At 36.3% G+C, this 144,179-nt stretch overlaps 9 protein-coding genes, 1 long non-coding RNA gene and 1 other non-coding gene across 16 annotated transcripts in view; 6 read left to right on the forward strand and 5 right to left on the reverse strand.

The window, feature by feature from the left end:
* Positions 1–12,636: 12,636 nt before the first annotated feature.
* LOC114457676 (uncharacterized) lies at positions 12,637–20,859 on the reverse strand. Of its 2 annotated transcripts, none has more exons than XM_028439694.1 (5): positions 20,473–20,859; positions 15,605–18,198; positions 14,694–14,843; positions 14,375–14,455; positions 12,637–12,890 (listed from the first exon to the last, which is right to left on the reverse strand). In XM_028439694.1, exons 2-5 carry the CDS (start codon positions 18,177–18,179, stop codon positions 12,772–12,774), a joined length of 2,925 nt encoding a protein of 974 aa, XP_028295495.1. In that variant the 5' UTR covers positions 18,180–18,198; positions 20,473–20,859; the 3' UTR covers positions 12,637–12,771. The 2 variants fall into 2 exon arrangements, with proteins under 2 accessions (XP_028295495.1, XP_028295494.1); XM_028439693.1 differs by having other exon boundaries at positions 20,469–20,859.
* Positions 20,842–69,771, forward strand: LOC114457678 (visinin-like protein 1). Of its 2 annotated transcripts, none has more exons than XM_028439696.1 (4): positions 20,842–21,042; positions 29,660–29,828; positions 65,720–65,935; positions 68,282–69,771. In XM_028439696.1, exons 2-4 carry the CDS (start codon positions 29,667–29,669, stop codon positions 68,477–68,479), a joined length of 576 nt encoding a protein of 191 aa, XP_028295497.1. In that variant the 5' UTR covers positions 20,842–21,042; positions 29,660–29,666; the 3' UTR covers positions 68,480–69,771. The 2 variants fall into 2 exon arrangements, with proteins under 2 accessions (XP_028295497.1, XP_028295496.1); XM_028439695.1 differs by having other exon boundaries at positions 20,848–21,126.
* On the reverse strand, positions 50,737–70,511 carry LOC114457679 (uncharacterized). The gene is made up of 3 exons (XR_003672952.1): positions 70,368–70,511; positions 62,787–62,793; positions 50,737–50,749 (listed from the first exon to the last, which is right to left on the reverse strand). It is a non-coding gene; the product is annotated as an uncharacterized LOC114457679 (long non-coding RNA).
* A 3,672-nt stretch (positions 70,512–74,183) lies between these two features.
* Positions 74,184–76,516, reverse strand: sf3b6 (splicing factor 3b, subunit 6). Its single transcript, XM_028439856.1, has 4 exons — positions 76,371–76,516; positions 74,835–74,953; positions 74,593–74,731; positions 74,184–74,514 (listed from the first exon to the last, which is right to left on the reverse strand). The coding sequence occupies exons 1-4, from the start codon at positions 76,398–76,400 to the stop codon at positions 74,425–74,427; spliced, it is 378 nt and encodes a 125-aa protein (XP_028295657.1). The 5' UTR covers positions 76,401–76,516; the 3' UTR covers positions 74,184–74,424.
* Positions 76,517–78,945: 2,429 nt separating this feature from the next.
* tdrd6a (tudor domain containing 6a) lies at positions 78,946–93,794 on the forward strand. The gene is made up of 18 exons (XM_028440363.1): positions 78,946–79,221; positions 83,042–88,544; positions 88,638–88,711; positions 88,783–88,863; positions 88,953–89,004; positions 90,002–90,078; positions 91,007–91,061; positions 91,188–91,268; positions 91,332–91,396; positions 91,486–91,560; positions 91,637–91,655; positions 91,779–91,843; positions 91,952–92,000; positions 92,480–92,532; positions 92,607–92,670; positions 92,755–92,816; positions 93,118–93,167; positions 93,359–93,794. Exons 2-18 carry the CDS (start codon positions 83,093–83,095, stop codon positions 93,390–93,392), a joined length of 6,408 nt encoding a protein of 2,135 aa, XP_028296164.1. The 5' UTR covers positions 78,946–79,221; positions 83,042–83,092; the 3' UTR covers positions 93,393–93,794.
* Positions 93,795–94,777: 983 nt separating this feature from the next.
* pla2g7 (phospholipase A2, group VII (platelet-activating factor acetylhydrolase, plasma)) lies at positions 94,778–104,885 on the reverse strand. 2 transcript variants are annotated; one of them, XM_028440370.1, is made up of 11 exons: positions 104,738–104,885; positions 103,162–103,286; positions 101,541–101,691; positions 100,609–100,702; positions 100,440–100,508; positions 98,658–98,835; positions 98,469–98,582; positions 96,994–97,085; positions 96,625–96,795; positions 95,554–95,702; positions 94,778–95,478 (listed from the first exon to the last, which is right to left on the reverse strand). In XM_028440370.1, exons 2-11 carry the CDS (start codon positions 103,252–103,254, stop codon positions 95,378–95,380), a joined length of 1,212 nt encoding a protein of 403 aa, XP_028296171.1. In that variant the 5' UTR covers positions 103,255–103,286; positions 104,738–104,885; the 3' UTR covers positions 94,778–95,377. The 2 variants fall into 2 exon arrangements, with proteins under 2 accessions (XP_028296171.1, XP_028296170.1); XM_028440369.1 differs by lacking the exon at positions 104,738–104,885 and adding an exon at positions 104,571–104,731.
* An 851-nt stretch (positions 104,886–105,736) lies between these two features.
* Positions 105,737–118,917, forward strand: ints9 (integrator complex subunit 9). Of its 3 annotated transcripts, none has more exons than XM_028439672.1 (17): positions 105,737–105,841; positions 106,073–106,187; positions 107,288–107,348; positions 108,572–108,634; positions 108,740–108,879; positions 109,759–109,845; positions 110,110–110,230; positions 110,386–110,520; positions 110,988–111,099; positions 111,197–111,377; positions 112,290–112,350; positions 112,444–112,615; positions 112,694–112,818; positions 114,308–114,475; positions 116,251–116,349; positions 116,426–116,566; positions 118,583–118,917. In XM_028439672.1, exons 2-17 carry the CDS (start codon positions 106,123–106,125, stop codon positions 118,757–118,759), a joined length of 1,908 nt encoding a protein of 635 aa, XP_028295473.1. In that variant the 5' UTR covers positions 105,737–105,841; positions 106,073–106,122; the 3' UTR covers positions 118,760–118,917. The 3 variants fall into 3 exon arrangements, with proteins under 3 accessions (XP_028295473.1, XP_028295471.1, XP_028295472.1); XM_028439670.1 differs by having other exon boundaries at positions 105,740–105,841; positions 106,060–106,187; XM_028439671.1 differs by having other exon boundaries at positions 105,740–105,841; positions 106,060–106,187; positions 116,429–116,566.
* Positions 118,918–120,441: 1,524 nt separating this feature from the next.
* Positions 120,442–124,346, reverse strand: glrx5 (glutaredoxin 5 homolog (S. cerevisiae)). The gene is made up of 2 exons (XM_028440066.1): positions 123,946–124,346; positions 120,442–120,870 (listed from the first exon to the last, which is right to left on the reverse strand). The coding sequence occupies exons 1-2, from the start codon at positions 124,226–124,228 to the stop codon at positions 120,698–120,700; spliced, it is 456 nt and encodes a 151-aa protein (XP_028295867.1). The 5' UTR covers positions 124,229–124,346; the 3' UTR covers positions 120,442–120,697.
* A 2,286-nt stretch (positions 124,347–126,632) lies between these two features.
* Positions 126,633–127,402, forward strand: prkrip1 (PRKR interacting protein 1). Its single transcript, XM_028440065.1, has one exon. The coding sequence runs from the start codon at positions 126,685–126,687 to the stop codon at positions 127,255–127,257; it is 573 nt and encodes a 190-aa protein (XP_028295866.1). The 5' UTR covers positions 126,633–126,684; the 3' UTR covers positions 127,258–127,402.
* A 1,173-nt stretch (positions 127,403–128,575) lies between these two features.
* Positions 128,576–128,867, forward strand: LOC114458143 (small Cajal body-specific RNA 13). Its single transcript, XR_003672989.1, has one exon.
* Positions 128,868–130,947: 2,080 nt separating this feature from the next.
* The window catches only part of clmnb (calmin b), a 16,168-nt gene continuing 2,936 nt past the window's right edge, over positions 130,948–144,179 (forward strand). Inside the window, exons 1-9 of the mRNA XM_028440341.1 lie at positions 130,948–131,149; positions 132,560–132,621; positions 132,696–132,791; positions 134,099–134,182; positions 134,264–134,356; positions 135,121–135,347; positions 136,029–136,222; positions 137,283–137,362; positions 137,960–138,024. Of these exons, the coding sequence (XP_028296142.1) occupies positions 131,086–131,149; positions 132,560–132,621; positions 132,696–132,791; positions 134,099–134,182; positions 134,264–134,356; positions 135,121–135,347; positions 136,029–136,222; positions 137,283–137,362; positions 137,960–138,024 (965 nt within the window). The 5' untranslated portion in view covers positions 130,948–131,085. The remainder of the gene's footprint in view (positions 131,150–132,559; positions 132,622–132,695; positions 132,792–134,098; positions 134,183–134,263; positions 134,357–135,120; positions 135,348–136,028; positions 136,223–137,282; positions 137,363–137,959; positions 138,025–144,179) is intronic.

Here is a 144,179-nt window from a genome sequence, read left to right on the forward strand (position 1 = left end):
AATACCGAAAAAACACTTCTATGCATTAATTTATGAGACTCACACAATGCAATACACAACTTTTCCCCTGAGTGTTTACAGTGGAGATCAAAACAGACTTTTGAACAAAAATTTTCATCTCCAGCAGCTTTAAATCCACAGCTTGTACCGGGACCAAACCATTGTGATTCTTTTAAAAGCAACATGTCATGTATATAACATAGCATGTGTTGAATAGATTAAAAAATATACAAAATAACAAGAAAAACTCCCCAAACCCTTAGTTTTTCCTGTATTATTGCTCAGATTAATCATTATTCTAAATACTGACGTAAACGTTGATAATGTGGCCCTTGGATGAGATACAATCAAATTTTTGTGGATGCGCTGTGATAAAAGTCTGCACTAAACCCACCAAACAGCCTTTTTTCCTGTTTTGACTGTTCAACTGTTGAAGTGGTGCTTGACGTGTTTCCAGTTTGATGGTGCAAAACTCTCTAGCACTGAGAAAAGAACACTGAAACAAAGGTCTTCAGGTTCACTGGTCACATTTCTAGCAAAAAACCTGTTCAACCAACTGTCTCGTACACTGTTGTCGGTGCACAAATACGTTGATACTGCAAAGTGTGATTATGTTCAGCATGAGGCAGACAGCAGCTTGGACTCTGGGGGAAATGGAATGCTTATGTAACAGAAAAGTGTTTAATTCAGCTTGCCTTGCCGGGTGCTTTTGGAGTTTCAACCTCTAAAGTAGCTGGAGATGATTCCTTTCTTTAAGTGCAGATGTTAAATCATCCTCTCTTTTATTTAAGGATGCCTATGAAAATATAAAGCAAGTCATAGAAGTGTCATGGCTGAGTTATGGTATCAACCAGTGCAATCAGTTATTTTACCACATATCTACAGCCTGTGTACAAGAATTTATTAGAAATATTTGTTGTGAAAAGTAGTTTGCAAGTAGAAGTTTTAAAATGGCCCGAATAAAAACATTTAGGGAAGGTTCCCATCCACTACTGATGCTAGTGTGACCCCAAAATCTCTGCCAAAGTGACATTTCTGGCATTTTCATGCTGATATTTTGGCTTCCATGGAAATATCCGAACACGGCTGAAATCGGAGTGACGTCTCATTACATAAACGAAGCAGAACAAAAATGATAAAGCGAATCGCAGTAAGAATGAAGTAAAAACACTTGTTAAAGAAATTTGCAACAATCTTTGCATTCTCAAACGGGACTCCAAATCCCACAATGCAATGTGCAAAGCTTTTCTGAATTTCAAATCACATAACAATTTGACAAGAAACCAAATGTTTATGGTGGAGTCGAAAACAATCTGCCATTTTTTTGGAAGAAATACCTTGGTTTTATTGATCTGTGAGGTCTACACTTTGGCCATGTTCAAAATCTCATACTAACGTACTTGTACTCATACTAAGTATGACGTCAAAATTAGTATGAAGATCGTTCACATTAGATAGTATGCGAGAAAGACCAAGATATATACAATATTGGGATATTTTTTAAGTATGCATGGTGGGCACACTAGCCATACTCAACCGCCCCATGATACATTGAGGGCAGAATGTAAAATCGTCCTGGGATCTGCTTCAAGCCTTTTCAAAACAAAAGAATCTCTACTTGTCTTACATTAGTTTTTAAAGTTTTTGTAAATTGGGCTCTTGTTTTGAAGTTAACTGGAAGTTTTGTCAGTAGCACAATGGTGGACAATATGAAATCTTCAAAATGTCAGAATAAAATCTTTTCCATGAGTTTCATGGATCAAATGACCACATGTTGATATTCTACTTGGTCACTTTTCACTTTTTCAGAACTTTCAAAGGTGGAAAATCAATCGAGATATTTAGTCTCCGTGTGCTTCAGGATTTTGTCATTGTAGGTTGAAATGCATCTTGGGAAACTTGGAAGAATACTTCAGTGGGAACGCTCATCAATCTAATCATCCTAACCATAATTATAAGTATATACTGTAGTAGACAGTATATACTCATTGAGCTTATAGTGTATAGTACAGAGTGTGCCATTTCTAACACAGCCTTTGTCTTTATCTGTGTTGTAAAACAAGTTCAGATGAACTACGGCAGAGCCCGCGAAACGTCTCCGCGCCAAATAGCACGTACCGCGTTCCCCAGAAATTCAGTCAAATGACTGGGTTCCAACGAGCAAAAAAAAGTCTCAGAGATGCTCTTGACATCCTCTCGTAGAATATCCATGTCAAATTACAGCCCGATTCAATGAGCATTAAAGGAGGAGGAGTCATTTGAAAAATGGTGCCCCCGTGTCACATACGAAGTATGGTACCCATTCATATATTGGTATGTGTCAATGATTGGGTACCACCAACTGTCGTAATATTTGACTCACAAATAAATGAGAAAACGACTTTTCTTTTGAGGTCCCAAATGGACGAAGCGTACACATCCATAGATTTTATCTACCAAATTTCAGCCCGATCCGTTCACAAATAAGAGGAGTAGCGATTTTGACCAGTGTACACAACAACAACAACAACAAGAACAAAGTGAGTAGCGTTTTGAGTCCGGTAGCCCAGCCTAAAAACGTTACTGACTAAACCCACAGCATTAAAGCTGCTGGGTACGTAACTGTGTGTGAGGCGTGTTGTGCATATAAGAAAGAATGTAGAGTGCATTTTTATACATCTACTGTATGAGCAAACACACCCTCTACAGTGAGCAAGCTCAGCTGCAATCATAGCTAGCGGTAATATTTACCATATTTTCTTCAGTGTTCATTTTTGTTTGGTCAGATTCTAGCTTTGAGCATTGAGATTCCTCTGTGTTTAATAAACCCTGATTTCTTTTAACAATGTGGTCAACATATTTCACTTTTGTGATCTCTCATTACATGAATATAACTCAGCACAGAGACCAGCAACAGCCACATCTGGTCATCAACAGTGTTGGAGAGAATCTCCCTGGAGATCAAGGATTAGTATCTACAGTATGTGAAGCTCTGGACTGTGAGGCGGTGCGGCGCCGTGTGGAATGAGAATCAGTCCCAGGGATCGATAAACTATAAACAATTTCACAGACAATGGCCTCTGTCTCGTCCTCCTTCGAGGCTGCAGTAAATATTCCTAATTAAATACCAGAAGAAACGCTGACGCCATGACTGATAAAAGATACAAATTAAAACACTGCAGCAGAAGCTGTTGTGGTTATCTATGAACAAATCACAGTCCATAGTCAGCTGTGATGTATGTTACTTATTAACTGGGTTCATTTTAAGCCTTTGTGGGCCACATCGCAATAAGCACCAGGAAACACTTTAAACCACTGTTTATTTGTGCTGTGCTACTTTCTGCCACCTGCTGACGTGGAGGAGTATCACATTACTCTACAACACATTGATCAGGGTTGGGCTCAATTATAAATGTAATCGCATAATTGATAATTACAGTTATGGTGGAGTTGTAATACGAAAAATCTGTTGCTGTAGCAATCGTAAATACATTGTAATTTAGTTCAGATAATTAACTATGTAATTATAATTGCCATGAAAATTCTATAAAAATTGTCAATTATAAGATTAGATTAGTGCGCTGACAGCTGATCAGTAGCAGAGTGGTTAATGCAGTAAACGTATGGATTTAGTTTTTCTCATTGGCTCAGGATCGATTCCCAGGGGAAGCAACTCAAACGTTTATTTTTATGAGACAGATAATATGCATTTTTATTGTTTCATCACTTTATACAGACTGTAAATTTTGTAAAAATACAATAAAAATTACATAGGGTTGAAGAAGTGCGAGACACGTAGCTTCTAGTTTACAACAGCCGCGGTGAGTCCACTTTGCACGAAGAAGTCCGGTGTTATACATGTGACGCGTCCGCACACAGAGCTACAAACACAATCATATATTAACACTTAAACCCGGCATCGAAGAGGGCAGCTTAGCACCCTGGTCCTCTTTGACCTCATCTGCCGCTGCTGCAGCAGCAACTTAAACTATAACACATTCAGAGCGCCGCGACCAGAAATGTCATTGCATCTTTACGCTAAATGCGGAAATGATGCGTGCATATAGCCTATTCTGTCAGCAGACGTGGCAGATTAAAGCCCTTTCTGATCATGCATGTGGGGTTAGCTGAGCAGCAGACAGCAATTAGACAGTGAAGTGCAGTGAATTCATGACAGCCTCTCATTTTAACATCAGCTAAGGGACAACTGTGCTTTAACACAGTTTGAACACTATGTTTATTAATCAGCCCTGGATGATTTTCAGATCCACTGTGCCAATCAAAGACATTTTCTCTCCATAAATTCACCTGCAAAATATATATATTTTAAAAATAATTCCAGCAAGTTAATTTTGTCTTTTTGAATGAGCTGTTAAGTTTTTCTTTTATTCGTACAACTTTTTTCTCAAAATTGTACTTTGATCTCCTGACATGTTTTGACTGCCAACTGCCAGTCTTCCTCAGAGACGTAATATTTCCAGCAAGTTCATTTTGTCTTCTTTTTTTAAATAATATGTTGAGGTTTTATTTATTCAGACAACTTTTTTGAGTAAATTTTCTTTGAGGAAGACTGACAGTCGGCAGTCCAAACATGTCAACAGATCAGAGGAATCTACTGATTCCTTTGATGTAGCCGTTCTTCATTGCTTTGATGTAGCATTTCTTTTTTTTCAAAGGAAAGCATTAAAGCATCTACTGATCGCTTTCTTCAGTAGTTCATTTGATGCTTTCCTTAGAAAAGAACTCCTAAGGATACATCAAAGCAATCAGTAGATGCCTCTGAAGAAGACTGACAGTTGGCAGTCAAAACATGTGAGGAAATCAAAGTAAATTTCCTTATAAAAGTTGTCTGAATAAATGAAACCACAACATAGTCCTCAGAGGCATCTACTGAGTGCTTTGATGTATCCTTTCTCAATTGCTTTGATGTAGCCTTTCTTCTTTTTGCTTTTATGTGCAACATCATTAGATGCTTTCCTCATGAAAGAACTCGTAAGGGTAAAACTGTCAGTCTTCTGAGGAAGTCTGACAGTTGGCAGTCAAAATATGTCAGGAGATCAAAGTAGAAAGTTTTTTTTTCCCCCAGTTTACTCGTTAAATAAAAACATCTGGGATGTATAACACCAGTGGCCATATTGTGCTGCAGTGTGCACATTATAAATTACCATAATGTAATTAATTATAAGAGATTTTGGCACATTACTAAATGGGCTAACACTCGTTCTCTTTGCTAACATCTGCTGTCCTTCAATCAGGGGCTTCAAAGTAAAATAACTATTCATTGTTCTGCATCAGATTTTACTGATGGTCACATCAGTGCGTGATAGTGCACACTAAATAGATTTACTGCACAGCAGAGACTGTTTTGTTCAAATATTACATATTAAATATTAAAGTTGGCCAAAGGGAGAGCAGTAGATGTTCTTACAATATCTCATACAGTCGTGCTGTTAATTATCCGTGTGTAACGCTCCGACAGATGTTTTAAGCTCGACCTCATCCCACTGCCAGCAGCTTGGTGATAGCTGTCGTTGGTTGGCGGGCTTCCTGCTCATCCGACCGTGCTGCTGATTGTTGCACTCCGACAGGTCTTCTGTCGATTCTACGCCAATTTAATTACAGTTTTTCAGGGGCCAGGCGAAACATCAATGCAACACTGTGTCATAACACATGACAGTGAAATTCTCTTATGGCTCTGTTAGCCTGTTAGCTTCATTCTGCTTCACCATGAAGTCAATATTACTCAATGTCCACCTAATAGGAGCCATAGGAGGGTGTGTTATACAGATGGTTTGTTCTCAACAATTCTAGAGTGACTGAAGTCCACCAAAAAATGTTTAACCGACCCATATTTAGCAGGGAGTCATTAATAATTAGGGATGTTTGATATTAGCTTGTTGCTAATATCCAATTTGCAGATTATTGTCCAATAATACATTTCCCAAATTAACCAATACCTATGTATACACAGACTTACCCACCAAACTAGTTTCAGGTCACATGATATGTATCTCCTAGGGTTGTCAATATTATTTATATTGGAGAAAGTATCAATACTAAAACAACAGCAGTGTACTGTACACACCTCCCCTCCTCTACTTAATATTTAGATATATTATGCAGCACTACCTCAAAACACTTCCAATTGTTGTCTATTTTATTTCATTTATTTTTTGCACTACCTCAGATTACCTGAAACTTGTCGGTACCAAATCATTGGCACATACCAATATATAAATGGGGCCCATTACCCCGTACGTGACCCTGGGGTGCCATTTTTCAAATGACTGCTCCTCTGTTAGTTCTGGTTAGATCAGAATGCAGTTTGGTATGAATGAATATGATGAGATGCGCGGAGTCCTTTTTTTTTTAAATGGCCCATCCCACATTTACAGTATGTTCCAAATTTATGGGAACATAGTCGTGTAATATATTGTTTCAAAGGTAATTCAACGTAGATTAGGATTATGCCTTGCACAATTTGATTAGGGGCTCAATTTTCAGCAATTACCAATATAGTTGTTTTCTCCTTTATTTGTGAGTCAAATATTGCGACAGTTGGTGATACCCAGTCATTGACACACACCAATATATGAATGGGGCCCATTACTCTGTAAGTGTCATGGGGGCGCTATTTTTCAAATGACTACTCCTCCATTTATGCTTGTTGAATCGGGCTGTAATTTGACATGGATATTCTATGAGCGGATGTCAAGAGCCTCTCGAAGGCCTTTTTTACTCAGTGGAACCGGGTCATTTGACTGAATTCTCGGGAACCTAGTACGTGCTATTCGACACGGAGACGTTTTGCGGGCCCGGCCGTAGTTTATCAGAATGTTTTTTTTTTTTTTTTTTTTTTTTTTTTTTTTTTTTTTTTTTTACTTTAGAACAGACGAACATAGACACTGATAGATACACAGAGAACAGAGAGACACACGTACATAGAGAGACATAGACTTCTTCTGCAGACCACCCCTGTGTGGACTTAGACTGCTAAAACTTTAATTGTGACTGTAACTAGAATAAACCACATTGAAATAATACTACTCTCGTCATCTGTCCTCGGAGCTGTTCAATTGTTCAAAGAAAAACCCTTACACAACCGATATTACATTTTATGGTCATGTGATGGACTGGCATTCTATTTAGGAGTTTACACCACCTTACACCCTATCTGCTTGGATAGACTCCTGCGACCTTGTCCAGAAAAAGCTGGTAAAGAAGATGAGACGAGGCGAATATGGGCCCACAATATCGTCTATCCCCATTAATAATGTAAATAAAAATCTAAACATATCCAGAGCTCGGCTAGGTTTCCTTGTAATAGAGTCCAGCAGTGAACCAGCGTGTTTATCTTTAGTAACAAAGTCGATTGTTCGCCACGGCTACAGTGACTCTGCATTTGATCTTGAACAAGCTGCAAAGATATGCCAACGACCTGTTAGAATCTAGAATACGCCCTGCCTGGAAAGATGCTGCTGTACTCACTGCACTGGTTTGTACACCAGGCCATCTGATAGCACAGCTTCTCCTTTGATTTGAACAAACATATGTTGCAGCTGCTGCACTGAATACATGACCTACACTTTAAACAAGCCTTTGATACAGACCGACACCCCCGGGGCATCAGCATCCTCTACTGTATGAGAGAGTAGGAGAAAAAGCATTGACGTGGTGCGTCTCTCTTCCACCAACAAACCATTTATTTCATATATTTAAGATATTATTACTGTGTTAATTTTGTCATAAAAAATAATGAGCAAATACGACGATGCTTCTGCCATAGCACTGGTAATCATCGACTACATTTTTAAGTGAAAATAACTAGACAATGACTAATTAAAAAAAAATACATGTGAACGAAACATGTATGAAAGATGTATTGGTATTTTTGTCAACTAATGAAAACTAAATTATAATTTCATCACATGGGACAAAATCCAATTAGAATAATAATCTGTATTATTATTATTATATATATGTATAGCACTTTTAAAAAAACTGTCAGTTTTACAGATAATATAAAAAAGACAATGAATGAGGAAATAAAGTAAAAAAAAAAAAAGGGAAACATGAGGAAAACAGAACACAAGATAATAAAGATAAAATATTAAATGAAACAAAGTAAAAATTAAAAACATCAGTCAATAAGGAGAAATAAAATGATACTGTAAGAACTAAAAGAAGCTAAAGTTGTTGTTGCTATTGATTTTTAAAATGTTTAATGTTTTCTTTTGCACTTTTTAATTGAATTGCCTTGTGTGTGAAATGCTTTGTATTTTAGTCGACTATATTTCTAACAGATTTAGTCGACTAACTGAAATAATCTTAATGACTCAAACTACGTTGCAATGACTGTTTTCATACATTAGTAGTCATAACATCAGAGTAAAAGTAGCCATGTGCTTTTTCCCCTGCGTTTTCACCTTTCTTCTGCAATCTACTTCCAACTCTACCTCCTGAATGTCAGTTTTAGAACAAAGCAGACTTTCTCATAATTTTATGTTTGATTCATCAACTTTAAATCTGCTTGTAATTAATTTCATAGTCTTATTATAATGCACGTAGCTCATCATTATTCAGCTTTGAAATGGCACAAAGAAAACACACTTCACTGCACTTCCAATGAAGTGTAACTAAAAGCAGAAGATTACTGGCCTGTGTATAATCAATAAAGAATAACAATATCTGAAATATCAGTCAAGAATATGGAAAAGGGGGATCTTTGTGAAACGTAAAGTCACTTTATGTAACAATGTTTCTTTGGATATTTAATGTTTCAAGGTGTTTTATCAACTCTGGTAAATCTACATCAAAATAAAGGGGGTAAACATCCATATGAAGAATTAAAATCAGCAACATTATAGCAGAGAAAAGCAATGTGACAACAATATTTAGTCCCAACGTGCAATCAATGGTTATAATCAAGCAAGATGATCTAATTCATATCCTCCAGCCTTCACAGACGGCCTGATTAAGGAGGCAGATTGAATAAGTAGCTTTTCTGTTTGATTTGCAGCCGCCTGTTTGCCAGCTGAAGCACCTTGTTTATCCAGATGAAATGCTCCCAGAATATATGACCATTTACTTTCTATTGTATGAAGTCAGAGCTGTGATATAGAATGAATTGAAATGCAAAAAAAGAAAAAAAAAATCAAACAAACAGCAGGGCTACACGAGTATGTTTAATTTAAAACCACACAGGGGGGCTACTGATAACAAAATAAAGAGGAGGCAACATTTGGCACAGATTGAAAAGGAATTTTGTGAGTAATCAACATTTAGATTTAAGACCATCATTTGCTCCACAGGGATGTTTACCCTGCAGCATGCTGGGAAATAAAACCCAACGCACACTATTTGCTTTATTGTTTTCAATTCTCTTTACGGAAACAAAATACTAGAAGATAAAAACATATAATGTTGTTTTCTGATGCTGAGAAAGCTTTAATGTTCCTTTAAATATTTAAACCAGTGATTCTCAACTGGTGGGTCGTGGACCTGTACTGGGTGGGTCGCGGACCGCTGGTCAAAAATAAATAAATACTTAATGTCTCTCATGTTGGGCTTGCTTTTCTATTGACAGGCATGCTGTGACATGCATGTTGCACAGGAAAATATATAGATTAAGATTATATATGTGTGTTTTGAACAGCCATTTTTGAAAAACTAAATTTGGTTTGTTGAATTCTAAAAAAAAAAGTGGGTCGCGATTAAATGACGTGGCAAAATATGGGTCCCAGGGTGAGATCAGTTGAGAACCGCTGATTAAAACTACAGCTGCTGCAAACCTGTATCAGGGGTTGGTTTGCATGATCCTGAGTTAAGATAATTGTGATTATCTTGTCAACATGCATGCATTCCATACCATGATAGGCTATTTTAAACAGAAAATAACACTCAGTGCTTTAGTTAACATCCCTGCTAAGGTTTGTAATGTCACTCAGTACAATGTTCACTTCGTGGTTTGTTTTCTACTTAAAGGTATTGTAAAGGATGTTATTTTGGCTTCAAATTTCGGGTGGATCATCAAGACTATTGGTCGTCCTAATTGTCAATCATTCTGGTGATATGTTTATGTAACACCGTCGTACGTGCTCGTCCCTTGTTAGTTTTTGCTTGCTGCACATGCGCAATTTTCACTTACCAGTGGCGAGTCTGACATAGTAGGAAAAGTGAAAATCTTCATCTCATCTATACCTTTAATGTCAGCTGAGATGTTTCCTTTCAGTCATTTGAGCATCTATTGACTCTAAAACATAGCTGTTTAAAATATATAACTCCATATTCGGCAGGGGTGCGCATTGTCATGAATCTGACGATACGATTCACAATTTGCATGTCGTGATACAATATATCCCAATACTAAACAATATGATATACATTGCGATATATCACAATATTAATAATTAGAAATTTCAAGTTTACCTGCTATGCATATGTCAGAGCAGTGTTTCTCAAACATTTTTCACCCAAGTTCCCCTCTTTTATTTCTGAATCATAGAACCCCCTTTGTCCATCTACATTTTGCTTAGAAAACTATTTAAAAACAACTATAGAGCAAAATGAACGAGTGATAACACACATTTTAAATAATCTCATTTTATTAATAAGTGGGAAAAAACTGTATTAAGTGCAGAGGTTCCCAACCTTTTTTGGATCGTGACCCCATTTTGATATCAAGAATTCCTGGTGACCCCAAAGATGTTTTTTTTTTTTTTATTCGTTTTTGATCATGTTTGAGCTCAGATATTTTATTTTACTGCATTTTAGTTCAACTAGATTTATATTTCAGAAAGTGAAAGTATAGAAATGCAGTTGTTTAAGATTGTGTTGTTTACAGTATTAGTAATATAATTAAAAAAATTCCAAAATCTACTTACATTTTTTCAGAAATTTGAGGCGAACCCACATGGGGTCCCCACCCTGAAGTTGAAAAACACTGATTTAGTGGCTCCTGAAAAGATTTATTTTTATAGTTTTCATAATTTCTGTTCATCTCACGCCAATGACAATTTTTTGGGTACATTTTCCACTCTCTCTCTCAAGTACCCCCTGTAGTACCATTGCGTACCCCCATTTGAGAGACACTGTATTAGAGCAAATAACTGATTTTCCCCATTAAATAAACATTATTAAAAAAATCAATTTGAATTTATTTTTAAACAATACAATAATCGCACAGTGAAATATCACCAAATCGATTTTTTTCTTACACCCTTAATACTCGGTAATGGGTAAGGGGCTGTCATGGATTTTGGGTTGTCACTCAGGGTGTCTTGATCTGATATTATCTGATATCGGTCTGGTACCAGCAAAAAACAACAAGTATAATAGAAGTATCGGCCTGCATCTAAAATCTCCAATTTACGCATACCAATACATTAATTGTTTTTATCGAGGGTTATTGTATTCAATTGTAAAAAAAATTCATTTTCAAGTTAATGTTATTTTGCACTTTAAAATTTTATTCTTTTTTGTCTTTATTGAGGTTATTTTTCAGGTCTTGTAATTTTTCTTTATTGTACTTAATTATAAAATATTATCTTTAACTTTAAAATGTATGTAACCTATTGTTTAGTAATAAATTGGTTAGTTTTTCCTCATACTGACTGTTATTATTATAGTTCTAACATACCAAACTACCAAAAAAGTAATGGAAATATGTATGATTGGTACTGAGATCATATTAAATTGATATCGGTGTCGGTCGGGTTAATACAAAAAGCAGTAAGTGAAAAGGTTGTATGGGGACATCCCTTATTGCCACTAAATTTATGCAGGATATTCATGGATTCTTTGCTACACATTGACTAAAAGATTAATCCATCAACCCTCCAACTATAAGCCAAAGCTCATTAACTTTGGCTCGACTCACATCTAATAAATGTACCATAGTCCACTTTTAAAGACTAATGGCTAGTCAGCAAGTTTATATTTGACCTTGCCCTGAGTTGAAGACGGAGAGTAAAAAATTATGATTTTAATTCTAGACTTTCAAAACAGTGCCGAGCCAAGAGAATCTATTACACGTAAGTTCATTTTTCTTATGGATTCTAAATGGACTGTAAGGGCAAAAGGTGTATTGTAATACCAGCTGCTAAAGTGAATGACATTCATTCAAAGTCCAAAAAGGTTTCATCAGTTAATTTGTATTCAGTGCTTGTTTTGTGCTTCAGTTATGGAGGGAGTCGGCGAAACGGTAATATGTTTTCTATGATAATAATAACGAGGACCCCCGGCAGGCCCAGCTGTTTATGTTGTTAGTGTTAGACCTGACGATCTGCTGGGAAAGACTTTCAACCACATTTAAGGGGAAATGACACCATTGAAAGAAAACAGATGGCAAACGTCCTAATTCGGATGAATGATGAAAAAAAAAAACTCAGTGTATTATAAACACATTTAGATGAAGCTTTATTAGCTAATACTTCAACAAATAAAGCACATTACATCAACAGAAAACTCCTCAAGAACATGTTTGTAATAAATATGCTTGAATATTAAAGTTAATCCTCAATACATTTAATATTTGATGTTTTTCTGCATAGGAATAATTATATAAAGCTACACCTTGCACGCAGAAGTCAAATTAATGACAGTGGATGAATATATTAATAGTTTTCAGTAAAATCCACAACAAGTCAATGTAACCCCTTGTTGACGTAAATAAAACAGTTGGAACTCTTACAAAACGATGTAAGATGGGAACTGATGAAAAAACCGGTCTCGTATTCAGTGCAGAGAAAAGACAACCATTTTTTTTTGCTCTGCTACACATTCAAAACATGCTCATTTGTAAGGATGGCATCTGTGGAGCTGTTTGGTCTTTGCCCTTTTGGAAAGTCCAACGCGTATCGGCCTTGTGCATGTTTTCAGAGGCTCCAGTCTCCTTGGCTGCAGTGGGAGTCCTAGACACACACACAACAACATAAAAAAGTCTAATCTAGACCATACAAATACCAACACATGCCTGCCTATATAAACTGTATTTAGATAGATAGATAAATGCTGTGATAAAGAGTTTCAGGCAGCCTCTAAAACCTAAAGTATATTTTTAGTCATTATAACACGTCTATTAATGGAGTGGTTCTCAACCTTTTCAGCTACGTGACTCCCAAAATAAAGCTTCCAGATATCGGGGACCCCCACTGTACCTGAAGGTGGTTGAACACAGACATGAACATTGATGAACAGTCATGTGGAGACAGGACCATCTATAAGGGGGAATAAAGGGGGGAGATTTTTGGGGCCCATCCAGAAAGTCAGTAAAATGATGGTCCATTGTCTATGAATCTGTGATAACCACATTTATTTATTTATCTGAATAATATCCACTGTTATCCAGGAAGTCTAGTATTTGTGCCATAATATATAGTCATCTTAAAGAAAAGTAAATCGTTGCTTTAATTAGAAACAAAATCAGTTAAAAGTGACCAAAAATGGTGGTGAAATGGGATTTTAAAAAAACAGAAATTGGTTAAAAGTTATAAATTAAAATGGCCAAAAACGGACCAAAAAAAGTGGTAAAGAGGGTTCAAAGTGTCAATATTGGCTTAAAAGTGGCAGAAGAAAGTATGAACAATTAGTTTAAACTGGCAGATAATGGGCATGACAAATCTGGAATATGGGTAAATTGTCAAAAATAAACATGAAATATGATGAAAAGATGTTAAGTGACAATAATGGGTCAACATATGTGACATTAGGTGGGAAAAATGGTGGAAATGGTTTATGTGCGGAAAATGTCTTGAAAGTGGGAAAAAATGTGCAGAAAAGGCATTGAAATTTGATGGAGAAGTGGCAGAAATGGGAGTAATGTAGCAAAAATACATTAAAAGAAGCAAAAATATGGCAAGAAAAGTGATGTAAATAGGTTATTATATGGCAAGTTTGGTGTAGTTGCAGAAAAAGGATGAAAATAAGTACAAACGGGCTCAAATTATTAGTTTCTTAAAAGCATCTGATGACCCACTCCCAGTGTCGCTAAGGTTGAGAACTCCTATATTAATAAATTTCATCTAATAAAGCAACTTGCAAAATATTGAAATAATTATTTTATTAATGTGAAGTAAAACCCTGATGTTGCTGCTATTTGCGACAACTTTACAGCACACTAAATAATATAAATTATATAAAGGATACATGACACATGAAATGTAGATATATAGAAATAACTTTAAGATATCATATTTCAAATGGCAGCTAATGTCTATCATGAGCTTTTAGCAGCAAAGTGACTACACACTTATCTGTGCTCCCACATCAATGATTGTCAAATTTTTACACATTTTCGCTTAAATATGTGAACTATTTTGTAATTCCTTACTTACTTAATTACTTGGAACACAAGCGGCATGAGATGTTTTATTATCTACTACGACGTGAAACTCACTGTGGCTCAGTTGTTCCAAAACAGGCAGAGACGCAAACAATGGAGACCATGTTTTTTCCCACTGCCTCAACTCAGAGCGCTCTGAAAAGAAAAAGTCAGAGATGTCAAAGAAAGAGCTACATTATATCTCTATATGACTTTATCATTTCACCAACGCTCAAAGAAAAATATTAAATATTTGAGAATGTATTAACCAATGTTTCCTTCACTAAAGAGCTAAGCTAATAAACAAAAAACATTCAACAGTAAACAATGACACATTATTGGGTGAAAACATACATTTTAATAATATTTTATCCAAATTAAAAAAATACTGAACCTCTCCGTGTCTCTGCTGTGTCCATGAATGTTTCCTGACAGAGGCTGGAGCTGACGGGGACCTCCTGCTCCCTCTCACCGGTGATGGTGGGAGGACAAAGCTTTGGATCTTCTTCATACATTTCCAAAATGTGGTCTTCATTGGCAACATCTGAAAGTTAATGAGACATACAAAAACGGTGTTTTGTAAATAAAAACAATGTAAATGTTAGCGTATTGTTTAAGCCTTTAGTCATCTTAAAGAAAACTAACATTTGTATCACTTTTCTAAAATTTTACATTTTTAATTTTGTCTAGATTTTCTTTAAAGCTGCTGCCGGATAGAATCTTTTCTTTTTTTTTTTTATCATATATGACATGCAGGCCTCAAAGATCAATAAACCGAAGATTTATTTGCCTCTTCATAGTTTTTTTTTCACCTCCACCGTTTACAGTGGAAGTGAAAACAACATTAAACATTTCTGTAAAAGTTTTGCGCATTGCATTGTGGGATGTGGAGTCCTGTAGACGGATGTATAAAAGTGTTTTACTTCATTCTTACTGTGATTTCTTGTGTTAGACCTAAAAGCTTATTTGCCAAAGTGACTTCCAAACACATTTCTGGTGTTTTTATGAACGGAAAGTTGTTGCCAAATAATGGTGGAGGTTTATTTTGGCGCACACATGGAAAAATCTGAATCTGGCCAAAAATTGAATGTGTGGAGTGAGGTGATATCACGGGGAATATCGCGAACAAACGAACAAAAATGGTGTCAAGCAAATCACTGTCCTCCTTGGAAACACAAGAAATAATGGTAAGAAAGAAGCAAAAACACTTCAATGCATCCGTCTAGGCGACTCCACATCCCACAATGCAATGCAGCAGAGTTGATCGATTGACAGACTGTTGTGTGTACATCTAAGTGTAACTACCTGCTGTTACATCTCCATGGTGCATCTTATCCCGACTATAAGGGTCTTCTTTGCATTTCAATGTATCGCTCAGTGCCGTTTTGAGCACATCGTCGCACTGCTGAGGTGGCGAGGGACTAAAATCAGCTCTACTGATGTCAAAAAACAGGTTGAGCTCCTTCAGGACATTATCAAACTCTTTTTTCATTCCAAACTCATTGTTCTCGTTTATATTAGAGGCTGAAGTGGTGCCATCTGCAGAAGGCTCGGACTGTGGGTTCATGTCACTCTCCTCAGGTTGATCAGAGGACTCAGAGGTTGACTCAAAGGTGTGGGGGATTTCAGGGCAGTCAAGTGCATCATCTGGTGCCATTAAGTTTAGGAGTTCACTAATATCAGAACTGGATGTTACCGACTCAACTGGATTCTCATTTTGGCACATTGGATTGTTCATCTCCTCCTCCTCCTTAATCTCTTTATCCTCCACTATTGACTGCTGGGGTATTTGCATCTGCTGTGTGGGTGAGCTTGTGGAGACTGGGATGTTGTTTATGTCAAGGAGAATAGCATCATCATCATCATCTGGTGAAAGTTGGATCTTTTCAAAAGTTTCATTCCCATCCAAACCACAGCCGTAGAGATTAAACTCAGGTGCTTTCAAATGCTTGAATTCGCAGTGACTCGGCACAATTGCATCGCTTGAAGGCAAAACCAGGGCCGAAAGATCGTCTTTATCATCGGTAAAGCTTGGAAAATTCTGTTCTTGGTTGTTTTTAAAACCCAAGGTGGACTTTTGCCTTTTTGTTGGATCACTGAAGTTTTCCACTGGCATCACTGTGTATTCATTTTCTTGTTGCACGTCATCTTCAGATTTCTCCTGACTCACTGAGTTGTCAGATCTGATTTCTTCCTTCATGATATGCATCTCATTTTCACTATTTTCTTTGCTTGTCACATTCATTGCGGGAAGCTCCATCTTGTTTTCTCCTTCACCTTCTGCAAGTTTCATTTGTACGTCCAGGTTTTGTTTTTCTGGCTCTGTCCTGTCACTCACGTAAATATTCATTGCTTCTTCTACGTATTGAAGCATTTCCTGTGACTCTGTTGGCTCCTCTGGTCTTTCATTTTTACTGCTTTGTATTTCGTCTATGCAACGTGCCATTTCTTCTGTCTCTTTATTCAAGTTTACCCAGTCCATTTCATAACTGTCCCACAAGGTGTGGTCAACCTCTTGCACGTCCACTGGAACTTGACTGACTGAATCGGGGCAGGATTGAGTTGGCTCTTTTAACTCGTGCCGCGCAGAGTCGTAGCTCTCTTTCAGATTTGTGCATGGGTGACCGACGTTGTTGTTTTCATCATAGCATCCTCCCATTTGTTCATTGAGTGTTCCACTGTGGTTTTGTAGAGATGAAACCTTCTCAGATGGCAATCCATCAGGACACTGGGAAGGTGACGAGTGCTTCTCCAACTTGTCTTCTGATGAAGTTTTTGACAAGTTACAGCATTTCTCTTCTGCCTCTCTGTCAAAAACACTCTGAAATTCAGGGTGAATTACGCCAATAGAGCCTCCATCATTATCTCCTTGAGCAGGCTCTTGACTGGTACTAGCAGGCATTGTGTTATCTGCTGCCTCCCTCTCAGACTTGGCAAAACAGATGTTGTCTAGTTCAGATGATGCTGCCGACTCCATTGCAGTAACCTCACAGTGTAATATTCCCTGACAATTTTCATCAACACAGGGAATGAGTTCAGCTGACTCGATCTCATTAACCTGGCCACTGGTTTCCAAATTACATTCAGAAAGACTTTTGACTCCACAAATCTGTAGTCCAGAATCAGAATTTGCCATTTCTACAATTTCTGAAGAGGTGGGAGATGAGTTGTGCTTTAAATTGGCACAAGCACTGGAAGTTGTAAGATATTTACCTTCCTCATCTTTCAGGTAATCTTCATCATGTTCAACCTTGTGTATCTCATCAGTCTCTGAAACTAGCAGTGCATCAGAATAAAATGTGACACTACAGGTGACTGTTTGAATTTCACTGCCTTCATTTTGAATTTTCTCTACGTCTTTTCCTGGAGGAAGAATGCAGCCTCCAGAGTTCTCGTTTTCAGGTGATTTCCTTAAAGGACAGGAGGTGTTATTGTCTGTATCATCTCCTGGGCTTAAGCTAGCTTTGTTCGCTACAGGAACTGGGAGATGATCATCTTTTCCCACATCTAATAGGTTTGCCACGGCCATGACGAAACCCTGCTCTGGTAAATCTCTGAGTTCGGTGCAACCGTTCAGGGATCGCACTGTGGGAATAAGAGTGACATTTAATTTATCGCCTTGTGGTTGTTCAATGGGTTTTTCTTGAAATCCACTGTCTTCTGATGCCCTGTCAACTGCCCCATTCTTCTGCAGAGAATGTTCTGATGCTAGGGAATTGATGGTTCTTGGAAATGTTTGAAGCAGAGCGAAGTCTGACCGGCTTTTCCCACTGCGGTCATTGATATCGGTATATTCTATCTTCTGTAGTTTTGAAGAGAGTGAAAAGGTGAGCTCCAGTTCAGTTTGTGGACTGATGCATTGTTTTGCAATCTCATCCATTTCTTTTCCTTCAAAGAATCTAAATGGTAAAAGGGGGAGCATTGCATATGAATAAAAACATCTTAACAAGATGTACAATTCCAATGTAACATAAGAACGTCTCTGCATCTGTATCTTGATAAAAATCAATTTCAAAAAGCTTCTTCTTGGGTAAAAAAATAAAAACTATTAAGACTACAATTTACACTTAGAATGTAGTTCAGGCACTTTGTTTTTAATTACTATGATATTTAAGTATATTTAAAAAATATTTACTGTATTATAATATCCATAGATATAACTTCAATAATGTACATGATTTGTGCTGTTTGAAATTAACCCAGGTCAGTAAATCAATAAAATCAATAGATTTTTTTTAAAAATCAAGGTGTGTTTCAATAGTGTTTGATGCTGCATATATGATGTATTTATAATTGAATACCTATCACGCTCATATTCTGGTCCAGCCCACTAAAATGAATTTTACACCCCTGGAGTAGAGTGCTGTTTTTTTTAAAATTATTTTAAAAACGTTATAAAGGAAAATATTGAACATAAAATAAAGTAAAACCAGAATTATTTCAAGTGAGTTTAAAAATACTGTAAAAATCATAAAGTAACGAGACAAAAAAGTAGAAAAAAACCCCACAACAAAACCCAAAATACTTAATTCATCACTTTGTATTATGCTATATGTTTAAGTCATAAAACATCTTTAGTTAATGTCAAATTACCGGTATTAGGGCTGGGGCTGAATGAAAGACATTTCAAGTTGGGTTAAATAAGACAGAAAGTTCATATGAAGTTGTATTACTTCAAAAAATAATGTACTAACTAAAAACATACAATGGCACACCATTCCTTATTTTCAAAAAACATGTAGCCTACTGCAAAATGCTGTTAGCCTTTAGCTTTTTGAGCCTAATCAATATCAATCAATCAATCAATCAATCTTTATTTGTATAGCGCCAAATCATAACCAATGGTATCTCAAGGCACTTTACAGTAGAGCAGTCTTAAGGACGGACTCTTCATTTTATGGATACACACATATGCATATATACGTATATACACATACATATGTATCCCACACCCAACATGAATTCATCATGGCGGCAAGGAAAACCTTCTGTTAAGCAGCAGGAACCTTGTGTGGATCCCATTCCTATGATGAACAGCCATCCACGTTATGCTGTGTTGGGTGTGTGCAGAGAAAAGGGTGGAGACAGAGCCGCTGAGACTCTGTAACTCCACACTGAGGATCCCACGGACCTGCAAGACAAAAGCCAGAAGGAGTACAGGAGCAAACACACAAGGGAGTAAGCAGACATAGAGGGAGTGTTTGAAAGAGGAATGGGACCCTCTCCGGTCCCTCTCTAACCTAAATGACCTCTCTCTTAACGCCCTCTCCAACCTCTCTCCAACCGAGCATGCCAGACCCCCCCCCCCCGGCAGTCTATGCCTATTGCATCTTAATTATGAGCTATGAGCTGGTTCCTAACTAAAAGCTTTATCAAAGAGGAATGTTTTGAGCCTAACCTTAAAGGTAGAGAGGGTGTCTGCCCCCCGAACCGTGGTTGGTAGATGGTTCCAGAGAAGTGGGGCCTGATAACTGAAAGCTCTTCCTCCTATACTACTTTTAGAGATGAATGGAACAACGAGTAGTCCAGCATTTTGAGAGCGTAGTGTTCTGGGGGGATTGCATGCTATTTAAAACTACATTGCCTTCTTTTGAAGGAGTTGGTATTTGCAAAAGCTTCAACCATTTACCTGGTCTGTACATCAATTCTGCCATATTTTAATTGTTATTAATTACTTCCTAAGTGCACTAGATATTAGCTAAAGAAATACGAGTAAAAATCAAATTTTTAGCCATTATTTTTGATTATTGGACAGTGTTAGTTGTAACTGTTAACTGGTTATTACAAGTCACTTACTTTCCTTTCAACGCCTTTAATGACTCTGTTGAGCAGGTGTTTGATGTTAGCTGAGTGGCTAACCTAGCAGCTCATGCAGCTTTATATTAACCAGGATGGAAGTCATTTCAGTCGTTTACCTCTTTTTTTTTTTTTTTGCAGGTTTATTGGTAACCTTAACACTGATTTTGTGGTAAAATGTATCATAGCAAGTATGATTTTCTGTTTCTATTTCAACTATTTAAAATTACAACTACACTTATTTTGAAGGAGCTGGCATTTGTGGCAGCTTCACCCATTTACCTGGTCCGTCATTCTCATTTTTGGTCATTATTGTTCACTATTAGACAGTGTTTATTGTAACTGTGTTAACTGGTGATTACAAGTCACTTACCTGCCTTTAAATGCCTTTTCAAATGCTGTTAATGAAGCTGTTGAGCAGGTGTTTGATACTAGCTAAGTGGCTAATCTCTGCGTCACTGCCTGTGGCGGGAAACGTAAGCACGTAAAAGCAGCTCGTGAAGCTTTATAAGAAACAGGAAGTCATTTCAGTTGTTTAACTCTTCTTCGCGGATTTTTTTTTTTTTTTTTTTTGTGGTGACATTTACAGCACGGCCTTAGTGTACATCCGGGTATTTCTTGAACATTGTTTAGTGCGAGTAGTTCAAAGTACGCGATTTCAAACACAGCCACTGGTTTTGAGGTAAAATGCAGAGTTGATAGTCAAACATAGCAGCTACGAGAGCGCGCACGTACACGAGTGAGTGAGTGGGCGAGTTAGAGAGATAGAGAGAGAGCGCAAAGGTGGGTGTGTGTGTGTGTGTCTTTCCTCCTCAGCCTCCGACTATTCTTCCCCTCCATCAGTATCAGTGCTTCACTGTCTGTCTCTGCTACGGACGGAGTTGTTTTCCAGATAAACACAGACACAGCGGAAGTCCAAAGCCTGCGGTGAACGGCTTTTCAAACGCGTGAGTCGCCAGTGTGTGTTTCTACAAAGGTGTTTATTTTAAGCCACCGCTCCGGACAACAGACGACACTTCTCTATACGTAAGGTACGGTCAGATAATAAGGATGCTGCTGTGCTGTGTGATGTGATGTGAGCCATTATGAGATGGATGATGGATGAGGATAATCTGAGGTATGCATCACGTTACTGGTGCACGTAATTGAAAGGTACGTTAACGACCACGACGCATTGATCAAAGCTGGGTCCTCGACTGATAGCGCGCTTGTGTTTTTTTCCCCCCTGACAACACACACACACACACACACACACACACACACACACACTAGACCACTTTAGTCACACCCCGAGTGTACAGTTGAGTTCTGCACTGGAACTAGTGTTTTTTAGGTGTGTGTGTGTGTGTTTTCCCAATTCCTCCATCATTAGGATGCTACTTGTATTTAAATCACTGTGGAATCACACACGTACAGAAATGCATACATAGGCATAACCAAACACACACACACACACACACACACACACACACACACACACACACACACACAAATGCATACACACATACCCAAACACATGCTCACGCAAGCATGAAACACACATGCATGCACGCACGCACACAGGTAGGAGGATTACAGTCGCTCAAATCTGACTAAATGAGACCTTCACACTGGTTTGTTGTTAATCTGGAGCCTCCTTCCTGACCCTCTCAAGGTCAACGCCTGTTGGCAAATGATGGTCGAAGCTCTGAGTTATGTAATGGCCTGCTGGCAACCATCTGGGCCAATTGTGATGTTGGCGATGATCGGGTGGTTGGTGAATTACTAATGTTGTTGTCACATATCCGTGAAACACTGCCGCTAAGGATCTTATTATTTCCTTCGGATTTGGCGCTAACGTGGCCTGTTTGAAGTAAAAGTCTCAAGGCTGTGGCTGAGGTTGTGCACTGCTCTGCAACATTGCTCAGTGCCTCAGAGTCTTGTCCCAGTCTCTTGTCTCCCCCCCCCCCCCCTGCATCTCTAAGCAGTACAGATATTGCAGATCACGTATCTCTTTTTTCCTCCTGCTGTGCCTAAAGCCATACCAACCCATCACATGCACATTTGGAGTCATTTATATCAACACGAAGACTCCAAATACAACAAACCCGTTAAAATAGCATTTCAACGTGTCATCCATTTCCTTGTATGTTATAATGCTATTCCTAAGAAGACCAGGAACACTACGGTGGATGGATTTGGATGTCGCACTTCCCAGTAAATGTCAATTAGCGGAGCATTTGGATGCCACTATCTTCCATCATAATACAGATCCATGCATGGATTCCAGCAAACAAGGAATACACCTTAAAACGGGGAAGTCTACTTTACCATGGCAACCCTTTAACCTCATTTAAGCAGTTGGAGTAACATGAACGTAGCACTTCCTTCCTTGAGTAATCACTATGTCACAGTTTGTCAAAAATGTCAACCTCCACAAGCGTGTGTTTAAAGTGCTTTTTATTGGATCGGCAGTAGGCCTGGGCAATATATCGAGATTCAAGATATATCGAGATTTCTATTTTGGCAATACAGAAAATTACAATATCGCCTATAATGATGTTTTTAATTTATAGCTTATTTTGCATTAACAATACTTGTTTTAGGAGTCACTGCTTTCACTACTTCTCAGAATGCATAAAAAGCACAGATAGATGAATTTCTGAGTGTTTGCTAACCTAGACCTTCCCCTAAACAAGCCACACTACAGAACTCACTCATACGTGCTGTCCCTCAAAGGACACAAAGTCAAAAGTGGCTCATATTGTGCAGCTGTTAATAAATGTCCCTGTGTGCCATAACGTATGTCTCATAGATGAATAAATCAAAGATCATTTGCTCAAAAAAAGTACATGGTTAAAATTGCGAAAGTTTTGATCTCCACTGTAAATACAATTGAGCAGCTCTTTTTTGGGCCAATGCTACCTCATCCAACTGACAGAAACATTTCTTGCATTGCATTGTGGGATGTGGAGTCCCGTAGGTAGATGCATAGAAGTGTTTTGACTTCATTCTTACGGTGATCTCTTGTGTTTGCCTCTAAAAACTGACCCAACTGACTTCCACAACAACACATTTCTGGTGTTTTCATGGATTTTAAAGTTGTGGCAAAACAATGGCAGGTGTTTATTTTACACAGAACAAAAATGGTGTCAAGCAAATCGCTGTCCTTCTTGTCAGTAGAAAAAACACAAAAAATCACTAAGATTGAAGGAAAAACCTCCGTTTATCAATTTACAGGACTCCACATCCCACAATGCAATGCAAGAAACTTTTCCGACAACGTCAAGAGTGTTTACAGTGGAGATCAAAGCAAACTTTCAAGTGGCAATTTCAACCGTTTATATTTTTTTTTCTCGAGCAAATGATCTTTGATCTATGACAGTGGTTCCCAAACAGGGGTGCGTGTACCCCTGGGCTACAGGAGCACATTGCTGGGGGTAATTTGGAAAGATTTAACAATTAATTAAAAAATAATTGGGACATGTTCTTAGTTCTTTCATTTCTTTATTTCTCCTAATTTATTAAATTGTTTAGTTTTCTACATTAAATAGAAAATCCCCATGTTGCTATTTTACTAGCTTCTAACAACTTTTAACTAATCGTAAAACATGTACAATTTGTAAAATCCACCATGCATTTTTTAGAAATATATATCTTATTGATACCATAGTATTATATATAACATACCACAACCCATACACTAAATTTGCAGTATTTAAAAACATTTGTCACAATGTTTCAGTGAAAATAGACATTTGAAGATGGTTAGTTTAGTATTTAAACTTTATCACATGCAGCAGTATTTAACTTGACTACATCTGTCGTCTATGTTTATCTTAGGCAGTTTGAATCCTGGAAAGTAAGTCAGATTTTAGATGAAGCTCCTGAGGGTCCCTCACATGGTCACAGGGCTACCTGGTGCCTGTGAAAGGGTTGGGGTCAATTACATTTTTCACTCACAATTACAATTCAATTACGATTACAGTGACCATCATTTTTCCCAATTACAACTAAATAAAAAAAAAAAAATTATCAGTAGAAAGTCAATTACAATTACGTTCTCAATTACAATGAATCCCAATGAAATAAATAACCTAATAAAAGTTAACCTTTCCCTTGTGGTAGCTTTCTGTTAGCATCTCTTATGAGAACTGGTCCTAAATCAGCTGTAAAATGCACTACAAAAACTATTCCTTTCTATTGGTTACCATATTAGGCTTCCTAATCAATGAAAATATAGGTTTTAATAGTTTTGGTGTGGGCGTTTGAGCCTTTTTTGTGTCAGTATACCCCTTGATTTCAATTTTTTTTAAATGTTAAAAAGTGGCAAAGCTTGATATGTAACAAATTTTAATAATTAACTCCGTATGTGTAGAACTGTGCATAGAACTGTGACATGGTTCCCCAGTTTTGAGTTCAGTTATAATTGATCATTTTTATAGAATTTTCATGTTAATTACAATGAAAAAAATCAATTATCTAAACCCAATTACAATTTAATTATGAGTACAATAATTGTATTTAATTATCAATTATGCGATTACAATTATAAATATGTCTAATATGGTCTCCATTGTGTAATGTAGCTAATTATTGTCTCCTATATTTTAAAAGAGTGATAAAATGGCCTCTATTTTAGTTACAGATGCTCGCTACTTATCTTCTTTCCATTGAAAAGTCACACACGTTTCTTGGTCAGTCCTACCTCATCCAGTTATTTATGTAATGCTCTTGCTAAGATGATGACAAACAGATATAGCAATGGTTGTCCAAAACAACTTTATGAGATATGTGTGTGAGTTCTGCTGCAATGTGCTGGTACAGTCTGTCCTCGACTGTGGAACTCTCTCCCAGATAATCCAAAGGGGCACCGCACTAGTGGAGTCCTTCACTAAATAGCCTCATAAACAGATTCATTTTAGCCTTTTATGGTCTTATGCTGTTTTTAGAATTCATTATATCTTGATTTATTTTAGTTTCACAATAAACAGCTGAAATTTATATTTAAAAAAACCTTTCACTGTGAGGTGGAGAACAGAAAACGAGCTTGCATCAGTGTGACTCTGCACATTGGTGCTTGTTGAATAAAAAATGGGAAGCAGCTTGTTGAGTAATGCTTGAATACTGATGCAGTGTAATTTGCATGTCTTCTTCACCTAGATGTTTAGTGTGTGTCCCGTGTGCCTTTTTCTCTTCTTTCTACCTTTTTACTTGTTGGCCAGTAAAAAGTATCTCAGTAAAATAATACTCCCCCCACGGTTCTTGCCACGGTTCCCTTACATACAGTAAACATCTCATGTATATCGTGCCTTTTGGAAAAAGGCGTGGCCAAACAAGGTGTCAGTGGAAAGGTCTGGTCCGCCCTAGTCCGTGTATGTGCATCTCCCCAGGGTAGAGTCAGGACTGCGCCCGCTAGAGGCGAAACACTCAATCGCCTCAAAAAACCTGGGAAAAATCCAAAAATGCTCAGATCAGGTCAAATGAGGTGTCAGCGGAACGGTCTGGTCCTCCCCAAGTTTTTGAAATGTAAAACTGAGAAAATAACCTCCATTCAATGCTGTTTGGTGCTGTGCATTACGTTTAATCAGATTTGGAATCATAAATACTTTATTTATCCCAGCAAGAAATTGAACAAACACCAAACAAGAAGAAAGAAGAGAAGAAGAAAGGAAAAGTACATAGTGAAGTAAACGTTAACCAAATAAGGACAAAATACCAGAGCACACTAGGGCTGGGCGATATGGCCTTTTAGAAATACCGCGATATTTTTAGGCCATGTCACGATACACGATATATATCTCGATATTTTGCATTACCCTTGAATTAACACTTTGATGCACAAAATCACACCAGTATGATGATTCTATATGTCTACATTAAAACATTCTTGATCATACTGCATTAATATATGCCAATTTTAAACTTTCATGCAAAAAAGGTGATATCACAACTAAGTCAAAGTTGACATAACTGTATTTATTAAACAGTGAGTGGCTCAAACATAAAATTGTCAACAGAAAGTGCACGTTCTGTGCAAAATTGTCACAGAGACATTTCAAAACAAGACATTAGTGCAGGATGCAACTCACATGGCATTTCAAAACACAAAATTAAAGTGCACTTTTTGTACATAATGCCACTACAATATTTTAAAACAAATAGTGCCCTTTTGTGCATGTTGTCATTAAGATGACATTTCAAAACAACACTAAATTTAAGTGCACCTTTTGTGCATAATGCCACTAAGATAAAAAAAAAAAAAAAAAAAGTCCGCGAGTTTAACGGTATGGTCATTTTCAACACCGCACAGACTACAAGCTGCGATATATCGAGTATATTCGATATATCGCCCAGCTCTAGAGCACACATTACCATAGTATAAAGTAAGATAATAGTAATAATAAAGAATTACTTCAAATAAAGCACAAAAGCCAAAAAAAAGAGGAAGAAATAGAGAAAAGAAAATGTACATAATTAAGTAAAAGACTGATCTGAACAAATGACTTTAATTCTTTTAAAATGTACTTAAGTACAAGTAAAATTACAGATTCACTCAAAAAAGTACAAGTACCCATAAAAGCATCTTAATTACTTGTAATCAGTTACTTTAACCTCTGCATGCAATGCGTGTACACGTAAGCCACCACTTTGTGTACTTCTTTAATGTCAGTGCAGTCAACCGTACAGTGACTTCATGGCAAAGCTGTCACACTGTCTAGCTCTCCATGAGCTCTGATGTTTCCTGATGTTCCTAATGTATGCACGCTCAGCACTCTCATGCAGCCTTTATCGAAGAGAAAAGTATTAGCAGATTGCCTCATCAGCTTCACTGCACTACGGTGTTGAGTGGTTATGGCCTGTCCTTAAGGGTGGCTCAGCAGTGCAATTTGCTAGCGCTCGGCTAAATGTTTCTTAAAATGCACACTACACACATCTAAAATGTTTGCTTACTTGACTTCCTCTAATATCCATTGACCTGTGGCCTCGAGCAGGATGAACGGGAATTTAAATTGGAAGGATGGGTAGGGCTGGGCACTATGGCCCAAAACTCATATCTCTATATTTCTTCTCAAAATAGCGATATACGATATAAATCTTGATAATTTAAAATCGAATGAAGTTTCACAAGGAAGACAATTCTGAGTAAATTTTGCAGATGCAAAATGCCACATGCACCTTTATTAACAAACAGCTGCACAATATGTGCCACTTTTGGCTTTTTCTCCTCCAAGGGACAGCACGTGTGAGTGAGTTTTGGAGTGTGGCGTATTCAGGGGAAGATCTGGGTTAGGACACAATCAGAATTCATCTAACTGTGCTTTTCATTATGTTCTGAGAAGTAGTGAAAGCAGCGACTCCTCATTATTATTATTCCTGGAGCTGCTACGTCCTTTTTCTAGGTGCACCATTCTGTACTAGAAATAAACAAACATTACAAATCTTTGTTATTTTTAAACACTGCAATTTTCCATACACTAGTAGCAGTGAGAACCCCCACCTTTAGCCTTTCACATTAAGAGCCCTGGATAAATGTTATACACTTCAACGTGATAGACAGATTTTAGGTAGCTTTCAGGTAAAACATCATCATTAAATTAGCCATTAAATTCCTTAATTTTTTGGGGTTTTTTGTGTGTGCTGTATCTGCCTGGGGCTCAGGTTAGCAATAAACCCATGTGCAGCAATATTAAACTTCCTTTGATACACAAAGCATGTAATACAATACATAAACTCAGCTGTTGCATGGACACTTTTAGGGTTAGAGGTGCATCTAAGTTCTTTACAACGAAGGAACAGTTCAGATATCTAAGCATTAGTAATCGAGAAAAAACAGAGCTTTATTTAAAAAAATAAATAAAAAAATAGTAAGAGCATAGAACCATAAATCATTGCTCACTAAATAGGTCATATTACCATATTTTTGTCCTTTTTTTTTTATAAACTTCAGCCATTGTTTTTCATTCACACACTGTACATATTGTGTAATCAGTGTTTCCCACACTGCGCATACGCCACACTAGTGCTCTTTACTGTGCTGTTGTATAATTCAAAACCTATATGCAATTTTGTGTGTGTGTGCGCTTGCCTGATCGTGTGCTGAGATAGGCTCAAACACTCAGTGATCCAATCAGGATAGGAGAGAAGAGAAGATGGAAATAGATGAATGATTAGATATTCCAAGAAAGAAGAAACACACAAAAAAAAGCCAACTAAATCAAAATGTTGACCATGTGGTGAGACATTTTTAGATTGGATTTGGCCTGAGGAGCATCATTTTTCTCTGGGGATAGAGGAGTATTTATAAGATGGCACCTATCCATGAATCATTTAGTATGTGATAATGAACATTTTAACATTGTTACTTGGCTCTGATAGACTTATTTTGGCAAAATGTAGGGATTTTTTTTATTATATCTGAGTTTGTAATGGTTTCCGATATAAACCAGCTAATAATGGCGTTGTGGGAAGAAATGTTTTGCCATCTTGACCAAATAAAAAAATTATGTTACTGCAGCAAAACAAATGAACAAGCCACATCCAGGGTTGGGCTGTTATTGTGAAGTTTAATAATAAATATGGTAGCTAATAAACTGCCTGAAATTGTGCGAAAAAAGCTAAGAATGGTTAGTTAAGTTAACCATGTTCTTATTTTCCTATGTCTATGCTAGCACAAGATGTTACGTGAGGTTTAACATATCAGTCCATATTTGCTCTACTTGCTAGAGATTTATTAACCTGTTTTACGGGGAAAACATCATGGAAACTTGTGATATTGTCCCAAAACATGTAGGTGAGGGTTAAGTCTGTGCTGTATACGTAATTCCATTTCACGAGGTGAAGTTCCTCATATCGCAAGATCTTGTAGCAAGAAATTTGGGCCAAATTTGACATTTCAATTTCTTTTCCCACTCGTCTCTTTTCCGAAATATGTGTAAATGCATGCTATTGTTCAAAACATATATTCCATGTCATATTGCAACTTTTGCTCAAAAACCCATAACTTGGCCAGTTCCGTTTTTAGAAGAGATTTACGCAATTCCCTTCAGTTTTCTGTGATCATGGAAAATCGAGCGTTCTACGTACAAACAGGATAATTGGGGGAGATTACTGTCATACAATACTTAGGTTTTTCAGGAACAATACTTGCTCGACCGTCATCCACCTGTTATACGGAGGGAAATATCATGGAACTTTGTCATATTGCAAGATCTCGTGGCAAGAAATTTGCACAAGATTTACGTCTCTTTTCGAACGCATCTGTTTTCTGAAAAATATTGTGTAAATACGTGACATTCTTTAGCAAAGAGATTCTAATAAAAATTATTGTAAACGTGATGTGCATTATATAAAGTTCAATGCAGTCATGACTTTTTGAAAAATAAACTTCTGGAACTGCAATAATTTGCTTTGGAAAAACTCAATGTTTGGGAACATCTCAAACATTCAGATTGACAAAAAACAACCAACCAATTTGAGACACCTGCAGATGTAAATGATGGCAGTAAAAGCAAGTTTCAAAAACTGACGACCTGACAACAGTTAAAAAATCATCCTTTTTTTTTCTTTTTTTTTTTTTTGAAGGAACAAAATGGGGAAACAGAACAGCAAGCTGACCCCCGAAGTGATGGAGGACTTGGTGAAGAACACAGAGTTTAACGAACACGAGCTGAAGCAGTGGTACAAGGGCTTCCTGAAGGACTGTCCTACCGGCCGACTCAACTTGGAGGAGTTCCAGCAGCTCTATGTCAAGGTCAGATGGCACCCACTTTCAAATACTGTTGGAGAAACACCACACTGTCATTAGAAAGGCTTTGCACTATTATTCTCTGCTATAAGCCGCCTCTTGACCCCCCTAGGGCGTACGGTATTTGCTTCTTTGTGATGAAGTTGAACTTTGGTCAAGGACTGGTAAACCTTTCCCAGTTGAACTTGTTTGCATGCTGGAAAATGTGACGGCTTTCTCATTCCACACTGTGTTCTACGTTGTCATATACGGTAAAAGCAGCAAGGCCTACCAACATTTGTAATTTTCTATTCCATTTAAGAAGAGTTGAGATACCATGAGATAAAGATGGTCATATTCAGTCAACACTAAAAACAGATGCAAAAAAAGCAGTATTTATAAAAGCCACATACAAGATGGCACAGCACAAACTATTGTTGAATAAGCATGTTTCTAATAGTCATATTAGATAAACAGTGAAATATGCAGATTATACAAATTCTGAATACAAAATTAGGTAAATCACATTGATAATTTTTCAACATATACCAGGGTTGGGGTCAGTTATAATTGCAATCACGTAATTGATAATTAATTACAAATGTGGCGTAATTTTGATTATTTTCAAAATATGTTGCTGTCGTAATGGTAATCAAATTGTAATTGAGTTCAGATAATTGATTTTGTAACTGTAATTGCCTTGAAAGTTCTATAAAACTGTAATGCAAAACTGGGGAACCATGTTACAGTTCTATGTACAGTTCTACACATATGTAGTTAACAATTATTAAAATGTTTCATATCAAACTTTTCCACATTTTACCCATTAAGAAAAAATTGAAATCGAGGGGTATACTGACACAAAAAAGGCTCATCATTTGTATTGATTAGGAAGCCTAACAAAGGTAGCCAATGGATAGGAAATAAATTAGATGATAGATATTTGTTTTTAGTGTATTTTACAGCTGATTTAGGACCCGTTATCATAAGAGGTGCTAACAAAAAGCTAACACAGATTCACTTTTATAAGGTTATTTATTTCAGGCTTGGTAATTGTGATTAATTGCAATTGAAATTCAGTAATTGAGAACGTAATCGTAATTGACTTTCTGAGGTTAAAAATAATTGTAATTGAATTGTAATTGGAAAAAATACTGGCCACTATAATCGTAATTGAACATAGGTAATTGAAAATGTAATTGTAACTGAATAATGTAATTGACCCCAACCCTGACTGGTGATTATGACAGGGCTGTTCATTGAAGGTTTCTGTGATTTAGCCTCTAATATTAGCCAATTAGTTAGCCACAATTATTGTTATCATGGTATAGTTTGTTCCTCGTCAAATGCAGAGGTTAGATTGAACACAGCTGGAAAATTAGTGCCAATAACTGTTTATCTCACTAGTCGTAACCCCTGATAGAAGTGGCCATAGTTGGTTGAACTTTATCGACATTTCCATTATTGATTTGAAGAAGGAATCTATCACTGTAGCACCGCTGTGGGCATTCTAGAAATGAGGGCCAATGGAAAACCTCGGGTTTCCATGTGGCAAATGATGAAGAAAATGCATTTGTGACGTAGTTTTTCCTGCGGTTCCAGTCTTTGTGAAAAGATGCGTTGAGGTTTACAGAGTCATGGTAGAAAGGGGAAGCTGCAAAATGACACAAAGATTAGCACGGATTAGGAATCCAATTGGTTCTTTAATGAAGGTCTTCAATAGACACACAGAGTAAGTCTTTAGTTAAACGTTATGCGAGAAATGGCTTAAAATGAGAATCACGCAGAAGAATGAATTAGTCTCTTTTTTTAGTTGATTTTTTCAAATGATTATTATTGTATAATTACAACTTTTAAACAAAAAAGATCAATTAGTTGATCAGTTTACATTGATACGGTGGTGATTGTCAGATTCCAGTGTTTGAATTATTAATATGTATGTAAATCTCTTCTGCAAGAGAGACCTGGCCAAGAATTGAAGCTCATATTTACATAAAAACAGTTTTAAAACGATTACGTTAAAGATATAATAACAATTGAATTTACAAAATCAGTCAAAACATATATCAATTACACTCAAAGATACCAGATTTTGCAGAAAGATTTTTGCACATACCCTGGGCAGTGGGATAGCAACAAATTTGCAAGAGCAGAGAATCGCTGAATAGGTTTTTTTTTCGCGTGTTTAAGTTGGATTTTGACTTTACGCAGCTAACTTTCATAAAGCGCGCATAGAAAACTGCAATAATCATTGGCAATAGTTGTTTAGAATAGTGAAAGAATCCCCAAGTCACTTTACAATGTGCTTGCTTTATTCAATTTAATTATCTTTTCATCATTGCGTAGTGTTTTGTGCTTTAAAAATAGGGCCTACACATTTTAGAAAAAAAGCTATTTTGTCCTATACCTGCAATTAAATGACAAAACCAGACTAAAGCTATGTTGAGCTTAAATAAACATAACTTTATTAAATCATAATCGTACGTTTCCCGAACATGGGCCAATTGTAACACATAATTTCCTTATCGGAAGTCGTTTTGCAACACTGTATTTTTGGTTACTATAATACTCGATACACTGTTCATATACATTTTTTTTGAAGGAAGGATGTGCTATTTGGACCTTGTAAAAAATGAAATGAAAAAAAAAGCTCAATACATAGTAAGATATTTGTATTTTTTGATAGGAATGGAAAAAAAGCCAAACATGAATACTGTTGGGACTCCTGCGTAGGTTGCAGCAGGCTCCGCTCTGCTCTGTTTGCACCTCCCTGTATCTGGGCAGAAAACCCGACAGAGGCTGATATCAAAAGCGCTGCAATGATTACCTTCCATGCTAATACATAGCCTACAGTATCTCATTACTTCTGACCCGGCCGTGTGAGTTAGTTTGATGATTTATTCATTTCAGCTCATTAAACAAATAAAAAAACTAAAAAGAAACGGTGAAGATCAGAGAATCACAGCTGGGATGAAACACAGGTGGAGGTAGATATTAACTCGATCAAATACAAGTTATTCCTTCTATATTCAAATTTCAAACTATATTTGAAATTTATATAAACCGTCACAGTCTCTAATTCAGTTTTAGGGTTTACAGTTTTCCGTTTAGTTTTTGTTTCATCTACTTTCTCTATCAGATATCATTACAGGCTTTTACACTTCTGAAATCCTGCCAAAAATGCTTAATATGGTTAACTGAGTTAAGTATTGTTTTAAATTTCATATTTCTTTGTTGTATTTGTGCTGAAATCACCCAAGATTTTGCATGTGATTTGACGTCTGTCCGTTTGCTAAAGTTGCTACACATTAAGCAACTCGTTTTACGGTGGAAAATTGTGTGTAAATTATGTGTAATATCATCCCAAAACATGTCAGTAAGGGTTTAGTCTGTGTCATACAGCTAATCCAATTTAAGAAGGAAAACTCGGTAAAATCCTGTCATGTTAAATGCGAGAATTGACATTTTCGTCTCTCTGGCCACACATTTACGGTAAAAAATTGTGTAAATGCGTGATATTATCCCAAAGCATGCATGTGAGGTATTTTCCGCCATATTGCAATTTACTTGAAATCAGAGCCCCTACAATCATGAGGTACCATGTGACTACATAGGAAATGTCAAATAATCCTTAGCTTGGGTTCTGAAAATGTTACATATTGACCTAGTCAGTTGTATAAAATGCATTGCTCACTTACAGTTTCCTTACCTTTAGTCATCGGCTTTGGATCATCGACTAAAAGAATAAAATCATTGGTACAATCATCCATATTGAGTTTCCTCTGTCTAACTTTAGAGATAGGGTCAGTTTCTTGGAAATCTGGTGGACTAGACCAGTAAAATGTTAAGATTTAAACATCCAATCCATTCTCCTGTGGATATTAGAATGACTAATCACTCGGGAGGAGCTCGGAGTAGAGTCGGTCATCTGTTTCGGATACGTCCTGGTTGCCTCCCTCGGGAGGTGTTTCAGGCATGTCCTATTGGGATGAGGCCTCGTGGAAGGCCCAGGACACGCTGGAGGGACTATGTCACTGAGCTGGTCTGGTGTCGCCTCGGGGTCCCCCAGAACGGCTGGAGGAGGTGTACGTGGATCGGCAGATCTGGGCATCTCTGCTGAGACTGCTGCCTCCGCGACCCGGTCCCGGATAAAGCGGAAGAAAATGGATGGATGGACTAATCCCATCCTAATGGGATAGAAGAAGTAGAAGTTTGCGAATTGAAGTGGTGAATGGATATTTACGCAAATTCTTGCAAAAATAATTCAGATTGTGGATATTTTGAAATTTTATTGCATTTAAAAAAGGTAAATAATTCCTTGTGATTTGTACTTTATTAATTTATCACACAGAAATATACACAAATGATCAGGATGTCAATGCCCCAAGAATGAGATGCATAGATTTCAAAATCCATCCAGCATTCTGTGACCCTGATCAGAATAAACAGGTATTAGAAAAGATTGGATGTTGTTTTTTTTGTACCATCTCAACATCTTTTGTCCACTTGTATTTTTATGGGTTTTTCTCTCTGAGTTCCAGTGAAAGAAAGCGCCACGAGCTACGAGTAGGAATGGCCATTTTTCTTTTATTAGCCGTGACAGGAAACGCTTCATATCCAGAAGGGGGCCGCTCTTACATAAGCCCCCCGCCAGGGCTCTCAGGTCATGGCTGTGCTTTTTTTTTTCTTCTAAATGCCATCAGATCTTGTGCGTCTATGGAGACCTGTCGGAGAAAAGATAACCGGGAACAATCAGAAACACATTAGATTGACAATCTGAAGAAAGTGAAACATTTTAAGTGTCTCTCCTTTGGCAGGAAAGACATTTTGACATTTTGTTCAAAGGCCAAATGTCTTATAAATCTTATGAAGGCTCAATAGCAGAAATTCCAGCGACACCTGGAATTAAGAATGAGTATCCGCTCTGATGGATGGATACATGCAGAAAAGAATGGAACACCCTCCTCCTCTCGCCATCGAAAATCTCTTTACACCACAATGCAATGACACCTGAGGAAACGCGGTGGCAGCACAAAAGGGGGGTGACAGCATGCTCGCGCTTATCCGGGTTTGGCTCCATGATAAATCCCACAATTGGTGCAACCCTTTGTGTTCCCAGGCAACTGCGAATGAGTGATTGGGCTTTATTTAAATCCACAGGATGAGGGGAAAAAGCAGTCCTCTGGGACCTCGCATTAATGTGACAGATTGTTCCTGTGAACAGTGAGTGTCTGTTTGTTGTGTCTCTGATTGTGCAGCAGTGGAGGGTCATATGTTCAGTAGGAGGCAGATTGAGACGAAACTGTGTTTTCGCGTTGGCTGTAAGTGAGAAACTTAAAGTAAGCGTTCATATTATTTATTAGTCATTAGCCTGATCATTGACGAAGGATGATTGAGATGAGAACACCAGGCTGCATGTATGAGATTCTTAAGGTCACCTTTTTATTTTTGGCATTCAGTTTCCTCATGAGACACAAACACACCTGGAAAAGTCATCCAGAAACAGAACAGTGCTCTGCTAAACACTGTAGGCTGCTATTTGGTTACTATGGTTAGTATGATGAGCGTTCCACTGAAGTATACTCCTAAGTTTCCCAAGATGCATTTGGAACCGACAACGACAAAAACCTGTACCACAGTGAGGCTAAACATCTCTGTTGATTCTCCACCTTTGAAAGTTCTGAAAACATTTTAAGTGAGAAAGTGACCAAGTAGAATATCAACATGTGCTCATTTGATTCATAAAACTCACGGAAACACATTTCACGCCGACATTTTGGAGATTTTTCGAAGACCCTCCACTTTGCTACTGACAAAACTTTCGGTTAACTTCAAAACAAGAGCCCTATTTACAAAAGCGTTAACAAAACTAATGGAAGACAAATAGATATTATTTTCTTTTGAAAAGATGTGATTTTTAGCTTAAAGCCGATCTCAGGACCTTTTTACATTTCGCTCGCAATGCATCATGGGGCGGTTGAGTGTGTGCCCACCGTGCATATTGATCAATATTGTAATCATGATTATAATCACAATTATTTATCATGTTTGGAAAAAAAACAGTTTTTATCACTACTTTTAAATAAACAATCTGTGCACAGTTTATATTGCAAAATGAAACTTTAAATAAGAATTATTCTAAACAAACAAACAAATAAAATTAACCTAAGAATGAAAAATTTACCAAAAGCTAACTGAGTAATACATTATTACAGAGTGCAGAGCCCGTATTTTAAATGTAAATATTGCCGACGATCAGGTTAACGTAATCGTGGAAACCAAAATCGTAATCACGATTAAAATTTGAGTAATTGTGCAGCCCTAGTGCATACTTAAAAAATGTCCCAATATAGTATACATCCGTGTATCTCTCGCGTACTCAGTGTTTTCATACTGTCTAATGTGAAGGCACTGCATACTCATTTTGATATCAGACTTAGTATGATTAGTACTTTAGTATGCGATTTCGAATACAGCCTCAGTTCTCAACTTATTTTTTTTTTTTTGTGACTTTATTCTTAAAGCTGCTGGAGACGATTTAGTTTTAATGAGGTAAAGACGCATAATGTAGTCCTCGAGATCAATAGATTTAAGAAAAAAAAGATGTGAAATGTTGAATTGGCCGCTCGAAAGTTTCATGTCCACTGTAAACACGGTTTATTGACATTGCATTGTGGGATGTGGAGTCCCGATGCATATATATATATATATATATATATATATATATATATATATATTTTTACTTCATTCTTCATTTGTTTTCATGGACTAAAAGTTGCGGAATGCGGAGATTTATTATTGAGCGATATATAAAATATATTTAATCTATGAGGCCTACACTATTTCTATCTGCTAAAACATTTTTTTTTGCCTCCAGCAGCTTTAAAATGTTGATGTTCGGCTTCTAATAGAAATAAAACTCAAGTATACAGTAAAATAAAAGCTTTACCCCATTGAATGATGTTATTCAGATCTATTTAAAAATGGTTATTAACTGCAACGAAACATGTGAATAATTATAAATTAAATAATTGCATGTTTCGTAGTTTATCTATTTAATCATCAGTAGTCTTTTTTGTTTGCTGTGTGTGAAACTTGTTAAAAGTTTGCAAACTGAGCTAAAATGAGACTATTCCCATGCATTATTTGCACACTATGCTCGTCTTTTGGTATGATAATTAATACATGAATAGCTCATTTAGGTGACGTGATAAAAAGCTGGTGCCGTCATGAATAGATAATGTGACTGATAAATGGAATGAAGGAAAAAGAAATGAACTCATCAGGGATTTTGGTATTATTCATTAATCAGTGTGGTAAAACATTCATCTTGTGCAGAAATTGAAGTATTAGCTTTAATGAAGCACAAACTAGAACATTCAGAAATGTTTAAACAATGATAACCTGTTTATAAGATTCAGAGCTTTTTCATCAGCCTTCAGAGATGTTTGTGTAATAGAAAGTAGTGACTCTTAAGACTAGTATTTTAGTGTCAAAAAAGGTTTAGAATAAAACTATCGATTAGATAATGTTGTCCTATTCTATATGATGTATGAGGAAACAAATATGAATAATTATATATCTAAACTAATAGTGTCCTGCTTTATCCAATAGTAAGGTTTGCTAACTATTCTGGACTTTCCCACTTTTTTTTTTAACTGTGTAATTGTTATTGTCACAATATTATTATTAATTAAGTTTTTATTATAATTAATATTTTGTGGTCATTTTGGCATCGCCTAGATATGTTTACGTTTACAATTGCAATTGTACATATGCACGTAATATCACACACTGACATTTGCTCAGTGCTGCTCTAAATATAGAAAGTAGTTGCAATGCTAAACATAGATTAGCTGATGATAGATACATAAATAAATAAATAAATTTTCACTTTGTTTCATTGCGATATTTCAGTTTTTCTTTTTTAATAAATGTGCAGATTTTTTTACATTTCTGTTTTTTTCTGTCAAGATAGGGTGCTGAGTGTACATTAATGAGAAATAAAATGAACTTTTTTGATTTTAGCAATTGGCTGCAATGAAACAAAGAGTGGAAAATTCAAATGGGTCTGAATACTTTCCATACTCACTGTAGATTAGACTTTAAAAACAACTGTATAAAATTTAATGTTTCTTAAATTCTTCATAAGATAATTTCAGAAGTTTGAGAAGGAAAATATTCTTGGAAAGTATTTTCTCACAGCAGTGAAAAAAAACGTGGAAAAATGGGTGAGATTAATGTTAATTAAAATGCAATTCAATTAATTTGATAATACATTAAAAAATATATATATATATAGATGTATCTTTTTTCAAATATCATACTTACCTCTTGAGCATAATATGGCGAGCTCAGTGTATGTCTGTTGACATGTTGGACTGTTTATTGTCCATATGTTTGTTCTGTGCTTTAAACAGAATAAATGCTTGGAAATGTCAACATTTCTCTTTCGTGAGTTCATGTTTTTGGTGATGCCCTGATGTTAAGCAGTGTTTAACTAGTCGTTTGCCTCTCAGTAATATTTTGAACAATATCTTGATATGCTTGATGTGTTTTTATATGCACAAAATATTTTTTAAGACAGTGTTTTGCCTTTGTAGATTATTTTGTGCTTGAATTGAACTGTTTTGTTGAAACCTTGTGTAATAAACTAGTCGATAAGGACATTTCAGTGTAAGGAGTATAGTTGGTTGGCAACATTCCGAGTTTATACCTTGGTTACTTCTAAGAGAACGAGGCTCCTTCTGAGGATTGTTTTTAGAACAGTTTCAAGGTTTCTTCTGCCTGCGACAGCTTTAGTTTACTCACAGTTTCAGGTGTACGTGCAGCAGCAGCAATGGCAGACAGTGTAAGAATTGAAGTGTGGCTCCAGAGCCCGCTCTCACTCATGCGTACCCAAGTGTGTGAAATTTCTCATGCCCGACACACCAGCTGCTCCACGATCCATTTGTAACGGGATAACAAACACTTGCTGAAATGTTGAGGTGACAGATTCTGATGCCGGTTTGTTGTTTTGTCCTACAGACATCGATCATGTGTACAAACGAGCTAATATATACTGTGTGTGACACTGCTGACATCTCATGAGACATGTTGTAGGTCTACAATGTGTGTGTGTCTGTGTGTGTGTGTGTGTGTTAGCATTCGGGCTGACGTTGACACGAAACGAGCATCAATACTGTCGTTTGGTCCCCTGCCAGTGAGCGCCATTGTGATGATGAAGTAGCATGTTGACTTCATTATGGGCACTGTCTCTTCCACTCACATTACTCACCTCAAACAGGCTATGGAGCCAATGCATGCATGAAACCTGAAAAAAGAGAGAAAACCATGCGACATTTTCTAAAAACCTTGATTTTTACTTGGATTATTGTGACGTAAAATGTGGAGGAATCAATATTCATGTGAATATTTTTACCGTTTGTTTTTTTGAGGATTAGGGCTATATAAATGTGTAGGATGTTAACCTTTCTGTTGATTGGATGCGTTGTCGGGATACACGCACACACTGACGCTGACCTGATTATTGATGTATAGATGTATTCCGCACTGTTGCATTTCGCCTCACAAGCCTCTAGGCTTTTCCTGTGGATGGGTGTGGTGCTACTGCTGTGTGTGCATGTGTGTGTGTGTGCATTGCTGACTGCTCCTATCCAGCCTCAATGAACTGAAAGACTGAATAAAAGTGAGGTAAACGGGGCATCGTGGGCAGTAAAACTCTCAACAGTCTGGTTTATGTCAGAAAACGTTTGACTAGAGCCGTAGAGGACACACAGTACGTTCACATGCACACAAGTGGATTAAGGATTGCTATAAATAGTATAAATGCTGGAGAGAAACCAAACTTTAGACAAAGGCCGTCTGACTCCGCCTGTATAAGCGGCGCTGTTGTTTTGTGCGTATTAACGTTGGTAACAACCGATTAAAATTAAATTTTTCACCGTCATTGCTGTGTTTGAAATGTCATTCTAACGTACTACTCATACTAAGTCTGATGTTAAACTGAGTATGTAGTAAGTAACAGCTAGTTTCCATCTGTAGTCATACTCAACTACCCCATGATGCATTGGGAGCGGAATGTAAAATCGTCCTGGGATCGACTTCAAGCTAAAAATCAAACATCCCCGTTTCAAAACAAAAGCATCTCTTCTTGTCTTCCATTAGTTTTTTCATGCTTTTGTAAATAGGGCTCTTGTTTTGAAATTTGGCAGAAGTTTTGTCAGTAGCACAATAACGGGTCCCCAAAAATCTCCCAAATGTCGACATGAAGTGTCTTTCTGCGAGTTTTATGGATCAAATGACCACATGCTGATATTCTACTTGGTCACTTTCTCACATGAAATGTTTTCAGCTCTTTCAAAGGTGGAGAATCAACAGAGATATTTTGCCTCAGCGTGCTTCAGGTTTTTGTCGTCGTAGGTTCGAAATGCATTTTGGGAAACTTCGAAATATACTTCAGTGAGAACGCTCAGCATCCTATTCATACTTACAGTATAGTAAGTGCTGTCAAGAAACTAAAAAAAAGTGTGATTAATTAATCATGCTCTGTAGTTGATTAATCTAATTAATCTCTTTTTTTAATCACACCTAAAGTTTGCTGAGAAACACCCTCAACTTGAGGTATTTTAAATTAAATTACATTATTGTGGCAGGTCAAAACATTGATGTAAAACAAAGTGGCTTTATAGTCATTTATTGTTTTAAACAGACTTGAACAGATGCGAGCTTTGACATTTACATTCCTCTGTATGTGACTGCCTGTCATATTGATGTGTACTTTTGTCAATTTCCAAATAAGAGAAAATACATTCATACATCAGAGGCGCATACAGAACAAAATTTTCCACACAGGGCTAGACCATTAGGCTTTAAAAATAAAAGCATAAAAACACAGTAAAAACAGTGATAAAGTGCTGCCACAGGATTAGTGTTTAATTATTGCACTGGGTTTGTAATAAGTTAATAAATAAAACATCATATGTAGTGCTTTAAGTTCGCACATCATAAACAGTATGAACACTTTTCTGACACCGAATGTGTTGCTTTTTATCTCCTTCAGATGATAATATTTATCCAGTGAGTTTCATTTGTCAGTCATGGCTCGCAGCATGTAGCAGTTAGCGCTGTCTGCGTGTCCGTGCTAGCTGTCCGTGCTATCGCTGCTACATTCAGGTGGTAGTGAAGGCTGCAAAGCTCCGGTAAGCAAACTCACAACTAGGGTTGTGTTTTCCATACGGTGTTTTTAAAAGCCAAAATTAACGCAAATCAAGCTGAGCAGCTCGACAGACTCCCGTCTTGCACTGCAGACTGTGCATCAGTATTATGGGTATAGCGGGAACTCTTAAAATAAGAAAGGTTCCGCTCTGTTTGGAGCGCCAAAGAAATGCGATTTCACGGCGTTATTTTTTTTAGTGCGTTAATTTTTCCTGTAATTAATTAATCTCAATTAACGCGTTAAAGTGACAGCTCTACTTATAGCATATAGTAGACAGTATATAGTCATTGAGTTTGTAGTGCATAGTATGGAGTATGCCATTTCAAACACAGCCTTTGACTATTTTTTGATGTTTAGCTCCTTTAGCTGTAGCAGCATTAACTGTGTCTCCTTGACGTCTAAAAGTGCATCTTTTACTTCTCGCACGCCATCAATCTCTTTCTCCTTCTGGAGGACGGTCGTGCGTAAAAGGACGTTTTATCATGAAAGGTTTTTGCGTTTTGTTCTATACTTATCTATTGCCTATAGTCAGAAGTGGTTCTCCAATTACCAAATCATAGCACATTATCAGTGACTCTGCTGTTTTGCACACTGTCTGAAGTCTGTGTGATGTTTGTCCGACAAGAACCATGTAGGAAATATCCAACTACAGTATTATTTTAAGGTTTTTTTTTTTTTTTGCCAATCTCGCGTTGCGCTCCTGTTCTTGGTACCATTCACCAAAACTATCTTTTTCCGTTTGTAAAATTCGTTTTTGTGAACACACTCAAACAAACATACATCTGCACCGTAGATACAGAAAGGAAGATAGCACACGTTTGGTAGTTGGCCGTTGCTCAGAATTTCTACACTGCTTTTGATGCAGTTTTTTGCTAAATGAAATAAATATTACACCATAATATTTATTTAATAACACTTCAAGTACTAGACTAGTGGTTCTCTACCATATTTTTGATGGACCCTGAGGACCCTCTGATCTGGGGATTGGAAATGTAATTTGATAGAAACAGCAGAAACTGTAATTTATTCACTCTGAGGAAAATATGAGCTTTCAGTTGCAACTTCCAGAACCAAAAAAAAAATCATACATATGAAGTAGTAACTTGGGATACTGTAATTGTTGATTCAGGTCACAATTTAATAAAATAATCCGATTTCTTTAAATGTCATAAACAATATTTTATTTTCACGTTTTCACGGACCCCCTGCAATTACACCCCAGACCACTAGAGGTCTGCGGACCCCCGGTTAAAAAACTCTGTACTAGACAATTGTTTATTTACTAACAGGCTGCAAGTTTTGCATATTTTTGAATATTAATAGATAGTTATTCATTCAAATAGGGTTAATCAATAAAACAGTATTTATATGGCACTTTTTTGTACATATTCAATTGTAGACCAAAGTGCTTCACAGAATTTTGCTAATGTGATTGGCAAAAGTTAAAAATGATTTAAAAGAAAGGTTTAGAAGCAGAGAGAGGAAGAATTTTTAAAATATAAAACATTAAAATTAGCATAAAAACATTAAAAGTAAAGAACTATGAAAACTTACAAAGCGCTACATAAAAGCCAAACTGAATTAATAAGCTTTTACCCTGCGTTTAAAAACGGTCATATTAATATCTCCCGGCAGGCTGTTCTTTAATGTGATGAATTCCATTGTTGTCCCTATTATTTACATGTTCAGAAGCTGGTTGCTACACTATGTAGTTGGTCCCAAGCAAAATGGTGGCTAAATTGGTGCTATGTTTCTATGTTGATGTTTCATAAATACACACACTCATAGACTTTGACTGTGGAGACGTTAGAATTAACCTCAGCCAAATGTCATTAATGACTTTGGTCGTGTGCAACACTGCGAATAATCCCGACTTGTTTTGCTTGTTTGATGAAATGAGACGCTCTGAAAAAGCAAAGGCAAATGATAATGATAAAGTGTGGACAAAATGACTCACTCATTATGCCTGCAAGTGGTTTACAATGTTTAGAAAGCACGCAGTGGGAAGAGTGTGACACGGAATTTGATAACAGTAATTAGCAAAGAGACAAACAGTACTATTTCTATCAGCATGTTTCCTCCCGTCATTCGGAAGTTTGCACAGTTCACTGTCACTGTTTGCATATGTGATTCAGCCTGAATAAGTCGAGGTAATAGAATTTGTAATAGAACACATTACATTATCTGCATAAAATCTCAAGTTTATAACGATCAACCCTCGAGAACAATTCATTGCTCTCTTGCTGCTTTGGACTTTGAACAGAGAGGATGTAATTGAATTGTTCTGCAATCTTAGGTGAGTCTCACCTCTGTCTCTTAGCTGTGAAAGCAGAGAAGAGGAAGTCGGTAAGAGCTTTTAGATGCTCTAAAGATACATAATAGGATCTATTCTTGGGGGAAATTATATTCAGTGGCAGTAAAGTGGTTGGTACAGCTGTCAGTCTAAAATCCCAAGGTGTGATGAGGCGGGGATGTCAGTGAAATGACCCTCAAAAGGTTAACAAGGGTTAAAGAAAGCCCTCGCCTCGGTGATTGCTACCACTGATGATGAATCAGAGGAAATGTGGAGGCGTTCTCATGCACAAAAGAAAATACTGTTTGCGTGTTGGTTTGTGAAAGAATCAGCAGTGTTTTATACTCATGAGTAAAAATTGTGTGCAAAGAAAATTGTGATGCTTTTCAAATAACATTAGCAAAAATAAAGCGATATTTCTAAATGTCTACAAAGAATAGTTGCATTTTGAACGTGTTTCCATTGAAGTTTGTTTTGGGCAGGAGCCTCGTAACTCCGGTGAAATCTCATCCCACAAGACTTCGCTGCAGGAAGACGGACTCTAAAAACCTCCTCATAACAGTCTACAATTCTTAAGTATAATTCTAAGAAATGTCTCGGTCTCCTCTTCTGTTTACACATAACGCGCCATGTCATGTGACCAGATAGCTCACGTCATGTGACGTCTATTTGCGGGAAAAGTGTTTCCATAACATTTTTGCAACACATTTCAATATCGAAACGTCTGAAAAATCTTCTCATGAAAGCATAAAAACTTTTTAGCAATACTGTTGACTGTTTTTTCAAGATTCATGTGGTTCCATCACCAGTTTTTATTGCGCTATTTAGATTTTGCGCATTTCCAAAGGTAATGGAAACGCAGCTAATGACAACTTGCTCAAATGTGGATTAGCAACTAAATTATAATTATAACCATGATGACAACAGTGACTTTTAAATGCTGCTACTGTTGGCGTTCTATTGTTTTGTATATTGTTGTATTATATTGTTGTATTATTTTTGTACATATTCTGTTTATATTACTGGTGTTTTCTATTTTATTAATTTCTTTTGTTTTATACAAATATTCTTTTACTCTTTTTAGGGCTTTCAGAGAACTTGTGAACGTTATTTCGTAATGTACATCTTATGCATATAATGATAAATAAAAATCCTTGAGTCTTTGAATCCAGTGTTGCAAGATTAAGTGTTTCATTTTTTTCTTTCATGTGAATTTTAACTGCAAGCTCTGTTCAAAGATCATATATGCCAGTATTATGAAAGGCTGGCCAAGGTTGCCTATATTATAGTTATTATCCACCATTAACTGTACCTAATTTAATACCAAATTAGTATTAAATGCCTTGAGATTCTAGGATTATGTAAAGCAATCTAGTGTTATGTTAAGTACCTGTAAATGTCATCCCTCCAGAGTTAGTGCGTTGTGCAGTATTTTTTTTTTTACTCATTTTTTTTAACCAATTAGCTTTGCTGAAAAAACTAAATGTTACAATCCTGTAGAAAAAAATAATCTATTAATCTTTATTATTATTATTTTTGCCAGTTAATGTATTGCATTGGATTTTGCAGTTGGACTCGTTAGGATTTTTTCCCAGCCTCGAAAATATTTAGCTTGGAAACAGATTAGTCTTGGATTTATATCAGCGATGTTAGTGACATGTTGGTGTCGTTAGCTTAACAATATGTAATTTGTAATTATTGACCCAGGTTATGAGCTGTCAGAATACCTTTGGCTGTATAATTATTCTACTTTTTTGTAGATACAAGTAGTGAAATACTTGAGATTGTCATTGTTACTATTATTATTGAAGCTAAATTTTAGGGTTTAGACTGATTTTTACAGAACAAACCCTTTACCAAATGCATTTATTTTGCTCACAAAAACAACTTCTCAAACCAAAGGAGCATGATGAGGGATGAGGGCTGAGGGCCAGGTGAAGTAGGATCATCTGAGCCCAGAGAGAAATAGGCAGGAACCATGATGATGAGTGAAGAGAAATCACCTGAAGAAAGGGCAGTTGGAAAGAACAAGTCGGGAAATAAGGTCAACAATAGCACAGACAGGACAACTCACTCCAGAATGGCTCCTGTGATCAATTAAGTAAAAGTTTACTTAATTAATTCTGTATAGTATATATATATATATAGGTCTGTATAACGATAATTCTAAGATAAAGAAAAGACATGGTTAGGTTTTACACTTTAGCCTGCTTTTGATACTCCCTTAAAGTATATGTACGGAATCATTTAGGGTTTAATGCGATAAAAACACCTAAGCTAAACCAAATTTTCCAGTATTTCTAATATCACAATTTTCTCCCTAGATTTCAGCTTTTAGTACCTTGATAAATTGCTAATTCCCTTCATACATTACTAAATACCCTCTAGACTGCTATTCTTGGCACGTAATCCCAAGAATAGCAGCGTGGATTCAAATTTGGCTGTAAAGTGGCCTTGGGTCGTCTTTCATTTGTCAAAAAACTCTTTAAACATTAGGAGTGTTGTTAATCAATGAAACAGCCCCATCCTGTTGTGTTTTGGAGCAGGATATTATTAGGTTAGGAGCTCTGCTTTTCCCTTTTTTCTCTCTCTGTTGTTCTGCTTACCTTGTGTTTTATGCTTGATCTCAAGTGGTTTGCCTTATTGTAATGGGACTCAGATGTTGCTGAGATACGGAAATAGACTGATATTTTGGAAAATGTGTTTGTAGTTAGAAAGGATTCAAACAATTTATATCACTCTAGTCCCTATTTCTGAGTTTTGTGTGAGAACTTTTCAGACATTATGCATATTCTGCCCATGAATGTCGGATTCTATATTTAAAAATGAGTGCGAGTGGGTTAAGAAGGGTTAAGGACAGTGAACTGTTGATCTTTTTCGTCTGTCATCTACACCTCCCTATCTTGTTGTAGCGTATGCTGGCTAATGAAAGGTTACCAGGGATAACAAACACACACAGACACAATCACTCTTCAAATTAGAAAGTCCAGTAAATCTAATTTACATGACTGTGGAAAGAAACCAGAATACATGTGGTCGCTGGCAGGATACTAACACAGCTCCACTCTAAACCATAGTTAACAATCATAAAAAAGAAGAAAAACAATCAATGTGGGACTTAATCCATACTTGCTGTTTGATTTAGTTGATAATGCTCAGCCATATGTACTTTACTCACCGCAGAGTAGTTGAGCTCCTCTTGTTGTTAAATGACACAAAATGACCCAAACAATGTTGGTATACAACTCTCATCGTGAAACACGCCGGAGTGTAATCGCATCTATACAATTTAGACAGTTAGATAAACAAGTTAGCGTCAATTAATTTGTGGCTGTGTGCAGCAACGTCTACATTTCATTCCCCATGGTACAGTCAGTGGGTGATGGTATCGCAAGTAGTTTCACAAAACTCAGTTATGTGGATTTCGACCAAATCAACCAATATAATGGCCATGCCAAAACAAGTGAACACTTAAGCTGGTGTATATTAATGTATTAGAGATGTGGATCTATTTAAAAAAAAATGCAATTGCAAATCTGAATATATTTAATCACGATTAATCACGTCTCTTAAACGGCACACATCAAGTTTTTACACACATTGAGGTTAAATGTGTAATAATTCTTTTTACCCACAAAGGCAAGGCAAGGCAAGGCAAGGCAAATTTATTTGTATAGCGCATTTCATACTCAAGGCAACTCAATGTGCTTTACATGATAAAACATTCAATTGTTTAAAATCAATAAGAACATTTAAAATCATCAGTAAAATCAATTAAAATCATCAGTAAAATCAACTAAAATCATCAGTAAAATCATCATGACATCAACGACATGACTAAAAATCTCTCTCTCAATCATATGCAGTAGAGAAAAAAAGTGCCTTTAACTTTGATTTAAAAATGTTCACATTGGATGCTGACTTCAGCTCTGCTGGCAGTTTGTTCCACTTCTTTGCAGCATAACAACTAAAAGCAGCATCACCATGTTTACTGTGAGCTCTGGGCTCCACTATCTGACCTGTGTCCATAGATCTGAGAGACCTGCTGGGTTCATACCTGACTAACATGTCACTGATGTATTCTGGACCAAACCCATTCACAGATTTATACACCAGCAGCAGAACTTTAAAGTCTATTCTGAGGCTGACTGGGAGCCAGTGTAAAGACTTTAAAACTGGAGTAATGTGTTCTGACCTCTTTGTTCTGGAAAAATACTAAAAATTGTAGTGTGAATCATGCAGATTTCAAAGGTTTGGATTCTGGTAAAGGCCAGTATGTTATAACCAAAAAAATTACTATTTTAAGAAAAAAACAAAGATAGTTCATTAAAATCAAATTACACAAAATCTAACTTATAGGTTTAGAAAAGTCCAGGGTCAATATGAGAGAACTGCAGAATATATTTGAACATTGAACAATCAAATCTGTTCAGACACAAATTATTGCCCTTTTACATTCAGCTGCTGAGGCACAGCATGTCTGTTTGTCAACATTTCTAAAGGAAAGAGCAGCTTTCTTTATCCAAACTATTATTATTGATCATTACAGTAGTGTACAAATATACAGATTTCAAATGTTTGGATTCTGTTAAAGGCCAGTCTGTTATTACAAAAAAAAAAAACTTATTTTAGGAAATAACACAGTTCATTAAAATAAAAGTACGCAAACAATCTGTCTCACAGGTTTAGAAAATTCCAGTGTCAATATGAGAGAACTGCAAAATAAATTTGAACATTGAACAGTCAAATATTTTCAGACACAAATGATTGCTCTTTTACATTCACCTGCTCAGGCACAGCAGTCAGTCAACATTAATAAAGGAAAGAGCAGCTTTCTTTATCAAAACTATTATTATTATTATCAATAATTACAATATTGCATTATAATATTACAACATTCCTGTTATTAATTACAGTCTAGAAGTGCATAGTGACGCTCTGTAGATTCACTCACAGTCAAAGCAGACGTCTTTAGTGTCCAGTCCTTAGAGATAAAGTGAACCGTCACACAGACAGCTGTCAGTGCTTACAGAGGTGGAGCATTCACGTTAGCGCCATATACAGAGTACTTTTGTCTTCCTTGTGGGTAACTGATTAGCCGAGTCCCCTGAAGCCGCTCCACATCGCATTTTATAGCTCTCATTTAACGATAGCCTCTGTAACTTTGTCGTTAGTTTGTCCGAACATCGGCCCACTACTTGTTAACATCAGTAAAGACCCCTGCTGGAGCTCTCCAGTATTTCATCCAAAACCATGACCCGTGGATCACCCCATAGTGTACTATGAATATACTAATAGCACTAAAATATCACCATGTGAAGGTTCCGTTTTTTTAAATGTATTTAGTTGAAATTTTAAAATAATAATAAAGTAAGAAGATTTTCTACAAGTCACTCTTAAAAAAGGCTGCATAATTAAACAAATATATATTATAGATCAGGGGTTCTCAACTAGTCTCACCCTGGGACCCATTTTGCCATCGTCATTAAAATAAATCGCGACCCACTTTTTTCTTTTCTTTTTCTTTTTTTTTTAAATTCAACCAACCAAATGTAGTTATTCAAAAAATAGCTGTTGAAAACGCACCTATATAATCTTTAAAACATAACTTTAATATTTTCCTGTGTAACATGCATTTCATAGCATGCCTGTCAAAAGAAAAATTTCTTTTCAAATAAAAAACAAGTCCAACATGAAACATTAAGTATTTATATACGGTATTTTTGACCAGCTGTCGACCCACATTCAACCCACTTCCCGACCGGCCAGTTGAGATTTGCTGTTATAGAATATACTTTTTTACTTTGCTTGAATAAATGTACCGATTCTTACGTTTGGGTTACCATGTATTTTTGATACGCTTCTCACAAGCTTCATTGTGCTATTGATAAAGAAACAAAGACAAAAAAACATTGTTGGAACGCCATTGTAATGGCCTTTTAAAAACGTAATTTTAATACTTTGTTACAGTTGTGATGTGAAAGAGAAGCGAGGCACAGTGAGGGTTCCTTTCCTGCTGTTTTTCTATCAATGCAAGGCAACACTATGCCTAACAATGAAGTCAGAACACTGATTCTGTTACTCAGACGTGGCTTCCTTTAGGGGTCCAACGCCACGAGAATACACCTCTCTCTAATTTTGCATGCGCCTCAGGGTGCTGAAATAATGACACTTTAATGTGAGATCCTCTATGGAGTCAGATAAGGGGGGGGGGGGGGGGGGGGGGGGTGACGTGAGCTGCTTGGACATCCCGTGGGCTTGTAGCTTATCGTGAGTCACATGGAAATAGCAAAGTGGGAGCAGGGATGACAAACACGAACAATTCCGAGATGGCGACTCGCATTTTATCACACATGCACAAACACGCACACACTCAGACGTGATTGAGCGGTCATGAATAATAAATTCATGCTGGAGGAGGGAATCCAAGCAGGCCCGATGAGTCATGTTGAAATGAAGGCACAATGTAATGAGTCTGAAGATCCGGAGAAGACTTGATGTGCCGTTTACTGGTGGTTCCTCAATCCTTTCTGTCATTTTAACTTTGAACTCGACACACTGGTGGAAACCTAAGATAGGTGAGCACCAGGGTTGGGGTCAATTATAATTATAATTGCGCTATTGATAATTATATGCAATTATGATTGTAATTGTAATTTTCAAAATCTGTTGCTGTCATAATTTTAATTAATTTAAATTGAGTTTAGATAATTCACTTTGACAATTTTCATAGAATATTCCTTGCAGTTACAATTATAATTAAATGTAAAACTGGGGAACTTTCAATGTACAGTTCTACACGTGTTTATTAAAATATGTTTCATGTCAAGCTTTCCCACATTTTATCATTTAATAAAGATGAAATTGAGGGGTATACTGTAATTGTATTTGAAATTCAGTAATTGAGACCATAATCATAATAGACTTTCTGAGGATAAAAAATAATTGTATTTTAATTATAATTGGAAAAAATACTGGTCACTGTAATCGTAATTGAACATAGGTAATTAAAAATGTAACTGTAACTGAAAAAAGTAATTGACCCTGACTTACCAATGCATGGATGGTTTCATTTCAGGCTCAGTAATTGTGATTAATTGTACATTACTTTCTGAGGATAAAAAAATAAAAAAATAATTGTAATTTAATTGTAATTGGAATAAATGCTGGACGCTATAATCGTAATTGAACATGGATAATTGTAAATTCGAATTTCAGTCTTCAGAAAACACTCAATTGTCTAATTCCCATCTACAACACAAATTTCATCAATTAAATTTAGTGTAACAATTTATAAATTAATAAAAACCATTTATTTTGTTAAGTATTAATATATTTTATACCATTATATACATATTATATATTATTGCTGTCAGGTAAATCTGTTGCTCTTCTTTCTTATACTTACTAATGATATGTCTTAAAAAGTTTTCTAAACTAGTTTATGTTGATGTTTTTTTATCCTGTAGGCAGTTCCATAATTTAACCCCTGCTATTGTTTTACTTAGGGCTGGGTGATGTGGACCAAAACTTGTACCTTGATATTTTTACTCAAAATGGCAATATACGATATAAATCTGGTAAATTTGATTTAAAATTAAGTCAGACCAGAAAGACAGTACAGGGTTAAATTTTCACATTTATGACACATTTATTAACAGTTGGTTTGATTGACCAATTAATGATACTTTAATCTATGTTGTGAAATAGTCATTTTTGGTTGTAAATGTTCAAGTTAAATATTCACAGGTGGCCGTATTGGATTTTCCAATATGGTGATGCCAGTATTAGAATCCCTGAGGTCCAGAACCTTAGAAATGTGTTTATAATTTTAATTATGTTACTTTTGTTTGGCTAGTAACAGAAAAAACCTGTTTTTGAGTGGCCGCCATTTTGAATGGTCCAATATGGCGGCCCTATAAGAATTGGCCCTGGCTCCTCCCAGATTTGAATACAGAAGGTCAAAAACTGCAAGTATGCCAAATTTCTTGCTTGTAGACAAATTTGCACAGTTCTTCCCGTAACAGACCAGACTACTATAAGAGACAGCATGTATGAGTGAGGTCTGGGTTAGGGCGCACTCAGAAATCCATCTAATCAAGCTTTTCTCCTAAAACGAGTATTTTAAAACAAAATAAGCTATAAGAAATGTATACATCATTATAGGCGATATTGTAATTTTCAATATCGCCAAAATAGAAAACATGATGTATCTTGAATCTCGATATATTGCCCAGCCCTAGTTATACTCATCCTTTTCAGTGTTGTTCTAGCATATTGTATCTTTAAATGTAGTTTTCCTCTTAAATTATATTCCCTTTCTCTCTCTAAAAATCTAAAAATTGACCCCAACTCTGGTGATCGCCTCCTCAACACATCCTAGTTATCGTTCTGCTTGAATTGGGTCACAAGGAGCTGAGGATTGTGCTTTACCTGCAACATCTCTGCTACCTGTCCTCCTCCGTTTCTCATTCCCATCAGTCAGTAAAAAGGAAGAATAACAACCCAAAATATGACCCTCTTTCAGTGCATGTATGTCTATTTTAATCCATGGTTAAAATGAGAAAGAGCAGCTTACGTCTGAGTGATGGATAGACTAGAGCTGTTGCTGCTATATTAATATTCAGACTCCGTCCTCGTCTCTGCTCCTCAGACATGAAATGAAATATGCTTCTACACTCAATAGTGCCATCTGCTGTTGTGTGATGCCAGATTTGTTTCATAACCACAGATGACCAGGATCAGAGGCACATCCTGGCCAAATTCCTCTTTGAATAACAAGCTTAGTGACCACCACCCAGGAGTCAGCTGATCCGCCCGACTTTGGGACGTTCTAACTCCAACAACACGCTGCGTTATTATCGATCATCCGTGGCTTATGATAACAGGAATAAAGCCTCCTCTTTTCCAGGAAGTGGCTTGCTTAGCCTCTAATTTATTTAATGCCCTTTTGTAGTCCTTGACCACAGCGAGAGGTCGGCGTCTGCATTGGGTTGCCAGGTTGGTCAGACTGTGGCATGTTTGTTTGTGATTGGCCAGTTATTTTTATCCAGTTTTAACAATGTGAGACCTTCAGCTTTTCAACATCTGCATCCTACTCTTTTCCTTATTGGTTTTGTTACCACTTGCGGTTGCCGTGGTAACAAGATTGGTTTCATACTACATCAAATAGCACCGGATCGTCTTTGTCAGGCAAAGGGCGGAAAAATAAAATGCATTCAAGTTGATTTGTACTGTGCAGCCGTGCATAATCACACAGGGTGTTTTTTACATATGCTTTGAAGCTTTTTCCTGTTCCATCTTTATGGTGTAAAATACACTTATCCATTTATCTTTCAAAGTTCACAGCTGCAAAATGTTAAAATGGTATGAATACATTTGAAACAATAAGTTTTAATTGGAAAGATTTTATTATTTTGTACCAGTTAAATTTATTCTCCTGGCGTCAATTAAAATACCTCAAAACAAGTTTAGTTTAAAAACCCACAGAGCACTTTTAACAAATGTTTTACTAGTAAAAGATAAGGTTATTAAAAAATGCAATATTTTACGATTAACCTTTTAAACAGAACGAGTTGTTATGGTTTGAAAATGTAATTAACTTGTACAATATTAATGACATCAATAATACACAAATTATCACATTTTGTCACAAGTTTGTAATCTAAATTTGCTTTATTTTATGAAACAGATGGACCTTTTACTAAATATCTAAATAATTGTGTTAAAAAGAAATATTGAGAAATATGTTAAAAAAAATATTTTGCAACATTACATCCCATTAATGGTGTAAAATAATAGTTTTTTACTCTTACCATTGATTGTGTTTGTTCTTCATAAGTGATAAGTGCTATTTTTAATAAACAGGTATCAAACCTCACTATAACGGCTAATATTATTATGGCCATTTAATCTGATTGAGTTCTCTAATAAACAATGAATAAAATATGATAAAAGAAGCTGATCAAGATCCTAGAATGCATTTAGATCATAAAATTCAGGATAAAGTCCAAATTATAGAAAACATGAATCATTGTGTAAAAATACCAAGTAATTCAGTTGTAGATATCAGCCCTTCCAAATGCATAAATTCAATGAATATCCACAATATTTGCCAGGGTGCATAGTTTTCTCACGCTTTTATTGCATGATAGTCATTTTTAATCTTTATCTTTTTCCAAAATCCTGCAACTTTAAAAAAAATTGTTTAACAAATATTTCCCAAATTGATCAAAAATTAGTCCCAGTGTCAATGAAATTTAAAGATTGGATATTGTCTGTAAATTCCTTTACTTGATATTTATTTATATGTTGAAATTGCTCATTTTTCCAGCCTAAAATCTGCAGCCCACTTTAGACCTAAGTGGTCCATGTTTGGCCCTTGTTTGACGCCCAATGATTTACTGTAATAAAAGTCACCACGCGAGCTATAGCAGATGTGCATTTATTTGTAGCATTTGTTACATTTTAAGATGTTTCAGTGGCAATTGGTACAAAATATTTGTTTTTATTATGTTAATACGTGTGCAATTTACAAGAGGATTATTAAAATGTGCTTCGTGTGTGCGCGGACACGCGCGTGATGCCCTCGAAGCATGGAAGCGGCTACAGATTTGCACTGGCTCAGTATGTGCTGCTTCCTGGCATGTCACAGAGGGTTTATGTAAGAGAAGAGTGAAAACACAGCGGTCGCCCTTACACACACACACACACACACACACAAAAAAACACAACAACAAGCACGTTACACATACACGTACACTCTCGCCTTGACTTATGCTTGTATGTTCAAAGACAACATGCACAGCTTTGTGGGGTGACTTCATGCATTTCTCTACATATACACATTGAAACGAGTAGCAATGTTAGCGAAGGGATGCATGAAACAGAAGGGATTATTTACACAGCATTTTTGGCGCTTCAGAGGAATGATACACACCATAAGAAACGAGTCAAAGCCAAAGCGGCAATGCACCACAAATGCCTCGAAAGACAATTTTCAGTGACCTCTACAACCTGTGTTTGTGTGATGTGAGGATAATAAACCAATAGCAAGCCTGCTTTGTTATGTGGATGAAAATGACTTTGTCAAAACACTAGAAAGGGTTTGAAATCTTTAAATTCAGAATTGTCACTAAAAAAAGCCAAAATTCATTAAGGAATTTCGATTGCATGCTTTGTATTAGCACAGTGGTAGGAATGTTGATTAAATATGGCTCCATATATGGGTGAAATTTTTATTAGAGGCACATGTGGGTTAATTAACCTGATCGTTGGAAATATTTATCTGCACTCTGTAACAGTGTATTTATCAGTTAGTTTTAGGTACATTTTTAATTATTGGGTTATTTTTAAAAAAATATAATTCAATATTAAAGCTTAATATTGCACTGTAAACTGTACACAGATTTTTTTCCCTAATATGGTAAATAATTGTGATTACAATATTGATCAAAATAATCGTGATTATCATTTTGGTGATAATCATGCAGGACTACATGTTCTCCTATTAACAGGAGTGGCACCCTGGCAAAAGTTGAAGTAATATTAATAATCATAATTCATATTCTCATTCATGTAACCCATTATTAATACCTCCTCCTCCTACATGGGTGAAAGAATGTCAATTAACTTGTTGTTTTCAGGAACATTTGTACCCACTGAAATATCTATCAGTCCTCGCTTTGATGGATGATTTTCAGCATTTTTCCTTTTCCTTTCCACTCCGTTATCATCAAGCGTATCCATGGAAACCCCTGAACAACTTTTTGATTTCAATTTTTCAAAAGCCAATGAAGGACATTAGGTATTACAACAAAAATCATTGAGCTGTGACTAACTTTCATTTTGTCCATTGAATGATGGTTTTTCCACTCCGTTACCTTTTTGTGGTAACGGAGTGGAAAAACCATCATTCAACCCCATGTTAAACAAAAATAGAATTCAGCACTGCTGCTATGTTGCTCATACAGCACAACTAACATGGAAAATTAAGTGAACTGCTGCAAGCTTTAAATTCCAGTGTTTTTCAATATCCTGATTGTTCCCCAAATAAAATGTTGCCCATATATTTACTGCATAAGTCAAGCTCTCATGACTTGTCTCATTAATAATCATGACTAGAGATTATTAAAGCTGCTGAAGACGACAATTTTTCATCAGATGAAGACATGGTGTCGGCTTCATACATAAATGAAGTGAAAATCATTTACTCGAAAAAAGAGGAGTTTGTTTTGATCGCCACTGTAAACACTCTTATCGACATTTTCGGAAAAGTTTTGCACACGTCATTATCTGATGTGGAGTCCTGCAGACCGATGCATAGCAGTGTTCCTTCATTCTGACTGTGATGTCTTGTGTTTGCCCCCCAATAGATTTGTGGTGTTTTCATGGACTGAAAGTCGGGGCAGAACAATGCTGAATGCTTATTTTGGGTTTTATCGGCTGAAATTGAATGTCCTTCAGAGTGAGACTAATGACAGAACACAAGAAATCACGCTAGGAATGAACTAAAAACACTTCTATGTGTCAGTCTATGGGACTCCATACCCCACAATGCAACGTGCCAAACTTTTCCGACAATGTCAATAAGAGAGCGTTTACAGCGGAGATCAAAACAACTTTCAAGAGGCAATTTCAGCCTTTTTTTGAGCAATTATTTTTGTATTTATTGATCTGTGTGACCTACATTATGTCTTCATCTGATATATAATTATTGTCTCCATTAGCTTTAACTATACCTACACATACTCTGACAATATGAATCAAATATTGACACATTTTTCCAATAACTTGCCACGATAAATGTAATTTATCGCATACAAGTTCTCAGTTTATACAATTTTATGGTAATTTCACTCCAGTCCTATTTTGCTTTCAGGTGTGGATATATCAGGAGTGGATAGTTGTAAATCATTTTGATCAGACAGCGCGAGGGGTAGGATGTGTAATTGTTAATTAGGATTAAGAATGAATGGTTTGCTGGGTTGGTGCACCTTTTCACTCAGTGGTTTTGCATGTTTGCTCACCCTATGTTGGATACACCGTAAATACTTTACTAGTTCGGACGCAGATGCACACAAACACACACACACACACACACACACACACACACACACACACACACACACACACACACACACACACACACACACATAAAACATGGGTTTGCACATTTTAGAATGCAAACATGTATGTTTCCATTGTCCTTCTCAAGTAGTACTTGTCTCATTGCTTTAGGAAGAAAGTGTTATTAATAATCATAATATGTAACTTTTTAATTGTTAACCAGGCCTGAGTAAGATTGGAGTCAAATGATTTTATCTTAGGCACTTAGCTAAACAAATGAAAAAAAATCATATTATTGTGATAACACTCACGGTAATATTGCAAGGGTGTATAAATCTGATTTATAATGATATAGTAAGTCATTTCAGTGAGTGATAAACCTACCCTGAAACTCCATCTACGTGCACAGCACCTATACAGTATATCTTCACCTGAGTGGAGTTTAAATTTTGACCCTGAGCGAGCTGATCGCTTGAAGCTTTTATGCTGCAGGAAGTCTGTCCATCTTTAGCTGTAATCTGAAGAGCTGGCAGCACGGGCACTTTCGCTACAGAGAAAGTAAAACGATTGAAGTCTGAAGGTAACGTTGTGCTGGAAACTGATGTTGACTCAATGCAAATCAAGCTTTGGTTTTCACCACTGTGCTCCATCAAAAGGTTTCTGATTAAATCACCTGAGCCTCCTGCCAATATTCAAAATGTCAACAAAATTACACAATAATGACAACAAAAATTTACAGAAATATGACAACAAATATAGACAATATGAAACTAAAATATACAGTGACACAAACACAAACACCAAACACACTAAAACCTTAAAATGGCCAAAAAATGTACAGAATTAAAATAAAATAAACAAAATGACAACAAAAGCTCTATTTATGATATCTGGATCTATATTAGTATATAGAATATACTGCATCATTTCACCCTATTTGCTTTGATTTTGATTTTTGGGTTTTTCCTTCTTACACTCTTTTTTTTTTTTTTTTTTTTTGGATGGGAATCAGTGGGCAGCTTGTGGCTGATTAGAAAGGCTTTAATCTCCCATTAAACTGCTGCAGGTTTTGGGTTTGGTGTGTATGTGTGAGGCAAATGTGGCAACATCAGACCTTTTTAAGCCAGCTGTGCCTCGTCTGCTGTAGAGGACGGGTCTGGCTTTCTGCCTGTTCTTTGATGGCCGACTCCAAACTGTTTTATTAAACAACCATGACACAGAAACAGGAAGCAGACGGGCAGAGGACGGAGAGCCAGTTCAGACTGTTGCTGTCGAGTCAAGCCCCCAGCTACTTGATCCTTCACATTGGGTTGGGGAACATTAGCTGTGTTTCCATTACCCTTGGAAAGGCGCAAAAATCTAAATAGTTCAATAAAAACTGGTAATGGAAACATCTGAATTTCAGAAATGTCACTTAAATGGGGTGTATCGTGTTTTTTCAGGCACATAGTACCATTCAATCGCATACTGAAATAACTACGCTACCCAATGTTTTGGGGAAAATGCAGCAAATATTTAAAAAAAACTTAAAAGAAATTTCCCTCTGTAGCACACGGTTCATGACGCTTCGTTTTCGCCTCTGTTTCTTAGAAAGAAACTCCAAGCGTGTCTGACGCGCCCATGAACACGCCCCCTTCAGTACTCATACAAACTGTTTTTCTGTAAGTAAGTAAGTAAGTATTTATTTATAAAGTGCTTTTCGCAGATAAAATCACAAAGTGCTGTACACAGAAACAATAAACATACATTTACATCACATGTGTAGCATCATAAAAGGGCAGTAAAAATTAAAAATAAAATCTTGTTAACTAAAAGCTTTTTTGAAAAGCGAAGTCTTCAAATGTTTTTTAAAAGTGTCCACGCAGTTCATCTCCCGGAGAGACTGGGGCAGACCATTCCAGAGTCTGGGGGCTGCAGCCTGGAAAGCCAGGTCTCCTCTGGTTTTAAATTTGGTTTTTGGGAAGCTTAGTAGACCCTGACCTGAGGATCGAAGGCTGCGTCCTGGAGTGTAGGGACACAACATGTCTGAAATGTATAGAGGAGCCTGGCCATGCAAAGCCCGGAATGTTAGAACCAGTATTTTATATTCAATCCGGAAATTGACAGGGAGCCAGTGCAGGGAGGAAAGTATCGGGGTAATGTGTGATGTTCTGGACGTACCGGTCAAAAGTCTGGCAGCAGCATTTTGAACCATTTGGAGTTTACACAGGGTCGACTTATTAAAACAGGTAAAAACTGAGTTACAGTAGTCAATGCGGGACGAAATAAAAGCATGGATGACCAGTTCCAGATCAGGTTTGGACAGTAGATGCCTCACTTTTGAGATATTTCTCAGATGGTAAAAACAGTTTTTAGTCAGTTGACGACAGTGGCCCTCCAAAGACATCGATTGGTTAAACACAACCCCAAGATTTCTGATGCTGGATTTCACTGATGAACCCAAATCACCGAATTGTGCGCTGTGTTTGGCAACTTTCTACATTTTTGAATGATTATGAAAGTGAGGAATGCTAACGTACGGTCGGAGGAGAAGTGATTTCTCTCCTGTCACTGCCACACACACACACACACACACACACACACACACACACACACACACACACACACACACACACACACACACACACACACACACACACACACACACACACACGCGCTTACCCTTGCTGCTGCTGGCTCTGAAGAAGTGGTCCTCTTTACGAGTAGGGAGTGAATTGTTTTTTTAGTGTCACTGTACTTATTAATCCACTTTCAAATAAGCTCTTGCTTTAAAGCAGTCATCTGAAAAATGCCTGGAAAAAATAGATCTTTTTGGGACGTGGGCCGCTTCTAAAGATGAACTCCAACCATTGTTGACGAATCGTTTCGTCCAAAAGAGGGCTGTTTTCTTCACATCTATAAAAATACATTTTCTCGCTGAAGGCATTTTTAAAAACTAAAGGCAGGAAGCTACTACGATGAGCAGAGTAAACCCATCAACATGCAGTTATCTCTCAGCTGTTTATTATGACTGCAGCTGTTTTGATGGAGGTGGAAGTGGGGGAGGGGTGCAAGTTTTATTTACATTTTTATTCTATTTAAATTTTTTATTTTAATGTGTACATTGAGTACAGACAACATAAGCCTGGGGTGCCCAATCCTGGTCCTCAAGAGCCCCTATTCAGCATGTTTTAGATGTCTCCCTCTTCCAACACACCTGATCAAATGATTAACTCACCATCAGGCTCTGCAGAAGCCTGATAACAATCCTGGTCATTTGAATCAGGTGTGTTGGAAGAGGGAAACATCTAAAACATGCTGGATAGGGGCTCTTGAGGACCAGGATTGGGCACCCCTGACATAAGCCATGGGTTTCTTACAAAAGTATTTAAAATAAGTAAATTAAAAGCTAAATCTGCAGAGGCGGGTGCTGTGGGCTGAACTAAGGAAGAGAACACAGTAGGGGGAGGGGCCTCGTCCCCTCGAACATAACAGCAGGAAAATGGCTGCTGACAGAAGATTTCAAGAATACTAAAAAATATGTGAATCAATCTGAGAAACACTGGAGATGTGTTTTTTAGGAGGGAATGATACACTGACATAATAAACATGAAAAAGTGATTTTTAAAGCTTTTGTAAATAGGACTCTTGTTTGATGAAATTAAATATGTATACTTGAGTTTTTTTGATGAAATGTCCATATTTTGATATTCTACTTAGTCACTTTCTCACTTAAAATGTTTTCAGAATTTTCAAAGGTGGTGAATTAACGGAGATATTTAGCCTCAGTGTGCTTCAGGTTTTTGTCGTTGTAGGTTCCAAATGCATCTTGGGAAACTTGGAAGTGGGGAAGGTCATCATCCTAACCACACTTATATTAGACAGTATGTACTCATTGAGTTTGTAGTGTGTAGTACGGAGTATGCCATTTCAAACACAGACAATTCTTAGCAGTATACTTAAAAATTATTACTGCCACATTAGACAGCAAACAACAAAAGAATGCAGTGTTGATAAAATCAAATCGTCCCAAGCATTACATGTACTCACTTTAGTGTATCCAAGAGAAGACATGGGTGAATGGCAGCAAATTAAAAATACAGAATGATCTTAAAAAGCAAACAAAATGAAAAAGAAAAATAAACAAAAAAAAGCAAAAACAACTAAAAATACATAACAAAAATAACACAAAAGGCTTTATTCTTTCCTGTAATGCTCAGATTGGTCATTAATGCTGACATGAACGTGGATAATGTTGCAAGGCAGACAAAAGGTCAGTCTCTAATCTTGACATTTCATGCCCTAGCACTGATTTTAGATACATTTTGAATGCCTGTGATTTGATTTAAGCTGTGAACACAACAATATCACTATTTTGTCGCTGTCTTCCCCATTCAGATCCGAATACATGAACAGATACAGGTCTTTACATTACATACATGTCCTGAAAGTGTGACCTCATCATCACACTAACATAGACGTGCACATTTCACTAAATCTAGTAGGAAAACTTTGAGTGCCTTCAGCTATTCTGTCCTTCTCTGCCTCTTGGCATTTCTCTCGTCTTTCTTTCTTCTCTCGTTTCTTTTTTTTTTACGTAACAAAGTGTTTCATAACTTGCCAGATTGTTGAAGAGCCGCATTAGCGCTCTCACCCTCCCCGCGCTGCTCAACATTTCTCACACATCATTCCCGAAAGCGTTCTGCATCCTTTTCTCTCCTGCCTCTCCCATCCATGCTGAACATGTGGACGTGCAGTCAGCTGCATAGAATGGACGGCTACTGATAATATTTACTCTGCTTTTGGGCAGAGGCATCTAAAGAGAGCATGATGAAGAGCTTGATCTCTAACACATTCCCTGACAGCCTTTTTTTTTATCTCCCTGCTGTTTTCCCCAGTGACCCCCCCCCCCCCCCCCTCCCCGCCCCCCTCACCTGTCTCTTCAAACTTTTCTACTGCAGTCTGATAGTCTGATTTTTTTACTGCAGCAGCAGCAGGCAGAGTGCACCCTCCTCTTCCAATGTTGCTCTAATCTTCAGTCCCTCTTTAACGGCTTCGTCTCTCCACCACCGCCCCCCCACCGATTCCAGACAGACAGACAGACAAGGGCGGTGCTGTTTGTTCTCAGTCTGAAAGAATGACGCAGCATCTTCTCTGCATGAAGTTGAATGGTGTTACTGCTCCTAAACAGGTTTCAGGCTCTTGTCTTCATGTAATTAAACAGTGAGAACAGCAAGGATAAATACATTGCACAGTTACAAAATGTCTATGTATGAATATATCAAAATTCAAGATATATCAAGTTTTCTTTTCTGGCGATATAGAAAATTACAATATGGCCTAAATATATATTATTGCTTATGTTTTAAAATACTGCTTTCTCTACTTCTCAAAACATTATAAAAAGCCAGTTAGATGGATTTCTGAGTGCGTTCTAACCCAGACCTTCCCCAAAACAAGCCACAATGATGGAATTCACTCACACGTGCTGTCCCTTACAGGAGAAAAAGCCAAAAGTGGCACATTTTGTGCAACTGTAAACAGCAAATTAACCCTTATTTGTCTTTCTGGTCAGACATAATTTGAATTTAAAAATATTGAGATTCATATCGTACATTGCCATTTTGAGAAAAAAAAAAATATTGAGATGAGTTTTGGTCCATATCGCCCAGCCCTAATTAGCATAATCTGTTCTTTAATTTCTTTGGTTTTCAGCCTTGTGTTTTCGTTGTCGGCTAAGAATTTTCATTTCAGTGCATCGCTAGTATCGAGTCAATAATATTAATACTCATTAAAGTTCTGCGATACTTGATTGCAATTGGTTTGGAATGGTAGCATGTCATTTGTTTTATTTTTAGGATTGGCCACCAGGGGGAGACACTGCTAAATACTGGTAGTTGGATCGATATTTTATTTGATTCAAAAGTGATTGGACACTCGCAATAGTTTCCTTAATGTTTTGCTAATGTTTAAACTGGAGACAGAATTTACTGTGTTTGATTCAAAAGAAGAAACTCTGCTTTTTCTGCTTTAATAGTCAGTTTTGGTCATTTTTCTTTTTTTTTTTAAAGTATCTGTGCATTACTAATTTTATCTAATCAGAATCAGAAAAACTTTATTGATCCCAGGGGAAAATTACTTTTTTACAGAGGCTCGAGAAATATTAAAGATGAAAAGAAGAAACACAGAAAAGAAAAAAGAAAATATACATAATTAAGTAAAAGACTGTTAATTAAATAAAGATTAGCTACAAGTGCACACATTACAGTATAAACAAATAATAATAAAAACCAAGGTTTCACTCAGACTTTCAGAAAAGCTTTTAGTTAACTGGATTTAAATTTTTTTATCCTTTAATGTTGCTGCTATTAAGATGTTTATGCACCCATGTTTTATTATTCTATGATGTTTTTACTTGTATTTTTACCACAACTCTCCACAGCACTTTGTAATTTAATCTGCAAAAAGTGCTTTATAAATAAATTACTTACTTACTCTTTATTCAACTTTATGAATCCTATATAAACTAAAGATGAAAACTCCTGCTCTCTTACATGTTTGCTATTGAGTCAGAGGGACACAGTGATTGGTCAAAAGTGCAAACGAGATGCACGATTTGATAGAATTCCGTCCAAAATATCTGCATGTGGCTCGAGGGCTGCATCTTTAAAACTCAACTTTTAATGACTTACTTCTTTCACTTTATACATTTTACACTGACCTTAAGCTTGTATGCAGAAGGCGAATGTGGTATTTAACATTAATAACATCAAGATATATCAAATACTCACATTTTAATTGGTTTCCTTTTAAACGCCACAATAAATATTGGACGTCTCTAGGCGTTTTCTTCTGCTATTCAACAGGTGATTGCAGCAGTGGCTTGTGGGAGGTTTGGTATGACCTTCAGTTAGTGTGTGTATGTGCTGATAAAAACACATTCTGGTTAATAATGTGTCATAGAGTGCTGCAGAAGGCCTGCTGATGAGATACAGGAGCTTTTGTAGCAGAATGACATCGAACACAGCGGCCCTTTGACTTTCATGTTTAACACAATTTTTTTACTGGGTTTAGTATCCCAGTAAAAACCAGTTGTGATTCCAGCTGAACTGTCCATAGTCGCCTTTTGAGGACATGTAATTGTTGTATGCAGAGTTTCAGACACAGCAGGAGAGTCCTGCGATTTATCAGAGGAAGGTCACACCTGGAAGACTGTGATTCATGTCACGTGTCAGGATGCATCCGGAGGAAGAGTCTCCTCCTGTGATGGTGACCCTGAGCCACTGCCTCCCTCCCTCCTTTCCTCCCTCCCTCACCTTCAGGGATCAATTAAGACACAAAGCAATTGTTGTTGCTTATTTTAGAACTTAAATTCGTTACTGATGGGAGGGGCCATGCAAGCCTACACTTGACTTCCACATACAGAGGTGAAGCTTGGAAGCTAAGGAAGCAATGACCTTGGTTAGTCGGTCCATTAATCTTCTAAACCCACCTATCCTGATCATAATCGCAGGGTTCTGAAGCCTGTCTCGACTCACTCATTGAGCAAAGAGCTCTCCCAACCATTGCAGACGAATAAAAAAAATAACATATACTTATACCTTACACAATGGATGTCAAATTTTAGTTCAGGGGCCAAATATTGACCAGTTTGATTTTTAGTGGGCCGCAGTTTTTAGGTGAGAAAAAGAACAATTTTAACGTAAATTGTGCAATAGTTTTTGATATCAGTCCCTGCCGGATCTTCACTTAAAAAATTATTGATTTTCTAACCACTTGTTGTTATCTTACCAGGTTGAGCTAGCTCAGTTTTTGATGACCCTTTCTATCCATCCATCCCTGTCACTCATAGCGGTAGCCAGTTCCTCAGCCCTACATCCCGTATCATCAGTCAGTTGGTCGATGTAGGACTCGTTCAGCCGCCCTTGTGATCTCTTACCGTGGGATGGCCTCCACAAGATGATGATGATGTCTGCAACTGGTTCGTTCTTGCTGTGCCCGCAGTGTCCTGCAAACCACAGTCGTCGTCGTCGTCGTCGTTGTTGTATTGAGGTGGTAATGGGTGGAATGTTGTCGTAGAGTTCTTTGTTGGTAGGATGGTCTTTCCAAGATTGGTTAAGAGCAGCGCGGAGTATACGCGTATAAGCACCATCTATCTGTCTTTCAAGTTTTAATGTCAGGGTCTGTGAGATGGAACCGTATATAAGGACAGACTCTACTGTAGATCTGAATACATTTCTCTTTAACTTGTCAGGGAGGTCAGACCTCCAGATTTTGTCCATTCCATTCAGTGTTCCCCATGCTTTTCCAAGTCTAATGTTGATGTTCTGTTTGATTGAGGCAACGTAGCTGCCTAGATATTTGAAATCGTCCACCTGCTTTACCGTAACACTGCTTAGGCTTTTCATGCCTGTGGATGCATCCTGGTTGAGGCACATTAATTCACTCTTTTCTGCATTGACATATAGCCTGATTACTTAGGTTAAATAGCATTGAGAAGGAAGCTAGTGTTGTTGCAGTTTGTGTAATTTAGAGGAATTATGTGGAATTGTTTGTGAGAAATTGCAAGATTTGTGGAAAAATGTAGTTTATTCCACCATTTGCAAGTAAAAATGACTGCATTCATGTGATATAAACAAAGGAAAACTGCAAGCCCCTAAAATATTGTAGAGTTTCATTAATTGGTGAATTTGAGATATCTAGGCAAAGCAAATTTATTTGTGCAGCACATTTCATACACAAGGCAACTCAATGTGCTTTACATGATCAAAAAGTACAACAGAAAACATTCAACAGCTTGAAAATTAATAAGAACATTAAAATCAGCAGTAAAAACATTTAAAATCAGCAACAAACACATTACATCAGCAACAACATGACCAAAAATCTCCTTCTCAGTCAAAGGCAGAAGAGAGTCAGAGTCATCTGCCAGCCAAATTGGATGCTCTAAAGGGCCGGATTTGGCCCCCGGACCTTGACTTTGACACATGTGCTTTGCACCATGGAAGATGCCATTAAAGTTTGGATGAGATAAGGATCAGTTTCAATAATCGAAAAAGTTTCATTCAGATCCATTCCAGATTGCATATTTCATCACAATTTTTCTGAAAAATGTGGGTTTCCATACATTTGGACCGACTGTATGGTTATTAATGCGGATAGAAATTTCTTCCAAGTCATTGAAGTTTAAATGATCATGGAACAATGATCAGGATTATTGATCTAGATAACTGCCAATATCTGAATAAAGGAGATTTAGCGTTTGATGGAGGTTTGTGTTCTGAGTGATGTTGTTTTTTTTTTAATTTAATTCGACCACCATAACGTGTCTAACAGTCTAACTTTTCTGTGTCCTTGCAGTTCTTTCCGTACGGGGATGCTTCTAAGTTTGCCCAGCACGCCTTCAGGACCTTTGACAAAAACAGCGACGGCACCATCGACTTCAGAGAGTTCATCTGCGCTCTGTCCATCACATCACGAGGAAGCTTTGAGCAGAAACTCAACTGGGCCTTCAATATGTACGACCTGGATGGAGATGGGAAGATCACACGGGTGGAGATGCTGGAAATTATTGAGGTATCAAAGGCTTTCCTTTAGGGCTGCAGTTAATGATTTGGTACCGGTAATTGATTATTTCATCGCTTTTTTAAACAATTCATCATTTCATTTTTTTTTAAACAATTATTTTATTAATCTATAATTTTTTTAATGATTAATTGAAATTTCCATCCATTCTTTAAAACTATTAATGTTTTAAAGTATTAATTGATTTATCCAATCATTTTTGAAATGATTTGATTAATTGATTTTTTTTTAAAGGTTAATTAATGAATCCATCAATTTCTTTTACGATTGATTCATCGATTTTTCCATCGATTTTTTTTTTTTTTTCAAATTATAATCGATTAATCAATCCATTTTTCAAAAAAAGATTAATCGATCCATTTTCAAACGATTCATAATTTTTTTCCATCCATTTTTAAAAACCATTTTTTTTAAATGATTAATCGATTCATCCATCCATTTTTTACCAACGATTAATTGATTTTTCCATAAATATGTTTAAACTATGAATTGATTAATCAATCTATTTTTTTTTTTTTAAGAATAATTGATTCATCTTATGAGAGATATTGGACATTTTGCAGTTTTTATGCCTCTTGATCTTAAATCATAACTATCAGTTTTATGTGACACAAAAATCATGTTGAGCTCTTTTTATCGCACTAAATAAAAATAAACAAGAATGAATCAAAATCATTTTCAGATGTTTTCTTCCTTAGGAGCGGTCGAGGCTCATTTTCTCACACTTTCTTTTCTTTCTTTAATTTTTGGACAAACTAACCTGCCCCAAAACGATCGTTTTCGTTTGCCTGACAAGCCTCATGAGTTCAGGTTTCTCATTCAACTTCTGGCCAAGAATGCATTTCAGTGCATTTGTTATAGTTGCATCACTGGCTGAGCCTCAAGCACTACTTCTACTTCACTTCTTTTTTTGGTTGATTTAAAACTTGCTGAGCGTTAGTGACTCGGCACTGAGTTGATGTTGCTCTGATGACACGAGGTCAGAGGGTTCAGGCTGCATGACGTGTTTATATATATATAAGAAACTCCTGGGCTCTGAAATGTCTAAAAATCCAGTCAAGATCAAATAGACTTTAGTGAAGATTCATTTATTTTTATGTGCACCTTGTGTGCCCTGTGGGAGTGTTTCCACCTCACTGGTCAGAAAGAAGCAAACATCAGTGTGGTATTTCTGCTTTACTGGGGATGCTTTGCAAAAACTTGGCATTGTCAAAGCCTATTGAGGTTTTTTTACTATTACATGATTACATTGTGCTTCAATACACTGCAACATTTTGGCCAACAAATGATCAAATGCGTCAGTCTGCCATGAAGAATAAGTAAGTATAGAGTCGGGCTGTCAAATTGACTTTGGTCATAATGTGGCTCGAGTACCTTTTCATTTGCGCATCATATTTCTAATCATGTCTAACACTTAGTAAGAATTATCTGGGCATGAATTAATCAGTGTTTTACTTAAAGCTCCTGAGGATGATCTTTTCTTTATCACATAAAGACAAAGGAGCAAATATACTAAAGGTTTGCACCTGTAAAAATGTGTGCAAATGTCACCACGTGCGCTGATAAATGGTGCAAACCTGTTAGGCACACAACATAGCGTGCACAATGCATTTAGCGCGTTTGCCTCTGATCAGTATTTAATGTGGGCGGATCAGCTGTGGGACGCGAAATATTAGGAGGAAGAAATAGCGCCTCCAAAGTATTTAAGCAAGCAACAGATTTTGCTCCTTTTGTTTAAGATGTTAGTAAATCTACCCCTTAGTGTAGGCCTCATAGATCACAAATTTAAGAACATTTGTTTGTAAAAAAAAAAAGATGTAAAAGGTTGAAATTGCCACTTGAAAGTTTACGCGCATTGCATTGTGGGATGCGAAGTATCGAGAGGTTTTTACTACATTCTTACAGTGATTTTTTATGTTTACCCCCAAAAACTAACTTTCCAAAGACAGTGTTTCCTTGACGTCTGTGTAATAATTCCAGCGAGATTATTTTTGTCTTCATTGAATAATATGTTATGGTTTTATTTAAATTATTATTATTCATATAGAAGACAAAACTAATTTTGCTGGAAGAAAATATCAAAGGAAACATCAAAGCAATCAGCAGACGCCTCTGACGAAGACTGACAGTTGACAGTCGAAACATGTCAAGAGATCAGTGTTTTCCTGAGGAACAGTTGTCTGAATAAATTAAACCTTTACATATTATTGAAATAGAAGACAAAAAGAATCTTGCTGGAATAAAAGACTACCTTCACAGTTTTATTTACTTGTTGTTTCGCTCCTTTTGTTCAATAAATTCAAAAATCTAAAACTCTGCCCTCTTCTACATCTTCAGGCCATCTACAAGATGGTCGGCACGGTGATCATGATGAAAATGAACGAAGACGGCCTGACGCCCGCGCAGAGGGTGGACAAGATCTTCTCCAAGATGGATAAGAACAACGACGACCAGATCTCACTGGAGGAGTTCAAAGAGGCGGCCAAGAGTGACCCATCCATCGTATTACTGCTGCAGTGTGACCTCCAGAAATAGTGCGGAGGGTGGACGTCAGCGGAGCTCCACCAGCTGCCATGGACTGCACCGAAATGAAATAAAAAAATAAATCCATGTTCCATTCAGTTTGCAGCTATTTCCACTGAAAAAAAATACTACAATACTACTACTACTACTACTACTACTATATGCTTGGACTACCTTCAATGGATCTGCTTCTTGTGTTTGAAACACTCGTGTGCATGAGAATGTTATTTGCTATCAAAAGAAACACACACACGCGCAACACACACTGATAAACACACACTACATTTAAACACCACCCACAAATTATATATATATATATAAATATAGATCTATAAATATTAATATTTATTTAATTTATTTCAAGAACCAACTGCCAAAATGTGAAGTGTGCAAAGTATTTTCCATACAGGTTCATTTCCACTAGCTTAATGCACATCTGCCGCTACTCTATTTATTGTTCCCGGTTTGCCGACGCTAGTCGTACGTACGTGTGTCATTTATGCCGAAAAACAAAAACTCCGACCGTAGACGTATCTGCCTCCAACGGGACACTGGATCCATCCTAGCCGATAATAGCTGTAGAACAGCAAGGATTGTCCAACCTTTCTCTTTCTCTCTGAAACATGCTTGTACCGTCAGTGAAATACTGTAAATGTAGTTACTTTGCATGCCTTTAGGTTCTGCCTTAAAAAAACAAAACAAAAAAAGAGTCCTGATTTATTTGTCCTGTAAAGCAGAGAAACCGAGAATCTAGAATCAGTCACAATGACAGGGTGTAAGAGGTGACTATGGAGCATGCTTTCCGTGTAGATTTACCTGTGCTCCGTGTTTGCTAAAGAGCTAACTCGCTGTCCCTCATGCACTCACTTTTTAAAGTGTAGGAAAAAAAATAACTATCCAACTGATATGCATGTGTGCGACATCACCCAGAGACAGGAAAAGGTTGAAGGAGAATCGTTAAAAGTGTAACCTCCACACCTGAGTTTCCCCCCCGTCCGCCCGCAGGTCGCATATCATTTCAGAAGAATTCCTAAGATTGAACGACTACAGACAGACTGTAGACTGGACACGCCCTCTCCCGCCCCACCTCCCCTTGCCCTGCCCTCTTAAAGACCACCCCTTTCCCTTCCTTCTCCCCCTGCCAGTCAGTCAGCCTTTTTGTACTTTTTTACTCCTTCTCACACACATTGTACACGAACAGATGAGTACTAAATGTAGAGAAGTTCAGCTGAGTGTGAGGCCATGAGCAGCCCACCCCCCAACACCACCCCTGCCCCCACCCAACTTACATCAAGCATTAGAGCACGGAGGAGACCGACTCCTGAAAAGATCCCAGTGTAAGACACGTCCGTCCTCAGCCCGTAATAATGGCGTGTTTCTACTGACGATATCGGCTCGGCTCTACTCTTTTTGCCTGTTTCCACTGGGAAAAAGTACCTCCTCCGTGGTACCTGGTGTTGCCTTTTTTAGTACTTCCTTTGTTGAGGTTCCAAAAAAAGCAGCTCTAGTCTGAAAATGTGACGTAGGCACAAAGCAGACACTGTTTGGTTCAGAGAATCATCACAGTGTAGTCATCAACTTACACACAGAGAGGAAGCATTTGGCCACCATTGATTTTTGTTGGCAATCTTGTGAGAATGGCAGCAAAAAAGTGCAATCCGTGGAGTCTGGCATTTTCGCGTGTCAGGTTGGTGCTCAATGTAAACACTCTGGAAAAACAGCATCGGGTCCTGAATGCGAAAAGTACGGAGCTGTGTAGAGCCGATACCACCAATGGAAACGCACCATAAGTCGTCAGCGCGGCTTTTAACTTTCTTTCCACTCATCATCCACGTTGTAATCTGAACTTCTTTACATGTGGCCCCCCCCCCCCCGGATACGGTTCATAAACAAACATGACCCGTTACTATCATTGCTGTTATGATACCAAATGTAAGCAATGGCAACCGTGTACGAGGATTCTTTTTGTAGCATGTATTGTGTCCCTGATTACATGGCTGCACTACTCCCTGTGTTGTGATTTACTCTAATAAAAGGAACTCAATGGGCTTCGGTGTGGTCTGATCAAGTTAAGGTTTCATTTATTCAGGCAAGGTTTTTCAGTAAATTTTTATCCTGACATGTTTTTGACTGTTAACTGCCAGTCTTGGTAAGTGGACTTCTGCTGATCGCCTTTGATGCTTCCTTTGAAGTTTTACTTGACTTCCGTGTAATTGTTCCAGCAAGATTCATTTTGTCGTGTTTGAATAGTATGTTAATTTAAGGTTTTGTTTATTCAGACAAGGTTTTTCAGGAAATGTTCTATCTCCTGGCATGTTTTGGACTGTTAACTTCCTTTGAAGTTTCACTTGACTTCCGTGTAATTGTTCCACCAAGTTTCATTTTGTTTGAACAGTATTCTAAGTTAAGATTTCAAGAATATGCCTAAAGCATACCATGCAAATTTAAATTTTGGCGATATATAAAATTACAATATCGTCTGTAACAATATATTTTTACATTATAGGTTATTTTGTATTAAAATGCTTGTTTTAGGAGTTGCTGCTATTTTACTACTTTTCAGAACAGCATGAAAAGCACAGTTGGATGGATTTCTGAGGGTGTCCTTCCCCTAAACAAGCCACACTACGGAACTGACGCACAAATGCTGTCCCTTATAGGACTGTTTATTTTAGTTTCACTTCTGCGTATATTTGCAACATGCAATACCAAGAATTCACAAGACAACCCCTCATTTCTTAACCAGGAGAAAACCAAAGTGATTTTATTTAGTCCAAAACACCTCTGAGAGAAATTATCAGAGCAAATACTCTGTTACCCAGCACCACAGTAAAAAAACTAAGGCATTATCTTTGATACTGACTTATATTTTAACTCTCATATTAAACAAATCACAAGGACAGCCTTCTTCCACTTCTAAAATCAGGCCCAGAGTGATGCTGAAAAACTTAACTATGCATTTGTTACATCTAGATTATATTATTATTGCTAGAATACTAACAGGAGAGAGCATATTTCTCCAGCATTGGCTTTCTGTAAAATCTAGAATAGTTTAAAATCCTTCTGGTAGCATACAAAGCTCTACATGATTAAGGTCCTGTATAGACTTATTAGTGCCCTATTGTAAGGGCAGAACACTCCACCCTCAGTTTGTTGGTTTACTGGATGTTCCAAAAGTGTAGAAGTAGAACAGGAGGCAGATCATTCAGCTACCAGGCTCCTCGCCTTCTGAACCAGCTCCCAGTCTTAGTATGGGAGGCTGCTACTCTCTCCACCTTCAAGGCTAAACTCAAAACTTACTTTTTTTTCTAAAGCATATATCGTATAATAGCGTTAACCTAACCACTAGAGTGGATGAGGTCTCGTCTGTATTGGCCGCATCTACAGACCATGGAGACTCTGCTACTCAGCCACCTAGACATTTTATTACTAAATACCAATAAGGAAATTACCAAGCTACGGAAAGAGATTTGCTAAAACACATATTGTATAATAACGTTAACCTAACCACTAGAGCAGACAAGGTCTAGTCTGCAATGGCCGCATCTACAGACCGTGGAGATGCTGCTCCTCAGCCCACCAATCTACAAGAAGAGATTCATCGCTTTTATAACGAGCTAAAAATTAATTATATCATACCGTATAATAGCGTTAACCTAACCACTTGGAGCAAAGCCCAAGGCCATGCAGGCAGACCTGCTAATACCGTATCATGTTTTTCTGCAGTCAGTGCCTTCTCCTCGCCCTTCTCTCTTCTCTGTTTCAGCTTGAAGCTGATGATGGCAGTTCCTGATCTGTGGTTCACGGTTCAACTAGTCTGAGACACTGATGTTCTATCTCTCTATCCTGTTCTGTTCTCCTCCTCCAGTCTACTAACCCCAACCAGTCAACGCAGATGGCTGCCACCTCTGAACCTGGTTCTGCTGGAGATTTCTTCCTGTTAAAAGGGAGTTTTTTCTTTCCACTGTTGCTGATGCATGTTCATGTGGATTTGTTGGGTTTTTTCCTTTTAATTGCAAATTTTATATTTTGATAGCATTTGGAGATGACTTTTGTTGTAATTTGCTCTATACAAATAAAGTTGAATTAAATTGAAGCAGATATCTCTGTTACAGCTATTGGTATATGAGCTATTAAAGGCCAAGCTAAAAATGTTACTTTTTTTTAAGCATGATTGGCTTTTTTTCTTTTGAAATATTTCTTTAGTTTATTTTTATTTACATTTAATGAATTGATTGACTTATATATTGGGTTTTCTTTGTACGCTTTTACATTAAGGGGAAACTGGGAGCCTATATTGACATAGTCACACACTATTGCTTTTATTCTATTGCATCTTTGTTTTTGTATCAATAGCTCAAATTCTTCTTTCTCGGAATGAAAACCACTGAATAATCATGTTTTTCATAAGAAACGTGCTATATTAGTGCACTTAAGATGCCTGTAAACATGGACTCATCTTTATATTTAGAAGAGCTCCACAACTCTGTGTTATTAGGCAGATTTTCTTTTTTTTGCAAAATTGTTAACAGCTTGATATACTTCTCAGTATTTTTATCACTTAAAAAAAATGTTAAAAAATGTAAAGAAAATTTACTGACCCTTAATGTTGAAATACCTAAGTACTACCACTAGGTGTCACTGCTCAGCAGCAGTAAAAAGCACCTTGTTTATCAGCATAACTGCCTGTTTTCTGTCAAGGTGTGTTTTTTCTAATGCAAATGTGTGTGAGAAATCCTATTAACACAGTTTTCACTCACTGGTGACACACAGAGGTTGAGCTGGGCGATATATCAATATATATATATATATATAAAAATACATAAATAAATAAAAAAAATTAAAAAAAGTGAATGTAACCATGTCGGAAATAAACTGAAAAAAATAAATTAAAAATATTCAAGATACATCGAGTTTTCTATTTTCACGATAATATTGTCAATCAATATACAAATTTTCTATTGCTTATTTTGTATCAAAATACTTGTTTTAATAGTTGCTGCTTTCACTACTTCTCAGAACAGCATGAAAAAGCAGTTTGATGTATTTCTGAGTGCGTAAGCCACACTACAAAACTCACTCACACGTGCTGTCCCTTTTAGGAGAAAAAACCAAAAGTGGCCCATATTGTGCCTGTGCAAATTGAACCCAGAATTGTCCTTCTGGTCAAACTTAATTTGAATTAAAATGACATTCTTTAAGACATTCTTCAAGTTTGTAAAGTTCAAACTTGAACTTTACAGTACAGATGTTGTTGCATTGGCTCATAGTGCGGTATAAAAAAAGCTGTTTTTACATAAGGTAAGTGGTATTTAAAAAATAAAGTGCAGATATAAATACATCTTAAAAAAGCTGTGTAAAATCTTTATACAGATACAATATATTGCATTTTTTTTTTAAATTGTTATACAGTATTTTCTTTTTTAGTCCAGTGAGGTAATCTGGTTGTGGGGGTTTGAATGGATTTTTAAAATTAATATTGAGATTTATAGTGTATATCACCATTTTGAGAATAAATATGGAGATACAGTTTTGGTCCATATTGCCCAGCCCTAATCAGCAGTGTGAATGGGGGCTATTACCGTGACTGCTCTCATATAAATAAAATCCAAAAGACTAGGAGACACAAATCATTACAAAAAAAAAAATATTTATTCATACAGAGATGACAAATTTGACATAGCTGGTATTTATTATCATTAAATTATGGGATGTGGAGAAGAAAAATTTATATAACAAAAAAAAAAAAGAGTTCAGGAGCACAAATATTCTTCTTTGAAAATAAAACAGACTTAAGCTACCGAGCAACATCACTAACCCCGCCCACAAAACCTATCAATCACATCAACATGTTTAATGTTGACACAAATGTAGAAAATAAGTGGATTTATGATGTGAAAGCAAACACGTGAAGATTGAACACCAGAGAAAAGAGAAGGAAGAAGGTTCCGGAAGCTCTACTTCGGAGGGTCTGTGTTGATGCCATATTTTTCTTTGAGAAGTTTTAACTGTTCCTCCTTCTTCTTTGTGTCCATTTTCTGGAAAGCCTGAAAAATAAAATGTTCATAAATGAAAACTGTTGCGACGCACAGCAGTGCTGGTGGGAACGTACAGCTGCTACGTACTCTGTTGGCGTTGTAGTAGAGAACCACCAGGTATCGGTTGCACACGTTGAAACCCGACAGATGGTCGCAGGCGTTCTTGGCGTCGAAAATGTCTTCGTACACGACGTAGGCTGTTCCTCTGGATTCTGGCGTGTTCCCTCTGAGAGCAACAAAACACAGCTCGTCACATCAAGTTACTGAGCATTACGTTAACGGTTATATTCCATGTTCCTCCGCTCTCCAGCCCTATTTTCTCTACTTACGTTCTAATCTGACGGATGGGTCCGTATTTCCCAAAGATATCGTACATTTCCTCTGCTGTGATCTTGTAAGGAAGGTTCCTCACATAAAGGATCCGGTTCACCTCCGGAGGTAATCTGATCTGAAGTTTAAAAAAAACACAATCTATTCATTTAAAACTTTTTTATGAAGCATCTTAGACATGTAAATATCCACAAAGCGCATAGATGTGTGTATGTAGAGCGTTTAGACATTGCTCAAGTAAACATGTCTGAAAATTAATAAAAATTAATTATACAATGAAAAAATTACATCCAACAAATTTGCAAATGAAAAGAAATCTTGGGTATAAAACTTGTAATTAATCTAATGCTTTAACCTTTCAGAATACAAGAGAACTTTTGTGCTTTAGTAGTTTTAAAAGTCGGAATTTGTTTGAAAGGAATATTACGTTAATATTGAGTTTACAAAAAAACTCATGGATGTACACACTATAGCCAAACTTTCAATTATAGTAATATAAACTGTCTTGAAATATTATTTTGTAATTTTCCAAGCGTTTGTGAGTCCAATGGCCCACCATCAAACTAATTCGTATTATAAAGTATTTTTGTGCCAATTAGCTCTAACATTTTTATATTAGTCTATGCACAGTGACAATTTGACAACATTCAATATTCTACCCAAAACCTTTGGACAAACTTACTTCCTACTTTTAAACCATAATTATGGCAGTGGCTATGGATAAGTTGTTCTTTATTTAAAGTGGGTAGCCTATGGACAACCCCGAGGTGCTACTCGTAGGTGGCTTATGACGTTACAGAAAGTCATGTGACCATTCCATACATGAAAAAAAAATGGCTGAACAAGAGATACACGTAGGTATTCAAGGTGGCAAGAAATTTAAATCCACTTCAGGAAGTTAAGGTCAGTTAGTCATTAACGTAGTTTAGGAATCTACGTATTAATAGCGAACAAGAAGTACAAGTACGTCTTAATCACGTTACCTTTTCACGTCACCTAAACTGGCCAATGAGGGGCACTACGTATCAATGGAATAACAGTATATTGATACGGCTACGTACGGATAGCCACGGCCTTTAACAACACTAATACAGTCGAGTAAACGAGTATACTGTGTAATATTATCCTGTGTCCTTTTAAGATGTCAAAAACACGACTGAACACGATTAATCTGGGAGTGTAACGCAGTTTAAATAGGTTTTATTATAAGTAGAACGTAATGAAAAAAGCTGTGTTTAACCAGTTTGTTGTTGGTCACAAATAAGAGGAAAGCACGATCGTTAAGGCATGATTAAAAAAAAAAAACCCCAGCAGAATAACATTAATAAACTATTATAAGATATACAACGTTAAAATGAAATTTCTATTAGTAAAAGTCGAGCGCTTTCAAAAAGATTCTGCTTTTCGCGTATACAGCGTTAGCAGTGCTGTTAGCCTGAGCTAACATCGATCACATGAAGCTATCTTTACCTACAACAGGAAAGTAGATCTGTTTATGTTTATTAGTGTGAATCTGTTGAGTAGTGAGAACTTACATTAGCACGTTTCGCTGCTTGCATAGCCATGGTGAGTGTTTATATGTCGTTAATCAGGTCAGAGGAAAAAGAACGCGCTGTTAGCAGAGTTAGCAACTCGGCTTTGGAAAATGGAGAAGGGTCTCGCTGCAGCCACAGCCGCTACAAACCCCGCCCCGTACTAACCACGCCCCTTGAAAAATACTCCCCCCTCCCTTTTTTTCAACAAAAGCTTACATTACAGGCTTACACTTTTCAAACAACAATTGAGCATGGAATACAAAGAAATTAAGAAGAAGAAGAAAAAAAGAATATTACAATTTGTAATAAGTTTAAAAGCCAACAACATTAGGATGCAATAGGGTCAAAAGACAGCCATCAAATTATTATAAAGCCCTACTGCCTCCTTGGAATTACATAGTTTTAAAGAGTCCTGCAGAGATATTAGTTTTTTAGAAACACAATAAAAGCAGGTTTAGTGTCACCAAATATACATCTGCGTACAAAAAAATGTAATAAAATTATTAACTGTAAATTGTTTTTTCTTGTTTTCCAATACAGCTTAACATTAGTATAAGTCAAAGACAGTATTTCTAAATTATTACATGAAACCCATAAAGAAAAACTGTCTTTGTACTAAATCTCGTCTTCTAGAGATAAGGGGAAGGTATGCATTGGTTAGCACTGTTCTGAGAAACTTGTTGCTACATATATTGTCCACAAGGGGGCAGCCCTGGACCAGTAAGGAAGGCACATGAGGGACAAGGTGCGTGATAGAGTGCATGATATAATAGCTTGTGGGATTACATTAATAACATCAGAAATTTGTTGGATTGCACAAGCAATATTGTAATTACGATTGAAATCAGCGAAATTAAGTAAATTATCTCTCTCATCCATTAAGTGCAATACTGACCATATTCCCTGATCATCTCAGTCTTTAAAGTAAAATGATCAAAAAATAAAATTAAAATTAAATATATATATATATATATATATATATATATATATATATATATATATATATGTCGTTAATCAGGTGAGAGGAAAACAAACGCACCGTCAATACCAGATCATTTCAGCTCCTGAGTGACGATCAGTGAAGCAACAGCGTCATCTAATGGACAATATGAGTACTACAGGCAGCTAAGATATATAACGTTTTTATTTTATTTTAACAATCAAATGATCGAACCACACATGTATATAGTTTAAACAAAATATGTTATATATAAATAAATAAACAAATAAATAATTTTGTAATACAAAAGTCACATCAAAAGACAAGACTAAAAATCTGTTTGATAATAAATGAAAATAAATCTTGTCAAATAGAAAAAAGTGCTCAATACGTTTTTAAATATCAAAATGCATGTCATTCATTTAAAAAAGAAGGCTTTAGTAAAAATACTTAGTCAATACAATGTACTAATATAATTAAAACAGATGTAAATACATTGTCAAAAACAAACCAAAAGTTTCATACAACCCGATATTTAAAATAAATAAATAAATCAAATTAAATTATTTGCAAATATTAATGATCAAAATTTTTTAGGATTAAACATATTTTATCATATAGTTATAATTAACCCACTCAACTCCAACTAATTGCTCAACAGAAAAGTATATTTAGAGTGATATTTTAAAATTATTTTTGTGGATAAAAAAAAAAAAAACTGGTAAGACATAAAATGGCAAAACCGAGTTCTTCTATTTTGTTACACACATTTAATCCAAAACTAGAGAGAAATAATTTTGTAATGCAAAAACCAAGTCACATTAAAGGCCAGGATTAAAGAAATGTTTGATAAAAACAAAAAACAAAAAACAAACAAACATATAAATTTTGTCAAATAGAAAAAAGCTTACTACAAATATAAATATCAAAATGTATGCCATATATCTCGAAAAGAATAGCCAAAATACTTATTTGATGAAATATACTAAGATGATTAAAACAGACCCAAATGCAAAGTTGTCATACAACTCCATATTAAAGAAAAAAAAATAAAAATAAAAATAATCCAATTTGATCAATTTACAAATAGGACTAAAATACAACTGGAATTTAAGATTAAGCATATTTTATTTTTATCAAAAAGTTATGAATAAAATAAATAAAGATAATTAAACAAAGAGATAAATCCTTAACCCACCCAATACATAAAATAATTGTTAAAAAAATGACATTTATTATTATGTTTTTGTAGATTAAAAAACTGGCTATAGACAAAAAAAAAAAAAAAAAAAAAAAAAAAAAAGACTTTTGTTTTATAAAATCAATCCAAAGCTGTTATTATGGGAATCATTCTGCCATCCAGTTTTTGTATTTTATTAAATCAATTTACTTTGATTAAAGAGTAAATATCAACACAAAAAGTTCAATCGAAGCGTGAATTTTAAATTGTAAGAAAAATTCATAATTTAAGAATGAGTATGTTTCTTTACAAAATATATACAATAATATTACATTATTATATACATATATTTTTTAAATATACATTAGCATCATATATGAGGTTAAAAAAAGAAAGGAAGTAAAACTAGTTTTTTTTAAAAAAGAAGGAAAAAACCGGGTTCCGGTGATGGCTCGTGTGAGGTGTTACTGGCTCGTTAACGGTTGGCGGTGGTTAGTTGGTCATTGATCTCCGCGAAGTTTTCTCTCTTCGTCTCAGTTTGAATAGCAGAATAATACGATCTTCCATCGGAGTGCTGCTCTAAAATCATCCCAGTAACACTCTGTTTCCAGGGGATATTGTGAAGGGCAGTGGGGCCGCGCTTTCGGAGGAGAATCCCCGAAGCTGGCGTTAGCTTAACGCGGCTAGTGAGGCAGACTTTGGTCGCTGTCCGTCTGCGGAGCGGCTTTTGGGTGAGTAAACTTCACCAAAAAAAGTTAATATTATATTACTATATTATTGTCTCCCAAGTTATTATTATATTATTGTTTTTGTGTGATAACGTATTGTACACATTTACCGTGCTAATCAGCTCGAGCTGCACCTGTTCTGCTTATTCATTCCATATGCTAGCTAGCTAGCTAGCTAGCACATGGAAACTAACCTAAGTATCAGTCAATCAGAAATAGGTGTCAACAGTATTTTATTGCATCAATCATTTATTTTTTTACGAGGCGTGATTTTTCATTTTTACACCAAGGATGGATACAGTTTGTACGAGAATAAGTAAAGTAGAAAACAAGGTATAAGCTAATTTATATTTTAAAAGAGAGAGAAAGTAAGTAGAAGCTAACTGACGCCACGCGGAATAAAAGGCGTCTATGTGAGCAATTATAGCCATTAATAATGATGTGGCAGGTATGATAACTAATTGAAAAAAATCAATAACTGACTGAATGTGCTGTTTGTGTTTACCCCAATTTCAATGTTGAATCGTCTGATTAAAGGTTTTAATTTAATTCAACATATTTTTTTAAAAAAGGTATTTTTATTATTATTTTATTAATAATGTTCAATAATTACTTGTGATAATCTATGATTTTAACCTTACTTGTAATTTATGTTATATGCGGGGCAATGAAATGTGCTTTATATGATTTAAAAGTGCATATGTTTACACAAAACAAAATAGTTGAACCAAGAAGCACAGAATTTAAAAAATATTTAGACACTTACATTTCTCAAATTTATCAGTCGGGATGTCCGATACAAATTTTTTCATTGAAAATGCAGGTTGATTATTGACCAAAATCGACCCAATACAATATCTGCACATATCAATTTGTACATACTTTATATCCATATTTTGTAGAATATTGCAAGTTGATATGCAATTGTTTCGCATTAAGCATTAAAACAACAATCTGTGTCATAATCAAAAATATCAGACTTATACATAAATTGTTCTTATAGAATAGGCTCAATGTTAAGAAAAAAGCAAATGAAGCACAAATTAATATGAAACACGGTTTATCTATTTTTATTAGAGTTGTAAACTTACTAAATACTCCTGGGAAATCTGTCAGTCAGATGGATGAAAGCATGACTTAATTTTATTTTAAGGATCTACCGATGTGGTTCTGTTTTCTTTATAAGACGGATACTTATGTCTCCTCACTAATTAATCATTCAGCATTAGTAGATTGATCAGTAACCAATGGGTTACATGCATTTCAAGCTTAAACATAGGAATATTCTACAATTTAATATATAAAGAAAAATAGTAGAATTAAAAATAATGTATTATGTTTGAGATATTAGACCGATATCTTATTACATTGTAGGATCGGGAAACTGTTTATTTTTTACTCAACCAGTGACAAACATTTTAGCAGTCAAGAACTCAAAAGTAAATGCAGTAAAAGCTAATTCAAAAAAGGAGAGGTTTTAAATTGGATTTTTAAAAAGGTTTACATTTGGTGCTGATTTGAGTTCCACTGCAATTTTTTCATTTCTATATAGCATAACAACTAAAATCTGCTTTACTATGTTTGGTTTGAGGTGCTCCACTATCATTGGTCTTGTGGCAATGACGCACTGGTGATGACATAATCCAAGATGGCGGCGGCCCGGACTCCAGACAAGACTATTTAATAAGAGACTTAAAAGACATGGATATAATGAAAAGAGTGGATGGACGGAAGCATAAACATGCGGACTTTCACACGGACACACACAGACCTCACTAAACGGAACATGCTTCACCGGACGGCGGAAGCCCTATTAAACTGTGTAAAACAATAACCAGGAATAAATATGTTCTCCCTGGTAAAGATAGTAGCTCTAACAACTGGTACAATGATAAACTCTGTGATATTACAGCCTGAGCATGCAGTACTGGGCAGAATTCACTCTGTCGCAAGTCTGATAGAGCAGAGCGACTGGCCATGTAATGAATTAGCTCACCACTAGAGGACAGTCTTACATTATTGATCCGTGATCCGCACGGATCTCTCTCCACGGTTTGGCACGCACGTGGTCCGCGGATTGGTTGACGGGGGAAAAAAAAAGTTTTTATAATGATCCACGCATCGTTAGTAATGCCTCGATGAAGCCTGTTCCGTTTGTGATGTCTGTGTGTGTGTGTTTGTGTATAACTTTGTTTGTGTGTGTGTATAACTTTGTGCGTGCGCGTGACAGAGTGAGTGTACCCGCGCATGTATGGTAAGCGCTCCTAGTCCTGTATCTGTGTGTGATTGCGTGAGAGTTGGAGAGACAGAGACAGACACACACAAGGAGGGAGGGAGAAAGGAAGGAACAGCTCTGTGTGCGCCTGCGTAATAAGTCTGTGTGAATGTCATCATGGCATAAAGCCTTCGTACATCCATGTCTTTTAAGGCTCTTATTAAATAAATAGTGGCTCTATTGTAAGAATTATAAACTCAGGTCTGCTTTCTTTTCCTCCTTTCATTCTTTTTTGATGATGTGGGCATAGGCTAGTTTTTAATTCACTCTCCATGTTTAAAAAAATAATTTTTTTTCTCATACACTTACATGTTTAAAGAATGAAGGTGTCATGCCTTATATTGCACTTTAATTTGTTTTTATGTTTCAAAATTTTATTTAAGCATTGGATCGGTACCTCAAGTTAAATGTTGTTTGTATTTAATGAGCAGAAAAATGTTGTACAAAGTGTTCTACAAAATAAATGCAGAGCAAAGTTAATTCTTTTTTGTTCCTGCAAATCTGAAAAATGATCCGATCCTTGATACGATCCGAACCGTGAGTTTTTTTACCCTTTGCACCACTAGCATGGAAGCTGCTGATCTATTTATATTCTAGTTTTCAATGTTGTGACGCTGTTTTTAATTTTTTATCCACGTACCTCCCGTGTCCGCGTACCCCACTTTGGGAACCTAGGATGTAGCGGATGCTCTCAGTCTCACAGCTTCTCTCTCTGGTTACAGGATGTTTGTGATCATGAAGCCTGTCATTGTTTGATGTTTTCTGATGAAATGAGAAATATAGTATAGCATGAGTACGTATTATAACACAATTTATAACAACTCAATAATTAACCCTTTTTATTTACAGTGTTAGGTTAAGGCAAGTTAGTGTATGGTTGTGTTTTGCTGTTTGGGCTACTAACACACACACTCACACGCACGCGCGCACAAACATTTGTGTGCACCCACACTAGCATTGGGCTAGTTACCAGCCGGACGCAAGTGTGGGTGTGCACACTAGCATCAGGCTGGTGTGTGCACCCAACGGTACGTTTCGTCTCTTCCAAACAGAACAAATGCAGAATGTTGTAGTGACTTACCTGCTGTTGAGCTCCTTTACTACTTTGGCCGAACTTTGTTCTCCTCCTTCGCTCTTCATCTAACTTTGCTCTCCGTTTAAAAAAAAAAAAAAAAAAAAAATTATTTAACGAAAACTTTATTGACAATGCTCTGCAGTTGAAGGCTGCACGTCATGGTCAGTGACGCATTATTCGCACAACGCCACAAATCAGTGATGAAATTCGTCGCCAACATTTTTAATAATTGATTTTTTTTTTATCGATTTTATCGATTCGTTGTTGCAGTCCTAAACGTTTATGCTTCAAAGAATAAATTAACAGGCGACAGCTTGTTTTGCCGATTTCTTTATCACTACATATATTTAATGCACATCAATGTATAGTGCTTTGAGTGTCTATGAAAAACATTATTTTTTATTATTTTTAACTCTAAGTAAAAATGTCATAGCAACTGGAAATATTCATTTGATGTTTGTACTTTTTTCTAGACAAAATCCAACCTTTACACAAAAGTGACATGGGTCAATGAAACTGCCAACATGTCTTCAATTCATGGACTTCCACTACGAGGATCAGATGCCAAAGTTCTCCTTACACGTGTCCACATCCATCCCCTTTCCATGCTTGTGGAATTCTGGGGGAAATTTAGCCTTGAGAAGACAGAACAATTCGAGTGTCTCGCCAAAGACATCCAGTCTCCTGGAAAGCCATTTCAATTCTTGGATGGAGTTCCTGGTGACCAGTGCTTGGTCCAGATAGATAACGTATGGTACAGATGTCGCATTGTCTCAGGTACCGGCTCTAACTACAGCGTCTTTCTCATTGACAAAGGAATTACATGCCACAGTGCCACAGATAAGCTAGCATGGGGTAGGAAGGAACATTTTCTTCTGCCGCCAGAAGTAGAGTTTTGTGTGCTGGCAAATGTGTTGCCTGTTTCACTGGAAAACAAGTGGTCTCCTGTTGCCCTGGACTTTTTGAGATCTCTTCCTGGAAAATGTGTTAATGCACATGTTCAAGAGGTGTTGGTGCAACAGAGAATATTTGTCCTGCATGTCCCTTGCTTATCCAAACAGATGTATGAAATGGGATTTGCCAAAAAGCTGTCGCCAGAAAGTTTTCAAGGATTTCTACTGGCATCTTTGCAGTCCAAAAATAAAGCTGAACAGGCTGTAGCAGCCCTGCCACAAGCTAAAGAAGCAGATGAGCGTCTGCAAAAGCAACATGATTTTTTCTACCCTGAACTACCTGAAGAAACTGTTGAGACTGTTATTGTCACTGAAGTGGTGAATCCACAGATAATTTTCTGCCAGTTGAAGGTCTTCTCGCGAGAGTTGACTAAACTATCAGAACAGCTCAGGCGGATTTGCGAGGGCAGAGTGTCCACCTGTGTTATTGACTCTGAAATGATTGCGTCTCCATGTGCTGCAAGAGGACCTGATGGCCGCTGGTACCGCTCGGTTTTACAACAAGTGTTCCCGACCAATAAAGTAATGGAGGTACTGAATGTGGACTATGGAACAAAGCAGTTTGTTCAAATGAAAAACATCAGACCACTGGGAGGAGAGTTCTTTCGGATGCCAGTAGTCACTTACCTCTGCTCCCTTCATGGAGTCAGTGACAAAGGACTTGGATGGACCACCAGCCAAACGGAGTATCTCAGGTCGCTTCTCCTGTCCAAGACTGTGATTGCCAAATTTGAGTACCAGAGCGCTTCTGAAGGAGTTCATTTTGTGACTTTTTATGGAGATGATGACACAAACATCAACAACATGTTTAGTTTAAAGGAGAAATGTTTGCCACAGTCTGAAAAAATAATCCAGAACAATACAATCCAAAACAGTGGACTAAGCCAACAGGAATCATTGAAACACAGAAAAACACTGTCACACCCTCTTGAAATAAAACAAGTGACTGACACCCTGCCCATTCCCATTGTGGAGCTCTCTTTAAACTCCACTTACGTGGCAAGTGTTCAACACGTATCCAACCCATCTGAGTTTTGGATACAAATCCAAACCCATGCACAAGAGGTGGATAATCTGATGGATAGAATCTACCATCTGTACAAGGATTCTCCCAGTAAAGATGCTGTTAAAAACCCATCTGTTGGACTGTATTGTGCTGCTAAGTTAGAAAATGGTGACATTTACAGAGCTATTGTGGCTGAAGTTGGCGAGACGCAAGTCAAAGTATTCCTTGTTGATTATGGAAACTCAGAAGTTGTGGATAGAGTGAACATCAGACCCCTTCCTACAGCTTTCAAAATGCTACCCAGACAGGCCCTGAAATGCTCACTTAGTGGTGTGAAGCCAAAAGACAGAAAATGGAGTCAAAATGCATCTGACTTTTTCTACAATGTGGTCATGGATAAAACTCTAAATGCACTTATTACTGCAAAATATGATGATGGCTATGCAGTCCAGCTCTCAGAACCTCGTGCACAGGGAGAGCAAGATGTTAGTGCAATGATGTGTTCTCTTGATTTTGCTGAAAAGGCTGAGGTACAGAGGCAGTCCAAAAACAAAATAACTACGCAGAGTGATGTTATGCTTGTCACTCAGCACCCAGATGGCAGAATGTCCAGTGTGTCTGTAAACAGAGAAGTATCCTGTCCAAACAAAAACTTAACACACCTTGCCAAAAATGAAAAAAGAGTCACCACCTATAAAGAGCACATGTTCCCCATTGGAAGTGTTCTTGATGTAAATGTGTCCTTTATCAAAAGTCCAAATGACTTCTGGTGCCAGCTTGCACATAACGCTGGATATTTGAAGGTACTAATGCATGAGCTACAGGTTTTCTATGCTGACAGTGTCTTCGTGCCACCTATAGAAATGACTTGTGTTGTTCGCCACCCTAAAAATGGAAGATGGTACAGGGGGCTTGTGATTAACAAACATGAAACCCCTCATTTGGATGTGTTGCTTGTGGATTATGGTCAGACCAAGACGGTGTCTCTGTACGACCTACGGAAGATCCAACCTGAATTTCTTACTTTAAATGGTCAAGCTTTCAGATGCAGTTTGATGAATCCTGCAGTCCCCACATTGGCTGCAATTGAGTGGAATGAAGAGGCGACTGCCAGGTTCAAAAGTTTTGTGGAAACTGCTGCATCCAACTGTGTAATTTTGAAGTGCACCATTTTCGCTGTCATGTACAGTGAGCAGAAGATTATGTTCAACGTTGTGGATTTAGAAACTCCCTTTGAGAGTATCTGCACCACCATGGTCAGTCTCATCAAGAGTGCTCCTGAGAAAGCTCAAGGGCAATCACTTCGTCTAGACTCTTACTATTACTCAACACACAATGTCAAGACGGGCACCGAGGAACGGGTTACAGTGACCTGCGTGAACGACATTGGTCAGTTCTACTGCCAGCTGGAAAAGAACACTGAAGTGTTGAAGAGTCTACAGAAAAAAGTGAGCAATCTCTGCCATCAGCTTGAAAAGGAAAAGCTCCCCAAAATCTTTGGAACTTTATGCTTTGCACGGTACACAGATGGACAATGGTACAGAGGGCACATCAAAGCCACAAAGCCAGCCCTTGTGGTTCATTTTGTAGATTACGGTAATACAAATGAAGTGGCAAATTCGGACTTGCTTCCAGTCCCTAAAGAGGCGAGTGACATCATGTCAGTCCCTGTGCAGGCAGTTGTCTGTGGTCTCTCTGATGTCGGTGGTGATATTCCAACTAAGGCAGTCAGTTGGTTTGAGAATACTGTGACAGAAGTTAAATTTCGAGCTCTCATCGTGGGCAAGGAACCTGATGGAAAGTTGCTGGTAGAACTATATCAAGGAGACGTGCAGATCAATGCCAAAGTCAAAAAATTGTTTCAAATAAAAACGACAAAAGATGAGCAGGTTGTTTACCAAAGACAGAGACGTCCTGAAATTACAAAACCTTACCCCAAACAAGCTAATGGAGATCAGCTACAACCCATGAAGAGAAACAGTATCACTGCCTCAAAACCTCATCAAAAGAAAGATGAATGCAAATCTACTGATTCGGATCCTGCTCTCATGTCTAAAAATGAAATGGGCACTAAAAGTCAAAGCTTCAAGTCAGCAGTAACCAAGTTCTACACACCTCCACCTCAGAGGCAGTCAGGGGACAGCCTAAGCTTACCTAAATATCAGAATGATGACATGGAGGCAAAGCATCTGAAATCAAAGTCACCCATTTCAAGTCACCAGAAGGAAAACGAAGTAAAAAAACTTCCCAAATTGGCAGACCTACCCCCACAATCTATTGCAGCTGATATGGTTGCTGAAGTTTACGTCTCTCACTGCAACAGCCCCTTAAGTTTTTATGTGCAGTGCATCCGGGATGAGGCTGAACTATTTTCCCTCGTAGAAAAGCTCAACAATCCCCAAACAACCGCTGATGCGAATAAAATAGAAAATGTGCAGCCTGGAGATCTTGTCCAAGCAGAATTTGCAGATGACTCCTCATGGTATCGGGCAGTTGTCCAAGAAGTTCACGATAAAACAGAAGCTCTTGTGGAGTTTGTTGATTTTGGCAACACTGCAATGACATCATTCTCAAACTTGCGACGGCTTGATGAGTCCTTGTTGCGTTTGCCCTCCTACTGTACACATTGCATACTAAGTGGGGCTGTGTCTCTCAGAAAAGAGATCATTCTTGATCCAGATGTTGTTTCAGCTTTCAAAGAAGATATCAGTGGTTCTAGCGAAGAGAAGATTTTTCGATGTCGATTTATCAAGAATGTAGAAGCAATGTGGGAAGTCAGCCTTGAAGACTGTGGTGTGGATGTAGTGTGTAAAGTTCCTACACGCTTGTCTGAAGTCACGTCAGAGGATCTTGAGAAAGAGTCAGTTCAGATGTCAGAAAAAGTGCCTGTGAAGCCTCACTCTCTGCAGTACCATCAACAAGAGTTTTTGGAAGGTCAACAGTTACAAGTCTTCATTACTGCTATAAATGATGATCAGACATTTTGGTGTCAGTCAGCTAATTCAGAAAGGCTCAGTAAGATATCAAGTCTCGCTGAAGTTGGGAATAAAATAGATCATCAATGCATCATAAAAGGAGCCCTTTTATCGGGCAGCTCATGCATTGCCCTCTACTCAGAAGATCAACTCTGGTATCGGGCAGAGGTCATTGACACCAAAGAAGATGAGCTGAATGTTCTTTTTGTGGACTATGGGAACACCTCCCAAGTAAACATGGCAGATGTGAGAGAAATCTCTTCTGATATGATGGAAATTCCACAGCAGGCATTTTTGTGCTTTCTTGAAGGATTTGATCTTTCATGTGGGTCATGGGTCAGCAGTGCATACAATGAGTTGTCAACACTTCTAATGGATAAGTCATTAGAACTGACTGTCACTAAAGTCACTAAAGAGGAGGGAAAAATCAAGCTGGCTGTGCAGTTGGAATTTGAAGGAGTGGTCATAAATGAAACAATGAAAAGCTGGTGGAAGTGTTCACTGGTTGAACCTGAGCAACCACCCCCAGAGCAGGGCTCCAATGTGACCGAATCAGCAGGAGCTGACGAACCACAAGAAGAAGTGAAAAGTTCTGTAGGGCTTACCATCTCCGAAAGCAAAAACCATGATCAGCACAGAGTGGACACACCCAACAGCTCCAGATTAGTAGAAGTAGTGTCAATGTCATTGAATAGTTCAGACATCATTGTGAACCCAGAAGAATCAGAGAATCCTGAGGTTTCCACAGAGCTGCTGAAAGAAGAAACTGTGCCTGCTGATGAGGATGGGAAACTCACTGAAATGGCTGAAACCAGTGAAGTTCCTGTGGATGACAAAGATGGGCAAGAAGTGTTGAGTTCGGGCTCCAAAACATGTTTTAATGCTGATAATGAAAAGGAAAGTGAATCAATGGTGAATCCTGTAGAAAAGGAAGACTTCTATTCACCAGCGGAGGAACAGCCTCTCGAGACTGAAGTGTTTAATGAGGAACCTCAACATGAAGAGGTGAACAGTTCATCCGATTCATCTTCGAATATTTCAGGTAAACTATGCACTGGATTTCAATTGAAATATTGAAAAGACAAATCCTTGATATGTAGTGGAATAATTACCAATCCAAAAACTTGATTTTTAGGTCCTGCTGAGCAAGTGCATGGCAGAAAAGCTCTGAAGGATTGCCCTGTGAGTCGGATGACATCAGTGAGAATGGTAAGTTTAGATTTACTATTTACGTAAACTTTAATGGATAGATTAATGTCCTGGATGTTAATATTTATCAGGTTCCTTGTGAAGCCCTCACTCAAATAAACAAATTTAATTCACAAGAGGACTCGGATACAAACCTGGAAGTCCCTTCACAGGTATTAAACTAGTTATAAACTACACCGGTCATCTAGAATTTTGAGTTCCACTTCTTTAATTAATTGCCAATACCTGTTTACTCCAATAGATTCAGACTGAACCAATTCCACCAATAAATGTTCATTCTGCAGAGTTACTGGGTAAGTGTTTTTCACTTTTTTTCTACCACTCGCTGAGTAAAGATGTCCCCCCCGTGTTCACATCTTATACTTCCTTGCCATTTGCTTCTGATATTTTGATGTTAACTCACTCGGTGCCATTGACGAGTTAACTTGTCCCCAGCCTGTGAGCCACATAGCAAAATAATAGGTGACATGTAGGAGGTAGCAGCGCACCTTTGGATGAGAGATCATCCGTGCTCAGCAGAGCTCAGAGGGAGAGAGGAAAGGAGTTTACGAGACAGAAAATGGCGCTACGTACGAGAGTTGACGTTCCCAGCAGCGGACACTACCAGCGCATGTGTGGAACTCATGGATAATGTGGCGATGGTGAGATAAAACAATAAAAAAAACGGGGCAAGCAGTGACACTCTGCATGTCAGGGAGGAAGAGGAAGTTGCGTGTGTGCAGACTGACGGTAGAGAAAATTGGAGGAACGCCAAAATACAGTAAGAAATCCATTCAACTCTGACATAGATAGCAAAATAATAATTTTGCCATCAAAAGCCTTGTCTCAGTGGTTTTTTTTTTGTTTTATATAAGGAAACAATGTTCAGATGTTAGAGTTGTCACGAAAGCAAAAATTAGCTTTAAAGTCACTGACAGGGTTTTTTTGACAAATAGGCTTTTTTTAAAATGAAAGTAGAGGCTTCAATCTTTCAGAATCTGGTGTCAGATTTCAGATAGTCATAGTAGAAAATATTCTATGGGTCTTTAAAATCAGTCAAAATGCTCAAAAATGGCTGGTACTGAGGGGGGTGGAAAATCTGAAAATGGCTGGCACTGAATGAGTTAATCAAGTAAGGATGGACTTACACCACTTTTTCAGAATTATTAAAAATAGTTGTTTGAATTAATAAAATGAGTATAGATTTTCAGATTTGTGTAGTTACGGATCGTTATTTGGGAAATATGGTATATTCTTGATGTCTTAAAGGATTTCAATTGATATATAATGAGGGCCTGTTATTGTCCACAGATATTCTACAAGAGCAGGAACCTGAAGAAAGAAATGTGGCTCAGGATGAAGGAGCAGGTGTATCGGCAGCACCCGAGGTAACGATATATCAAGTACTCTGTTGGAGGAAACTTAGTACTAATTTTCCAATGTATGTTAGGAGTTTTAATAATGCATTCAAGGGCCTCATTTATCAAATATTAGGGATGTCCCGGGGGGGGGGGGACGCACACCAAAAATAAACAATCAAACACACAAAGAACAGTCTTACACTGTCATACCCTCACACTACCGTGGGAACAGCATTGTTCACTCTTTTCCCCGTTTACACCCACTCTTTCCCCAGCCAATCAACACTCAGAACACATGTAAACAAAGACACACATTGGCGGAGAAAGCTGCACGTAACCATGACGCCTTCACGGGACGCCATGGGAAATCTCAACATCAGTTAACTACTGAGTACAAACAAGTGGAACATAACCAGACTATAGAACCCAATCCGTTACAGCATTGCAGATCAGACTGGGCGGCCCGTGTGTGGAGTGCAGACCTGACTGAAGCACGCAATCATATTTATTCCCTGCACTCCAGTAGCAAGTGAGGAATGAGCAAAATCAGCAAATAATATTCAGTGAGTGTGAACGCTGAACAACAAAATGCAACACAACAACGCTGTCAATATCCCGTCCCACTACTAGCAGAAATCGCTTTAGAAATGATACCACAACAATATATCGAAGTGTTTTTGGGTTTATTTATATATATTGAAGCCCTACCCTAACCCGACACTAATGCGTTGCACCTCGGCCCGACGGACTCGTGCCTAATATCTAACTTCTACCATACGGTAGAGTCAGACTTACCATATCAGTGCGCACATTCTTACGCTACATTCTAAAAACATATACGTATATAAATCACGAAATTTGTGTGGAGTGCACTTCTTTCATGCTCCGTTTTGTGCATATGCAACAGTTTTAAACGTGGCCCCTGACGAATAATCAGACGTCTGCTTTGTTTCAGATAGAACTGATCTGTGAGAACAAGATGGCAGCCCATCAGGAGGAGGCCCTTGCAGGTTTGTTTGATTTCAAATCATTTGCGGGAACACGAGAGCAGAGCATCATGTCTTTGAAAATGGCAGTGGTTGTTTTTTTTAGAAATGATGTAGAAGAGTTGTTGATTTCTAGTTCTCTCTTTACAGATGTTGACGATGCTCCCACTGAGCTCCACCCTGACAATGATCCTCCTCCAGAGGAGACTCGACTGTCAGACATCTGCACAGGTATCCCCACTGTAGCCAGCAGGGGGAGCCTTCATATATTTAATGATCCTGTGTGTGATGCAGAATCAAAGGAATCCAGTGATGAATGTGAAGGCGACTGTCAGAGCAGTGAGACAGCAGAGGAAGTGGTGAATAAGATCGCTTTGGGTTTATTTTATAATACAATAAACACTCCAGTGATGGTTCTAATGTGGCTCCTCTTCACTTTGTCCTAAAGATTCCTCAGACTGAGGTAGATCTTGACCAACAGAAGGAAAAGCTTCTGGATGATTCTGCAGACGAATCAACTGAGGTGAACAGAATGCAGAACGTTCATAAAATCTTTTTTAATGGTGCAAAAATGTAATGGACATTTACTTTGATTACAGGTCAACAATGAACCACTTGGTAAGATATTTTAACACAAACCGGTCATGCATGATGCTTCCTGATGCTCTTAGCAAGTCATTCACATCTTCCTGAACATTATTAGTTTTCTAATGTAATACAAAGTATGTGTGTCATTGATAGAAACATCTGTAGTGAGCGTCAAACGGAGGGAAGAATTCGAAGAGGAAGATTCCATCTCAAATGAGGTTTTTAGGATTCATCAGAAATATTTTTGGACAATTCAAGGACATTAATTGTTTTTTCACTTTATAAAAAATCTGTGTGTGATTGTTGCTCTTTGTTGTTTTTTGTAGGATGACCAAAATCTTGAATCTGCCAGCTTTGATGAGCAAGACTTTTATGGTTGTCATTTTTATCAGTTCCATGACTGGAATGTTAAACAATTTCTTACAGCAGGGGTGACAAACAGATTTTAGTTTAAAGGCGAAATACTGACCAGTTTGATCTCAAGTGGTCTGCAAATTTTGGGTGGGAAAATGAGCAATTTCAACATTATTCTTCATTATAAATATATGTAAAGTAATGGAAGTTAGAGTTGGACAATTTTTATTCAATTATTTTATTATTATTTGTGTAATATGTGATGAAAAAACATGTGCCCTGCCAAATAATGTGGATATTTATTGAATCCATGTATTTCAAAGAGCTGAGATATCTACAACTGAATTACTTAGTGTTTTTACGCAATGATTCATGTTTTCTGTATTTTTGACTTCATCTTTCGGGCCGAATTTCATTCTCTAAAGGGCCGGTTTTGGCCCCCGGCCCTTGAGTTTAACACGTGTGACTTACAGTGTTGGTGTGTGTGTGTGTGTTTGCAGGTTCAGCTTCTGACACCGAAACCGTAGTTTGCAAATATGAAACTCCAGAAATGGTACTAAATGTTTAGGCTTTATTTTTTTAAACTTTTAAATGTAGATTACTAATTATTATTATTTTGCTGGATAGGTCCAACTAATGGATGAGGTCACTGGTCTTGTGGGTGACATCTCTTTGTCAGACTCCTGCCCAGGTATGACATCACTGTGCTTTGAGTCTGCTAGTGCCCTCATAGTTTAACGCATATCTTTTTAAAATTTATTTATTTTCACACAAGACCTTCTAGCAGATGCAGAGGACAGTGACCTGTTGGTTTCCACACTTCCTCAAGAAACTCCGGTAAGAACACATTCAGTGAGAAAGCTCTAATCATTAACCGTGAAGAGAATAGCACTGATTGTCTATTTAACAAGGTGAGTGTCCATATTTTCTAGGGAAATATTTCAGTGGAGTACAAATTACTACAGTTGTGTCATAAAGGTGCAGGGAAATGGTGAGCCCCTGCCAATATTGTGGAGTTTCATTGAATTTGTATATTTGATGGGACTGAGATATCTACAACTGGATTAGTTGTATAAGTCTTTCAGATTCTGATAAATGAAATTATAGTAGAATTGTAAACGTGTGTTTTCTTTTGCAGGAGTTGGATGACAGAGCGGTGACAGAGGAAATGTCTGCTGAGAACAGTTTGTGAGTCTAAGTTTTTGTCATTATTTTACACAGCAAGCAAATGATGCCTAATCAAGACATTGGCACATTTATAGATCATTTATTTCACTTTTATTTTGAAACTCTAGCATTTCTCTATGTTCATGTTTGTGGTGTTGGTAGTAACCATCATCTGGTAGCTGTATGTGATTTTCTTTTCCCCCCCCTTCTAGGGCTCCCACTGTCGCTGACGACTCACCTCTCTAAATCCCTCCTTCTACATTTTGAGCAGCTAGAAATATCGCTCATCTTTGTATTTTCACAGTGAAGTGTTGTGTTCAACACTTTTTTGTGTTCACTGGTTTTTCAGTTTTTGTTTGTTGCGAGTACTCAGTTTTGTTCTTTGTTAGCGTTGACCCAGCAGGTCGCTGTGGCTCGATAACTCACAGGTTTATTTCTTTGTTCCTATTTAAAACCAAAGCTACCACAGAGCACTTGTATTGTGCACGTTGTTCTGGTTTGTAGGTGCTTTCCCAGTGTGCAGAGAAGGGTAGATGTTATGGACCCAGTTCCAGTTCTTTGATTTCAGCGTGGAATGCTAGAAGCTCTTCTGTTTTTGCTTGTTTTTTTGGAAAAATAAAGATGATCGTCAGACTGGCGATGATTCAAGGTCGTTCTTCCATCTTTTTTTTTGAATAAGGAACATTTTATCTATTAGTTTGTGACCTACAGGCATTTCTTTGCAGTGTGTGGTCTGAAAATGTGGAAGTTATCCACATGGTGAGTTCCCTGTTGAGATAAGAGAATCATGTTCATTATAAAAGACATTAGAGACAGGAACAGGATGCAGCTCTACCAGTATGAGTACCATGGTTATTTCTCTTCTTATTAGAAAAACCTATGTGCCTTAAATGTGTGAAGGTGGGAAATCCACTCTGAAATGAAACACATCCCCAGTGAACTTAAGACTTTCTTTCATTATGTTTGGTGTTTGCAGGTATCTTTTGTTATTAATCATACAACAAATGAATTAATGCTGAATTAAATAGCGCTTTCCTTACAAATTATAATTCCAGTCATTTTAATTCCTTAAAATCGAAATTATCAGGACAGAGATGGCATATAAAAAAATATGTAAAATAATGAGAAGATTTGTAAAGGTTTCATTTTGGTTATGGTTACATTTATATGTATGCATTTGTTTTTAGACTTTGTGGAATAAAAAACTCTAGAAAACAAACCCATTCTAGTAGCTTGGGATCTAGGGTCGATTGGATATTCCGTTTAGAAAGGGATGTTAAAAAACAAAAAAAGGGGTTACTTGTTTTTCATTTTAAAATTCAGAAGTTAAGATTTAAATTCCAGGATTAAAAAAAAGGCTTTGGGGACTGGTTGACTTTCTGTTTCTGGAAGCAAAGAAGTGAGATGTTAGAGGTCTGACGGAAGAGACCGCCATTTTTTTTTTTTTCATGTGCGAGTGGAGGTTGGCGTTTTCATGGGTGGGAGCGCGTTTGAGGACAGTGTTGTTTCAGTTAAGAGCCCAAAGTATGACTTCTACCTGTGGTTTCCCTAGCCCATGATTAAATGTCTTTGGAATGTTACTCTGATGCAAATGACATGGCAAAAAAGAAAGAAATTGAGCAAACCATTTCTGATGTTTTCAAAAAATAAACTTTTTAATTAATGTGGTGGGAAAAACCATTATACAAACCAAATTTATTCAACCTTCATCAAGTACAAAGGTGTGCATGTATAATTTAAACATTCATTGTAGAAAGTATTAACCGGCTCACTTCAAAGTGTAAATGCAGCTTTGTAGTGTTTAAATTACCTTTGATTCCATTTTCTTTCAAACCACATCAAAGCTTTATCTTTATTATTTATGGTAAAAACCTTCATCACTTAACAGCAATCATAGTGTAGCTTGTTTTCACTAGAAAGTCGCAAATTTAAAGAGACATACTGCAAATGTCTAAAATGACATTTCACTGCTGGCTTTGAATACAATCAAAGAAGAAACAGATTACAGGGATTAGATTGTACCCAAAGAAGGTATTGAGAAAATACTGCTCATCACAATCAGGCCACATGAAGGTAAGAGCCTCACAATGAGTGCTTCCTCCAATAGGAACAACTGGTGTCTGCTGATAATGAGGTAGAGAGAAGCTAGAATGTAGCCTCGACCAACGTGGACAGGAATGGGCTGAGAAGGTCTAGCTTTACATTCTTGGGACGTGAGGCACGCTGGTTCTTTAGATGGAGGCTCTAGGCACGTTAATGTTAGTTCCTGGAATGAGGTTTTCATCTTCTCCATCAATCAGATGATCCCACTGGTTGAAGTTCTTCTCCAGACCTACACAATCAAAGACAGAGACCTGAAATTGCTGCTCTTGAATCGGTCGTTGGGACAGATGGACATTGTTCTCACCCAGATGCCGCTGCAGAAAGGCCAGCGTGGCTTTGTTACACAGATCTATGGCCAGCTCTGGATTGATTTCTCCCTTCAGTTTCATCAACTTGCCAATACAGTGCCCTGTGAGGAAGGTGAAGTCTGGGAAGCTCTGATGGACCGTTCCCCTGAAAGAAAGCACACGTTTGAACTCATTTGATGAGTATTGGTAGACTGAAGGGCAGGGGTGTCGAACATATTTTAGTTCAAGGGCCAAAAACAGATTAGTTCGATAACAAGTGGGCCGCAGGTTTTAGGCGGGAAAATGAACAATTTCAACATTAATGTGCCCAAATTTGCACTTTCCCAGTTATAAATTAGACAAAGTATGGAAGGCATCAATAATATCAAAGCAATAAGTGACAGATTCTTAAATGTCCTTTTATATATTTTTACCAAATTTTATTTAATTTGGGGAGATTGTCGAAAAATTGTAGGATTTTGGAAAAATGTTTAGTTCTTTCAACAACAATTTACAACTGAATTATTTGGTACTTTACACAATAATTCATGTTTTCTCTGTCAGCTTCACTTTCTCCTGTGGGCTGAATCGGATGCTTTGAAGGGCCGGATTTGGCTCCAGGGCCTTGAGTTTGACACGCATGCTATAGGGTGACAATATGTTCGGTTTTACCCTTACACGTCTTCATTTCACGTCTTGTCCGGGCCGGATTTTTAAAAACCAGGTTTCCAAGGGACCTTGAACGCATTTCGGGAGCATGTTGTTTTGAAAGACTGTAACTCAGCTAATATTTGTTCTATCTGAGAAATTCTAGCAGTTTCTGAAAGCTAAGGAGTTGCTCCTTACAGTCAGTAACATGTCATGGTAACTATGCTCTCACATGACGGAAGTCAGGAAGATTCTAATTTCTGATTTGTCTTGGCGAAAAGTTATATTTCTGGATACTATATTGTATTTTGCCGTAGATTCAAGAAAACGTCGAGTACTTTTTGAGCGTAACAAGGTTGGCCGAAGTGTCCTTTTTTTTTTTTTTTTTTTTAAAGTCAAAATATGGTCACCCCAGTAGACTGTGAACAACCTGGCAGTACCTGATGGTGATCATTTTCCTCTGGATCTCGGTTGAGTCAAGCTTCTTCATGCGGCTGATGTTTGCGGCCCACTGGAACTTTTCTGAGTTGATGAAGAAGATGGGCTGCTTCACCTGAGGAAACATCTCGTCCACCAAAGGAAACATCCAGGAGTCCAGTGCGACTCCACACCTGGGGAAGGAAGTCTGTTTGTTAGGAGGATTGCTTACTCTAAAGCAATGTGAAGGAACTTTATCCAAAGAATCTCAATGCCTCAGTTTGGTGCACGACAAAGTGAGGTGAAAGAATTTAAATTAGGAAAACTAGTGAGATTTGTCTTGATTAAAAGTATTTTAAATAAACTAATTTAAAGAAAGCAGAAAGCCTTACTTGAATTTAACCTCTTTGGCCAGAGCTTCGATCACAGTGGCTCCTCCAAAGGAGTGTCCCATCACCGCTATTCTACACAGATCTATGGAGTTCTGTGAGCAGGGGAAGACAGAGGCACAAAATGAGCGACAGTCACAATAGTTTTTACAGTCTGTAGGTCCCCTAGAAGTCACAATTTCAATTATGCTGAAAAAAACTCTGGGTTTACTCCACCAATCAGTTGTACTTAGTTTCCATTCATTAGTCTCCTAGTATGTTTTACATTTTAAATGATTGTTTTAATCCACATTTTTTATACCTTTGCATTGCTTCAGTAGTTGGCATTTTTATCTCACAGCAAAAAGGCCCGGGTTAGATTCCAAAATCCAATTTTTCAGAGTGAAGTTTGCATGTTCTCCCTATGCCTGCGTGGATTTCTGGTTTCTTCACCATTAAAACATGCCAGTTAAGACTTGTTCAAGCCAGGGATTGCTTGACATGACTCTAATCTCCCTTTCTAAGGTAAGAAGACCCACAGATGTATAAATTAATTTAGGTTTTCTTTGTCTGTTCATGTATTTCAATTTGTGCCAGGACCAAAAATGTCTAACATTTTTTAATTATACTGGTTTCATGGTTTTTTCCAAGTATGACTGAGTGTTAACCACATCTTCAAATAATTTAAAGCAGTGGTTCTCAAACTGGGGGAGTGTGAGAATGGCCTTGCTGATTATTGAGCATGAAAAATAGAAAAAGGTTTTTTTCTTTGCACCAAAAGATCAAAAGTATGATTGCAAATTATAGTTTACCCATTTTCTTGAAATTCTGTAGAGATGGGGGAGGGGCAGAAATATTAATTCTTCAAAAAGGTGCAACAGAAAAACCACTGACTTAGAAAATGATTACTGCATTAAATTGGCTCAGAATAACCAATTTTACTATCCCAAGGAGTGAATATTGTAGAAACACGTTAATATCCACACCAAAGTCCATTAAAAAATCTCAGACTTTAAACAAGGACTGATCTGCCAGCGAATGCCATGAGATGGGGGCAGTCTTCAACAACACTAGTTGCTTTGTGTGAGTGAAAAAAGGTCCTGGAGGAGTCTGAAAACATGCTAATCATAGTGACTAAGCTGCTAAATAAGCAACATCATGTCTCTGTTTCTCATTTTTGAGTGATTAAGCATGATTTACGGACATCGGGGAGATGCTGTTGTGGTATCTATATGTCTGCATCCACACACTTCACATAAGTTGTGCTACATATGCTAGCCTTCTTATTGCAACTGAAAAACAAAGGCCTCTCAAACAATGTTGAGCAGAGTAACTTTCCACTGCTCGGCAACCTTGTGCTGCTATATATATATATATATATATTGGTGGTATTCCCTATGAAGCGGTATAGGGGAACCACTATCTAATTCAGTTTTTGTTCTGTTGAGGGCTAACGCCATGCTATCTTACTGCTCAATCACTTTAAAACAGATTATTACCTCCAATGATGTCCAGTCAAACTGTGTCTGCAGCACATTGTTCACTGCAATCCCTGAGTTGATCTCGATGAGTTTGTCCAGAGCCAGAATGCACTCGTCTGCTCTTTGTTTCACCTGAAGGTGGAGAGTGAGAATCAGGTCAGTGCTACCATGCTTGTGATTTGCATCTGTGAGTTAAACTCTGATCACCTGTTTGTTTCTTAAGGGGAACTCGGCCTCGCCACGCTGCAGTGATCTGTAGTACATCCACTGCACCTCCAGGTTGTCCCGAGCTGAGCCTGATGACATCAGGACGCTCTCTGGAGCTGCTGCTGCTGATGAATCAGACTTCTGATGAAAATAAAACGTAGCCGAGGCCGACTCATCCCTGTGGGAATGAAGAACATCAGCACTGAGTAAGGCAGGAAAGTTTAACATCTCACTTTATCTCAAATTTTAAAAGGATTTTTATACTGATGGGTCATGTGACCTGTTTTCTCTGCCTTCAATCAGCAAACGATTAAATAAACTAATCTGAGTCACAGTATTGAACCTCTAAAGCAGGGTTTCTCAAACACTGGGAGGGGGTCGCCAGATGAATTCAAGAAACTAAGAATTTTTTTTTTTAACAATTTGAGCCCATTTTCGCTCATTTTTACCCTTTTTCTGCAACTACATCAAACTTGCCATATTGTAACCTATTTTCATCACTACTTGTTGCCATATTTTAGCTCCTTTTTATACATTTTTGCTTCATTACTCCCATTTCTGCCACTTTTCCATCAAATTTCAATGCCTTTTCTGCACATTTTTCCACTTTCAAGACATTTTCAGCACCTATAAACCCATTCCACAACTTTTCCCACCTTAACGTTGCACACATTGACCCATTATTGTCACTTGTAACCACTTTTCACCATATTTTCATGCTAATTTTTGCCAGTTAACCACATTAAGGATTTGTCATGCCCATTATTTGCCAGTTTAAACTAATTGTTCCTACAAATTGTTCTAATATTGACGCTTTGAACCCTTTTTCACACTTTTTCTCTCCATTTAATTCAACTTTATTTATATAGCGCCAATTACAACAAAAGTCATCTCAGTGCTTTCAAAATATAAAATTTGTGATATAAAGGAAAAAACCCAACAAATCCACAGATTAGCTGTTCCATGTTAGTCTTATGAATACAATTTAAATATCTCTGACTTCTGTCTTTACTTTGAGTGTTTTTAATCACGTTGGTCTGAAATGAATGAATGAAGGTTTTCAGTGAACGGATTTTATTTATTTTTTTGTCCTTTTCTCTGTCGAACATTTGCTTCTTTTTTTTTTTGGTGATAATTGTGCCTCAATGACCCAGAACTGGACCATATTTTTCAACTCAGTTTCTTGTTGAATACTTTGAAATCATACTGTATGTGTCAGAGTAATTTGAGGGCTTTAAAATAACAATTTATTTGTCAATGTTCCTTCCTGTTCATTCAAGATTAAAGATATTGTATTAAATGTAGAGTATAAAATTGAGCTAAAATCAACAAATTGAATTTCTCACAAAACAAGTTGGTTTCACCTATTAATGAATTACTTTGTTTTACGGAATAGGTCATTTTAAGTTGGTGTCAGAGATGATGTGAACCGTTAACATATCTTTGTATTCTTTGTGGTGAAATAAGTTTAACCCTACAACTGTCTGCTGAAATCTGTGTGTTTGAGGCCTTTATGTCCTTCCTCCATATGTTTCCCTTGTCACTTGACTGACAAAAAAATGTGATGACCTGGTGTGTGCCATTGTGTACACACACTATTTCCACTCCTACTTCACACACCAACAAACAGCTCTATGGTATTATTAACCTGGCTCACGTCCAGCTAGACTTTCCTCAGAACATCCCGTGAGCTCAGCTTTGGATTTTTAGCCATTCTGTGTGCTTGTCCACGTGCAATTAGATTTGGTAGGTTCTGTGACCACTAACACATTAAATCATCACCTGTGTTCCACCGACGCGACGATGAAGCCCTGTGAGGCCAACTCTGCACAAATGGCCGAGTACAAAGTCCTGGAAAACAGCAATCACACCAGTAAATCCATAGACTTTAAACAGATACATAGTGTGTTAATGTAGTGTATTAATAATCACTGCTGAGTGGTTTGTTTACCGGAACGCTCCGAGGCCATGGGAAAAAATGACAAGGGGACATTTTCCAGTTGATTTAAATGGAGCATCCAAATACGCTGGGATCTTAAAGGAGCCTGAGAGGAAACAAAAGGAAAACATTTATTTTTCAAACCCTTTTAAGCCTGACAGTCCAAAAGAAGTGGAGAAAATTAATTGTGATATAATTTGGCTCAGTATGGACACAAACCAAAAAAAAAGAAGAATCATAAGAAAATCTAATCAAATAAATTCAGATTGAAACAACTGTTTTTAAGAATATATATTTAGTACGGGAGTAAGTACAAATAGATTTGGCAATGTATCACAATATTTCACCGCGCGATTATCGTTTTGATCCAAAAAATTTCGTAACAGATTTTTTTTTTAATCATGTTAAGGAAAAAACTGTTTAATTGCGCTAACATATGCATAAGCACATAAATGCCCGTTGTCGATGAACCACATCAGACCTTGTTGAACTACCTCAATCCTCAAATGCACGTTAATTACACTTCATTTTTTTAAAACATACTGGGCACGTTTAAAGATGTAGGTTTTTGCTTTTTTAAAAAAAAAAATAATTTAAGAACTTAACAGAATCAGAAAAAAGCAAAAGTTAAACTTTTTTGAAAAACATAATTTCACAGTTTGAACAACATACCACTTGTTTTTGATATTGGTACTTTAATTAAATATAAATTGTATTTCATACCATTTTGTACTTCTAAAGGTGAAATTTTTATTTTATTGATATTGCGATGTATATGGTATTAAGTACCGGGATATATCGTATCGTGACATGCAAACCGTGTATCGTATCGTCAGATTAATGGCATTGCACAAAAAATGAAGTAAAATTGTAATATATTTTTATGATACAATTACTCAGTTTGATATCAAGCCCATGAGAAATCATGGTGATGTGAAACTAACCAAAAAGGTAGTTAAAAATGCGTTCACTCAGACTTCTGTTGATTTTCATGAAGTCTGCCAGGCCGTTGAAATACTCCCTGTTTGGAATCCATTCTGGTTTCTCTGCCTTCTCCGTCTGGTGACAGGGGTAGTAAAGACGGAAGAAGCTTCCCTGGTGGACCAACAGAAGATCAGAACGTGAGTGAGGAATAAGATCAACCATCATTCATCTAATGCAATGGTTGCCCAGGGGCCAAATACAGTGCAGTTTGAGCTCAAGTGGGATGCAGATTACCGTAGTTAGAAATAAGGTTAATTTTAACATTAATGTGCCATAGATTTCACTTCCATGAATAACTGAAATATACAGTTTGAAAGGCGCCAACAATATCCCAAGCAATAAATGACGGGTATCAGTCCCTGCAAGATCAACGCTTTAAAAATCCTTAATTTTGTGACCAATTTTTTGTAATGTAGAAGAGTTTTGGCCCCTGTAAATATTGTCATATTATCAAATTTCTGTATTTTGAGGGACAAAGATGGCTACAAATGAAATATTTGGTAATTTATGAAATGATCAATGTTTACGCTGCTATTTTAACTTTTTCCTGATGGATGATCTAAAGTTTGGCCCCAGGGCCTTGAGTTTGACACGTGATTTAATGAATCATGAAACAAGATAAGATACAAATTTATTCCTATCCTTGGCATGCAGACAGCTTCTATTTCACATCTGGAAGAGATTTTTTTTTTTTTTGCTGTAAAGTCGACTTTTTAACTTAATAACTGCAGTTCTCGCCTTTCCAATTTAACATTTGCATGTCAAAAGTGGATTAATGGATAGTTTGGCTCTAGTTTGTACATTTAGTCATTTTACTTTTAACTTTGACAGTAAGAGATCTACTTTGTTTTGATCATTATATTTTATACAAACGTGTACTAACCTATTTTTCTCATAAAGCATTATTACAATTAAGAAGAAGAAGAAGAAAAAGTTTAAGCAAAAACAATAAATATGTTTTAAACTTAAACTTGTATTCAAAGAATTTTTTTCAGGAAATTGACTTCGATATCCTGACATGTTCCGACTGCCAACTGTCAGCCTTCCTCAGAGGCATTTGATGTGTCCTTATAAGTTCGTTCTGGGCATGGCCAACTTCACAGTTCTGTCAGTCTGGACCAACGGACACCTCTGAGGAAGACTGACAGTTGTCAGTCGAACCATGTTAGGAGATCAAAGTAAATTTCCTGAAAAACATTCTCTGAATAAATGAAACCTTAACATATTACTTTAACATTGTTTCCATACTGTAAATAATATGTAAATAATTCAAATGTGTATACTAGTGTTTTTTTAAATAATAAAACCTGCCTAACTTTAACATTTTAGTGGAGTGAGATCATATGCATTTCAGTGCAACTTTGTTAGTGCAGTTTGGGTTTGCCCGTTTTTGTTAAAACACGATAACAACAATGCACAAAAACATATTTAATTGTAGGACAGTTTTACTGGTTCTATTGAAAAGAATTTCTATCAGGTTGAGACTTGCTCTGTACTTAATGAATGAAAATTAGCCAATATCTCCACAAAGCTGCTCTTCCCGTGTGTGTGTAAAAGCAGGGATAATGAGTCATTTCTTACGTGTGCCGTATGGTCCATCATAAAGTCTGTGCAACCCACAGTATCAGGACCTTTGGGTGGAGGGATCCCCAGATTACTGCCGGAGTTCCCCATGGTGAACGAACCCAGTGTGTGCCTCCTGTGATCTGAGTCGCACACACAGTATAAAATGTTATGCTAATCCTAACTTCACAAAAGAAAATAAATAGTTCCAAAAAAAAATCAAATTGCTAATTCCCAGTTGATGCTCACTGATCTTAAATACTTAAACTTTAATGATCAGAAGCTGAGACCCAAAGTCAGGAAAGTGTTAAATTCTCAGTTATACTAGCAAGAGTCAATGCTGTTTCATACTCGAATAATGCAAAATTTTATAACTGTAAGGCAACGATTTACAGCAGAACCTCCAGTTAAAACCAAACTTGTCAAGCTGGTAAATCACACTAGAAGGTGGAATTATTCATATTTACTTTCTTTAATCCATTACTGAAAAAATGTGAACACAAGCATGGCAGTAGTTTTTTTTAACAAAAGGTTAAGCTAAAACAGTCATTTTAAAGGACAAAAAAATGGGAAATATTAATGTATGACAGGAATGGTGATGGCCACAACTAATCAGAAAATTATAAAACATTCTATTTTTGCTGAAATAAAACATGCATATCGGTAGCGAAAAAAACTGCACTACTACCTCTGACAATATATGCAGACATAGGAATTAAAAAATAAATTGCATATTTTATTCATAAATCAATAAGGTACATAAAAAAAGCCGTTTTGGGAAAAAGATGCCAATTTTTTTGTCTGCACTCGCATTTGTAAATATAAAAGCATCATTTTTTATAAATAAGTACAATATCAAATGACAAATCACTTCTCAAAACACATCATTTCTCAAAACCATCCACCCATTCATGTCAATTTCTTATCTTTTTTTTACTGATCTTGCTTATTTCTGATTTATATTACAATGTTTTCATTGCTGTTTTGCTGTTATTTTTTAACCTACCTGTAAAGTGTCTGGAACAGTGTTTTTAAATCATTATTATTATTATTACATATTTGTCTTTATTAGGTATAAGTAAACCCAGTGAAAATAAGTTCTGGGTCCAAAATCCTCTGCATTGGCAAAGTCAGACAAACCATTACTCAACATAAAACTATGGAAACAAGCAGCAGATTTTAAAATTTAAATGAGAACATATTTAGTTTTTAGCATTTTTTAGCAGTTTTGAGACCTCCTTCCTTTGTCGTTGTTTAGAGACTGGTTAGTTTAAACATCTTTTGTTTTCTGTTAAGTGTTAGTTACCTTTATGAGTGAAAGGGGAAACATGACTAAGCTACATCATGTCAAAACATACCGACACACCGGCCACGGACCGAATGCGGAAACCAGAAACAAACTAATAAACATGTTGTTCCACACCTACCAGCAGTCTTGGTCCACTCGAACACTCTTTTGGTAACTAACTGTACAAATCCTCCATGAAGGAGCATCGACCCCCGGGTTGAGTGGTTATAAACCCACCACCAACGGACACGGAGCCTTTCTGAGCTATAACACCTACACGAGCCGCTTCACAGACACAAAACCTACCAGAATTACTGACGTGCGGTCGGTGACTTTGTCCTACATCAGCTCCGCAACATTATAGAACTAGTTGTTAAATTGTCCCCAGACCGCAACTGTACCGGTCGACACCGGGGAGTGGTTACATAGGTGCTATGGATCTACTCGTCTTCACGCTGACAGGTGGCTGACTTCCGCGTTTATGAATTTCACGTATTTACGTATTCTTTAATAATGTTGAACTCAAATACAGCCCCAAATTGGAGTATTTATCAATTTCAGTACACAGATATATAATATACTTGTGGAAAATTGTGATAACATAAAATTAATACCAGGTTCTTTGGCATATCCTGTTTTCATTATAAAAATAATAGTAATAAAAAAAATTAAAAAACTGATTTTAGTATTTTTAGTTGCTATCTAACGGGGAAATAAGAGTCACAAAACGTTATGCTTATGTTTAAAGTTAAGGAGTGGCTATCCTAACCCCTTCGTTAGTCCGTAACGTAGTTTAGTAATCTACGTATTAATAGCAATCACAAGTACTAGCCAATGAGGAGCGCTCACGTGACCTAAACTGGCCAATGAGCACTACGTAGGATACGTCTACGTACGGATAGACACTGCCTTAAAGTTATGAGTCCTGTGAAGGTATTCCGGAAAAAGGTCAACGTTCAACAAGGATACCGATAAATCCAGTACACCAGTTACTTGACAGCTCAGGCTGCAGCAGTAAAATACTGAAAAACCCATGCAAGTTTCTCAGTCATCGACAAAAAACGTTGGTACTTTATTGTGTATGAATTTTACGAGAAATGTGTAATTGTTGACATTCCTCTGCTACTGCATTTTAAAACACCGCTTCATAAATAGCTGTAAAAACAAAACATATTTTCTCCTAATTTTCAAAAATCTATTTATTTTGTGTTTAAGACTCATTCTTCACACATTGTGTGCGTTATTATTCATTTATTGAACTCATCAGTTATCCTCCAGCTCTTTAGGGGGCAGTAGAGAACACAGTGATCAAAAGTCACCGGTAATGTGTTGAACGATGCTCTGTTAGCACTAGCAAAACTAGCTCCCTTTAGCTGTTTTCCATTCTGTTACGTCGCCAAAATGAAATTGGTAAGTGCTAAATGTCACAAAGAATTGACATTGTATTGAAAATGTGCTAAAGCTGCTCAGCACACCTAAAATGATTGGATATGTTAGCCTTGCAGCTAGCAGCCCAGTGATACCTCCAATGTTTACAATTGTGTTTTTTTTTTTTGGTCCTCTTGATTTTCCTTTATTACAATTGACTACACATGTTCTCTTGTTTCTGTAACTTTTTCATCTTGCAGTACTGTTTATCAGGTCATCCCACGCTGCCTTGCAATGTTCTCAAGTTTAAGTCCACCACCATCATGCTGGACTGTGCTCTGGACACAACATCTGTGCTCAACTACCTTCCCCTGCCTCTAGTTCACAGGTGAGACACACTGCAGAATAATACATTAATAGTGCATCATCATCTGTGATCCTCTGGTTTCCCAAAGAACATCTATAAACATCTGCTTCTAAACTCATCAGCAGCAAATGTTCAAGAAGAGCAGAATTAGACAACACAATGTTTTGAAATACGTTTATGCTCTTAACTCTGTCAACTTCAAAATCAAATTTAAGTTTTCCAGTTTTTTTTTCGGCAACTGTATTCAGAACTGCACATTGTTGTCATGTTGATGCTAAAATTTTAAGTTAGTTAAGTTAGGTTTAGTTGCACAAAGAACAATAATATATATTAGCGCTTGCAGGTAGGGGTCGTGGAAAAACCCCCAAACAATAACCTATTAATTGCTATTTTATTATTGATGATTATGAATCGATTAAGTTTCCAAATTCCAATAATCGATTATTGAAATTTTTCAAATTGTTGAAAGAATAAAAAGAAATCCAGATGATTCTTGCTAATTTGAAGGTGCTGTAAGGTGTTACAGTGAAATATTTCAGCAGCTTTCTGATGTTAAATGAAAGATGAATAATCAGCAATATTCAAAAATCGGCTGTAACACCTCAGATGAATTGGGTAAAAATTTAAATGATTGACATCAAAACTAAACCAGCCCAAGTAATTACTTTAAGACAGAAATAATAACACATTTTTCCAAATGAAAGGAGGGTTAGGGTTAACCTCTATAATATGCAATAATCATTTTTTTTAGGATAAATTTACAGAACAGAAATCTAAACATTGGATGAAACCTGTGTCAAACTACTTCTTTCGTTGTGTTGACCTAGTACAACCAAAGGTATTTATAGAGATTTTTTGGTATGTGTTTTTATCACTACACAAATCAGAAATTAATGTAAACGGTTAGAAAATACAAATCTATTTTTATGACGGTGCTGCTGTGTATTCACAAGTTTCCGGTCTTGAACAAATGCAACGGCAGCTAATATTTAGATTTCACACAGTTATCGCTAATATATATATATATCCTTAACTATTGATACTTTAGGAAATATTGGCCTCATTTATGAATACTAATATGTTAATATGTAAATATTTATTTCTTGTTTCTTCCTCTTCAGTCCCAGGCTCTCTAAGCTCCCAGGATGGATCTCTAAGGATGGAACAATAAACCTAGAAAAGGTATCCAAACCTGTTTGTGGTGTATTTAACATACTAATACAGTGGCCGTCTGAAATATGTATTCATATAGTGGGAGGAAGTTAAGTAGAGTTGTCAATTATGGCCAAATGAGTGTGTGTTTGAAGGTTGGATGTACAAAGAGGTGTACATACTCTGTACTCTGTAGCATTATAAAGGGGTTTATTTGTGGTGCAAAGTAATTTAGCGTGTGCAATTTCCCAGGGTTAATTCTATGGGACATATGTATGATAAATGTGTTTGTTTTTGTTGTTGTTACTCATTTTTATATTTTTGTCGTTTGGTGTATTTTTCTGTAATATGTTTATTGGAGTCTTTATGTGTATTTTTTGTGTCTTTCTGTTGTCTTTTTATGTTCTTTTTGTTGCCATTTCATTGTGATTCTGGAGTAATTTTGTCTATTTTTGTAGCTTTCTTGGTGTAGTTTTGTGCATTTCTGTTGTCATTTTCCATATTTTATTAGTATAAATATTTAGTTTTTTTACTCATTTTCATATTTTTGTTGTTTAATGTATTTTTCTGTAATGTGTTTTGGAGTCATTTTGTTTGTTTTTGGAGCCTTTTTTTGTATATTTACAGTTATTTTGTAAGTTTTTGTTGTAGTTTTGTGTGTTTCTGAGTCATTTTGTATATTTTTGTGCATTTGTGTTGTTTTTTTGTGTACTTTTTGTATAAATATTGTTTAGTTTTTGTTTTATTTTCCTAATGTAGTATATTTTTATTTGTGTGTGGCGCTCTCTCTCCGCCCGCGGTGATGGTGGCTGGATGCACACACTGGGACTATGTGCAAGCTGCTAAAATTTTTTAGAAACAGCCAAAATGACGCATGGCTGTAGTGCACACACGTGACTACGGTGTGCAGTGATTGACTGTAGTGCGCCACGTGACTAAAGGCCTCGGCAAATGACGATAAGTTTTAATGAAATTATTAATTAAATGGACTTTTTCAGTCCAAACAAATCCCACGTTGCACAGTTTTGAGCCAAGCTGCAGCTAGCAAGTCTGAGCTCCATCTGTCCCTGAAAACCACAGATATTTGAGGCACAAACACACACACAGACACACAGATTCCTTGCTTTAATAGATAGATTATACAACCTCTGCCTCTGTAGTTCCCTTATTATATAATCAGTCTACTGTTTCATACTGGGTGGCTAAAGTATAGTTCCAGCTGTGATTGTGTGGAATGTGATGTTTTTCTTCAGGAGCTGAAGGAGTGTGCAGGGCGGCTTTTTGTGGATTCACAACCAGAGTTCTGTTTACCTGAGGTACCAAACACACCCTTCACCTTGATTTAATTATGTTCCTTGGCTTCACAGTTTATCATATTTCTTTACATATCTAAAAGCTTTTTTTTTCGTTTAATCTGACAGAAAGAGCTTCTGGATCTCTCTACTATTGACGTGATCCTGATCTCCAACTATCACTGTATGATGGCACTGCCCTACATCACTGAACACACAGGCTTCACTGGGACTGTTTACGCCACAGAGCCCACCCTGCAGATAGGAAGGTATGCAACTGCACACCTGATGCAGCTTTCCTTCTATTCATCTAATCCAGAGATGAACAACTTTTATCACAATAATATGAAGGTGACATTATACACATTCATGTCAGCATTTAGATTAATGACCAATCTGAACATTATGATAAAGAACCAAGAGGTTGTGGGATTTTTCCTTGTTTTGTGTAGTTTTTCTGTTTATTTTGTTGTCATTTTGTCCATTCTTATTGTTTTCTGTTCTTGCTGTTTTTTGTGTGTTTTTTAAGTAATTTTGTGTATTTTTTGTCGTTTTTTTTTTTTTCTAATTTTTTTGGCGTTTTTTTTAATTATATTTTCTGTCTTGTATAATTTTGTTGTTTTGTTTGTTTGTGTTGTTTTTTTGTCATATTTGTTGTAATGTTGTCTTCTTGTTGTTGTTTTGTGTTTTCTCTGTTTCTTGTGTTTTTGGAGTAATTTTGTATATACTCTATTCTTTTTCTCTCATTCTATATACTTTTTTGTTCTGTGTTGTGGGTCATTTTTTGTTTTGTTGTTTTGTAGTTTTTTCAGTTATTTATTTGTAGTCTTGAGTGTTTTTGGAGTCATTTTCTGTATTTTTTTAGTATTCTTCTGTAATTTTGTATGTTTCTTGGAGTCATTTTGTGTATTTAGATTTTTATTGTATATATTTCTGTCATTTTTGTGCTCTAACTTGCTGCATGTGGCCACGGGCTGCCGGTTGCTGCTGTCTGCTCTAATCTGTGTCATACGCATTGGCTACAAGCAAAATTGAGTTTTTTTTTCAATTACAACTACGAGCAGTGATACTATACTATTGTTAGTGGGAGGTGAGTTTTAAACAACAAGTGTATTTAATGCATCTTTCTTCCTTTTTTCTTTGCACAGACTGCTGATGGAGGAGCTGGTTAAATTCATGGAGAGAGTTCCCAAAGCTCAGTCTGCCACCTGCTGGAAGAATAAAGAAATACAACGGTAAAGAAACAAGATTAGAGAAAAAAATCATTTTAGAAAAATAATTGTTATTGACTTCTAAAGCAATTCATTACTACATTTAAAAATTAAATTAAATACAAAATAAAAAAATCACACCTGGATCATTGGATGTTAGCTCTACTGTCAGGCAGCAAATCAGTGTGTGTCATTAAAGTTTTGTTAAAAGCTACCGGTTTCACATTTACATTTTTGTAGCAGCATGTTTTTTGCTTGTCCCGTTCCTCTGACCTGTGTTTGAACCAGGATGCTCCCAGGACCTCTGAAGGACGCTGTGGAGGTTTGGACATGGAAACGTTGCTACAGCATGCAGGAGGTCAACTCTGCCCTCAGTAAAGTGCAGCTCGTGGGTTATTCGCAGAAAGTGGTATGATCCCGAGTTTTTCTTCTTCCTCAAATGTTTTATTTCCCCCTGTTTTTGTTGCTACTTTAAACATAAAGAAGCATGATGGATGTTCTTGGGACAAAAGAAAATCTCAAAGCTATTTTTAATTAAGTTGTTTTCTTAAACCTTGTGCACAGGAGTTGTTTGGTGCTGTGCAGATTTCTCCGCTGAGCTCCGGTTACTCTCTGGGCAGCTCCAACTGGATCATTCAGTCTCATCATGAGAAGGTTTCCTACGTGTCAGGTTCTTCTCTCCTGACCACGCACCCACAGGTAGGTCGGAAGGCGTCATGTTCCAGGGACAAAGCCTTCATTCTCTTTGATGTTTTTATATCATATGTGGTCTAAAACCTGAATTGTACTTATTAGAAGATCTATGCCTGACAAAACACCTAATTTTGCACCATATTTGTTTTATTCACTTTTAAAAATGGGAGTACTTTACTGTTTTAGAGCCTGTGTTCCTCCATCTTGAAATCACGTGATTGATGATGTCACATGGCACCACTGACTGTAAACATCCCATTGTTTTCCATTGGAGTGTAAAACAAAGTAAAACTGTAAAGTAGCCCCAATTTTAAAAGTGAATAAAATGAATATTGTACAAAATAGTGTGTTTTGTTTGGCATAGATCTTTTAATAAGGACATTATAAAAGTTTTAGGCCACATTTGTAAAAACAGTGGAGGATTCCTTTAAAGTGATATGATAATCAGAGTGTTTTCATGTCTCTCCTCTAAGCCCATGGATCAAAGCTCCCTGAAGAACAGTGACGTTCTCATTTTGACAGGCCTCACTCAGATGCCAACTGCAAACCCAGACGGCATGCTGGGAGAATTCTGCAGCAACCTGGGTAGGCAGCAATCCAACTTAATCATTCAAACTCAGCGGGATAGTCAAAAGTTTGTGAAATGTAACATAAATGAATTCCACTTCTTTTGCGTCTGCAGCCATGACGATTCGAGCAGGAGGAAACGTGCTGGTACCCTGTTACTCGTCGGGGGTGATCTACGACCTGCTGGAGTGTCTGTACCAGTTCATAGACAGCGCCAATCTGGGAACCACGCCCTTCTACTTCATCTCTCCTGTAGCCAACAGTTCGCTCGAGTTCTCTCAGATCTTCGCTGAATGGTGAGCAAAGCCGTCCTGAGGCCAAATATTGGACAATTGTACGTCTGTGCTGTTATTTACCAGGGAATAAACCCCCAGTAGTTACAAAAAACTCCTACATAATACCTTTTGTTTCTTTTGTTGTGTTTTTCCATCAATTTGTGTTGTCATTTTGTGTATTTGTTTGTTGTTTTGCATTTTTAGAGTAATTTTGCACATTTTAGTTGTTTTGTGTGTTTATTCTGTCATTCTGTATACTTTTGCGTGTTTAAAAAAAAATACAGTTTTCTGTATTTTTGTTGTTCTTTAGGAGTATTTTTCCTCTAATTTTGTATGTTTTTTGGAGTCCTACATACTACGATCATTTAAAATATTTGCTCTCCCCTTCTTATTTGAGTCAATGATTATAAATAAGGTAAAATGTGTTTCACAGCATGATATTTCATAGAATGCGCATGAATATTATGATGCAAATAAAAATAGAACTACTTTGAAACTTTATACAGAACTAGAAATTACTTACAGATAAGTAAAGCAATGAAAATTGTGAAAACAATAATTGAATATATAGGAGAAGAGGAACTACATATGTGTGTTTTTTTTTTTTTTAAATATTTATTTATTTATTTTGACTTATTCTTTATTTAAATTTTCAGGTTATAACAGGTCATTCCAAATATTTGGTTTTTTTTTTTATGCATTTGAACCTTTATAACTGCAAGAAATGGTTGTACGGGAAATGTCTGCGTCCCGTCATGTAAATAAATATAATTGTAAACCTAATTTTAAACAGTTTTTTTTTTTTTTTTTTTACACGTTTTAAAGCTTTTTAAACTGCACAAGGCATATTTTCTGTATGTGTTTCTATGATCATTTTTATATCTCTGTTTGATTCTAATTCTCCTCCTCTTATTTCTCCTTCTGTCTTTACAGGCTTTGTCACAACAAACAAACTAAAGTGTATCTCCCTGAGCCCCCGTTTCCACATGCAGAGGTAAGGTGTACGTTTACTTTATGTCCTCCTGATGTTTCAGCCATTATACATCGTTATATAAGCCCTCCTGCTTCTTCTCCTGGACTGTTTCAGCTGATCCAGACCAACAAGCTAAAGCACTACCCCAGCATCCACGGAGACTTCAGCAGTGACTTCAAACAGCCCTGCGTGGTGTTCACGGGCCACCCCTCCCTGCGCTTCGGGGACGTGGTTCACTTCATGGAGCTGTGGGGAAAATCTAACCTGAACACCATCATCTTCACCGGTAAATCCAGCCGTCACACATCATCGCTGTGCCTTCCTCTGATCTGACCCCCCCTCCCCCTCTTCCTCCTCTCACCAGAGCCAGACTTCTCCTACCTGGATGCCCTGGCTCCTTACCAGCCCTTAGCTATGAAGTGTGTTTACTGTCCCATCGACACGCGACTAAACTTCCATCAAGTGTCCAAACTGCTCAAGGAAGTCCAGGTTAGGAAAACTTTATCGTCTCCTCACACGGTGAAACTGAGCCTAGGACTGAAAGTATGAGTTCTACCAACAACAAAGGCTTTAAATGTAATATTCAGTAGAACAACAGCAAGAAAATGTCCCAAATTATTTAATTGATTAGGAAATAAGGGTGGGATTAAATAAGTCCTCCTTCCCACTCCTTGTAGCAGACATCAGCATAAAGTGGATGGCTGTTCATCATAGGAATGGGATCCACACAAGGTTCCTGCTGCTTAACAGAAGGTTTTCCTTGCCGCCATGATGAATTCATGTTGGGTGTGGGATACATATGTATGTGCATATACGTATATATGCATATGTGTGTATCCATAAAATGAAGAGTCCGTCCTTAAGACTGCTCTACTGTAAAGTGTCTTGAGATACCATTGGTTATGATTTGGCGCTATACAAATAAAAGATTGATTGATTGATTGACATACTGTATTATTATAATTGTGTACATGGACCTTATCTATTATTTTTGAACATCTCTGACTGTTTTTCTCTGTTAAAGTTTCCTGTTCACAAAGAGTCTTTATGTTCCTTTTCTTTTTTTGTTTTCTTGTCCCTGCTCGGAAAAATCCCCCAAATAAATTAAGAATAAATAAATAAAAATAAAATGTAAGTTAAATATCTTACAAGCTTAAGAAAGTTGAAGCTATAAATATATAAATCTGTAGTTTCACATATTCTGAATCATTGGCATTCATTCACTTATTGAGCTGTCAATATAATCCAGATGTGTTAGAATAAGTCAACCTTTTTATTTTTTTGTCAAGAATTGGACCAGAATCAATCAATCACAAATTCAAACCCAAATACGTTTGTTTTCAGCAGAAAAAAGTAGTTTAGTAGTTTAGGGGTTGAGTTAGTCTTTAAAGTCCCTATTCCTTTTTTTTTTTAAATGTAAATTTTCATACAGATCGATGAGGCTTTTCAAAGATGATTTAGATTTTTTTCTTGTTCCATTCATGAAGGTAAATAAGATTACAACACAATCATCACATACACTACATACTGTATAATTCATGAAACATTTACTCAGTTGACTTCATTGGAAACTCACAAAAGCAATTTACATTTTTTTTCAAACTTGAAACAATTTGAGAAATTAAAAATCTATATTGTCCAAAAAATAATTATAAAGAGAGACAATTTAGACTGAATGAAGTGAGATCACATTAGACTGACATGCATTTTCAATAATGATAAGTTTGTTATTTTGGAGCAAAGTGAGTAAACTCTAAGACTTTATCAGATTAAAATCTAAAATCTCGTTCAAGCTATGGTTTGGATACACACACACGCACGCACACACTCTCACACTCTTAATATCTACAAATGATCTGCTTAAGTTTACAGTTTCTGACTTGAGAGAAGTTGGTAAAAAGTCCAGCTTCCTGTGAATTGAGGATTAGTTTGGTTCTGATCAGTGTGTGTCTGTCCTGTGTGTGTGTCCCTGATTCAGCCCCTACATGTGGTCTGTCCAGACCAGTACACCCAGCCCCCTCCCAGCCAGTCCCACCGCTCTGACCTGATGCTGGAGCTTCAGCCTCCCCCCATGCCCTATAGACGCTGCTCCGTGCTCAACCTGCCGTTCAGACGCTGTTACGAGAGGGTCTACATCCTGCCTGAGGTGAGACTGACAGATGGTGACGGGATGAAGGATTGAAGGCTCGGGGCGATCGTTACAAACACATCCAGTGTTTCCCACAAGACCAGAGTTTATTTGTGGTGGTGGGGAGTTAGAAATAAACTCTAATTAAAATAAATACATTTAAATAACAAGTAAAATGAAATATACCTAAATAAAACAAAAAATAAAAAAATAGAATAATAATACTAAGGTTGAATAAATAAATTAATAACTTAAAGGTGCGGTTCGTGACTCTCAGATCCCTCTCTTCCCCTCCCCCCCCTGCTGCTCTTTTGCCCTGCCTCCAAACTTTCCAAAATCCCTCCCTCAGAGGAGCTAATTAGCTAACGGGATGCTGGCGGGGGGCCTTGGGGTTGGAGGTTGGGGTCGGTGGTTGGATGTGCTGTGAGTTCGGCTGCTTGGGGCTTCCTCGGATGTGTGCGTGGGGGGCGGTGGCTGCTTCTCGGCCTGGGATCTCGGGGGCGTCTGGGAGGCTGCTCGGCCATGGAGGGTGGCCTGGGGCTCCTTGGCCCCCACTCTTTCTGCTGGCCTTGCTGCATCTGCGGGCCCGGGGCAGTTTCTGGGTTTGCAGTTGCGGTTTTTGCACATATACTGGTATACGATGCACTGGCATGTCTTGGGATGTGGGATAACACTCATACTGGGCTTAACTTTAGACACGTTAATCCCAAATACCTGCTTTAGGTACTACCACTCACTCATTCTCCCTGTCCACAGCCACCACCATTATAGCTAAGCTTCACACTTGTCACCATACTGGGTTGATTACACAACATAATAAGCACAATATGTTCTACAACTTCACATCTCACTCTCACTGCAAAATAATCTATTCTTCCCCGCCCTTTCTATTTGCTACCTTGAGTCTCTCCTTCCTGCTCCCTTTCCCCTCCCCCTCCATCTCGGTGTAACACTGCTCTCCCTTTTTATCCTTCCTTAGGGAGGGCTGGTGATGGTCACAATTAAGCAATAACATAAATCAATTTATTTTATTGCAATAACAAAACATGCATTGCTGTCTCACAATGATTGCACTTCTTGTAGTGTTGACCTTTGACAGCATGTGCAGACAAGAGGAAAAAAAAAGTAAAAAAGACGGTGCTCCAGCCCGGGAAAGGGGCAGGGCCTGTGAGCAACAGCTGTCAGACGGTCCATCAAACACAATCCTGGCTCTGATTGGTTCTTTCTGCTCGGTTGCGGCGCATTCTGGCAATCTGCCAAAGGCTGCAGGAGCAGCAGGGGGCGGGACTCGATGAGCCTGTTTTTTTTCACACAAACTACTAGTTTCATGTAAAGCTGTCCTTAGATAGTGACAGCTTTAGTAAATATGACAAAAAGTCACTTATAAGAGTTGCAGACTGCACCTTTAACTGTCCAACTGGCAGCAGAAGCTCGACACGCAGTAAGTGGTTAGCCTGTTGGCTAACACTACAGACATCATGAGTTAATGTTTATGCACATGTTGAGTTTCCAGCTAAATTTATATAGACACAGGTTAATATAATATGAGTTTGTGCTGTTTAAACTTCTGGACTTGTTTGCCCACATAATTGTGCTGAGAGGTCTTTATGATACTAGGGATGCACCAAAATCAAATTTATTGGATTGGATTTTTTGGAGCCAGGTTTTGACGTGACAGAAACATAAATGGTACTAGACAGTGTAACTTTCATTATTTTTGCTCCATCTCAACCTACAGCACCACAAATAAATGAATGTATGGGAAACACTGACATCTTCGCTTGTGTTCATAGCTGGCCAACTCTCTGGTTCCCTCGGAGCTCAAACCTGGCGTCTCAGTAGCCAACGTCTCCGCCATCCTTCACTCCAAAGACAACAAACACACCCTGCAGGTGAGTGCTTAGTGCAGCCAATCAGAACACTGTTTCAGTCTGTGTGCGCTCAGCTATCGACTCTTTGCTGTGTCAGCAGTCGGTGCCCAAAGCAGCCCCTGCACCCCCCAGCAAGAAGAGGAAACGTGTGGTGGAGGAGCCCCCCGTGGGAGGTGCCCCCAAGCCTCTGCTGAGTGGAGCTGTGCCCCTGGAGCCTTTTTTAGCCACGTTACAAAAGGTAGGACAAAAACTCATGCCTCATTATTTTTTCTCTAAATGCGATATACCAGGGGTCTGCAACCTGTGGCTCTTTGACTCTTATGCAATGGCTCCCTATAGCTTAAAAAAAACTATCAAAATAAAGAGTAATTTTTTTTACAGAGGTTGTTAATGATTAATTACAAATAGAATCAAGATATAACAATTTGTTAACCTAAAAATAATTCACATTGTGCAATGACTCAGCACTTTCCTGCTTCACCTCCTGCAACATCTACAGACCATCAACTTTCCTGCACCTGTGACTAACCTGAAGTTTTAAATCCCTGGTAAGATAAATAAACCAACAAAAACACTATTCTGGATGAAAATAGAGATTTTAATTGTGTGGGAACAGATTCATTTAACCATAATGTACAGGTTAAATATGCTTTATGTGTGGCAAGAAATGAGCAATTAGCAAGTGTTGATCACATGATCATGTGTTATCAAATTTCGTTACTTTTTGTAACCTTTCATATATATTAACAAAAAAAAACTTCTTTATAAAACATTGTTTTCATGTAAACTGAAGATGCAAGATACTGTTTTATTTCTTGATGTCAATTTATTTTATTTTATTTTAAACTGTTTTTAAGTTGCCATTTACATGATCAAGTCAAATTAAATCGAACATTTTTCTACATAATTTTAACTGTGTATAATTTAATACACAGTATTGTCTTCATTGAGAAGGTATTTTTTTGGCTCCAGGGGGACTTTAATCCAGGTGAGATGAGGTTAAATGGTTCCTTGTAGAGTAAAGGTTGCATATATATATATATACAGTATAGTGGATATGCAGTATAAATCAATATTTTTACCTCTATAAAGTCTTACCAGAAAGACAATTATAGGTTACATTTGCTGATGCAAAATGCCATAAAAGCACATTTATTAACAAACTACACAATATGTGTCACTTGTTTCTCCTATAAGGGACAGCATGTGTGAGTGAGTTCTGTAGTTTGGCTTGTTTAGGGGAAGATCTGGGTGAGGACGCACTCAGTTGTGAGAAGTAGAGAAAGCAGAGAGAGAAGTATTTTATTATTTTTTATTAGTATTTTCATACAAATTATGCTATAAAAATAAATATATTGACAAGGTGATATATATATATATATATATTTATTTCATCAGGTCAAAATGAACATTTTGACCTGATGAAATGTAATTCCAACTAGTGAAAATATATTTTCACATGTACTAATTATATTTGGACTATTTATAACATATTTACAGATATCAGTAATTCCTTTTTCACATGTAAGAATAACAAATATAGATATCTACAATTAAATTTCCTCATTGTAACTAGTGAAAATGTATTTTCCCATTTCAGATATCATAAATTGCATTCTGGATATGTTATATTAACTCGTGGGAAGTCCCTTTTTTGATTCTGACTAGTTATTAAAAAAATGTAGATATCTAAAATAAAATTGTTACTGAGAATTATATTTTAGATATCTGAAATGACATTCTCACTTAGTTACAATCCCAAGCTGACACATTACAATTGCTACTAATGCGATATATTACATGCTACAATTCAATTTATAATATCTGAAATGTAAAAACAATTGTAGATATCAATACATCTACATTGTTACTAGTGGAAATAGAATTGTGGATATCTACAATTAAAATTAAAATTATATTAATGGAAATGTGGCCTTGGAATTGTAACGTGTCAAAATTGAATTGTAGATATCTGAAATTAAATTTGAATGGAAGTCAATGGGACATTTGGACTAGTTGTAACGAAGTTACAGATATCTACAATATAGATTTCCACTAGTGAGAATATAATTGTAGATATCACTAACTGGAATTGCATTCAGTCAGAATTACATTGTGGATATATGGACTTGGAATTACAACATGTTAGAATTTAATTCTAGATATTTATTATTAGTGGTAGCGCTACTTATGAAATGTTGCCATACAACTGGCTCAGCGTGGATTAATCAGAGCATCACCTGCATGTGTGCAGCACGGCATCACTGAGGTGAAGGTGGAAGAAACCACAGACGGACACATCCTGCACCTGCAGGCTGAGGACACGTTGATCCAGCTGGAGGAGGACGGGACGCACATCGTGTGCGACAACAACGAGCCGCTGCGCACCACCATCAGAGACCTGGTGCTGCGCTTCCTGCAGAAACTGTAGCTGCAGCGAGACCAGCTGTGAGTTTTTCAGCAGCTTCTCCTCTTTATGTGATCCAAGCAAAAACTGGGAACCCGTTATATTTATGAATACAGTCCTTTTTTATGTTGAATATACATAACATAGATAATATTTTGTAATAAATAAAAATCACAAATGTCTTATTTGGCTTTTTATGGATTTACAGTTTAAAGACTGAATGATACACAAATGCAGTGGTTCCCAAACTTTTTTGGACCGTGACCACATTTTAATATCGCTACAGATTTTATTTTTCCAACTAGAATTAGTTTTGATCATGTTTTTTGTTCTGTTTTACAAACGCAAAGTAGGATTAGTGATAAAAAAAAGTTAAAACAAAAACATAATAAATATATATTAATTATATCATATTTAATTGTAAATTAAAGAAAGTGAAAAGATAGAATACAGTTGTTTAGGATTTAACAGTTTTTATACTGTTAGAGTAGTCAGGATTAGTGATAAAAAGTTAAAAAAAAAAGACTATATATATATATAAATAATTTTAGATTCATATTTAAGAAAGTGAAAATATAGAATACAGTCGTTTAAGATTGTATTTTAATTTTGAAAAGAATAATTAAAAAAAAAAAAAAAATGACAACACCAAGGTTGAATAACACAACACTAATAATTAGTGATTAATCCCATTGGGACCGGTAAAGAATGACAAAACCAAATTGATTCAAAAAGTTCTGGATCTCAATTTTACATCCATAGGAGGCTAGTTAATAATACGGTACATAGTTTGTTGGATAACAATAGTTTATTCTTCATTGGAACCAGCAAAACAATGTTTAAAACAAGTCCAGTGACCTAGTGAGAGGATTTTATACAGAAAATGATCATAAAATCTAGGTTTACGGTTAAAAGAATAGGAAGAAACAGCTTTCATGACTCGACAGAAATGTTGCTGTTAAAAATGTGCAATGTTGGTAAATTTTGTTTTTTGCAAATAAACTTAAATATTTAAGCTAAAAAAGAAAGTCGGAACTATTTTAAAGGTTCTTTGCAATCCCTAATGTAATTTTATTTTTATTTTTTTGCATTTGCACAAACTTTAAGAAACTCCTGATTTTAACAGCTGCTAATGTCAAGGAGTTAAAAATGGAAGATGTTTCGCACACATAATTTGTTGGGTCATAATTTTAAAAATTATCTTTTACATATTTGCAGAACAAGTTCCTGTAAGTGATACAATTATTTCATCACAGGGTGTTGAGTGTAACAAAGCACAGCAGTAGGTGAATTAATTTAATAAAATCTCTTCAGGATTAATTAGTCTAAAATTAATAAATAAATCTAATCATAATCTCTAACTAAAATTACGTCTTCTTTAAAACTTCTGTGAAATAAAACACGTTTTACTACAAAAATGTCCAAAAAAAAGTCACAAAATAGTTTAATGCTGCATGTTTTTACATGAGTTCAAAACATTTAATACACTTTAAAATGTACAATATCTTACAGATTATCATCAGCTTTGTTTTGATAACAGTTTGCAGCAGGAAAAAACACAAAGTGTATCGAATAGTAAAGATAACAGACTTAGTGGTGATAAATGACCAAAAACAGCTTTCCTTCATCAGGAGATGACGATGCATTTTTCGTGGTTGTTTTTTTGCGTTTGTGTAACAGACAAAAGAAACGGAGGAAACACTTGATGAGGTGATGGTGTAACAAAACCATCGTATTTAATGATGGAAGCTCAGTGCGGTTTAACGACATCGTGTGGTGGCTCAGCTCAGGCAGTGGTTAGCGTTAGCTCAGTGCTATCAGGTTAGTGTGAAGCTCTTGGAGAACTGTGCACTGCTGTGTGGGATTCGATCCACTCATGGTCTGAGTCTGTGTTGAGGTTTAAACCTGGTATAAAGTCTCCTCCGTCTCGTTGTCTGTCTGAACCTGGTGGTCCATGTTCCTCTACTTGGATTCTTTCTCCGAGTCCAGGAGCGCTGAGTGGATCCCCAGCTTCTTCAGCTCGTCCACCAGGTCTCCGTTCTGGTGCATCTGGAGCAGGATGTCGCAGCCGCCCACGAACTCACCGTTGAAGTAGACCTGAGGGATCGTTGGCCAGTTGGAGAAGAGTTTGACTCCTGATGAACGGCAGAGAATCACAGTCAGGAACACACCCACACTGGATACACACTTCATTTTAGACTGGGTTTACTGGTTTACGAAGATGAACTAAAACGACTTGTTAATACAATGAATAGATCTGCTGTCTAAATCATGTGACACTAATTGATAGTATCAGCTCCACCAGCATCAGCTTTGTGTGTGACTTTTTAAAACAATGGTTACATATTTAAGCAGAGGTGTATTGTAACAAAGTAAATGTACTTTGTTAAAATACTTAAGTTGTTTTTTGATGATTTGTACCTTACTTTTTTAAATCAGCACTTTTAGTTTTACTGTACTACATTTAAAAGTTAAAAAAAACAACAAACTTTTACTCTGTTATCTTTATTTTTGTCACCTCGTTACAAATTAAAATTTACAATATCGCCTAAATCAATTTTTATATTTTTTTTTACAGCAAATTTTGTTTTAAAATACCCATCTTAGGAGTCGCTGCTTTTGCTAGTTCTCAGAACAGCATAAAAAGATGGACCACTGAGTGCTTCCTAACACAGACCTTCCCCTAAACAAGCCACACTACAGAACTCACTCACACGTGCTGTCCCTTATAGGAAAAAAAGCCAAAAGTGCTGCATTTTGTACAACTGATTGTTAATTAATGTGCATGTGTGGCATTTTGCATCAGCAAATTTAGCCCTGAATTGTCTTTCTGGTAAGGTTTTAACGAAAAATATTGAGATATGAGTTTTGGTCCATATCGCCCAGCCCTAAGCAGAGGTGTATAGTAACGAAGTAATAGTACTTAAGTAAAGTACAAATCAGTCTATTTTAATCAGCACATTTACTTTTACTCTGCTACATTTAAAAGTTAAAGAAAAAGCACCTTTTACTGTTTTTTTTATTTTTGTCACCTCGTTACTCATAAATTAAAATATGAATATAATGATCTGGAATGAGCGTGTCAGAGCAGTTGAGCAGTTAGTGTTGATTAGGATGACGATACGTGCGCTTTTACTCTGACTTCTCTTTTCACATCTTGGCCGGATTTTACATGCTCATTAAAAATGTCCGGGTTCCCCAGGGACCCTGAACGCATCTCTGGAACATTAATTTAAGGTAGTGGCGATCCGTACGGTTGCCGTATCAATATACCGACAATCTATCCATACACAGCTCCCCTCATTGGTCAGTTTAGGTCACGTGATTAAGACTAAACCTAACCCTAAAAAACAACCTAAACATTGTTTAAGACGATACGAACATGTACTTAAGTAAACGTACAAATAGACACTTTCTTAATTTAAATAATAATAATAATGCATCAGTTTTATATAGCGCTTTATCATAGACACTCAAAGTCACTTTACAGAATTAAGGCATTATTCTTTCACTCCACACTTAGTGGTGGTAAAAGTGAAATAAAGAAATAAAGAGAACAAGGGGAGAACATTTTATTGGTTTGGCTTCTTTTTATGCATACTTAGAAAAATACTTTACTTTTGATACTTGAGATTTTTTTTCACAAGATACTTTTGATACTTAAGTACTTAGAATGTGACCTGTCATTTTCAGTTCTTGATTTGTACTTTAACATATTTTTTCGAGGTACTTTAACTTTATACACCGATCATAATGTGCACAATTTCTTTGAATTAAATCTGACACCAGTTTGCAGAGTAAATTCGAAGATATTTTATTATTTTCAAAGATAATGACACAATATGGATGGCTATGGTGTAACTAGATGAAGAGTACAACAAATGTTTGAATCTGATTTTAAATAGATAGGCAACATGCAGGGCTAAATGTAGCATTTATACCTGGGGCAGCTAACTATTGGTATTACTGTATAGTCTATGAATGGGTGAAAAACCTATTGTGACATCATAGTTTAATATTTATTTTCTCTCATCATAAAGGAACAGTGATGTTTAGGTTGTATTCAACAGGACTGTCGACACATTACTCAATGATAACTAACTTTAAAACTTTATGATGTATTACTACGTACAACCATTGAAGCTAATACTCAGTCTTCCTCGTTCCTTCACGTCCAATCACAATGTTCAGCTCTAACTTCTCACAATGACAGTGTAACTTCTTAGACCACACCCTGTTGTCCTGCTGCACCACACTGATAAAAACCAACACTGGTAAGTACTTAGAACCAGTAAAAGCAGCTATTTTAGCTCTAAACTGGATGTTTGGTTTATTTATTTTAATCTATTATGTTAGGTAAGACACATACTGTGTTGTTTGGTATGTTATTCACTTCTGTAGGCAATAAAAAGGGTTCAGTCCAGGGCAGGGATGAGCAACTTTTATCACAAAAGTGTGTTTGTATCATAAATGATCAACATTCATGTCAGCATTTAGAATAACTACCAATCTTAGCATTAATACATGAACAAGCTTTGTTTTTGTGGTGATTTTGTTTTTTTCCTGTATTTTTTTTTTTTTTTTGTATGTTTACTGTCATTTTGTATTGACTCATTGTGTTTTTGCTGTCATTTTAGTTTATTTTTGTTATATTTGAAATTGTTTTGTCTATTTTTGTTGAGATTTTGTACATCATTCTTTGTATTTTTACTGTCGTTTAGTTTTTTTTTTCTTCCATTTGTAGTCATATGAATGTGTACTGTGACTAGAGGCTTTGTTTATGTTGTTTTGTGTATTTTTCTGTCACTTTATTTTTATTGTTTTGTGTTTTTGTCGTCATTTTGTTTAGTTTTCCGTCATATGAATGTGTTGTGTAACTAGAGGCGTTGTTCAGTGTATTTTTTGTTGTCGTTTTGTAAATTTTTCTGTCATTCTTCACATTTTTTCTGTTGTTTTGGTGCGTTTTTGTTGTCATTTAGTGAGTTTTTGTGTTATACTTGTAACCGTATGAATGTGTACTGATTGGATGACATTTTAAATGTTATACAATGACAGTTAAGACATCCTATTTGTGTGTTTACTTTGGGGGCCGCACAAAAATCAGACCAAGAACCGCATGTGGCCCCCGGACCGCCAGTTTCCCCATTTCTACTCCGGTGTAACCTCGTGTTGCGTTCATGTACTGACCGGGTCATTCTGGTTTTACTGACCTTGTCTGAGTTCCTGGTCCTCCAACACGTTATAAGCAGCATAGTTGTCCACGCCGTGCATCCGCAGTATCTGCACCACAGCGTTACTGAAGCCACACATGGGCTGAGCCGGTGTCCCCTTCATGAACACCACCACCTTGTCCTTCTTCACCATCTCACCAAGGTCCTTCTGCGTGTCCGCCGCCTCGCACAGCAGTCGCCCCGGGACGGCTACGTTAGCCGGTTTCGCTACGAAGACCACGGAGCGCAGACACCGAGCACTGTGTCTTATTAAACTATTCATTGTCTTTGGTCGTTAGTGTTCGATAAACACGGAAGAAAGACGCACATAAACACACTTCGTCTGACTTCTCTGAACAGTCAGCTTGAGAGGAAACTACGTAGAAATACATACGTAACCAAGGTTAATGAATGTAGGCGGGGTTTGACCACGGATCTAGTTTGTCATTGGTCAAGATACACGTCATTTACAACAGCTAGGCAAGACATATTTTTCAAGTTTTTTTAATTTTTTTTTAATTTATTGAGCAAAAGTACAGAATATATACATATAACAAGGCACTTGAATGTCATATACAACGATCAAAATAACAATAGTTAAAATAGAATACTAAAGTCAAAACCACAAGTTCAGTCTTTACACAGAGGAGCTAAACAGAAAAAAAAAAACACAAAAGAAGAAAAATATAAAACAAAAAATTACATACATACATAGGGGCTTTTAAAGGTGATAAATCATAGGTACAGTAGAATATAGATTTAAGGGGGATATGGCTTTTCTGTCAGTGTAAATTATTCATTCATGTTTAACGAATTATTTACTTTATTATTTTAAAATACTGTAAAAATGAGTTGTGAAAGGCATTAAAATGAGGTTTGATTTTTGAGTGTTTTGCTTTGTGTATAAAAACTTTCCCAAGTATAATGATATTACTGATAAGGAAGTCATGGTGTGGGTTTTTCATGATATGACCAAAGATAATATTCTTTTCTGAAAATTCATTTAGTTGAGGGACTTTAGTGGAGAGTCATGAATATTAGACCATAGAGCTTGTGAGAATGTACAGTGGAAGAAGAGATGTTCAGTGGTTTCTTCATCACAATAAAATATACAGTTATTTGTTTCAAAACCATATCTTTGCCTCAGCAGATCACTAGATGGGTAAATTCCATTCAATATCTTAAAATGAATTTCTTTCAATTTAGGGGGAATGGGAAATTTTACATAATGAGCTTGTAATTTGGTAATAGAAGTCTTTGAAAAGTGTTGGGATGTTGAATTTTTATACACACTTAATGGATTTGAGATCTGATTTAAAACACTTCTGATAAATTTGTTTACCTTTTCCCTAAAATCGTTTACACCAATTGTCAGTTTAGAGAGGGCAGCAGTGATATTTGAGTATTTGATAGTTTCATGTGTAGAGGATAGAATACATTTATTTTACAATAGATTTGGACTGCCATTAACGTTGTATTTATTACTAAAGTTTCCATGGGACAACAGGGAGCCGTCAACATCCAACAGAGTTTTCCAAGAGGTTTCGACTAATTTAACTTGTATATGAAGTCTTTAAAAACTCTAAAAGATGTAAGAGCACAAAAAGGTATGATACTCAAAAAAAAAAAAATCTATCTATTTAAATTTCCCCTTGCATCAAGGATTCCTTGTACTTTATTACAGTGTATTTTTTTAATCTCTTTTTATTCTAAATGAATGACATTTTGATTGATATTTGCTTACTATTGTTTAATTTTTTTGTGATTTTTTTTTTCTTCTTTCAAATATGCACAAACAATATTCCATGTTGTTTTCTAAGATTGTTTACATAATACTGTTTAATCTTGAGTGAACTGAATAAATGATAAGTTGTTTTAAGTTGCTGTTCTCCTGGCAAGTTCTTAATTTTGGTATTTTGTTGTAATTTGTATAATGCCATATTTGTTTGTTCATGTACGCACTTGACAATAATTATAATGTTTTCTAAGAGGTAATTGTAGTAAAAGCAAACTAAAATACCTATCTATATTTTTTTAAACTAAGTTTATAATATGATTCTTCAATATTATCAATGTGGGTAATTTATGTATTTTAAATATGCTATTAAAGATAACTTTTTTATTTAATAAAAACAATGTATGCCTCATTGATTAATAAATGAAAGATAATTTCCTGAAGAAAAAGATGTTAAATGGTGAAATCGCCGCTTTACAGTTTTTTTTTTTATTTCCGCCGTAAACAGTCCCTTTCGAAGAAATTTTCGCGCATTGCATTGTGGGATGTGAAGCCACGGATGCCGATGCATAAAAGTATTTTTAATTCATTCGGATATCACGGAGATAACTGGGAACAAACTAGAACACTAATGGTGTGAAGCAAATCACTATCCTCCTCATTTGGTGAATAAACACAAGAAATCACGGTAAGAATGAAGTAAACACACTTCTAGCCACCCGTTTACGGGACTTCACGTCCCACAATGCAATGCGCGAATCATCAACCCGTCGTGCGACATATTTAACATTTTTATGGAGTAAATAATATTAAATGTATTAATATATGAGGCATACACTATGATATTTAAATCGTGGGTTGCAGCTTATTAAGTTACTGTCAGTATAGTAGGTGGCGGTAATGCACATGTAATGCTCTGTGCTACTCGCCATAAAACAAACGAAGAAGTAGTACTTCCGGTTGAGTCTGACGGCACAGGAAGTGCATTGGTCGAGGTTTCAAACATGGCGGAGCAAACACAGCAGAATAATAAACCAGGAAAACCTGGGAAAAAAGAAGCCCAGCCCGTCGTTATCGCCAAGACTCCTGCAGATGAGCAGCGTATGAAGTTGGAGAGATTAATGCGAAACCCGGATAAACCGGTTCCCATCCCAGACAGACGCAAAGAGTGGAACCCGCGGGCTCCACCGGAGTTCGTCCGGGATGTGATGGGCTCCAGCGCCGGGGCGGGCAGTGGTGAGTTCCACGTCTACCGCCACCTCCGGCGCAGGGAGTACCAGAGGCAGGACTTCCTGGACAAAATGTCCGCTAAGCACCAGAAGGACCTGAAGTACCTGGACAAAGTGGAGCAGAACAAAGAGGACGCCGATAAACGAACAGCCAAGCGGAAGAAGAAGCGGGAAAAGTTGAAGCAGAAGAAGATGATGACCAAGATGGCGAAAATGGACGCGAAGAAGAAGGAGGACCAAGAAGACTCGGACACGAGCAGAGAGGAGGACAAGAAGGAGGAAGAGGAGGAGGAAGGAGAGGCTGAGGATGATGCGGAGGCTCCGAGCTTCATCATGGGGAGGAAGTGAAACCACCTGGACTGATGATGGGACTCCTGCTGATTAATGGTGACATTATTGACTGTCTTTGGACCACATAACACATGTCAAACGTTCATGATTTCTGGTTCTTTTTGTAAACACAGTAAATGATTCGATTAGATACAGCTTTATTACATATATGTAAAATCACCTTATTAATAAATCTGCTATCCTGTATTAGCCTGTATCTGTGTCTACAAACCAAAAGGATGCAACACTCAGGTTCACATGGACTAAATATTATAAAGAATATCTAAATTGAAAGGGTATTTCATTCAATATCTCTTAATAATATACTTATTTAAATGCGTCATCAAGGTGTGCAAGTTTTGGTGAATCTTAGATTTGTTTTGGCTTTTCTTGTCTTGAACATTTTTAATCACCTACCTTAAATAAATTAAAAATGTCATCAGCCACAGATGGAGTGCATTAATAGCAGAGATGTGATAGTTTGAGCTGTGTCATGCTAAAGAATAGATTATTCAATTACTATTTTTTCCTGATTATTATGGAGGTACATTTGTGTCTATATTATTCAATTACAAATATATGTATTTTCAATCAAAGAAAAACTTTTTAAAAAGCATTTTTTTGGTCTCAAATTATATATTTTTGTGGCATCAAACACTTTTTTCCTTTGATAGAATTTTTTTTTTTTTGTATTGAAATATTATATAATAAAGATACAAATGTACTACCCATAATATGACCTAAATACAAAAAGAGGACTTAAAAAGAACTTTAATTAAAAAAATATTTCCAATCAAAGAAAAAAAAAGTGTTAATTAGCAATTATTTGGGTCTCAAATATATTTTTCCTGCATTTGAACACTTTTTTCCTTTGATAAACATTTTTATTGATTTTTTTAAATTGAAAAATTTATATTTTTACTTGTATAATAAAGAGAAATGTAGTCCTACTACCCACAATATGGCCTAAATACAAAAAGATGACTTAGATACAATAAAAAACAAACAACTTTTCAATAAATAAAAATCACTTAAATCAAAAAAAGTGTTCTAGTACAATTATTTGGGTCTCAATTTTTTTTTCCTTTGCTAGAATTTTTTTTTTTTATTGAAATTTTTCGTATTGGAATTGGTCATTAATATATATATACATTTTTTTTTTTGATTGAAGACACAAATCTATCTACACAGATCACGCTTCAGTAGTTGTTGCTTAATTGATGATCTGCAATTCTTTCTTTTACCTCTATGTGTAAAACTCCAAATTAAAAACCCCAAACTTTGAAAAACTCAGTGTTCCCAGTTGTTTTGCTGAGTGAAAGGTTCAGATTAAACTTTGCTGCTATGTCAAACCGCCCCAGGCTCATGTTCATGGCCTGCGGGAACAACATGGCGGCGCACAGCAAATCAAGGGATGAAAAGGCGAAGCTTCTGGAGCAACAGGAGTTTTTTTCGTGCGATGTTCCTTGAACACTTGTTTTCCTCCTGCTTTTCCACGGCGACATCAGCATGGATCAGTGGCTGCTGTTGTTCTTGGAGCAGGTAGAAAAAACCCAAACATGCTGGACAGCCTGGTATTGTTTGTAAAGGGGAGATACTCTTGTCAGACACTGTCGGCTGTCACAACACGACAACAGACATTAGTAAAATACACCCTGCATTTGTTGCGTTGCTTCAGGTAAGTTCCAAATTCAAATCCTTGGAGGACATTTCCATGTTTTCCCTGTGTTCTGACCTGTTTTTGTGCCATCACTGTACAATGACTGTCATATAAAATTGATATATCTTCTTGTGTGCTGTAGTTATTTTTTTTATTTATTTTTTTGGCATTTAGGCACAGTTTGTTACCTTACACACACGCGCACACACATTCTAGACCGGGGGTGTCAAAGTCATTTAAATATAACATAGTTAGATTTTAAGCAGGAAAACAAACAATTTCAACAATAATTTCCCCAAGTTTGCTCTTTGTAGTACAAATGATAGGTAAAGTATGTAGGGCGCTGACAATTTCCAAGCGATAATTACAGATATTAGTCGCTGCAGGATTTTTGTGACTAATTTATATTTAATTTTGGAAAATTATGTGAAATACTTTCAGGAAAATTGAGTCTTTTGAACAATTTGAGACTTAAAATGACTGCAGTCGTGTGATAAAGGCATGGGAAAATTGCAATCCTCCAAATATTGTGGATTTTCATTAAATTAGTGTGTTAGGAAGGGTTGAGATATCTACAACTGAATTATTTGGTAATTTAGATAATGTTTTTTTTTTTTTTATTTCTTTTTGACTAAGTGGGCTCAAGGTTTTAACTTCTGTACAGTTATAAGATAGTACTCAAACACAAAAATTGTAGTAAAAAGGTTTAAATTCAATGTTGGAGATCCATCCACCAAATATGAAATTTTAAAGTTGAGATGATTTGCTGCAAAGTTCTGATAAGGTTTGATGGTTTATATATATATATATATATATATATATATATATATATATATATATATATATATATATAGTAAAAAAAACAAAAGTAATCCAGGAGAGTAAAGAACAAACTCAGCAGCATAACTACATTATACTGCAGGTGCCCAAGTTGGGACTTAAATATATCAATTTTGATTTATAAATATATGAAATGATTTGATTTTTGCCAAAATGATTTTTACTGTAACAGTTGAAATGAGTTGTTTACAGAAACATGTATGTTTGAAATCTTTGATCTTCCGCATGAAGCAATCGTCACCGTGTGCAACGGATGTAGGCAACTGATGGTTCTCGGCCCATTTATGTGTGGTACCCATAGGAAATGCACAAAACGGCATAAATGTACAAAAAATTAAAAATGACAAAACAAGAACACAAATACAGACAAGAGGAAAATTCAGAAAATGGGAGAAATAATATACAAGATGAAAAAGATACACAAAATAAAAGGAAAATATACAAAATGAGAGAATTATTTTTAAAAATTAGAAAAAAACAAAACAAAATACACAAATATAGAGAAAAATACAAGAAATAACAACAAAACAAAATGAGCTAACCATATTTAAAACAACTCCAAAAATAAACAAAACCAGAACCAAATTAGAGAAAATTATGCATTTTGTGTCCTCAACTGTGATAAAAAGTTGCCCATCGCTGATGTGGAGCTACAACCTCCATAAACACTTGCATAAAGCATTACTGAACTTTTTTTTTTTTTTTTTTTAAGATAATTAATAATGCTTGGACTTCTTCCACTAAGCTCTTTCTTGGCCCTTTTAGTTCTGTTTTTGTTTTTTGTTTTACTTTTTCAACTCCTGTTTTTGTGGGATTCTGAAGCTCTACTTGCAGTCCAAATGTGATACGTAAGTGCAAAAATAGGAAGGCTTTTAAAAAATAAAAACGTTTTTGAAAAATACATTTTACTAGCTTCAATATCATTCTGCTGTCCTTTTTTTCTGATGCAAACTGTAAATGATCACACAGAAACTAAACTACACAGATTTGTCTTTTTTTTTAAAAAAAAATTCTCATATTAAAGAAATGATAATAAATAGTGTTTAAAACTCTGGTTTTTGACTCTTCTGTGTTTACAGCCAAGCACTAAATGTGTCACAGTGGAAGATTTATGCAGCACAGCCTGCTATTAGGGCTGAGACTGAGTTATGTTGGGGAGTGGTTGCCAGAGCAGCCAGGAGAGGATTCAGCGTGTCAGGGCAGGACACAATGCCTCACTGTCTCTCCTTCATCGTTGCTCCGCAGGGAAACATTACATTAGGCCACTTCTAATTGCTGCCATTGAGGAGTCGGATGCTTGTTATTAAAGAATGGATCATTAACAGGGGACGTCCGATTAAAGGAGAATGCTGCAGGACAACTTGGATCCATATGTAGGAGAGAGCAGAGATCAATATGTGGAGCCTCGAGGTACATGGTGCACGTCTATATACTCATGTAGCCTGGTATATAGTTAATTTTTCTCTGGTAAATCCTACTATATGTGGAACTCGCCTCAATTATTCTGCTTCTATCACCTTTATTCTGCCTATAGTGAATCTTATTTTATTACATCTGATGGCTCATAAAGAACAGTTTTCTATTCCAAAAGCAACTAAAACATTATGTAAAAGACATTTTTGAAGGAACAAACAGCTACGCGCTATAGGGCGCCGATTGTAAAGTTGCGCATGCTAAAATAAACGGCAACTTTTTGCAACATTTAGCAACAAACCATGTTTAAAAAAAAGTATGCAAATTTTTTTAACATTACTTTTGACCAGATTTACTACCATATTTGTGAAATTTGTGATATTTAGTTTTCTTTTAAAAATATCATGTCAATGTTAAACATTAAATCTAAATGTTAAATCTTACATTTAAATATAAACATTATTTCTAAATGCTAAATGTTGAATCTAAATTAAATGTTATTTTTCACCCGTGACATTTAGATTTAACATTTAAATTTAGATTCAATATTTAACATTGAACATTTAGATTTAGATAATACATTTAGATTTAAATATTTAACATTTAGATTTAAATTTAACATTTAGGTTTAAATTTAATATTTAGGATTAGATTTCATATTTACCATTGAACATTTAGATATATTATTTACCAATGAGATTTTTATTTAATATTTAACATTTAGATTTTACATTCAGATTTAGATTTAACATTTAGAGTTAAATGTAACATTTAGAGTTAAATGTAACATTCAGATTTAACATTTAAATTTAGATTCAATATTTAACATTGAACATTTAGATTTAGATTGCATATTTACCATCGAACATTTAGAGTTAGATAATACATTTAGATTTATATATTTAGCATTTAGATTTAGATTTGACTTTTAGATTTAGATTTGACTTTTAGATTTAGATTTGACTTTTAGATTTAGATTTCATATTTACCATTGAATATTTAGATTTAACATTGACGTTGTATTTTTTACAAAAACAGTAAATATCACACATTTTATAAATATTGCTGTAAATCTGCATGGTCAAAAGTAACATATATGTTTTTTAAACGTGGGTTGTTGCTAAATGTTGCAAAAAGTTGCTGTTTATTTCAGCATGCACAACTTTACAATTGGCGCCCCATAACGCACAGTAAAGTAGGGGAATGGACTTTCTTGACATCCTGAGGCTTTTTTCATTGTATCCAATGAAATCACTGCTATGAAATTTAAAAACACCCTGAAGGAAAAAGTCCAACAAAGTCCATCCACGTTCATCACTGCCTCCACAAAGACTCATTTTTACTGCCTGAGCTTCTTTGAGCTTTTTGCAGTAATTGCAATTTTTACTCATCTTTTACTGCCCCCAGAAGAGAGAAGAGCAGTGCAGAAGAGAACCTTTACCAGATGGATGAATGTGTATCTGCAGAGAGTAAGGTTAACCTGATCAATACACCTGAATTCCACACACGATCACTAACATTTCTCACTGTGTATTATTCCCAGTGCGAGCCTCCAGTGTGTGTGGATGACCTATTCACGGACATTCAGGATGGCAGAATACTCATGGCTCTGTTGGAGGAACTGTCCGGCTGCAAACTAGTAAGAACAAGTCTATGAATTATTGTTAGCGATGTTCTATTTGGTGCAGATTTAATATCCTTAACACGAAGTAGCAGCTTTCCTTTGGGAGCAGTTTGGGCTTCAGTGATTGGACCAAGGACACTTGGATACTGCAGTAGTTATAGCAGGGACTTAAAAGCATCCAGCTCTACCTCCTTATTTTCCTTTTGGTGCTTTTCAACACTTTGTTTCCACGTTTATAGAGTCCATATGCACAGATGTGTAGCTACCGTTGGTGCCACATAAATCTGGGATTCTCGGCTTGATGATTTAATGTGACCCGAAAAATGCACTAAATCAGGCCAGGGAGCAGGTCTTAGTATACAGTAGACAGTGTATACTCATTGAGTTTGTAGTGTATAGTACGGAGTTTGCCATTTCAAACACAGCCCTTATCTTCTATTTTTATTTTTACTTTACTCGTAAATTATGTCAATGTTAAATCTAAATGTTAAATCTAATTGTTACATTTAAATCTAAATACTAAATCTAAATGTCACATTTAAATGTAAATGTTAAATATAAATGTTACATTTAAATGTAAATGTTATATCTAAATGCTAAATCTAAATGCTAAATCTAAATGCTAAATCTAAATGCTAAATCTAAATGCTAAATCTAAATGCTAAATCTAAATGCTAAATCTAAATGCTAAATCTAAATCTAAATGTCACATTTAAATGTAAATACTAAATCTAAATGTTACATTTAAATGTAAATGTTCAATCTAAATATTAAATGTAAATGTTTGATTTAAATGCTAGATCTAAATGCTAAATCTAAATGCTAAATCTAAATCTAAATGCTAAATCTAAATCTAAATCTAAATCTAAATCTAAATCTAAATCTAAATGCTAAATCTAAATCTAAATGTTACATTTAAATGTAAATGTAAATGTTAAATCTAAATCTAAATGTTATGTTTCACCCGTGACAACTAGATTTAACATTTAACGTTTAGATTTAACATTTAGATTTAGATTTAACATTTAGATTTAGATTGAACATTTAGATTTAGATTTAACATTTAGTATTTAGATTCAAAGCTAACATTTATATTGAAATGTAACATTTAGATTTAATATTTAGATTAAAATTTAAAATGTTGCATTTAGATTTAGATTTAACATTTAAATCTAAAATTTAGATTTAACATTTAGATTTAACATTATGCTAAGCGTTTTTTTTTTTTTTGTTTTTTTTTTACAGTTAGCTACGTTTCAATTTGTTCAACAAAGTATTGTAACCAAAAATGTTTTATACATTCTTTTTGTATTTGGCTGTAGCTCTACAGATTTAGATCATCGACTCATCGCATCTTCAGACTGAGCAACATTTCCAAAGCACTGGCTTTCCTAGATGATCGACACGTGAGTTTCTTTTTAGAAATAGTCATGGTATTGTTTAGTGAAGCGTATATAAGATCATATTTCCTTCCTAATTTCTGCCAGGTGAAACTGCTCGGGATCGACGCCTCCGGTATCGCTGACGGTGTCCCCGCTGTTGTTCTTCACCTCATCTGGAACGTAATCCTACATTTCCAGGTTTGAGGTTCATTTCCATACCAGTCAGGGGTGGACTGGCCATCTGGCATGCCGGACATCGTTTTAGTGGTCCATCGACACAAAGTTGGCCGATCCGGTCCACAGCGTCAGCCGATACCAGTCAAGAGTAGCCAACAAATGAACAACTAAAGAGGAACCAGGTTGTATGTAACGGCAAAAGGTAGCTTTGATAAACAAAGAGCGGCAAACAATAGTGAAAAAGTGCAAAAATGTGGATCAAAAAGAGGAAAACTGAAGGAGGAAAAAAGCTATCAGAATGTTAGCTCATTTGGATGAAAAGTGGCCAAAAAATGTAAAGAAATGACACAAATTGGATAAAAGTGTCAAAAAATACTTACAAAAATGGACACAAAATATGAAGAAAGGAGTGTTTTTTGGCAAAAGGTAGCTACGGTCTGAAAAAAGTGTCATAACTTTTTGAAAAGGGGCAAAATTGGAACAAAGGAAGTTGCAAAATTGCCAAAGGAAATAGGTTTCAAGGTTCTCTGGGGAATAATAATTGAAATTGAGGCATAAAAAGCCACATGTTGAGCATCACTGACTTATGTATATGATACTGATAATGGAGTGGGCTGGTCTGGACACAAAATGCCAGGGCTGATTTTTTATCCCAGTCCACCCCTGTCACCAGTCATTAATCTACTGTCTACAGTGTTGTTATTGTGTGATGTGTCACCTTTTCACTCCAACGTGTTTGTCTTTGTCACTTTTGTCACGTGTGCACACGCATGTTACTCCAACAGATAAAGGAGGTGACAGGAGGTCTCAGGAGACATTTGTCTTTGAGTCTCTCTTCCTTATCAGTGACTAGTTTTCCATCCTCTGATGATGTCGCGCTCAAGGAAAACAACAATTCCAGATACTCCTGCAGTACGCTACCAAGTGAAGAACGGAGGTCTGCTGGGGAGTCAAAGTACCACGCAAAGGAGATCAGGACTCTGTTGCACTGGGTTCAAAGATGTACATCAAAGTAGGAATAAGGACAGACACATTAAGGGTTGGGGTCAATTATAATTATGGTGTAATTATAATTGTAATTGTAATTTAAAAAATCTGTTGCTGCTGTAATCGTAATTAAAATGTAATTGAGTTCAGATAATTGACTTTGCCATGAAAATTCCATAAAAACTGCCTATTATAATTTAACACGAAACTGGGCAACCATGTTACAGTTCTACACGTACTGTATGTAGTTAACAATTATTAAAATGTGTTCCGACATTTTACCATTTATTTTTAATGATTAGGAAGCCTAACAAGGAAACCAATGGATAGGACTGAAATGAGAGGATAGATATTTGTTATTAGTGTATTTTACAGCTGATTTAGGACCCGTTATCATAAGAAATGCTAATACAAAGCTAACACAAGAGGAAGGTTAACTTTTATTAGGTTATTTATTTCAGGCTTAGTAGTTGTGATTAATTGTAACTGAACTTTAGTAATTGAGAACGTAATTGTAATTGACTTTCTGAGGATAAAAAATAAGTAGTTTAATTGTAATTGTAAAAAAATGCTGGTAACTGTAATCGTAAAATTGAATATGGGTAATTCTAACTGAAAAATGTATGTGACCCCAACCCTGCAGATTACTATTCATTCAAGCATAATAAGTTAGATGAGTTGATTTTATTGCATTGTCAAACTGCAGGCACGGGATTAATGTGCATGACTTTGGGAAGAGCTGGAGGAGTGGGCTGGCCTTTCTGGCACTGATCAAGTCCATAAATCCTGACTTGGTCGACCTGAAACACGGTTTAACCGGAGACGCAAAAGAAAACTTGCAGCGGGCTTTTCAGATAGCTCATGAGAGTTTGGACATACCACCTCTGTTGGACCCTGAAGGTAAACACACGCTCTTACACATTCCAGGTTTTATCATCAATGGAACTGATCTATGTACTGATAATGAAAATGGGGCGTCAATTCTAAAGTTGCACATGCTAAAATTAACAGCAACATTTAGCAACAAACCACATTTACAAAATATATGTGAATTTTTTTTTTTAAATGTTACTTTTGACCAGATTTACAGCAGTAATTCGGAAATTTGTGATTTTTTTTCCCATAAAAATATTATGACAATGTTAAATCTAAATGTTAAATGTTAATCTAAATCTAAATGTTAAATATTGAATATGAATGTTACATTTAAATATAAATGTTACATTTAAATATAAATGTTAAAATCTAAATCTAAATGTTAAATATTAAATCTAAATCTAAATGTTACATTTAAATATAAATGTTTAATTGAAATCTAAACGCTAAATGTTAGATCTAAATGTTGAATCTAAATCAAAATGTTAAATCTAAATGTTACATTTTAATATTAATGTTGAATCTAAATCAAAATGTTAAATCTAAATGTTACATTTTAATATTAATGTTGAATCTAAATCTAAATACTAAATACTAAATACTAAATACTAAATACTAAATACTAAATACTAAATGTTAAATGTTAAATGTTAAATGTTAAATGTAAATGGTAAATGTAGATGTTAAATGTAAATGTTAAATGTTAAATGCTAAATTGAAATGGTGAATTTGCATATTAGCTAAATATTTAGTTTTGCTCGTGACATTTAGATTTTACATTTAGGTTTAGCATTTAGTTTTAACATTTAGATTTAATTGTAACATTTATATTTAATTGTAACATTTATATTTAATTGTAACATTTATATTTAATTGTAACATTTAGATTTACCTTTAATACTGTATTTCTATGAGAAAAAACATCACAAATTTCACAAATATTGCTGTAGATTTGGTCAAAAGGAACATAAAAAAATGCACATACATATTTTAAAGGTGGTTTGTTGCTAAAAGTTTCTGCTTATTTTAGCATGCGCAACTTTACAATCGGCGCCCCATAAATAAATGGTTTATCTTCTTTCAGATGTGATAAGCATTTCAGACCAGAAGTCTATCCTCACCTATGTGTCTATGTTCCTGGGGCGTGATTTAGCCAAAGAAAAGGTAGGGGTATGGCACAACCAGATCCCAACAGAAAGAATAAAAACACCTTGTAATTGAGAATTACTTACAATTATGATGTAATTATAATTGGATTTGAAAAAAATCTGTTGCTGTTGTAATCATAATTGAGTTGTAATTGCATTTAGATAATTGACTTTGCATTTGTAATTGTCATGGATATTCTATAAAGACCATAAAAACTATAAATATTTGATGACGACACTTAAGCTGGGGTGAAAATGTAGTAAGGCATGAGAAACAAGAAAAATGTGAAAAATCACTTAATTTCGAAGGTAAGGCGATATAGTAAGGCATAAAAATGGAAACGCTTTCTTTTTCTCTGAGATAAGCTAAAATTGAAAGAGAAGTAGACCACGAGAAGTGTCAGCACTTAGCAGAGCTTTAGTGTAGTGTGTCAAGCTGTCACTCTGGCACTCTGACACAACAGAGTAGTGGTTCAAATCCCATTACAACATTAAAAACTGCATTTTTCAACACTGTTTATTTTTCCGAGATTAGGCTATCATAAGACCCTAAAACTTTTGGAGGGAACACCATATGTGGCCATTCCTGCCAGGCATTGCCTAATCTCGTCAGATCTCCAAAGATAAGCAGGGCCAGCTCAGGGTAGTACATGGATGGGAGACCACTGATAATTCCAGGTGCCACAGTGAGGAGAAAGTATACCAAAAAAAAGTTGAAATATTTTGAATTTTCTTTTTCCTGAGATAAGGCTGTCATACGGCATAAAAAGTGGTGCAAATCTGATGAGTTCAATTAATCTAGGAAGAAAAATATACAGAATATCAGAGGTAAAGCATAAAAATGGAAAAACTTTAGATTTTTTATTCTGAGATAAGACTCCAGAAAAGCAGGGGATCAAATCCCATTCCTCCATTAAAACAGCATGTGTCAACTCTTAGTATTTGTAAAAAATTTCAACTCAAATACCCTAAAAGTAAAAGTAAAATACGCTACAAGCACAGAACTGGGTAAGTCAGGTACAAATGGTGTAGTGGTAAAGTCTGTGGTACCATGTGGCATTAGTGACTCTCCACAGGTGAGCTGGGGTTCAATAACTTCCAGTGCCTGACATATATTTACACAAGAGAAAAGTAGTGAAGTACCACACTTCAACTGGGATGTGAGGGTGAGCCATCAAAACAGAGGTAAGGAATAAAGTTAAGTGAAAAATTTCAAAAGCCTCAAAATTGAGGCAAGGCATAAAAATGGTTTGTAAATGTTCAAACGCCTCAAAACGGAAGTATAGCTATAGAAAGACATCATTTAAAATAATAAAAGTTGAGTTAAGACCATCATTGGGCCTAAAACTAAACTAAACTAAAATCACCCAAAATCAAAAGTAAGGCTATAACAAGGCATATTTTCTCAAAAATTTCAAAAAAATATAAATTGAGTTAGGACCATCATTAGACCCTAAAAACTACTGCAAATACAATGCACATACTTAAACAGGGCTAAGAAAGCAGTAGGCACAAAAAATTACAAAAATCTAAAATCACCCAAAATCAAAAGTAAGGCTATAGCAAGGCATATTTTTTCAAAAATGTCAAAAAAATAAAAATTGAGTTAGGACCATCATTAGACCCTAAAAACTACTGCAAATACAATGCACATACTTAAACAGGGCTAAGAAAGCAGTAAGGAACAAAAAATTACAAAAATCTAAAATCACCCAAAACCAAAAGTAAGGCTATAGCAAGGCATATTTTTTCAAAAATTTCAAAAAATAAAAATTGAGTTAGGACCATCATTAGACCCTAAAAACTACTGCAAATACAATGCACATACTTAAACAGGGCTAAGAAAGCAGTAAGGCACAAAAAATTACAAAAATCTAAAATCACCCAAAACCAAAAGTAAGGCATAATTTTCAAAAATTTCAAAAAATAAAATTGAGTTAGGACCATCATTAGACCCTAAAAACTACTGCAAATATAATGCACATTCTTAAACAGGGCTAAGAAAGCAGTAAGGCACAAAAAACAACAAAAAACTAAAATCACCCTAACAAAAAGTAAGGCTATAACAAGGCATATTTTCTCAAAAATTTCAAAAAAATAAAAATTGAGTTAGGACCATCATTAGACCCTAAAACTACTGCAAATACAATGCACATACTTAAACAGGGCTAAGAAAGCAGTAAGGCACAAAAAACAACAAAAAACTAAAATCACCCTAAATAAAAAGTAAGGCTATAACAAGGCATATTTTTTCAAAAATTTCAAAAAAATAAAAATTGAGTTAGGACCATGATTAGACCCTAAAATCTACTGCAAATACAATGCACATACTTAAACAGGGCTAAGAAAGCAGTAAGGCACAAAAAATTACAAAAATCTAAAATCACCCAAAATCAAAAGTAAGGCTATAACAAGGCATATTTTCTCAAACATTTCAAAAAAATAAAAATTGAGTTAGGACCAACATTAGACCCTAAAAACTACTGCAAATACAATGCACATACTTAAACAGGGCTAAGAAAGCAGTAAGGCACAAAAAATTACAAAAATCTAAAATCACCCAAAATCAAAAGTAAGGCTATAACAAGGCATATTTTCTCAAAAATTTCCAAAAAATAAAAATTGAGTAAGGACCATCATTAGACCCTAAAAACTACTGCAAATACAATGCACATACTTAAACAGGGCTAAGAAAGCAGTAAGGCACAAAAAACAACAAAAAACTAAAATCACCCTAAACAAAAAGTAAGGCTATAACAAGGCATATTTTTTCAAAAATTTCAAAAAAATAAAAATTGAGTTAGGACCATGATTAGACCCTAAAAACTACTGCAAATACAATGCACATACTTAAACAGGGCTAAGAAAGCAGTAAGGCACAAAAAATTATAAAAATCTAAAATCACCCAAAATCAAAAGTAAGGCTATAGCAAGGCATATTTTTTCAAAAATTTCAAAAAAATAAAAATTGAGTTAGGACCATCATTAGACCCTAAAAAACTACTGCAAATACAATGCACATACTTAAACAAGGGCTAAGAAAGCAGTAAGGCACAAAAAATTACAAAAAATCTAAAATCACCCAAATCAAAAGTAAGGCTATAACAAGGCATATTTTCTCAAAAATTTCAAAAAAAAAAAAATTGAGTTAGAGACCATCATTAGACCCTAAAAAACTACTGCAAATACAATGCACATACTTAAACAGGGCTAAGAAAGCAGTAAGGCAACAAAAAACACAAAAAACTAAAATCACTCTAAACAAAAAGTAAGGCTATAACAAGGCATATTTTTTCAAAAATTTCAAAAAAATAAAAATTGAGTTAGGACATGATTAGACCCTAAAAACTACTGGCAAATACAATGCACATACTTAAACAGGGCTAAGAAAGCAGTAAGGCAACAAAAAATTACAAAATCTAAAATCACCCAAAATCAAAAGTAAGGCTATAGCAGGCATATTTTTTCAAAAATTTCAAAAAATAAAAATTGAGTTAGGACCATCATTAGACCCTAAAAACTACGGCAAATACAATGCACATACTTAAACAGGGCTAAGAAAGCAGTAAGCACAAAAAATTACAAAAATCTAAAAATCAAACCCAAAATCAAAAGTAAGGCTATAACAAGGCATATTTTCTCAAAAATTTCAAAAAAATAAAAATTGAGTTTAGGACCAACATTAGACCCTAAAAACTACTGCAAATACAATGCACATACTTAAACAGGGCTAAGAAAGCAGTAAGAGGCACAAAAAATTACAAAAAATCTAAAATCACCCAAATCAAAAGTAAGGCTATAACAAGGCATATTTTCTCAAAATTTCAAAAAAATAGAAATTGAGTAGGACCATCATTAGACCCGAAAAACTACTGCAAATACAATGCACATACTTAACAGGGCTAAGAAAGCAGTAAGGCACAAAAAACAACAAAAAACTAAAATCACCCTAAACAAAAAGTAAGGCTATAAGCAAGGCATATGTTTTTCAAAAATTTCAAAAAAATAAAAATTGAGTTAGGACCATGATTAGACCCTAAAAACTACTGCAAATACAATGCACATACTTAAACAGGGCTAAGAAAGCAGTAAGGCACAAAAAATTACAAAAATCTAAAATCACCCAAAATCAAAAGTAAGGCTATAGCAAGGCATATTTTTTCAAAAATTTCAAAAAAATAAAAATTGAGTTAGGACCATCATTAGACCCTAAAAACTACTGCAAATACAATGCACATACTTAAACAGGGCTAAGAAAGCAGTAAGGCACAAAAAATTACAAAAATCTAAAATCACCCAAAATCAAAAGTAAGGCTATAACAAGGCATATTTTCTCAAAAATTTCAAAAAAATAAAAATTGAGTTAGGACCATCATTAGCCCCTAAAAACTACTGGCAATACAATGCACATACTTAAACAGGGCTAAAGAAAGCAGTAAGGCACAAAAAATTACAAAAATCTAAAATCACCCAAAACCAAAAGTAAGGCTATAGCAAGGCATATTTTTTTCAAAAAATTTCAAAAAAATAAAATTGAGTTAGGACCCATCATTAGACCCTAAAAAACTACTGCAAATACAATGCACATACTTAAACAGGGCTAAGAAAGCAGTAAGGCACAAAAAACAACAAAAAACTAAAATCACCCAAAATCAAAAGTAAGGCTATAACAAGGCATATTTTTTCAAAAATTTCAAAAAAATAAAAATTGAGTTAGGACCATGATTAGACCCTAAAACTACTGCAATACAATGCACATACTTAAACAGAGGCTAAGAAAGCAGTAAGGCACAAAAATTACAAAAATCTAAAATCACCCAAAATCAAAAGTAAGGCTATAGCAAGGCATATTTTTTCAAAAATTTCAAAAAAATAAAAATTGAGTTAGGACCATCATTAGACCCTAAAAACTACTGCAAATACAATGCACATACTTAAACAGGGCTAAGAAAGCAGTAAGGCACAAAAAATTACAAAAAAATAAAATCACCCAAAATCAAAAGTAAGGCTATAGCAAGGCATATTTTTTCAAAAATTTCAAAAAATTAAAATTGAGTTAGGACCATCATTAGACCCTAAAAACTACTGCAAATATAATGCACATACTTAATCACGGCTAACAAAGCAGTAAGGCACAAAAAATTACAAAAATCTAAAATCACCCCAAAACCAAAAGTAAGGCTATAGCAAGGCATATTTTTTCAAAAATTTCAAAAAAATAAAAATTGAGTTAGGACCATCATTAGACCCCTAAAAACTACTGCAATACAATGCACATACTTAAACTGGGCTAAGAAGCAGTAAGGGCACAAAAAACAACAAAAAAACTAAAATCACCCTAAACAAAAAGTAAGGCTATAACAAGGCATATTTTTCAAAAATTTCAAATAAATAAAAATTGAGTTAGGACCATGATTAGAAGACCCTAAGAAATACTGAAATACAATGCCAAATACAATGCACATACTTAAACAGGCTAAGAAAGCAGTAAGGTCCAAAAATTACAAAAATCTAAAATCACCCAAACCAAAAGTAAGGCTATAGCAAGGCATATTTTTTCAAAAATTTAAAAAAAATAAAAATTGAGTTGTAGGACCATCATTAGACCCTAAAAACTACTTGCAAATACAATGCACATACTTAAACAGGGCTAAGAAAGCAGTAAGCACAAAAAATGACAAAAATCTAAAATCACCCAAAACCAAAAGTAAGGTTATAGCAAGGCTAATATTTTTCCAAAAATTTCAAAAAATAAAAATTGGAGTTAGGACCATGATTAGACCCTAAAAAACTACTGCAAATACAATGGCACATACTTAAACAGGGCTAAGAAAGCGTAAGGCACAAAAAACAACAAAAAAACTAAAATCACCTAAACAAAGTAAGGCTATAAGCAAGGCATTTTTTTCAAAAATTTCAAAAAAATAAAAATTGAGTTAGGACATCAGTAGACCCTAAACTAATGCAAATACAATGCACATACTTAACAGGGCTAAAGAAGCAGTAAGGCACAACAAAATGACAAAAATCTAAAATCACCAAAATCAAAAAGTAAGGCTATAGACAAGGCTATTTTTCTCAAAAATTTCAAAAAAATAAAAATTGGTTAGGACCATCATTAGACCCTAAAAACTACTGCAAATACAATGCACATACTTAAACAGGGCTAAGAAAGCAGTAAGGCACAAAAAATTACAAAAATCTAAAATCACCCAAAACCAAAAGTAAGGCTATAGCAAGGCATATTTTTTCAAAAATTTCAAAAAAATAAAAATTGAGTTAGGACCATCATTAGACCCTAAAAACTACTTGCAAATACAATGCACATACTTAAACAGGGCTAAGAAAGCAGTAAAGGCACAAAAAAATTACAAAAATCTAAAATCACCCAAAACCAAAGTAAGGCGATAGCAAGGCATATAGTTTTCAAAAAATTTCAAAAAAATAAAAATTGATTTAGGACCATGATTAGAATCCTAAAAACTACTGCAAATACAATGCACATACTTAAACAGGGCTAAGAAGCAGTAAGGCACAAAAAAACAACAAAAAACTAAAATCACCCCTAAACAAAAAGTAAGGCTATAAGTAAGGCATATTTTTCAAAAATTTCAAAAAATAAAAATTGAGTTAGGACCAACATTAGACCCTAAAAACTACTGCAAATACAATGCACATACTTAAACAGGGCTAAAAAAAGCAGTAAGGCACAAAAAATTACAAAAATCTAAAATCACCCAAAATCAAAAGTAAGGCTATACAAGGCATATTTTTCTCAAAAATTTCAAAAAAAATAAAAATTGAGTTAGGACCATCATTAGACCCTAAAAACA

This window comes from Gouania willdenowi, chromosome 24 (assembly GCF_900634775.1).
Source record: "Gouania willdenowi chromosome 24, fGouWil2.1, whole genome shotgun sequence".
Lineage (NCBI taxonomy): Eukaryota > Metazoa > Chordata > Actinopteri > Blenniiformes > Gobiesocidae > Gouania > Gouania willdenowi.

What these genes read in the sequence shown, in the direction of transcription:
- LOC114457676 (XM_028439694.1), bottom strand. Translation starts at nt 18,179, where the DNA reads ATGGATGAGATTGCAAAACAATGCATCAGTCCACAAACTGAACTGGAG. An exon ending in CCATGGAGATGTAACAGCAG is followed by an intron (nt 14,844 to 15,604) that starts GTAGTTACACTT and finishes ATTAACTTTCAG; the next exon opens with ATGTTGCCAATGAAGACCAC. An exon ending in CACAGCAGAGACACGGAGAG is followed by an intron (nt 14,456 to 14,693) that starts GTTCAGTATTTT and finishes TTTTCTTTTCAG; the next exon opens with AGCGCTCTGAGTTGAGGCAG.
- ints9 (XM_028439670.1), top strand. An exon ending in TGGGTTATTCGCAGAAAGTG is followed by an intron (nt 110,231 to 110,385) that starts GTATGATCCCGA and finishes CCTTGTGCACAG; the next exon opens with GAGTTGTTTGGTGCTGTGCA. An exon ending in ACAACAAACACACCCTGCAG is followed by an intron (nt 116,350 to 116,425) that starts GTGAGTGCTTAG and finishes TTGCTGTGTCAG; the next exon opens with CAGTCGGTGCCCAAAGCAGC.
- prkrip1 (XM_028440065.1), top strand. Translation starts at nt 126,685, where the DNA reads ATGGCGGAGCAAACACAGCAGAATAATAAACCAGGAAAACCTGGGAAA.
- sf3b6 (XM_028439856.1), bottom strand. Translation starts at nt 76,400, where the DNA reads ATGGCTATGCAAGCAGCGAAACGTGCTAAT. An exon ending in CCCATCCGTCAGATTAGAAC is followed by an intron (nt 74,732 to 74,834) that starts GTAAGTAGAGAA and finishes TGTTGCTCTCAG; the next exon opens with AGGGAACACGCCAGAATCCA. An exon ending in TCTACTACAACGCCAACAGA is followed by an intron (nt 74,515 to 74,592) that starts GTACGTAGCAGC and finishes TTTATTTTTCAG; the next exon opens with GCTTTCCAGAAAATGGACAC.
- glrx5 (XM_028440066.1), bottom strand. Translation starts at nt 124,228, where the DNA reads ATGAATAGTTTAATAAGACACAGTGCTCGGTGTCTGCGCTCCGTGGTC. An exon ending in GGACCAGGAACTCAGACAAG is followed by an intron (nt 120,871 to 123,945) that starts GTCAGTAAAACC and finishes GCCGTTCATCAG; the next exon opens with GAGTCAAACTCTTCTCCAAC.
- pla2g7 (XM_028440369.1), bottom strand. Translation starts at nt 104,637, where the DNA reads ATGCTCCTTCATGGAGGATTTGTACAGTTAGTTACCAAAAGAGTGTTC. An exon ending in GTCGCGTCGGTGGAACACAG is followed by an intron (nt 98,836 to 100,439) that starts GTGATGATTTAA and finishes TCATTCCCACAG; the next exon opens with GGATGAGTCGGCCTCGGCTA. An exon ending in GCCAAAGAGGTTAAATTCAA is followed by an intron (nt 96,796 to 96,993) that starts GTAAGGCTTTCT and finishes TTCCTTCCCCAG; the next exon opens with GTGTGGAGTCGCACTGGACT.
- tdrd6a (XM_028440363.1), top strand. Translation starts at nt 83,093, where the DNA reads ATGTCTTCAATTCATGGACTTCCACTACGAGGATCAGATGCCAAAGTT. An exon ending in GTGTATCGGCAGCACCCGAG is followed by an intron (nt 90,079 to 91,006) that starts GTAACGATATAT and finishes GCTTTGTTTCAG; the next exon opens with ATAGAACTGATCTGTGAGAA. An exon ending in CACTTCCTCAAGAAACTCCG is followed by an intron (nt 92,817 to 93,117) that starts GTAAGAACACAT and finishes TTTCTTTTGCAG; the next exon opens with GAGTTGGATGACAGAGCGGT.
- LOC114457678 (XM_028439696.1), top strand. Translation starts at nt 29,667, where the DNA reads ATGGGGAAACAGAACAGCAAGCTGACCCCCGAAGTGATGGAGGACTTG. An exon ending in TCCAGCAGCTCTATGTCAAG is followed by an intron (nt 29,829 to 65,719) that starts GTCAGATGGCAC and finishes GTGTCCTTGCAG; the next exon opens with TTCTTTCCGTACGGGGATGC. An exon ending in AGATGCTGGAAATTATTGAG is followed by an intron (nt 65,936 to 68,281) that starts GTATCAAAGGCT and finishes CTACATCTTCAG; the next exon opens with GCCATCTACAAGATGGTCGG.